Source organism: Brachyhypopomus gauderio, chromosome 13, assembly GCF_052324685.1.
Source record: "Brachyhypopomus gauderio isolate BG-103 chromosome 13, BGAUD_0.2, whole genome shotgun sequence".
Classification (NCBI taxonomy): Eukaryota; Metazoa; Chordata; class Actinopteri; order Gymnotiformes; family Hypopomidae; genus Brachyhypopomus; species Brachyhypopomus gauderio.
Genome location: NC_135223.1, coordinates 14,257,525 through 14,401,703, shown reverse-complemented (window position 1 = coordinate 14,401,703; position 144,179 = coordinate 14,257,525). Strand labels below are relative to the sequence as shown.

The 144,179-nt window shown below is 42.6% G+C and overlaps 5 protein-coding genes across 24 annotated transcripts in view; 2 read left to right on the top strand and 3 right to left on the bottom strand.

Moving 5' to 3' along the window:
• The window catches only part of fars2 (phenylalanyl-tRNA synthetase 2, mitochondrial), an 87,156-nt gene extending 71,009 nt beyond the window's left edge, over window positions 1-16,147 (top strand). For all 4 annotated transcript variants that reach the window (XM_076971149.1, XM_076971151.1, XM_076971148.1 and 1 more), the window contains exon 7: window positions 14,969-16,147. In XM_076971149.1, coding sequence (XP_076827264.1) covers window positions 14,969-15,107 — 139 coding nt within the window. In that variant the 3' untranslated portion in view covers window positions 15,108-16,147. The remainder of the gene's footprint in view (window positions 1-14,968) is intronic.
• A 21,727-nt stretch (window positions 16,148-37,874) lies between these two features.
• nrn1a (neuritin 1a) lies at window positions 37,875-43,708 on the bottom strand. The gene is made up of 3 exons (XM_076971147.1): window positions 43,454-43,708; window positions 40,547-40,691; window positions 37,875-39,457 (listed from the first exon to the last, which is right to left on the bottom strand). The coding sequence occupies exons 1-3, from the start codon at window positions 43,506-43,508 to the stop codon at window positions 39,229-39,231; spliced, it is 429 nt and encodes a 142-aa protein (XP_076827262.1). The 5' UTR covers window positions 43,509-43,708; the 3' UTR covers window positions 37,875-39,228.
• Window positions 43,709-46,395: 2,687 nt separating this feature from the next.
• Window positions 46,396-55,823, bottom strand: f13a1a.1 (coagulation factor XIII, A1 polypeptide a, tandem duplicate 1). Its single transcript, XM_076971146.1, has 15 exons — window positions 55,773-55,823; window positions 54,454-54,613; window positions 52,912-53,097; window positions 51,650-51,904; window positions 51,438-51,556; window positions 50,972-51,079; window positions 50,661-50,838; window positions 50,168-50,306; window positions 49,834-49,937; window positions 49,375-49,463; window positions 48,949-49,102; window positions 47,921-48,205; window positions 47,536-47,696; window positions 47,164-47,303; window positions 46,396-46,895 (listed from the first exon to the last, which is right to left on the bottom strand). The coding sequence occupies exons 2-15, from the start codon at window positions 54,584-54,586 to the stop codon at window positions 46,748-46,750; spliced, it is 2,199 nt and encodes a 732-aa protein (XP_076827261.1). The 5' UTR covers window positions 54,587-54,613; window positions 55,773-55,823; the 3' UTR covers window positions 46,396-46,747.
• An 8,782-nt stretch (window positions 55,824-64,605) lies between these two features.
• Window positions 64,606-111,315, top strand: rreb1a (ras responsive element binding protein 1a). 7 transcript variants are annotated; one of them, XM_076971127.1, is made up of 14 exons: window positions 64,606-64,624; window positions 65,593-65,840; window positions 66,465-66,533; window positions 93,652-93,780; window positions 94,100-94,320; window positions 97,449-97,538; window positions 97,649-97,812; window positions 101,660-101,804; window positions 102,016-102,158; window positions 104,252-104,441; window positions 104,564-107,105; window positions 107,213-107,377; window positions 107,806-108,561; window positions 108,851-111,315. In XM_076971127.1, the coding sequence occupies exons 3-14, from the start codon at window positions 66,494-66,496 to the stop codon at window positions 109,402-109,404; spliced, it is 5,139 nt and encodes a 1,712-aa protein (XP_076827242.1). In that variant the 5' UTR covers window positions 64,606-64,624; window positions 65,593-65,840; window positions 66,465-66,493; the 3' UTR covers window positions 109,405-111,315. The 7 variants fall into 7 exon arrangements, with proteins under 7 accessions (XP_076827242.1, XP_076827243.1, XP_076827244.1 ...); XM_076971128.1 differs by lacking the exon at window positions 65,593-65,840 and having other exon boundaries at window positions 64,614-64,624; XM_076971129.1 differs by lacking the exons at window positions 64,606-64,624; window positions 65,593-65,840 and adding an exon at window positions 85,112-85,193.
• LOC143473926 (uncharacterized) lies at window positions 111,283-126,404 on the bottom strand. Of its 11 annotated transcripts, XM_076971134.1 has the most exons (17): window positions 125,878-126,404; window positions 125,154-125,551; window positions 124,598-124,790; window positions 124,343-124,444; window positions 124,003-124,219; window positions 120,724-121,353; window positions 120,191-120,490; window positions 119,964-120,089; window positions 119,672-119,764; window positions 119,389-119,490; window positions 119,021-119,077; window positions 118,105-118,233; window positions 116,467-116,766; window positions 116,239-116,364; window positions 112,758-112,836; window positions 112,281-112,581; window positions 111,283-111,810 (listed from the first exon to the last, which is right to left on the bottom strand). In XM_076971134.1, the coding sequence occupies exons 2-15, from the start codon at window positions 125,231-125,233 to the stop codon at window positions 112,760-112,762; spliced, it is 2,532 nt and encodes an 843-aa protein (XP_076827249.1). In that variant the 5' UTR covers window positions 125,234-125,551; window positions 125,878-126,404; the 3' UTR covers window positions 111,283-111,810; window positions 112,281-112,581; window positions 112,758-112,759. The 11 variants fall into 11 exon arrangements, with proteins under 11 accessions (XP_076827249.1, XP_076827250.1, XP_076827251.1 ...); XM_076971135.1 differs by having other exon boundaries at window positions 116,467-116,763; window positions 125,154-126,404; XM_076971136.1 differs by having other exon boundaries at window positions 124,003-124,207; window positions 125,154-126,404.
• Between the last annotated feature and the right edge of the window lie 17,775 nt (window positions 126,405-144,179).

Below are 144,179 nucleotides of genomic sequence, written 5' to 3'. Positions count from 1 at the left end.
CTCTGGAATCCCTCTGCCCTTCACACTTTTAGTGTTTCGCCTGCAGTAACACACCTGTTTAATGTCGTCTGCTGATTACCAAGCCCCTCATAAGTCCAATCGGGTTCTTTTAGAACAGTGAAACGGAGAAGACAGAGAGGCTGGTAACTGCCAATGTCATCGGTGCAGTAAGCTGTCCATGCTGCTGTTTTAGCATGGCAGTGATAGTGCACCATAAGGCCTCAACAAACCAAATGCAATTCAGTGTGTCCTTCTCTAAACAGCATTTTAAAAAATAAAATAAAAAGTTTAATTTCTGCACGCCCACTTAGCAGCTTGTCATCTTTACAAGGAAGGCTCATCGTGGAACATATTGTGCACTGCCACACCTCGGTTCTCTCAGCCTCTGTCTCTCCCGTCTTCCTTATACACGGTTGCCATTGTCACTGCAGCATCACCACTGAAGCATCCATTGAGCACAAGGCACCATCAGGACACCAGGCTGTCAACAGCAGCTTGGCCTGATGTTGCAGCACTTTGCTATGCTGCAAAGGGACCGGACGTTTACACCACTCGAACATCTTGGGCTGTCCGGCCCTGCTGGAGAACTGGACAATAAAGGCAAATCCATGAAAAAACTGTGTCCCTGGGGATTCATTGCAGTGGTATCTTACTCTGAGTTCTGGAACATCATCGATGGAGTAGAGCAAACTGTGGTTTAGCCATTGAGCCTCTTAGCAAACAAGTGTCCTCTCTGGCATAACTGCCATTAATGCATCTCCGATGGCCATTTTACCCAAAAGCTTCTAGGCTCAGCCTCTGGTATAATGGGGCCTATGTGATGCCATCTGTGCCCGCTGATGCCCATTGCCATCTGTGCCCTACTGATATTTTCTTTCTTAGTGTTGGTATAAGAAATCTCTGTATTGCAATGTTCTTCACTGTTCTTCTGATCCTCTGCTGATCAGAAGATTAAGTCATTATTTATCCTCAAACTTCATTTCAAATCATGTTTATCCACTTTAGCTGGAAAAAAAAAAGAAAATCTAGGCCACCAGAAAATGAAAGAATGCCCACTGGCCAAAGCAAGTCTGTAACAGAGACTTTTAAACAGGCTGGACGAGGATGCCTGAGGATATCCTCACATTCTTTACAGAAACGCTCCTCATCCTCCCCGGTCTGCGCGTTGTACTTTAGGCGCTATTATTTGAACTGTACATTTTACACAAAAGACTGATCACCCGCTCGCTGGCTGAGCAGATGGCAAGTGGGCGACTGTCATACGCGCCATGGAGCTGCCTCATATTGACAAATAATTGATAGCCTTTCGCTGTTGCCGGGTGCAGCATCTCCATGGTACCATGGGCTCACTTGCTGCGATTTCTCCTCCGGTTTCTCCATCAGAAAGGGAAAGCTGATGGCATACAAAGGATTACAGCCGGGCTGTTTACGTCCCCCGATTGAAGCAGAGGAAACAGGGTCTGCAGCTTCCTCAGATACATTTAATGGAACACTTTGCTGGAAACCTGTCTTTAAAACATATTGAGTTTCCGTCTCCTGTTTGTTAATTGCCTTGGTTTCTAAATGATTGCTTTTTGACATTTGTTTTAATTGTCCCATTCTGCTGCAGAAAGCACTTACGTTCTTTCCTGTTGTATGATGCCTCTCTTTATTTTTGACCACTTTATCAAACCCTTTTAAGTTAGTTGTGAAGGCAATTATCTCTCTTTAATCTCTGCTCATATATTAAAGCGAAGCTGTGAGCTCTTCTTCCCTGTATGCTCAAAAATCATCTTGTGATTCAGAGCGTTACAACAGGCATTGAAAGACAACAATGCCTTTTAATTAATAATGCATGATTTATTAATCATTAATTATAGTTTAATAATTAATAACTCTTCTAATTATCGGGGTAACGGTATGTGTTAAGTAAATTGAAATATCATTCGGATATTTGTAGTATATTCCCTCGTGATTTTCATAGAGCTTTTATCTTCTCACCTTTGTAGAGCTTCTTACCTGTCAAGCCAGTCCACGTCTGTACTAATGAACCTGAAAACCTACAGCAAATTACCTTTGCCTTGATTCAGTGGTATTGGAAGAGCCAGGAGCATAAATATGCAAAATTATTGTTAATTATTGACTAAGCCCATGGAAATAGCCTTATTAAATATTGGTGAAGATCAACTTGATCAAAACTACACTTGGCCAGCCTAACAGAACATGACAGGTCAGCTACCTTGGACTCTGTGCTAGACTAAAGGCACATTTAAGAGGTTCATTCAGTAAATCAGTGTAAATGCTATCACTGTGTGACTGCTCTGTGTTTGTATTGATTTTAGAAAATGCATAAAAAGACACAATGATGAAAATGAAGAAATGAAATGATAAGAAATTTGAAAAGGTGCTTCTGAAACGGCTTCATGGTGCTTTTAAAAGGTGCTTCATGCTGGTTTTTGATGCTCATACAGTAGGTTCAGGCAATTCTATGTTTTGCAATATGACTTCCAAAAGGAAGAGTTTGAATAGGAAGCTACTGTTTAATGTTCATGAACCAAAACGCTATGCCTTTAAGAATGTCTCTTGTGACATTCAGGCTTTAAAAGTGGATTTAGTTATCATGAATCCAATATAACATCCACTTGTATAGTTACCATGGCTACTCTAGTCGTACTGGAAAATGGTAATTGTTCAGTCTTTTCTCAAGCAAATCATAATGATTACATTATCTTGTATATAACACATAGAACATAGTGACTGGTAGTTCGCAATCTAAGGGCTGCCCCATACCTTTAAATCTTTTACACCAAAGAGAGTGAACATGGAGAGAGAACAGGTTTGTATGTTTTGTACAATAGCGCTATTTTTCTTGCATTTAAATCCTCGAAGATGATCATCAACATGGAGAATATGATACATATCAGAGGTGGTTGTTGTCACAGGTCATCTCACTTTTGCGAACAGGTTGGTGCCTGTTTTAGGTCAGCTGACTAATGCGTGGAAGGCATTATTACATTTTCTCTGTGGGTCCCCCTGTTAACAGAGGCGATTTCCTGCTCGTGACAGATGTCTTAATAATTCAACAACTGTTTCTGCATGGAAACGCCTTGTCTAGCACAAATTTTATTTCGAGCTCCCTAAAGTGCATGCACATGCACGTGTGTGTGTGCGTGCGTGTGTAGGTGCGTGCATGCTTGTTAGTGTGCATGTACGTGCGTGTGCACGTGAACGTGCGTGTGCATGTTTGTGCATGCTTGCTTGTGTGTGTGTGTGCATGTGCGCGTGCATGTGCATGTTTGTGCATGCTTGCTTGTGTGTGTGTGTGTGTGCGTGCGTGCGTGCGTGCGTGTGCATGTGGGTGCATGCTTGCTAGTGTGTGTGTATGAGTGTGTGCATGCCCTTTATCCCCAGTCATCGAAGGCATCTTGCTTTTAAATAGGTTCATAATTTTATCAGGGGCTAAAAGAAGGGTTTTGCAGAAGGGTTTTGCAATTCCCTTTTGTCATTCAGTAGATGCTGCACATAGGGAGAAGAGACTTCTGTATGAATGAATGCCACAAGCCCTGGAGCTTAAAAATACAAAACTAATCTACACTACTAAAGATCTACATCATTGTATTTGTGAGTTTGGTATTGAATATCTACATTTGCACAAAATAAAGCCAAGCAAAAAAACAAACTCACCAGACATTTCAGTTTTTATAGACGTACTGTGCACCACTGATTATTACAGCAGTCTTTGATCAATAATAATTCCCAGATGCAGTATTATATAAGAGTGATTGTTAGTCACGTTTTGGGTCCAAACAAACCATACTGTCACTTTATTGGGTCTTTTTGGGAACCTGACAGTACTCAACAGAAGGCAATGTTTTCGGACCTCTGTAGTTCCTAAAAGCATACGTGATAGTTTGACCTTAGCTCAGAGCACATGGTGCTGTCCGCATACAATGTCCATGCAAACAAGATCTCTCCTATGTTTTTCATGGAGACCTTATCCACATGGCCAATTCACCAGCTCAGAAAACAGCTGCACACTGTAACCCTCCTTTTCTGACAGGTATAATTAGAAAATAAATTAGGTGTCGGATTAATACGCCCAGAAGAAGGTGTGCAGTGAGTCCAAGCTCTTAATGGAATGCAAATTGATTTCTTTGGCTGTTCTCTTCCACACCAGAAGAGAAAAAGACCACATTGCTTTGAAGAGAAAACTGTCCCTTTCTTCCACAGGCTACCTTTAATCAGAACCCATGAAAGTAGGACTAGCTAAATCGCCTCAGCACCCAATCCTTGCTATGGCATTCTCTAGTTCTGTAGGGGTGTTAATGAAAGTAGGACACTTGTAGGGCTGTGTGTGTGTGTGAGTGTGAGTGAATCTAAGTCTCTGCATATTTAGACAAGATTTTAATTATGGATTATGTAACCACCAAGACACCAGCATGCATCTGCAGAGTAAAATCTCAGTATGGCATAGAATCTGAATCAAAATCAGGCTTTATTTGCACATTTAAGAAATTTGTCTTTGGATACATAGCAGCTCACTATACACGTCAAAAAATGCATTCACATGGACATCCATTCCTAAATGTGTCATGTGCACACAGACGTCATTTTGTAGACTGAATCAAAGTCTGCATCCATGGCACACCCTCTTGTTTGTCAAATACACTGCACTACTCTGTTCATGTCTTACTGGCATTAGTGTGCAATGTTTGCAGCAAAGCATATAATTGTTAAAAATCATGCTAACAGGAAATGCTAAAAAAGGTAATGCTTAAGTCTGGGCTTAAAACAATGGCTGTGTTGTAAAAAATAGTTTGATTAATGAATAATCCCACAGTTGTTACTGATATAAAGTTTTTATCAATACATACTGGTTTAGAAACAAACATACTGCTGTAGTTATCATCCGTTTCACTTCTCAGGCCAGCAAACATTTTATTTGTACTCACAACAACAATTTCAGTTCAGTAGGCATCAGGTAGAGTTCCTGTGTTGAGGTTTCATTTTTATTTTATATCACACTGTTGACATCTAAACAGGTTGTGTGTGTGTGTGTGTGTGTGTGTGTGTGTGTGTGTGTGTGTGTGTGTGTGTGGTTCAAAATATTGCCGAGCTGATACAACACTTTGTCTAGATAGGCATGTTTTACTTTCCGGCAGAGAACAGCTCACATGGTCTGAGGTTCTTGTGCTTCATTTGTATATACCCCAGCAAGATTAAAATATGGTGTAATATGGTAATATTTTATAGTAAAGTGGTGGTTAAAAATTGTTTTTGTAGTTAATTAGTTGGTCATGTTGAATTTGTGTGGCCCAAAATTAAATGTAATCTTTTCTATTCAATATTAATTGAATGCTGAAATAAAGGCGAAGCCATTAACAAAAAACATGATGCGGTAATGGTATTTGACTGAAAGCATGATAATAATTTGCTTAAAATCATTATTGATTTAAATTATGGAGGTTTTTGCTAATGTAATTTGTTAAAGTTTTACTTAAACAAAATCTGTTTCATTCTACATGAGTTACACATTTAGAGTGAGGGTCTGCGGATACATCACCCCGACCCCGCCACATGAGTGCAAGACTCCTGTTGTAAACGTCACTATGAGGGGCTAACCCTTGCTCCTCTGCACAATCAGACATCTGTTATGATGTTTGCATATTTAAACCATCCTTGGCTAAGGAGAATTATGCACCGGGTGAAGAAGAAAACCTTCTTTTCAGGCACAAACCTGATTTAGCAAGGCAACGACAACACTGGCAAGAAGAAATACTTCCTGAGATGTGATGAGCAACAGACTTTGAGACCAACCAGCTGTCAAAACAGAAGGTTAGGAATATAGTGTGGCGTTATAGGTGTATTAGGACATGGTGTTCAGAAACATGAGGTTCAGGATCAGGATGGGTTCTGGAAGAACGGTCGGTTGGCGAAGCCTCCATGAAGACTGTCATCTGGAGGCCACGGAGGAAAGGGAGAAAATAGAAAGAGAAAATACAAATTTTGTGAGAATTTTGTGAATGGTGAAAATAGTGCTCTGAGATCTACAGACAAATCATGACCGTGTTGGTTGGTAGGGACTCCCTGAAGGAGATGGCTGTCTGGTCACTGGTCAGTTTCCAGAGTGCAATCTTTTCATGTTGTACATATTTGATGTGTTACTGTTATCAGTAATATGGCACTGCTCATAGGCGCCGGGATGACTCCAGTCATCTTTAAAATGGTGCCATCAGTATGCAAAACTAATATCGGTGTGTGATTGCCTTCTGAGACATGAACAGCACACTGTTGTTGAGTAATTGAATGGATCCAAGTAGTCTGAGAAAATGCACAAATTCACATGAACACAAGAATAGGTCATGCTGCACTCAGGGTTCTAGCTTACATTCTTACCATTCAGGGTTCTAGCTTACACGCTTACCCTTCAGGGTTCTAGCTTACACTCTTTACCACTGGCTGTATAAAAAGAATGTCATATATACGTCATATAAAGTGTGTGAGGTTGTGGTCAATCTTGTACTTGGCCGAAAATGCTGCAAAATAGATGTTGTGCATGGCCCATGCATATTTTAGATACAGTGAGGAAAAGTATTTGAACACCCTGCGACTGAGATATCATGGAGGGGTCTGAAATTTTCATTTTAGGTGCATGTCCACTGTGAGAGACATAATCTAAAAAAAAATCCGGAAATCACAATGTATGATTTATTTTAATGATTTATTTGTGTGCTACTACTGCAAATAAGTATTTGAACACCTGTGAAAATCAATGTTAATATTTGGTACAGTAGTTTGCAATTACAGAGGTCAAACGTTTCCTGTAGTTTTACCAGGTTTGCACACACTGCAGCAGGGATTTTGGCCCATTCCTCCACACAGATCTTCTCCAGATCAGCCAGGTTTCTGGGCTGTTGCTGAGAAATACAGAGTTTGAGCTCCCTCCAAAGATTTTCTATAGGGTTTAGGTCTGGAGACTGGCTAGGCCACTCCAGAGCATTGAAGTGTTTCTTACGGAGCCACTCCTTGGTTATCCTGGCTGAATGTTTTGGGTCATGTTGAAAGACCCAGCCACAAACCATCTTTAATACTCTTACTGAGGGAAGGAGGTTGTTCCCCAAAATCTCACACTTAATACAGTGCAGTCATCCTGTCCCACATGCAGAAAAAACCCCAGAAGCATGATGCTTCCACCCCCATGCTTCACAGTAGGGATGGTGTTTTTGGGATCGTACTCATCATTCTTTGTCCTCCAAACATGGCGAGTGGAATTAAGACAAAAAAAGTTCTATTCTGGTCTCATCTGACCACAGAACTTTCTCTCTGGACTCCTCTTGACAAACTTAAGACTGGTCTGGATATGTGCTGATTTAAGCAGGGGAACCTTCTGTGCCATGCATGATTTTAAACTATGACGTCTTAGTGTATTACCCACAGTAACCTTTGGAAACAGTGGTGCCAGCTCTCTTCAGGTCATTGACCAGCTCCTCCAGTATAGTTCTGGGCTGGTTCCTCAACTTTCTTAGGATCATTGCTACAGTCATGAGGTGGAGCCCCAGTATGAGGGAGATTGACAGTCATGTTTAGCTTCTTCCATTTTCTAATAATTGTTCCAACAGTTGATCTTTTCTCACCAAGCTGCTTAGCAATTGCCCCGTAGCCCTTTCCAGTCTTGTGGAGGTCTATAATTTTGTATCTGGTGTATTTGGACAGCTCTTTGGTCTTGGCCATGTTAGTCATACTGATTGTGTGGGGTGTACAGGTGCCTTTATGCAGCTAACGATTTCAAACAGGTGCTTCTAATTTAGTATAATAAGTGGAATGGAGGTGAACCTTTTAGAGGCAGACTAACAGGTCTTTGAGGGACAGAATTTTTGCTGATTGGCAGGTGTTAAAATACTTATTTGAAATGTGAAATGAAATGTGCCACATTTTTGTCAATTGTGATTTTTACACCCCAATCGAAATTTGTCCTCCGCTTTTAACTCATCTGTGCAGTCAGAACACACACACACACACTAGTGATTACTAGGGGGCTGTGGATCACACGTGCCCAGAGCGGTGGGCAGCCCTAGCCCTAGCCCGGGGAGCAGTTGGGGTTAGGTGCCTTGCTCATGGGCACCTCAGTCATGGCCTGTCAGTAACACACAAATAAATAATTTAAAAAATCATACATTGTGATTTCACAGTGTTCAAATTAGTGGTGGGCTGTTAACAGCGTTAACGGCGTTCGTTAATTTGATACTCTTATCGGGCGATATAAAAATTATCGCCGTTAATCTATTCTTAAAGTTGGGTTGGGAACTGGGTCAAAATGGGTAAGCAAACTATGATGACTTTCAACTTGATAGTTTAGCTCGGGTGTATTCCTAACCAAATTGCACAGTGGGGGCGAGAACGAGATTCCAAATCCATGTGTTTACATGGATGCAGCCACGAAGTCGCCAGGTTTGCTTCATGGAAAATTCATTTTTAGGAACGTAAAGTGTTACCGGAGCGGAGCTTGGAGCGGTCGTTTTCTGCATGGTCCTAGCGCTAGATTCGTCGCTATTTAAATATTTCTTTTTAACCGTTAAAACTGCAGAGGACCAAAACCGGCTTTTGAAAAAGTCCCCCCCAAATTACGTCCGTGAGGTTAAATATACTAAATGTTGACTTACATTTCAAATAATGTTTAGCTGAATAAACGTTATCAACCCCTTTTAAGCACAGTATGTAGGCTTACATATTCATGTTTAACTGAATAAACCGTTGAACACGAGTAGCCTACATTTTATTGAGCATGTTTTTTTTCTTCAAGTATCAAAGTAGAACAGCTTTCTCAAGCAGTCATTGATGCATTTTGGAAACAGGAGATGAGCCCCTGCTCTAATGCACCCTCTGTATTAAGAAACCCTATCTCAAAAACTGACTTTTAGTCATTACTTGGGTAGCACGCATATGAGTCATTTTAATATAGATTAATCTAGATTAATTTCAAGATTTCAGTGAGATTAATCTAGATTAAAAAAATTAATCTATGCCCACCCCTAGTTCAAATACTTATTTTCCTCACTGTATATTTATTACGCTGTGTTATGTTGTACAGATAACCAAGCAAAGACTAATTGCATTGCAGTCCATGTCCTTTGAAGCTTGTAACAGAAAGCCAAGAAGAAGAAGGAAACCACTTGCATACAGTAGTTCTCATTTTACAAGATATCATTTTTACAAGACATCACTTTGCCTGAGTGCATGGGCTGTTAGTACCACTCCCTGTTGGAAATCATTAGGAGCCCACTGAGTGAGTTGTTCTAGTCTGCTCCTCTTCCTCCACGCCGAGCTTCACTCATGGTGGGTCAGCTTGCTGAGTTGCTTTGCTGCTTTGCTGTATGAACAACAGGAAATATTCTCAAGCATTTATTTCCTCACAGGGCAACTTTGTGGGCTTTTATGAAAGCATCTTTAGGTCTATTTTGTGAGTGGATTCCTTCTCACTTTGGAGTGCAATCTAGCCAACTACTTCTGTTGAGGAGTGTAGAAACCATCAAAACATAGACATGCATTTCTGATGTGGGTTATTTTTTGTGTTTAAATGTGTTTCTAAAAAAATGGGATGACCGGTAAAATGGGATGACAGTTGATACAAAGCAAGATGGATCCATGCTTTCATGTTGTTGACGCCAAATTCTAACCCTACCATCCGAATGTCTCAGCAGAAATCGAGACTCATCAAACCAGGCAATGTTTTTCCAATCTTCTATTGTCCAATTTTGGTCAGCTTGTGCGAAACACTTTCCTGTTCTTAGCTGACAGGAGTGGTACCCGGTGTGATCTTCTGCTACTGTAGCCCATCCACCTCAAGGTTCAGCGTGTTGTGCATTCATAGATGCTCTTCTGCATGCCTCGGTTGTAACAACTGGTTATTGAGTTACTGTTGCCGTTTGAATCAGTTAGAATCAGTCTGGCCATTCTCCTCTGACCTCTGGCATCAACAAGGCATTTGCGCCCACAGAACTGCCACACACTGGATATTTTCTCTTTTTCGGATCTTTCTCTGTAAACCCTAGAGATGGTTATGTGTGAAAATCCCAGTAGATCAGCGTTTTCTTAAATACTCAGACCAGTCCATCTGGCACCAACAACCATGCCATGTTTAAAGTCACTTAAATCACCTTTCCTCCCCATTCTGATGCTCAATTTGAACTGCAGCAGATCGTCTTGGCCATGTCTACATGCCTAAATGCATTGAGTTGCTTCCATGTGATTGACTTATTCGACATTTGCGTTAATGTGCAGTTGGACAGGCGTACCTAATAAAGTGGCCGGTGTGCGTGCGTGTGTGTGTGTGTGTGTGTGTGTGTGTGTGTGTGTGTGTGTGTGTGTGTGTGTGTGTGTGTGTGTGTGTGTGTGTGTGTGTGTGTGTGTGCTCATTTTTTACATTTCTTGATCTGAAGTCGCCAGACAAAACCCAGGGTGTATGTATCCATAGCTACGAAAATTACCAAAACTAAAAAAGAGAAACTCACAATTCTCGTGTTTGCAGTGGTCAAGTGTGCTTGTCCAACAGAACAGTAGAGAGAGCAAACTCTCAATAAAAGTCTAGATCACTCAGTTTAGTTAGCCTTTGACGTAGAACATGGCTCCCAGTTATAGAAGACTTGCACAGGGGCTAGGCAGAGGCCTTTGAGACAGTAACGGCTATGGATTCAGATCTATTCACTCAGCCTCTCTGCACAAAAAAAGTTGTGTAAAATCATAGCTCACTGCTTCTGTGCCAATTACTGCTTGGTACTGCTACCCTTTGGCTTCAGCAGCACTCCGGCTGCCAGCGGCTTGTGAAGCAGCCCGCCTCAGAAGTGGTGGAGTGATGTGACGGGAGCAGCTGAGCGTACTTCAGGTTGCAGATGCAAACACGCAGGCATGCCTCGCACAATCAGAGAAATGTTGGTCTTGCACACTGTTAGAAGTAGTTGAAAGTATGTGAAAAGGTTGCTGGATAGATATCCAGATGAGAGAATGAAAGGTCTGTTCGCAGTACACAACTCATCCAGCATCAGTAAGAATATGTTTTTTTTTTATCCTGCGTAAGCATTGACTGCTTGCTAACTGATTGCACCACTCAATCTAAGCCTGTGATAGCAGCGGTGTAAATATAAGCCTCACGTCGCTCTTTGAATGAGGGGCTAGGCCAACGTCATATAGATCATCACGATCAGCACTACCTCTGCTACTTCCTGATTTCAAGTATGTTCAGCTTGAACATTATAATTCTCCTTCTGCCAGGCAAGTGTCTCAGATTTGTGCTTCATCTCTGCGCTTGATGTACCTCATACTTTCTCACAGTCAGTTTGTCAAACCTGTGAAAAGCATTATGAATAACTGCTCCTCTGTCTGCTGCACCAACCCACTTCTGCCACACAGCAAAAACAAAGGAGGGTCCAATAAAAAGGAATTGTGTGTGTGTCTGTGTGTGTGTGTGTGTCTGTGTGTGTGTGTGTGTGTGTGTGTGTGTGTGTGTGTGTGTGTGTGTGTGTGTGAGTGCGCATGTGTGTGTTTTGGAACGTAGTTTGCCTTCTGTGACCGCTGAATTATTGAACACTGGAAATGTCAGATGGTCTTTTTGCTGGGGCAGACAGAGACATAGGTAGAGAAAACTATGTATTAACAATAATGGTCAATAGAAACAACAAAGGTACCTCATCGATCTGTGGAGCATTGTAATGGATTATGCAAATGTGTTTGTGTATATATATATATATATATATATATATATATATATATATATATATATATATAATTTATTTAGTCAGAATCCAATGTTATAGGAATTAATATAGAGATGTCTCCACCTCCAATTTGTGGCTGTGACAGCAGGCACTTTTCTGGGAAGGCTCTTCACAAGATTTTGGAATGTGCCAGTGAGAATTTGTGCCCATGGAGTCAAAAGGGCTTTGGTGAGGTCAGGCATTGATCTTGAACAAGAAGACCTGGCTCACAGTTGATGTTCCAGTTTATCCCAAAGATGTTCAGGAGGGTCAGGCTGTGCAGGCTGTTCTTCTACACCAAACTCATCGAGGCATGTGTCTGTGGACCTCGCATGTGCCCAGGGGCACAGTCACACTTGAACAGGAAACGGCTTTCGCCAAACTGCAGTCACGAAATTGGAAGCATATTACGCTCCAAAATGTCTCTGCATCTTGTAGCATTAACATTACGTTAGCCTCTCTAGTGCCAAAAGTTTTGCCCGTCAAACTGCTAGTTAGTAACCAGTGATTTATCTCTCCACAGAGCATGTTTCCATGGCTGCAGAGTAAAGTGGTGGCATGCTTTAAACCCCTTCAGCTGGCTCTTGGTGTTGTGCATAGTGATCTCAGGCTTTTTTACTGAACCTCGGCCAGGGAAACCTGTTTAATGACGTTCCTGAGTACAGATCTTGCACTGATGATGTCTGGAGCACTCTGTAGGTGATTAAAATAAAATAAAAATACTGTGTTTTTCTCCTCATGGTGCACTCAACAGCGCCGCCCTGTAGGTTAGGACGAAGTATTGCTGAGCTGTCCTAGACATTTCAATGGCCTAGTCAAATCACTTAGCCGTGCAGAAGCTGACTGGCAAAGATGACACCCTAAGACAGTGCCACTGTCACTGAGCTCTTCAGTACAGCCCACTTTACTACCACTGTCTTTGGACCTTGTATTTCTATGTGCTATTTTATACACCTTCCAGCAGTGGGCGTGGCTGAAATACTTGACCTCGGTAATTAAAACCCTAGAGTGCTCACAATTGTAGTGTATCCAATAATAGTATAAGCAGGCCTTGGAGTTTCCTTATTATGCTGTGTCATTTTTTAAAGTCATTTGATATTTGCTGATAAGGGTGTTAAAAGGAAGAGAAAAGGGAGATGGAGAAGAAAGTGTGTGTGTGTGTGTGGGGGGGGGGGGGGTAGTGAGTGTGTGAAGGTTCAGTGCTGTAGAAAATGATCCAATTAGCTGATCTGGCTGCAGGTAATATGTGTAACATACGTGTCCCAGTGGCAATTAGTGGCAGCCTAAATTTGTCAGGGTTTGGCATTTGTAGAGCTTACACAGTAGATATCTGGCTCAGTATTAGAGCAAGCATACCAGAGAAAGCTTACACAAGCACGCAGTGTTGCCACCACCATACCCTGCTATTTTTGTACGTGCCTATTTTCACAGATTTGGGTTTTCGATGTAGCACATTTTGGGGTTATTTTTGGATTAATATTAATTGTTTTCACAATTATTTTCTATATCTCTCTTTAATAAATTTTGTAAGGTATGTAACTAATTATCCCTCTTTTCACAACTCACTGGGTTTGATCTTCCCTGATCCATCAGTCATTTAGAGATGAGAACCCCTGGTGATCACACTGGTTGTTATTTTTAGGTGTTTCCGTCTGAGGGATGCTGTATTTCCTCTTTAGTAAATGGGAAAAGACTGTTTCAGTGGTAGTGAAGGGAAATAAAAAATACACAGCTCAACTGTTTTTCATTTCCAAACACTGAAATGATCTCAACTTAAAGGGTGGGTGGATGTCACTTGCTATGTATTTTGAGTGTGAGAAAGCAGAAAATATGGTCATCTTTGCAACCCTCTGGCAGTCTTGATAAAATGCATTATCACTACTATTATCACTACTTTCCTTACATAATAACACATAAATTAGGTGACACTTTCTTGATCCTGGATTAATGTCATATATTCCCTAATTAAATCATAACATTTGCATAATGTTTTGGATCAGTTCATCAGTAAATGTTTGTAGGATACTTTGCAGTGAGCTTCTGCTGCATTAGTGCACACTGGCAAAGCAGATTGGGACACGGCATTCTGTAAAATTGAATTGAAGCAAAAGCATCTTTCCGGAAGCACCAGTTTTAACTGCATCACAGTCTTGTTTCAGTAGAGGGAAGAGGTGTTCTCATAGTCTTCCATAACAAAGTAAACTTGCAAGTAAGTCAAATAAACCTATGTTGCTAATTGTAAACTAAATTGCACGTATGTTAATGTTGTCTTTGCATTCTGGACTGATTCTTTTTAAAGTTTGTCTGGTCGCTTAGCAACAAGACAAGCACAATGTGTTACGGTAGTAGATAATCACAGCTGGAAAAAAATGTTTTGTCCCCAGAGACAACCATTGGAGCCATGAACATTTTACAGAGAACATGGTTTGATTTATTACTGAGCAAACAGTTCTACCCAATGAAATGTTAAATTCTATGGAATCTATGCACATACATAATCTAAAGATAAATCATAAAAATTCCTCCTTCCTTATTCAAATCCCACTTCTTTACCATCATCCACTTATGTAAATTGTCACCTGTATTTTTTTTCTCCTATTCTTTAATTAAAAGCCATAATTGACTAGAGAAGTGTTTAGGATTAATATTGAGCTTTTTCAGGCTGCTTGCCTTTCACACAATCTTTTGGACTTGAAGTGCTGAGGTACCAGCATGATTCTCCTGACAGTAAATCTGGTCCTGACACAGTGAGTCTGATTGAGGCCCACACACAGCTCCCTTTGCACTTGTGCTCGAGTCCCCAGTGGCTCTTCCTGCTGTAGTCTATTGTCGGCCATTTTGTTTCACTTGGTTGCTCCATAAAGCTTCACTTTGAAGCCCAGACCACTTGCATTGTTTCCTGTGTATCATTACTGAGGCAGGCAAGACTTCAAAACAGTAGATATTTTTCAGGGTAGGAGAAAAACCCTTTGAGAAAAATAGATGTGTAGAATTTTTTTTTTCTTGAGTACTGCTAAATTCAGTGTGCTTCAAAATATATTGGTATACAATAAAAGTGAAGATAATTCAGATTTGTTAAATTGAACTTAACTTTTGAACTTAAATGTTATGTAAATGTACATTCTTCAACCCCTATAGCTAAACTAAATATCCAATGAGATTTCATTTTCTGCTGAAAAAGCACATACATCTCCCCATCTAACTGGATACTGACCTCAACTTATTACTCTCTCCTCCCCCAGGACAAAGAAGGTGAGTCAGTGTTTCCGCATCGTGTACCGCCACATGGAACGAACACTGTCCCAGGAGGAAGTGAGCATGGTTCACCAGGCCATTGAGCAGACAGCTGAGCAGGAGCTGGGGGTTCAGGGCAGATACTGAGCCTGAGTTCTCCTCCTGAGCCTCCCGGACCGCGTGAAGTACCTTTTTAACAACGTTGCAGGATCTTTAAGAACTACAGATACCCTTGGACATCGTGTGTTCGGGCCTTTGCCCTTGACCCTGGCCACCAACCTCGGTACTCATCTCCTGTATCCTGCGCAGCGTGTTGAGGTTCCTGTTATCCTGTTGCCTCTGGGAACCTTTGATCTGAAGCACTGAATGGCTGGATTTAAACACCTCCATCACATCAGCATACTGCCCAGAGGGAACGGGCTTTGATTTAATACAGACGTCGTCGTACTCGTTTACAGCCATGGATTCCGGCCAGCGCTGGGGGGCGGATGAGAAAGAGTCCAGTGAGGACACTTACTCTGCGCCGACTTCTCACTTTGCGTTTTCCTAACAACAATTTGAGGTGGCACGTTGAGACATTGTGTGCAGAAAACTGGTCTGGACATTAAATGCTTCCTGAAGCTTCAGGAGTAATGGGGAAGCAAGCAGAATGCAGAAGGTTAACAACCTTTAATGTGTGACTTGGGAGTGTTGTAATAATAAAATAAACATTTGGATATGTGAGATTTGATGTTGTCTTATAAGTCATAATTGTTTTTCGGTCGATGCTTCTATGTTGCCATAGACCTTGATGTTACTGGACATTTTATCAAGGTAAAACACCAGAGATCACAAATGAACCGATGAATTTTCATCTGTGCGTCTTCATTTCTTCTGGTTTTTTTTGCAGGTGGTATCATTATAAAAAAGGAGATTTATGCAAATTCCTATAAATCTGAAATCATGAGCTTCTGTTTAAAGTTCTGGAACCTGGTAGGTGTGTTTTCAGTGTGTTGTTCTTGTAGTACTTGTTGAAAAATTTGACAATTTTCCTGGACTTCTTATGTACAAGTTGTCAAAAACACTAGAACTACTGAGCCCCACTATTATCCCCAGCTCTTGTGACAACCTTTTATGCATCTTGCTTGTGGGAATGCCTAAGAATATTGCATATCTAATATGATCAAATTAAATTTCATTTTCTTTCATCCTTTCAGGTCATAAGTTATTTTTTTATTAAAATTTAAAGAGGCTGGTTTGCAACACATGGTGCATGATGATCAGCTCTCATGAAAACTACAAAATATATTTCATTTTCCTCTTTATTAAACGCCCATTTGAAAACATCACCCCAGATTCTGTGACTGTGCAGTGGAGTAAAGGATCCTTCGCAGCAACAGTGACGCTGCTTTTGTTGACTGAGACAGGTAAACTATAGTCCCCCCTCCAATAATATTTGTTGGAACATGTCACAAAGAAGAGCCAAATTATGTCTTGTGATGTGGGTGTGTGTGTGTCTTGTCTGTAGCCCTTTCTCCGCCTTTTTCCTCTCGCCCTCCTCCCGTTTGTTTATGAAGGGTGACAAAAGAATGGAGATGTGGTCTCTTCAGGGAAGAAGCTCAACTGGAGTCAGAATAATGAATGTGCGATGCTTCGTGATGGGACACTGAGTGGATGGTGCCCAGACTGCTGAGCACCAGCGTGTCTAGTGGGGCTGAAGTTTTTGTGTTCATGCGTTACTTTAGCTTCAACCCACTTTGGATTTGCTAACCAATTTCATGCCAGTTTCTCTATGTTTTTCTTTTTTTTTCAATTGTGTAGACAAAAATGGTTAGATTAATGAAATTTCCTGTCTTCCTCCACTGAGGGTAGTCTTCCCTGTTGTGCAGGTATAATATTTCAAAGATATATAAATTATTTTTGTCAGAAACTTGACTACAGGCAAATCCTCAGTTGTAGCACCGAAAAACTAATAGAAAATGGGAATAAAAATATGTTTACATATTGTTTAGCATGTTTACTTAGTAGATTATTAAATCCAGACTTACTTAGTTGGGTCCTCAAAGTAGACAGCACAAATAGATTAGTGTCCAAAAATACCCTTAACTAAGACATTGTCAGAACCAGGTGAAATGAGAGATAATTCTCTCAGATAATTTACATTCTTTTGTCATTAATCTTTCAGGCATTGCTGTGTGATACTCTATACTTGGCATTGTTGAGAGACCTTTGTAGAGAGAGGTTTTCCTGTTGTTCAGTTTCTGTTACCTCAACAATTCTAGGACCTTTGCCCTCAAGCAAAAAGGCATGAAGGTTAATTTAAAGTTGAGTGCACTGTAACCTCAAATCGAGTTAGTGTATAAAGTAGAAGAGGAAGAAAACATGAACCCTGTCCAGTCTTCCACCTCTCTGAGAATGGGAGAGTTGGGTTTGAAGGTCTCTGGCTGCTTCAACATGAGCATTGGAACACACTGTGGATCAATAGCAGTACTGGGGGCAGGTGAACACCACAGAGAATGGGCCAGATCAATCAGGGGAAATTAGATGAGAAGAAACAGCAAATGAACCATCTATCACCACTTTCATGTAGAAGTAAGGGATGGGGTTCAACTGCCCTGGGGCATGTACACACGTGTTCCCTCACACGTGTTCCCTCACACGTGTTCCCTCACACGTGTCCTTTCGTGTCGGGGAACATCCACTCATCATTGTGCTGTAATGTATTTATAAAACTAGCTTTATTTATTAACGTTTTCGTATTGACCAAAATGGTAACACCTTGCCATTCTTCTGGCATCCCAGATAGGAAGTTGATGTGGATACATGTCGTTTTAGTTGAGCTTGACATTTTGATTTCAGCACTATGTTGGATCAACGATAAACTGTCCATGAAAGTTGCCTAACGTTGGCAGCAAAGCCGATGATTACATGTTAAGAAATTGTTGACCAATGATGCTCAAGCTCATTCTGGCAATTTCAACAGAAAGAAGAACAATTATAGACTCTCTCTGAGGTAAGGAGAAAATTGCTCAATTTTCTAATGTAATAATGCCTGTTGTCTGAATCTGTTGGCAGTATATCGGTTCTAAGTGAACATTATTTTGAAGCGTAAATGTCCTTTACATTACTATGACAAGCCTGGTTGTGTGTGTAAATTTTATTTTATTTTTTTTTTTTTTAATTAATGATTAATGATTCATAAATGATTTAAATTTATTAATCATTTTCTATTCCAAGTAAGTAAATATCTTGTTTAGCACAATTCTTCATTTTTATTGTCCTTTCTTACTTTATGAACAAGCACAGCTTTTATACTTATACTTCAGGTTTACACACATGGGTCAGACACGACCCACATGCATTTACCATTTCAAAGCTCACATAAGTATTGTTTTTTCAGTTGTTCTAACATTAAACAATATTTGATGACAGTAGTGAAATGTAATGTAATATTTGATTACATTACCTTGAGAGAGAGTACAATACTTGTCAGAAAATTACAAGTAATTATTATTTGCTAGCTAGCTGTTGAACCTGTAGGTGGCCCGTGGTCCTCTGGTACAACATCACCACACAAACACCTTGGTTATGTGGGTGGTGTGAACAATGCACGCTGCCTATTCGTCAAAGAGCTGGGCAAAGAGCTCGTCATGTCACATATGAAGAGACGCGTGGAGGCAATGGGAACATGTGGATTACAAAAACAAACCACAACCACCACCCAGCCAGAAGAAAACACCCCGAAGGAGGACCAAGGAAAGAGGGAGAGGTGTCCTCCCTGCCCTCTTACCAAAGACAGAAAGGCCAGCCGCTGGTGTTCCCAGAGCACCAGGCCTGTGTGCAAGGATCACAAACATTTAGTGATCATCTGTGAGGAATGTAAATGCTGAGATAGCAGTATGTGCTCTAGTTATGTGTCGAGTGCTATTTTGTTTTGTTTGAACACATTTCTCCAGTTTACAGTTCGGTTCAGGGTATTCTGTTATCACTGTTCTGTTATTTTCTGTCTTGGTTCTGTTATTTAGTTCCTGTTTAATTTTAGTAGTAGTTGTCCGCTTGTTTTCTGTTTCATGTTTACTTCATGTCTTTTTACTTCTCGTTGTCGTTTTGTGTCACACCTGTCTTGTTTTGTTTGTTCTGCTCATTCACCTCACCTGAGCCTCTCCTCCCTCTTGTCACCTGTTCCTCGTCCCCTTGTCTGTGTTTGTACTCAAGTCCTGTTTTCTGTTCAGTCTTTGTTAGTCTTCCAAAGTACGTCTTGCTGTTCTTGTGTTAGTCTGGTAGTCATGTTTGTCTCGTAGTCATCGTAGTCATAGCCATAATCTTAAGATCTTGTTGTCCTTTCCAGTTTTCCCTGTTTGTTTTCTTCTTCTATTTTCTGTTTTGGATCTTGTCTGTACCCTTTATTGGTTATATTAAAGATGTTTTGTTCAAACTCCCAATGTTTGGCCCTACTTACTACTAAAGTACTCAGGGTTGCAACTACATACTTTCTGAGGTGTATGCAAACATACTATCGGCGCCCCCCGCACTCCACCCCCCACCCCCACCAACTCTGCAAATAATTTTCTGGCATCAATTCGGCGCCCCCTCTAGTGCAGCGCCCCTATGCGTCGCATACGCTGCATACCCCCTTTTTGTGCCACTGAAAGTACTTCTACTTGAGACAAATTATTGTAGCATTAAGTTACTTTATTTTATATCACTTGGATTGATGGGTCCTTTTTGACCCATGTGTGTAATTTCAATGTAGTAATATAAGTATTTTTGTTCATAAAATATTAAAGTAAATCTGAAATAATGATCAGTGGCAATCACAAACAAGATTTCTAATGAATACTTGGGATATTCAATCATAAGATAAATATATTTCGAAAAATAGGCCGTAGAAAAATCCAGCCAGCATGAAATAACATTGGAAATGAATGCAGGTAATTTCGACCCATGTTGTGCATTAGAGGGGGTTCGCATATGTTGTGCATAAAAGGGTTTGAATCTGATTCGAATATGTTTTGAAATGCAGTTGTAAAAGCTTTACGCTTTGAATCTTTTTACATTGCTAAGCAATTTTGGATATGTTTTACCCATAGTGAATATGCGGATAATCTTGTCACATTTTCCAAAGCATAGACGATGTGCGATGAAAACCCATTGTAGTTAGCTAACATTTGGAGTCGTTAAAGCTTTACTAAGTTGAGTATAAATTGATTTCAGCTCCTAAATCTTTGCTTGTACAGATGTTAAATAATCTCATCAGCTATGTCCATGTCCATTTCTATAGGTTTTGTGTAAGATGTGTTTTCAATGCTTCAAGTGATATACTTTGTTGCAGATTAGACAGCTCTGCCAGACATCTTAAGAAAGGCTAGTTAGTATTCTGATTGACAATCAACTCAAGATTATGTGCACAAATGTATTTATTTATACACATGTATTATTTACTTTGTATGCATTTATATGTATGCAATATAGTTATGCTGATATTTACTGTTTCTTAAATTTGTGCCAATTTCTTTACTATATAGAATATAATGTTCCTTGCTGTATGATTTTAAAAGATTGAAATATAATTGAAGTGATATTGGTATTCTGTTGAGTTTTTGTTTAAATTTCAATGTCATTTCAATATTCAGGGTGCAAAATGAAGAATGAAGAATCAACAGATTAGAACATTGATTCAGTGTAGTTAATATTGACAGTTTGACATTGATTTAACCTCTAATCAATTACAGATTACTATCTGGGATGGAACTTGCAGGGACGCACAGTTTGATTCAGTCATATAACTATTTGTTTCTTGTGTATATGTATGAGGATGGAAAAGTGTGTGAGGCTCATGAAAATGCTCTGCTAGGATCTAACACACTCCGTGTGAATACCAGAGCAGATCTTGCCAGCATCAAAGTGCCATATCTTCCTTCGAAAGGGCAACTGTCTGAAGACCCAAAAAGAAATTCTTCTGCATCGACACTGGAGTTTACAAATACATTATAACTGTTCAAAAGGGCTAGTTCCAGTGAGCAAAATGTATCTTTAATCTATAATATTCCTCAAGGCGCACAATATATTTTCATAGAGCCTATCATACAAGTCTTTATGTATGAGTCACATTTGTCTGATGTAGTGCATGCATAAGCCTTCATTTGCCCCTTTTTTCCAGTCGGGCTGAGTAACCCCCACATATTAGCCCGTGGCTCTCCTCTCCAATAGGATCTGCCGCGACCAGCTGTACATATGGAGTCATATATCACGTCTGTGTCCGGTAGAGTCAGCAGGAAACTCGGGCGCAGACAGGGGAAGGGTTAATAACGGCATTACCGTGGGCTGCGGGTGATGCCGAGGGTGCATTAAGTTGCGCAGTTATTCAGATCGGATCCCGTTAAGGGAGGTGGTGGAGCTGCCAGGCGGCACCCATATTAATCACACCAGTGCCGCAAGTTCCCCTTGCTGCAGTCAAGCCCTCTGGGGGAGGCAGGGGAGCGAGGCTCTGCAGCTCTCCTCCGTAGGCATGGCCGGCTGAGTCCCAAACCGCAAAAGCTCCCTGAGCAGCTCACACTGAAATTTGATCCTCAATATATCATAGATGAGTAGCCATCACCTCCTAATTAGGGAAGGGTGGCAGATTCTCATTAGCCAAAAATACATAATGTGCGCAGTTCAGGAGGTGATCTTATCCGTGTCCTGGCCATGAAGAAACAAGGCTCAGGTTGCATATCCATGCAGTCATGTCCATGCAACATCATGCTAATTACAGACCTCATGTTCCCTTTATTAACATATTGCTATACTGCAAGCCATTTGCCCATTTTCCCAGCTGTCAGTGAGTAACAAAGAATTTGCACTGTCTGGTTTGGCCTCCATAAATGTAAGTGTAATAGCTCTTTGGGTATGTGGGGTAGGCTTTGGAGAATTGCAGCCTTGACGTTTGAAATAGTCTGGACTGACGCATCGCTCTGTGTGTGTGCCCTGCAGTCCTTTCTCACCACTCTCAAAGTGCTCTCTTGTTATATCTCATTCTTAGGTGCCCTGTGGCTATTTGTTTTGTGCTTGTGTCATCTGAAAAACAGGTGCCAGTGAGAGAAATGGTGAGAGGGTGCTGAAAATTAAAGTCTCTCTTTGATACAGGAGATTTATTGAACTGGTCTTATGGAGACACCGCACTCACCTACAGAAGTCACACACTGCTGCAGCAGTGTGGTAATTGGTAAAACTTTTAGTTTTGGGAAGCCATGTGAGGATAAGCACGAGTGTAAGGATATCTTCCTAGATGACAAAGCAATTTGAAAAGCTTGCAAGTGCTTACTCTGTTATATAGCAGCCAGTGAAATCTGGCAGTAACCTTTGTTGCATCTAAACATGTCAGTGTCGAGTGAAGCCACAAGCGGCTGACGTAAGCAGAGCTCCGAGTCAGCTTTTGTTCTGCTGATGAAGGCACTGTATATTTTATACTTTGGCATCTGTAATGGGTATCAACTTTTCATATCTCAGTTGCGAAACATAACATATTCTGTCATATTTGGACAGAAGCCACATGCAGACCTGGGATGACTCTCGTGTTTGATGTTCTTACCATGTTTCTTGTGCGCGTCTGCAGAGGGCTCTCCAAACCCAAGCCAGGTGAAGAGATTCGTGGATTCACATATGGAAGAACAGGATACATATTTCGCTCCTCAAAGAGCTTGCACTCTGAAGCAAAAGTGAAGAGGGCTGATAGTGTCAGCAGCATATTCTATCAAATATTCAGTATGCATGTATACATCATGAAGCAAGCTCCTTTGTATACAGGGTGTTTTTTTCCCACCACAGGCCGTGCAGAGCTTGCTGTTTTAGTGCTCTGTCTGTATCCATTCTGAGTGATTAACAGGTCACTACACAGCTGCAATTAAAATACACCTTGACCCACGACTGAAGGCATTTTAAATTGGGCATTAAGCAGTGGAAACTAGCATATGAATTAAAAGCCTCTGCATCTGCTGCCTGTCGGTTACTGAGCAAACTCCAAAATCCCACTGCTGCATTAAAAAGTTTAGTTTTATGACTGACTTAACAAATCCCCGCGTTCTGGAAAGACAAAACCAATGCCAACGAGGGCAAAGCAGCATGCAGCGGCACGGGCAGACGGCAGTTCTCCAGCGTGGAGCAACGAGGTGCAGCAGAGGAGGAACCGTTTAGAGGAGGCCAGGACCAGGCAGGCTCTCAGCCAACAGGCACAGACCTCAGCCGTATCTGAGACTCCAAAGTGCTAAGAAATGGTTGCCATGGAAATTCAGCTCTATCGCAGCCTGACTGGGGTTCCAAGAAGAAGCTCCGTTTACGAACAGCTGTTCCACATCTGCTCCGTCTTGCTCAATATTAGGCCCCTGCTTTTGGTGCCATTCCCTAAATGAGGCTTTGTTTTCGATAACGGATGCAGATGTGTCGTTTGTTCTCAGGTCTCTAGGTTTGCGTGCTTTTTACAGACGAGGGGGCGAAACGTTCATTTATCGTAGTGTGTGATCTGCGACAAGTGTTTGGTCTGATTATGAGACCTTTCAGTAACATTACTGACCAGTGCTTATGTCACGTCAATTACCCAATTACAACCTCATAGTAATGCCACATCATGTTAACATGTATCAGGCTATATTGTTTTTTTACTGAAATAAATGAAGCCCAAGCTTTGCTCTTCATTTCTGAGGGCTCTTGGAAATGTTCATTCATTCAGGTATTTACAGGGAGTGTGTATTTTCCCTTATTACAGAGTAAAGTCACCCCAGGTGAGCCTGATGCCAAAGCTATTTTCAGCTCATTGATGTTGGCAAAAAGTCTGTGTCATGCTTTCTCTAGAGGTTTACAGTAGAGCATGAAGACAACCATATTCATTACAAGCAATTGATTGCTGTTCATTTAAGTTATTCTACCAACCCAGAACTTCCTAGAATACCTAAAAATGCAATGTGCTGTGTTTCTGGGGTGTCTGGGAGCGAGGTGAATTCCAAATTGTTGCTCCGGTGTGATTTCCTGTTGGTTTTGTACATTTAGGGCAGATATTTTTAGAAAGTGGTGCATGGCTGTGCAGAGGTAGTCACGCTCACGTGAGCCACTGTAGCCAGTTCCGTCGGACATCTGCTCTGCTGCTAAGCTCACGTCTGACAGAAACTGATGGAGACATTTTTCCTCTGCACAGCCGTGGAATCCTTGATCAGGCTGTACCCATGTGAGGAAACCTTCTTGCTCCTTGTTATCCCTGCAAAATGGTGTAACGGAGAACGGGAGGGGCTGAGAGTTGCGTGTTGGGGGTGGGGGGGTGTAGGTGTAAAGCTGTAAGAAGGATGATGTCATCTACAGGATTTCGAGAAAAGATAATGTCTGCCTGCTTGATATGACTGTTTTGAAGGAGGTTTGTTTTATCTATGTGAATACAGACTGCATTCGCATGAGTATATAAATAAAAAGGGTGCACATTTCAAATCTATTTTCTTTTCATTTGCACAATCAAAGACTAAACTATAATGTACTGACTACAAAGAATTGCTATGCATGGAATGTATGTGCAAGGATACAATATATGTGTCAGGAGTGGCACTTGATTTCTGTCACACATCATAGGGTGCCTGCATGCGTTCTTTCTGTTCCACACCATGTTTGCTTAAAGAGATGAAGGAAGATCTACTATCAGAAAAACTCTCTCCCGCCCTCTCTCTCTCACTCTCATGCTGTCTCGTTCTTTCACTCTCTCTCCTTCTCTCTTTCCTATGCTCCTTCATTTTTGTCTCTTTTGTTCATCTGCTCTTTCTTTCTCTCTAGTTCTATCTCTTCAGTTCTTTCTTCCTGCCTTCTCTCTAGTCCTCCATGACACCGTGCAGGGTGGCAGCACTAACCCTGTGCTCCCAGCATGGCTAGGTCCTGCGGCTGAAGCAGGCAGTCTGTGATCCATCTCCGACAGCGCAGGTGATCCGTGGCAGCTGCGCATGAGAAAAGAAATCAATTTTAATGTCACTGCGCAGCTTCTAACGGCCGAAGACCCCTGAGCTCTGGCAATTAGTCTGGTTTCCTCTCTCTCACTTTCTCTCTCACTCACTCACTCACTCACATTTTTTGCTGTTTCTCTTTTTCTGTGTGAGTTTTGTTAAGTCACTTTCAGTTACCATAATGCTTTGTAGTTCCTCTCACTCACTGCTGTTATTTGGCATTCTTTCTCTCTATCTCTCTCGCTCTCTCTCTCTCTCACACACACACACACACACACACACACACACACATCCTCTCGTTTTCTTTTTGCTCTGTGTCTTCCTGATTCCTGTGATTCTTTTTCCTCAATACAAACTTTTTTTTAATCTGAAATATCAAAGTACATTTTTTCTCTTTGTTATAGGTATTCTGTAAGTGGTCACTGACCAGACATTATATTACTGGTAACAGAAGTGAGGCCCCAGTGGAGAAATGTTTTTCTTTTTACTGTGTAAAAGCCAGCGGAAGGAGTCTCATACACGTGTAGTGTCCAGCAGGCCTCCAGGGATATCGAAGGAACAAAGGCTTATTCAAGTGCTGCATCTAGCTGAGGCACTACCACAACTTTGTTTTACATGGATGTTTAGACACTTAATATGAATTGTGGTTGCTGCAGCCATGAGTCATAGCCAAATTAGATTATGTATTTCACAGCTTTATGGTGTTATACTACCTAAAAATTTCATTTTAAAATAAAGCACAGTAGATTGTGATATTCTTGTGTCTGTTCATTGTGTCTAACCTAAATATGCACTTTGATGACAGAGACTTTATTTAGTAATTTTAAAGCAATGAGACACTCACAGGTGTACAGGTTCACAACATAAAGTAAGGAATGTACAATCTAAAAAAATTTTTTTAGAAAGTTTGTTTCCAAACTACAAAGCTCTCAAGAAACTGGTTGATGTCTAAATGCGGTGTGCATCTTATCATTTTAGCAACATGTAAAATTATATCATTTTAGCATATTTCTGCTTCATATGTTCACACCAGTTGTATGTGCTGCATGCAACAAAAATCTCAACCTGTGATATTTCTTGGTGACCATGACTGTAATAAAACAAAAAAAATCTCACAATTCTCTAAGAGTTCAAATTCATCAGTCCTCTCCATTACTATACCTTCTCATTTATAATGACTTTCAGGACAATTAAACTGGCTTAATTTTTCACTTCACCAGTAATTCTGACGATTCGACACAGTGTTAAAATCTTACTGACTGTATTCCCTCTGACCTCACACCAAGTGTGGAGTCCCTGCCATCATTTCAGTCTGTGGAAGAGGCCCCTACCTCACCAGCCTGCCATGCCTGCTGGAAAGTGACCTGGAAATTAGGTGAGAAATGGGAAGTAACCGCTGTGATGCACCAGACCTCCTCTTTATTTCTTCATTCCATGCTGGCCCAGGCAACCATAATGAACTGGGCACATATCAGGAGGAGAAGGGGGGTGGGGGGAGGGGAGCTGAGTTTTCATTATTAATCAAAGACTCTGGGAGCACATTTTTGCCTCAGCTTAAACAAGCATCCCACTGGAATCCATTAAGTCACAATAACCAGTGAAGTCATTGTTCTCTGCCTTGCATTTCATAGATCTTCATCCTGGTTTTGTTGTTGCTTTTTTGTTGTTATTTTTGGGTTAAATATTACTATTAAAATGTGAGATGGATGCCTTGATAAGAAATTCTTCAGCATTAGTCTTGAGCAAAGTGCCATTTACTAAAAGGTTTGTTTGTTTTTGTTGTTGTTTTTTCTAGTCAAATATATTTCTCCTAAAAGTGCACAAAAACAAGAGGAAAGCAATGGAGAGGGAAAGAATGTGAGAAATTAAGTCCAAACTGGTTCTGTGCCCTCAGATCCCCGGGGTGTCTGTCCATAGTCATGAATCCAGCCAGTGACTCCATGTCAGGAAAGATCTTGGAGAATTTCCATTTGCACAAGATGGTGTTCAGTGTCAAAAAAAAGCTCACTTACTCACCCATGATACAAAGAGGATTATTTCTCATCAACAAGGTTGTGTTATAAATTTGACCATCAAACTAATGTTTGTGTGTTTTTTTTTTTTTTTTTTGCAGTAAGAACAAAAATATTTGGTTCCATTCTGAGATGCAGCTGCTACAGCAGAGATCATTTTCCCCCTCAGCCAGTCCACTGTCCAATTGGTACTTGTAGTTTCACAAAGGGCTGATCTTGACACTAGTGCTGTAATGTAATTTAATCAGAACTGACTGATCGTTAAGATTAATTTCCATGTAAATTAAGAAATATAAAATATCTGTTGGACAGCTTAAGCACTCTGCGGCTTGACACATCTCGTTGCTGATGCCCTGTGAGGAGTGGTCACATGGTCCTCCTCTCTCCAGCAGAGCCTCGTCCTCACACACCATCTCATACCATCACCATCAGTTTGGGCAACGTAAAGAATGACATAAAAAAAAACAAACAGACAAAGGTAAAATCTCCAGTTGATAGCTCCTCTGTCTCCAGCATACAGCGCCATGCAGTGAAAGTACAGAGGCTAAAATAGTTAGTTCTGGAAAAAATCTATTATTTCCTGTGTAAATATAAAAGCATATATAGATAAAGGGATACATTTGCTATATCCAGAAATTGTGCTTTGATGAGCAAAGACATTGTCAACATTGAAAGTACAATAAAATGCTACAAAATGTAATATTTGTTATTTAACCAATAATGCTACAGTTTCAATAAGCATACATACCTCTGACACCACCACAGTTCCTGACACAGTTCATGTGATTCGCTATTCTCCAATGCAAACTCATACAATGACTTTAGAGGGAAAATTAAACCATTCAGATGAATGATCTGAATGCTAAACCTAAAACCCACCAGGTCCTGGCTTCCATGTATAACAAAGAAAGTATTCAAATAAAAAAAAAATTAAACAAAAGGTACAATCAACTCCTTGAGCCTCTCATTTAGGATTTATTTTCACTCATCATTAAAAGGTTCAGGTATATCAATCAAAGCTAATATTTTATTAATTCCAATAAATAGCGATCTGCAATGACTAGTTTGGCAGAAGACAAAAATCTACCCAGAGCTGCACAGAAAAACTGTTTTTCTGTGCACCAAGAATGTAAGAACACTGCCAAGGCAACCAGGAAGGAAAAAGGTGAAAATTTATGGACTACATTTATCAGTCTCTCATTCACTTTATATTTAATCAGTTAAGCAATAAATGGACTTGTCACTTGCTTACATTTACTGCAGAAGAAACCAATGTAAATCAGATCGGGAGTTGGCTGGTTCAGTCTTGACAAAAGGTGCACCCAGAAGACCTTGAAAATATGAGAACATGGAGATGTTTGTAACCTAATATTAGTTTCTATGTTACATTATTTTATGCCATGTGCTCATCTAAAATAATTTAAACAACTATACAGAAGAGCCATTGTTTTAAAAACACAGATATGCTCAGAAATAAAACAACACAGTATGAAATGGATCTCTTCTTTGCTGCCAAGTGATATCAGGGCTTTTCAAAGTTGGGGTACTGCAAACTTCTGGCGACCCACTTTTGTGGGCTCACACTGAGCTCAGCTGCCTGCTCCACCAGATCCTCGTGCCTGGTGCACTTCTGCTCGCTGGCTTCTTCCATGTTCTTCTCAGTGAACTTCATTTCCACATGATGATCTGTCCCATGTAGCCTGGAAATATAACCATGGGTGTTTCTCCCCAGCATTCATAAATAACATGTTCTTCAGTCTTCAGTGTTTGCTGCAGGGGGTGGCTGTGATGATGGGTATGTGATTATGTGGAGCAATGCTTTGTTTGGGTTTTTTTATTTATTTTTTAGAACTACTAAAGGTCCCTCACCCATGACATAGAGGTCAGGTGTGACAGCATCTCACTCTGGCCTCAGGTGTGAAGGTGAGTTGGACTTCATGTGCTAGCACAGACAGCTTGGAAATCTGACCATATGATCTTATGTTGCAGTGTGTTCTTCCATCTTGTCTAAGCTCCCTGCTGTCCTAAGAGCCTTTTGCCTCGAGCATGACTCTACATTTCCAGCTCTCTATTCACTCTCCATTTCCTTCCTGAATATACCTCGATGCTCCTGTAAAAAGCACCATTGCTCTGGCACTTTGGCAAGCTAAGCCACCTCCACAGATACCTGCTCATCTTTTTCTCCAAGGTTTCCACTGTTGTCAGGGGAATTTCATATACCAGCAGAGACCACAAAACTCTGGGTAAGATGGTACGCTGATAAATCCAAGCCTTGAACCTACCAAGCAAACCGGATTTATTGACCTTAGTGAGCCAAGCTGCCAGGTCTCAACTGTTTTGTGAATGGCAGCACCCCAGGCTCTTGACAGTCTATTCTGTCAGCATTGGAATGGTGTTTTTGGACAGAGTGAAACGAAGCTTGTGTGCTACTTTTTTCAGCGCATGGGACCTTGCTTTTATAGGTTAAAACTCATCCTTACCCAGCTTCTCGAGGCTCTGTAGGAACCACCTGCTCCCTGGGACTGTGGTTGTTTCAACAGTCAAATCCACACATATTCATATTGGTGACTGCTGTATGTTGACCTTTTTCAAGGGACCTCTATAGTCCCCCCTCTGCTGCCTTGATGACCATGTTTATGGAGAGGGCAAAGAAAAAAGACTGAGGATCTATCCCAAAACCTAGTTGTCTACATAGACAGTGTTTATGGCAGTGTGCTTTGGCCATCCAAATGATAAAATACATTAAATATGCCGCCTACTGAAATACCTTCAATTTTAATTCAGCATCCAGGGATCTCAGCCGCTAGGACAATCCCACTATTCACCGCAAACACAACTTCTGCTCCTGGCGAAGTCATCAAATGTACGTTATTCTAATTCTCTCTGTTGTTAATATAATATTCAAGAAACATAAAGAATATATTTCTTTACTATATAAGACCACACAGCATTAATTTTACCTCTTAGGTTAGTTTGTGAGAGTTTTCAGTTTTATACACAGAGGGATTAGCATTTATGCTACTCAAGCTACTGTTGTGGATAGACAGCTAGCTAACAAACTTAAACGAGAATTAAAGATGTGATACTAACGGGAAGAGGAGAATCTACCGTGCTGAAATGCCGGTTTCATTGGGCGAGAACAAGCTGTGGTTAAATTGTTTTCTAGGGCGTCTCAATATGTCTTATGAGGATAGTTGTCAAGTTGCCTACGTGATCAGTACTTGGGCAGCTCACTGGGTTTTGGCATAGACCCTTTGATTGTGTAGACTGCTATATTGTCAATGTCAAGCGTGTGCCAGTCTGATACTACACACCCAGAAGTAACTCTTATCCTGAAGTTGCTATAGTAATCCAGGATCAGGTCTTTGATATTACTGGGAACAAAGTGACTGTGTAATGCTTCTTCCATCAGTTTGTGTGGCCTGGATTTATAGATCTGTGTCTGCTCCCACTTCTCTCAGGAGTTGTCACTAACAATATGCTTCCAGCAACCAGGAGTGCACGAGATGTCAAAACATCTGTTTGTTAGAAGGACCTCTTTCAAACATCAGGCCAAAGTATACTGAGAAGAGAGATGATTATTAACTGATTGCTGTTCATGGAGTTCTCATCTGTGGGGATCCAAACACCCTCAGCACATGTCCACTGGTTTGCAATTCTTTCCCTCTGCCACTTCACTCTCAAATATTTCCACAGTTGCAGTGGTTCTCAGTGTTTGTTCACAATGTAAACACTACTCAAAAAAAATAAAAAGAACACCAAAATAACAAATCATAAAATAAAATATTCTAGTTGAAAATCCGTAATTGTTTTTTTAAATAGTTCAATGCATTGAGAACAAAATAACAAAAATTATCAATGTAAATCATTGAAAAATTTTGGAATCATACTCAAAATCAAAGTGGAAAATCAAATGGCTGACTTCAGTGGAAATTCCACAAGACAAGTTAAAATGAGGCTCAGTAGCATGTGTGGCCTCCACATGCTTTTATGACCTCCCTGCGATGTCTGGGCATGCTCCTGATGAGGCAGCGGATGTTCTCCTGAGGAATCTCCTCCCAGACCTGCATATGGTCTCACAATGCATCTGAGGATCTCATCCCACTACCTAATGGCAGTCAGGGTACCTCTGGCTAGCACATGGAGGTCTGTGTGGCCCTCCAAAGAAATGCCTCCTCACACCATTACTGTCCACTGCCAAACCAGTCATGCTGGAGGATGTTGCAGGCAGCATAATGTTCTCCACGGCATCTCTAGACTCTGTTATGTCTGTCACGTGTGCTCAGTGTGAACCTGCTCTCATCCGTGAAGAGCACAGGGCGCCAATGGCGAATCTGCCAATCTTGGTGTTCTCTGGCAAATGCCAATCGCCCTAAACGCTGTTGGGCTGTAAGCACAAGTCTCACTTGTGGACGTCTGGCCCTCATACCACCCTCATGGAGTGTGTTTCTGACAGTTTGGGCAGAAATATGGATATTATTGGCCTGCTGGAGGTCATTTTGCAGGGCCCTGGGACTGCTCCTCCTGCTCCTCCTTGCACAAAGGAGGTCCTGCTGTCCTGTTGCCCTCCAACGGCCCCTTCCATGTCTCCTGGTATACTGGCCTGTCTCCTGGCATCTGCTCCATGCTTTGGACACTGTGCTGACAGACACAGCAAACCTTCTTGCCACCACTCGCATTGATGTGCCATCCTGGATGAGCTGCAGTACCTGAGCAACTTCTGTGGGTTGTAGACACCATCTAATGTTCCATCTATGGTGAGAGAACTGACAAAAATGCAAAAGTGACCAAAACATCAGACAAAAAGGATGAGAACAGAGAAAAGGTCTGTGGTCACCACCTGCAGAACCACTCCTATATAGGGGGTGTCTTGCTAATTGCCTCTCATTTCTACCTGTTGTCTGTACCGTTTGCACAATAGCAGGTGAAATTGATTCACAGTCAGTGTTGCTTCCTAACTGAACAGGTTGGTTTCACAGAAGCGTGGTTGACTTGGAGTTACAATATGCTGTTTAAGTGTTCCCTTTATTTCTTTGAGCAGCGAGGTTTTCCACTGGGCCCTGGAGAAATCAGGCTTGTTCCATTCACAAGTTCCATCTTGCTGCCATATTGGACCGCCTTCCAACTGGGTTCTGTTGTGGCAGATTTGGTTACGGCAAATTATTGTGTCCAAGCCCCTGCACTCTTGCTGGATCATGACGTTATGATGGAAGGTGTGGATCTCTTCAGCTGAGCACTCAAGGTGATCGCTTCATTTGTCACCTAACAGTTGCTTTGTGAAGGCATAGGGATTGCGATGAATAACGCCACTTTCTTATCTTTTCCTTCCACCATGTCCTCTCTGGCTCTGGTCATGAGCTGCTTCCTCGGGATGTTATGCAACTCTAACAGTGGGTCAAGCTCTTCCTCAGTGGATGCCATGTACTGTTGCTTTAAGGTCCGTAGCTAATTTCTTTGGCTGATGTTTTGAGGCCCTGTGGTTTATGGTGCAAACTTCCTTGGTCTTCCATCTTTCGACATAGCCAGATTTCTCTGATGTATAGCTGATGATGACAGCTGTCAATTTTTGCATTTTCTTAAGCAGGAGTAAAACACCTTGATCGATCTGTAACAGGACAGTGGCGATACATCCCATATCCTTCATCTGGAAAGCACTGGCATTGCAGAAGATGCTTAAGATAAGGCTCTAGCAAGGAGGATTGGCAGGCAGACATGTCACAGTCAGGGATGATGTCTGCTGTCATCACATCATCCCACAATTGATGAGCAGAGAGCAATAAATAGGTCATGCCTGCATGCAGCTCTTACCCGAGTGTCCTCTCCTCTCTGCCAGTACGAGGCTTTTATGCCACCACTGATTCGTCCTTATCCAGCACAGCTGTGCCTCATTAGTGCTCTGCGGATATATGTTGTCGTTCCATTCTGTGTTTACGTACTCTACAACTGTAGAGTAGGCAGTAATGGCCTGGAAATTGATACTGTCTGTGTTATTGATGGGTAGAAAGTGCTGGGGAGATCTTAGATGTCCGTCAATGGCCTGCATGGACTTCTGATTGTATTAGATGCATTAGATGTTAGAAATACGAGGGCAATATTAGCATAATGTAGGTCTAGAAAATTAAGAAGGTGGTGTTCATGAGTGGGTTGGAAGAATGGGAGACTGATTAAGGACTATGAGAGCAAAGAGCTAATGAGGAAAGTGATGTCTAAGAAGTGATGAAACTCTTCCAAAGAGCATAAGAAATGGGTACCATGGGGTCTTGCAGGTGTGTAATATCTAACAGCACTGTAGCAATGCTGGATGGATGGCACAAGAAAATGTCCAAAAATTCTCAACAAACAAATAACAGAACATATTTTTCCAATAACACCAGAAGTCAGTGATTCCAAAGACATGAATTAATATGAAAACAATAATGAAACTCTAGGTAGCCTTAGCATAAACAGCATTTAGAATTAATATATACATAGCATTAATATATATTCAAAAATGGTTGCTCATGAAAGAGGCAAATAGAGGTTGACACAATGTGCATGTGGTACATGAATGAAACATACGGAGGCCCATGTGCAGCTCTGTAATCAGCACAGAAAAGAAATAATTCTTGGTTTACATTGTAAAACTAACATTGGTCAATGAGATTGGAACTCAATCAAGAAACCACCATAACTAGAAGAATACTGTGGTGTGGAATGGCACACTGAAATCATGCAGCATGGTGGATAGAGAGAGGGGGGTGGGGGGTGGGAGTGGTGCTGCTGCTCTGGAGGTGATGAGAATAGATGGTAATAAAATGGAAATAGAGCATGCTCTGCCTTCACTAGTGCTCTCCGTGCTGTGACTAGAGTCAGCTCAGTCCTTTCTTTGGGGCCTGTTTGGAGGAGAAAAAAACAAGATCTGTGCTGAAAGGTTACTTGTGTGCCATTATGGTTTGTCAGGCTGGTGTCAGTGGGGATATCCAAGGATGTATATGTGAATAATTTCCTCGAATGTATATTGTATGCCCATCGTCCTGTCTGCTGATTCGTGAATGGGATCTGTTATTAGTACTGGATACGGTTTTTGACATTCCTTTTCAACATTTGGAGGTGAAAGGCACTTGTTTCTTCATCACACGGGTCTTACCTGATGCTGGGCCTCACAGGCACTTGGGTGTGGGTGTTGCTGAGGGTGTGTGGACTGGATAAATTAAATGATAAGTTAAGGAAATGGCTACACACACTGAACCCGTATTTAGTGTGGTCTTGCTTAGCGGCACACTGATGTGGTTGCTTGGAGTATGGTGAACACATTGTTTTTGGCACTACAGTGAGGTTCCTTGGAGCGTTTGAGAAGATTCCACAGAATATGCCACTGTTTTCACAGTATATTAAACATTACGTTTTGGGGTGTGGCTGGCGAAACAGATTCAAAATGTAGTAGGCTGGCTGCATTTATTTACAATCTCATACTCATTGTATAAAAGCATAAAATGTTTTTGCCTTGATTTGATTGAATTTGTAATATGCATTTGAATTAAAAATGCTTCAATACTTGTTCAGGACTACATAAATATGCTTAAGTGTCCTAAAGGTGTTTATCTTATGTAATAACTTCATTATCTTTCCAAAGTAGTGCTGTAAAGTTTTGCTGGGTCAAATGGCTGGTTTGAAGCCTCCCAGTGTGGCCGTTGCAATCTGGAATTGGAATTATGTCTGAAGTCACCATGAAACAAGAATATTAAGTCAAAAAATGTTTTACCATGATACAATTGATGTTACTGAACATAGCAATACCAATAATCTGCAGTAAATACTACTTCTGTGCCATTAATTATTTCTTCCAAACTGACACAGACAATAACCACATATTAAATTAGGATCACTCTTAAAGGCTTACTAATGTTCTTCTGATTCAGTCATGTTTTCAGTTTAAAATGTAAAGATGTGTGTTAGTAGAAATGTTGTATTTATGATTACCCTCTGAAGAACATGCCTTCTTCAATGTAAAGAGAGAAGAACAGTGTGCTCTAGTGGTCCCCGAGGCAGAGACAGGCTGTAATTCAGTTTATACCCCTACATGATCCATTTATTCTCAATTAAGGCTGACTGCCTGTGGTACATTATAGAACTATATGAGTCTGGGTGTCAACCAGTCCATCTTCACAAAAAACTATTTGAAATGAGTTGGGAGTTGAGTATTGTAATACATTTGTTGGGTTTGCTTTAATCTAGCCTTAAAGCCACTGCTAGACACATCTCACATACTCAATGCCTTCAGTTTAAACCCATCTTGTGAAGTGTCCAGGTTCAGGCTCTTGTTCTCTCCAGTTACCTCCTTAGACAACTCGGCATGCATTGTGAGTGCCACCGTGAGGTAATGCTCACCCATCGTAAGTCCATTAGAGTGATGTGTTTCTTCAGCAGATATGAAACACTAAGACATGTGCAGCAGCCCTATAAAACACTGCTTACATCTTTAATTACTAGCCTGTTCTGTACCGCTCTGGATGAAACGTGACCATGACACACATGCTGTTAAAGTGTGTTTCAGCAATGATCATTTGATTGATTTGTTCATTTAATTGCTGAAGGCAAAACCTAATAAAGTAATTAGCAATCTCCCCAGGCCTCTGGCACTGAGAAGAACCTTCTGTATATAGCAGTCATGGTGTGGCTTTCTCTCACAAAGCCTTGCGATGACAGCTGATTAATCATGGTTATGTCTGCTTTGCTCAGAGAGCTACAGATATCACTGGGGGCTACGTTTATCAAGTTGGTGTTGATTCTTACTAGAAAGCCTCCTTGTGCGTTCTCTGGAACATGTCATCCCTTTAGAGATTAAGCTACAGATAAACTATCTTTTACACACTTTCCGTATTTGATTTGCACATCGATGGTGAGATGTTTTATAAGGATTTATAAACATTGCAAAACCAAACGCCCTAAGGTCCTAGGGTTAATTTGTGGTACTTCCATGAGCTACCCACAAACTTCTCAGCAAATGCCATCCACAGGGCATTGAACAAGCCATTTTAAGGTGGAGCTGTTACATGTGAGCAGTTCACTGTTTTTTGAACAACAGAGAAACAGATGGAGAAACTGCAGCCTTGCACTAAATCTGCTTGTGAGAAAACAGTAGTCTCTCAGTTGTACTAAATGAACACTACATGCGTTTCCTAGCAGATGCAGTAGCAAGGTTCTTGTTGTGCCTTCACCATGAACTACTCCATCTGACCCTGTTGCTGAGAAAAGCCCCATGCATCCCACAATGCCTTGTGTGACTAACACCTTGCCTTTGTGATCATAATGCAGCAAGAAGTGGCACAGCTAAGGGGAAAGTGGCTAATGCGTGGAGCTGGCGCTGACTTGGGTAAGTTAATCAAGTGTGCCAACCCCAACTGAAGGGGAGAAATGACTGTGGTCTCTGTTGTTCAGCACCAGTAACAGAGCCATTATTTGGTACTCACAAGGACATAATCCCCTTTTCAAGTCAACTGGAAGCCATCTGATAACTTGAGAAGTGGAATGTTGTGAGCATTATTGGAATAAAGTGTGATCGTAAAAGCATGGATATCGATGCTGATTAATATGATAGCTTTATGAATATTTCAAAGCTATATTTGAATAAAAACTGGGCCTGCATTAATTTCCTAAAGTTATCTGCAGCTTTTTCAACAAGGTTGTATAACATGACAGCGGAATCTATTCTTGCTCATTTAAAGACGAAAAAATAGAAGGGTCGTGTTGAACTCTCTATTCGGTCTCCGTGCGGAGAATGCCTATGAAAGGGGTTATTGCTTCTGCATGTTGGGCAAGACACTGTCTTACTCGATGCTATTTTGCACATGACTCAAAAAAGCAGATGGCTTTCCTATCCATGTCAGTATCCTCTGAACTTTGAACTTTGAGTTTGGTTGACCACAGCAATTCCAAATTTTACACATACTTTTACCCACAAGAGAATATATATATATATATAAATAAATAAATATATATATATATATATATATATATATATATATATATATATATATATATATATATATATATATATATATATAATGAACGTTGAAATGTAAATGTAGAAAACCGAATTCTCTTCACGTAATGTGTGGTAACGTTGAACCATTTGGAGGGACAGCAGTACTATATAAGCCAGCAACAGCAGACCATGCATTTTAATGAGATTACAACAGTAGTCGCCATTCGTGCGTCTCAAATAACATAATCCCGTTTATTCGAACTACCCATGAAACAGAAAATAGGAACTTGTATATAGTTATATGAACTGGTTCTTATTATTAACCAACATAACTGCTTAAAACCCATTTGAAATGTTTAAATACGATTAAAATTATACCTAAACACGGGATTTTTAGGCTGACGTTTGAATTGTGTATATTTTGTACATTTTCCATTAGTTTTCCATTTTCCAGATCCTTGACTCTGTAAATCTGCGTTAAGTTATATCTATTTTATTCTCTATTTCTAACTGTCGGTATGTCGGTCAACAATACGTTTATGAGCCAAAACCGTGTCAACGGCTACATTTTAGACAGTATGCTGTTTTAGCTTTTTTATGCAGCAAGAATTTTAGACCAAATTTTCTGCGATCCCTTGTTAACACATAACTTGTAAACTGTAGTATGTGTAGGTTAAACCACATTTCACTGTATTGTGAAGCTAAACATGTTTGTCCGTTCATATTCCCATAGTGTTTGTTGTTATCTTGTGACTGTCGTCCCCAAGACAGACCGTACAAGATGAATGCGGGAATCCTCATTATATATATATATATATATATATATATATATATATATATATATATATATATATATATATATATATATATATATATATATATATATATATATGTGTGTGTGTGTGTGTGTGTGTGATAGATAGATAGATAGATAGATAGATAGATAGATAGATAGATAGATAGATAGATAGATAGATAGATAGATAGATAGATAGATAGATGAGAAGTAGAGATATGAGGAGTGGTGTGTATTCCAGACTTTTGGCCTGGTGTATCTAACTGTTTATTCATCTATCCAATATCCTGTTTGGAACCCATAATAAGCAAACTAGCAAATCATTATTAGGGTCATCACAAAGGCAGTGTAAATGAATACCACACATTTTTTTTCAAACATTAACTGCTTTTATTTAATACTCTTTTATGCCTTATATATTATTTTATATAGCTGTATATCAATCTGCTTTAAAATTGTTTCGGTTAAAGTATCTCTCTTTTTCTTAAAATCTTTTCACATACGTCTCTTATTTATTTGTATGGTTTGGAATACTTAGGTATTTATATGCAACATCCCTGGAAACAAAACGAACGAACGAACAAAATACACATTTTAAAGGCAGTGAAACGTGTTCTGTGCCTTGGCAACATCAAATAAAGCTAGCAAATTAGATTTCGTCCAACTATTAATGTCGCGGCCTGAATGTTGGCGTGCTACGATAGCCTACTGTTCAGAGGAATACATTCTCGTTACCTGCATGTCCCCGACTCAAATAAATGATTGAAAAAAACAATAAAGAATAAAATATTGGAATAGCTAAAACGCATATTGTGATGTAAACAGTCAAATAAATAGCCAGCCTCTTTTACTCGCTACATTGGACATGTTTAACATCCCATTCCCCAGGTTTTTACCTTCATGGAACAGTCCAGTATCAATTAAACGCCTGTATTCTTTCCTGAGGATTATGATTACTATTATTGTTGTTGTCATTATTATTATTGTTGTTATTATTATTATATTTTTCTACCATCTCTTCGCTTGGCTAGTGAATAGGCATTGTTAATAGATCAGAACATTGCATTTATCTATTATCTTGGCATTATAAATTTGGCAACTAAAAACGATTTAACCAAACGAAAATGTGCTCAACTTACTATCAATGGAAACTGACGTTAAATTTAATTTGACTGACGTTCTGCGTGCTGGGATTTTTTTCTATGCATGATAATTAGATGAACAGGCCTACAGTAATAATTGCTTCATTGCACGCGTTGATACTAGGCCTATATAATTCCACAATTGTAAGCGCGGAACCATTAAAAATGACTGTGATTTTTGATCAACATTTGTTAAATATTTGATGAAATCGACCCCAGGTCAGGCAAATATGCTGGAGCATTCCCTGAAGACGGCTTGTCATAGTCTCTAGCAAAATTAAGTCGTCTTCGCCGGATGAAGTATATAAATCCATTTGAGTGAGGATGGGTTTTTGATCGTCATAATTTTTTTCGCATTGTCGTGGTAATAGCACTCTTCTTGTTTGTTTTTTTGTTTGTTTTGCGTTTTCTTCTTTTGTGGTGAGCTAAAATGCGAGCCATGTCACTAGGGCAGAAAGTGCCGTTAGAAGCATGGTTAAGCCGAACGACACCGGCGATTGGGTCGCTCCGTTCCCTCCACCACAGAGTTCAAACAAGCTGCCCCGGAACTCCAGGTTTCTGGAGTCTTTCTTGAGCTTTTCCCACAGCTCCGTCGCGCCCTCTTGGCAATCCGCAAGTGCAGTTGTTGCACAAGAATGGAAGTTATCCCAGTATCTGTAAATCAAATGTTCATCACGTTAGCATGTGTTGAAGCACAACGTAAATATATTAATAGCATATTCATCTATTCGTAGATTTTTTTAAGAAACGAAATATCATAACAGTCTTTATTCGTCTGTATAAATATGTCTGATTAGTCTACATGACAATAAGGAACCTGTGCGTTCAACCATACTGAAAAGGGAAATACAGTAGATGTGGTGATGACGATGGATAGTCCTTAAATAACGGTTACAACCATCAACGAGCTGAATGTTTGCAACATTTTCATTATTTACTTTAACGTATCTGCGATTTTAAATATTTTATATACGTAATGAATAAAATATATTTTAAAAGACCTTTTTCCTCAAGGAAACAAAACCTGCCTAATTAAAGCTTAGACTTCATTCAAAGGCATAAGCGACATCACAAGCTGTGTTGCTCTGATGCTGATAACAAATACATGAAATTCTGTGCAAATCATTTATTATTCTTGGAATTCTGTTTGTTGTTGTCCTCGGGTAAACCACGAGAACGAGGGAAGCCCGAGTTGTAATGCAGTGCAACCCCTAGGGAAAGTCTCCGGAACACGTGACTTCCCTCTCTCTCTCTCTCTCACTCACTCATCTCTCTCTCTCTCTCTTTGTCTTTTTCCTTCCCTGTCTTCCTCACTAGCACGTTCTCTCCTCCTCCTCGTGTTCACGTTAGTGTACGTAATTCTCTTTTTCCATCACCTGGCTGAAAATGAACCAGTCACTTTCGAAGGGCGAACCTGTGGTGTCCATAGACTACTCCTCGTTTATTTAATCCAATTACTGAGCTTGACCTTCGACCTTGCCGTGTAGCAATAGCTCGTTTCATAGAGCTTAATCGCTGGGTATAAATTGCGTTACGTGACGTTAAGTCGCCACTGCGCGTGAATTTGATGATGGAGCTGTCGAGTTAAACAAGAGGCCCCTCAGGCCATCTGGCTCTCTACGCACACCTCCATCCCCCTCCCCATCCACCCACCACTACCACCACCACCCCCCTCCCCGCCTGTCTGCACTGGTACGCAAGCCAAACACAGACCTATAACGGGATACTTTACACGACACTTACGTGCAGATGGTTTGAAGATTCTCTTTATCGTCCAGTTCCTGCGGGTAGTTGGCCATGTCGTCCCCCAGCTGAAGCAGGCAGTTTGAGAAGCCCTTGAACACCATATCACATTTCCCCGCCGCTCGAACTGTCTGTAGCAAGTATGCTGGAAGAAGGGAATTGTGATCAAAAAGCTGCGTTTAATTATTCCAGTAACACGGTAAATGCTACCCTACGTTTCCATATTAGACTGAAAATATATTCCATGTGACCTTAACATTTACATTTGAATCTGCTTCACTGAGGCACACCGTTGGTTTAATAGTTCGTCGTTTAATTTTCAAATTCATGCATATTCACTTGTGTGTTACAAATGATACTTGGTTGTCTCCAGCTAGATTCCATTTTGAATTAATAGTTAACTAAAAGTCCTGGAGGGAGGGGGCGGGAGCAAGTCGAGGAATAGCCTATCGTTATACATAGCATTTATCGTGTTGCAGGCGTTACCATTACAACTCAAATAGGCTACGACGCCTTTGTTTGATGAAATCATTTCTGTGCGGGAGGTGGGGAAAAGATGAAGTAATGCACTGGGCTGCGTGTAAAGCGGGTGTGTTTCTGCAGAACGCCTATGCACGTGAGAGAAGTTTGGTAAGGAGTGATTCGTCGCACATTATTTGGACACGACCAACCCCACCCTTGCATTTTTTTGCCCACCCAGAATAATGTCTATTTTAGGAATTTGTGTAGCTATTTATTTTTGTATTCCCCCGGTTTAATTCGTAGATTAAATATTACAGTTTTCTAATTATTTTAGGCCAAGACAGTTTCACATCGCTCATTTTGGAAGTTTTAAAGCATGGCAGGCCAACCGCATCTCCGGTGCGTTTAAACGTGGGAATGTTGTCTACTGATCAAGAAGTCGTAACTATAACGCCACCAGGCATCACGTCCACGCTGTTGTTCCCCGTTTGTTCACTGCTCGTGATTGTAATCTGAGCACGCGCCTCAAAGAGAACCTGGCGTTTCGTAGCTCGCGCATAGTGACCAGTGGTTGTAAAGCTCCAAGTGCACTGCTTATGAAAACGGGCACGAGAATTTAGCCTGCATTTACCTATAGCAAATAGATTTTGCCTACAGGACCCGATAAAGTGGCCGGTAGCACATGCACGTTATTAAATTCCATGTTTTCAAAAGACGCAATGGTGCTTTACACTGCAGAGTTGTTTGGTTGCAGTGCCTGTAAATATATTTCGATGAAAAATGCCGCAGTGTTGCAGCCTTACATAACCAGGTTTAGCGTTCTAATTATGCTCCGTCCGGTTTTCAAACAAGATTGTTATGCTTCTTGGTCGATATACCGGGAAAGTGCATCCAACTGAAAGTCACATCTTCCTCGATGGATCCCGTCGACCAAAATAATTTGTGTAGGGCACAAATCTAACTTGTTTATGGCTTTGTTCTAGCTCAGAAGCGCATATAAGCGTATAGAATTAGCGTTCAAGTGTCATTTCTCGACTTTCTCACGGAAAAGCACTGATTTATATGAGATGGATTTGATGTCAGAAAATACAATTATATTGTATGCAGTAGCGCAAGATATATGATTTCGTCAGTAGAGACTCGGCGGACAGTTTTTGCATTTCGTTTCGTTAAGTAATTGCGTGGTGGCTTTCCCTTATGTTGCCTTAGTAGAACATATTACACCGTGACCGATATAAAAACTACTACACATTTCGTTTAAATTTAGCCTTTTGCTATAATACGCATTTAAGTCTATATATAGAAACAGCTAAAATAGATTCGACTGCAACGGTCACGACACCCTCACAACACTGTCGGAGCTACTAGTGTCAAACTAGTACAGAATAATGCGCGGTGGGTATGGGAGGGGAGTGGGGTGAATTAATGTACTTCAGCTAGGGTAGGGGATGTCACCTCCTTTCCTTTCGTTTTGCTGAAATTCGCAGCTCATTTTACATGCAATACTTTATACATATTTAGCATACAATATTCTAAAGTATGACGACAACTCCATGACACTGCAAGCATGACATAAATTAATGTACGAACACAGATAACAGGATAATAAGCGCCTGGACATTTTGCCAAAATAACTATAGAGATATAAATATATTAGAAAATATAGCCTGCAAATCTTTCCTTTTTGGAGTCTTTAAATGCAAGCTCTCTCTTTTAATACGTGGATTATGTTATTTTAACCATACTGTGTTCTCTACACTCGTTGCACCGACGAGAACGAATAGATTCAGAATGTTTAGGAAGCAAGGTGCACGTTAAATTATTCTACGTATTCCAGATTCGTCTATTATAGCAACATTTTTATCTACGATTTTTGTGACTACGTTGTTTTTCTGGTCCGTCTGTAGTGTTGGCTTTGGCTTTTTTTACACTTCCCGATGGAAGGGGGTGTGAATAATTGATGCCTCCTGTGCCACTGGCGTCGTATTATTGAGAGCGGGCGGTCCCACATTTGATGGGCTATTGTGCCTTGTTTTACGAACCGGACCAGCATGGGCTACACTACCAAACGGGATTCGTAAAAATGTTGATGTACTAGCTATAGATTTAAAGTAAATATTTTTTGTAATTTTCATCAAGATAAATTGTAAATCGGATCAGACACAATGGGAAACAATAATATGTATACTGACACTTAAAATTAGTTTTCGATTTTCGAATGATCTGCATCTGCAAACGCAATACAAAAGAACGAAAATATGCCCGATTACAGTGCGTCAGTCTACAATAAAGAATTTAGATCGCGTAGTTTGCAGATTAGGCAACGTTATGGCCAATTTACAAGAATAAGATTAAATTAATACAAATTATTAAAACAGATAACTGAAAATGACGAAGCAACGCACAGCACAATATTTCAGAACAAAAGGACTGCGTAACACTTACCTATTTGAACAGCAAGAAACAATGAGATATATCTTCCGGACAAAGTTAATCCCATCCTACGTGAGGTAAAACCATTGGAGTATGCCAACCTTTAGATAGTTGTACAGGGAAAACCTTCCGAAAACTGAGCGTCGCACATTGCCATTTATTTAGATTGGCAATTCAAGGACTCTTTTTTCCTGTTGCCTTTTGACGCGCACGGTGAAGCGAAGAGGAATGAAATGGTGCACCCCGTTAAGCGAAGACGGTAATGCCCCCCTCTCTCTCTCTCTCTCTCTCTCTCTCCCTCTCCCTCTCTAATACACACTGCTTCACGCCCACATCGCGTGGTTGACGTAAAAGTCACTATCGGACTCCCCTCTTCTCCGTTTTCTCATTTGCTAGACAAGGCTGACCCCACTCCTCACACTGTTCTAGAATTACTGGGACTGCGGTCCCGACCGCATCTGGGTCACGGTTACACGTGCACTCTGAAACCACTACTGAGTGGGCTAAAGGTGTAACAACCCTGTATCAACCGTGACGGCCACCTGAAAGATCTTGAAGGCTCCATACAAATTCCAAATACTCAGTAATACTGAGTTGCATCACTCAGGCTGCTTTGCTGCCACGGACGTAATTTTGGGGGGGGACGGGGGGGACATGTCCCCCCCACTTTTTCAAAAGCCGGCTTTGGTCCCCCCCCAGTTTTTACGGTTAAAACCAAATATTTAAATAGCGACGAATCCATGTCCCCCCCACTTTTGAAATCAAAATTACGTCCATGTTTGCTGCAGTACTGTATTTTAGGTTAGATACGATATTTTTATAAACTGTGCACAATTTAGATCACAACTAGGCCTAGCAGCGTTTGGTTTTCGTGGTGTACTGTCGCCTGCATGCAAAAATAGGAGTTTACGTTATTATTAAAAAAACACTGGTTTATGGGTTGATGCTTATGTGAACAGCCACTGAGCAGTGAAGAGACAGATTCTCAGATTAGAGTTTTATTATTATGAATGGGGATATGTTTATGACATCACTCTTAAGGCTCGGGTGCTGCTCTGAATAGCTGCTACCATGACGACACCCCGTTTTGGCTATATTCATGGGGTTTATTACTGTTATTGTTGTATTGTAATAATTATTGTTATACTATAAATAATGTTTACGCTTAACGCCACATCAGATACATTTTTGCCAAAAACTGAGGGAAAAGGGGGGGTAAAGTTTCCCCGGTTTAGCGGAAGTGAAGGAGAATCCTGCCGCGGACTCCCTCAGCCTCGCGCGCCCCTCTGTTGCGTAACAAAGGTCCCTCGGCACTTCATTTAGGATGGAGACCGCGCGCTCTTCAGCCTGATGCTAATATCGCTTCAGCCCTAAGGACTGCGCTCTAACTTTTTAGGGTTTCTGCCACTTGTTGTATTAATGACTGTTAGTAGTTCACCTCGTCGGAATAGTTTGTCAGTTTCTAGTTGTCTTGACGTTTTAATAAACTGCAGACGTACAAATCGCCTTGAGTTGCTGTAATTTGACTGTAGAGTAGGATGCTAGATTTGTGGATGATGTTCACTGTTATTCAGATCTTCGGGGGCGGGGCTGAGACTCAAACTTCGAGAGAACAATGTAGTTTCATGAAGAAATATCTGTCTTTCATCATCCTCTAAAAATAGTGATCCGATCTTCTAGTGTGAAAAATCGTGACAATGCTTTTATTAGAGAGGCTGTAGCTTCAAAATCCATGTGCTTATTGCTTTCGCCCTCTCGTGGTGAGCATTAGCAATAATAGTTTCAACACTCCGGTGTAGACGCGTTCAAAACAGTGGCGTAGGTTTCATTTAAGTTTTGGGAGGCACACACTGCTCACACAGCCAAACCCAGCTCTTAATAGTAACAATGTTATATATCAAACAAAATAAACAGAGGTGAGAGGAAGGGGGGAGGGGTTGATTATGCCTGTGATTAAAAATGACCTGTATTATCCCAGATTACTGCAAACAGAGATTTTGTGAGATTGAAAAATCATTTGTGTCAATAGTCGACTCACTGTAGCCAGGACAGCAGGTGAAAGGAATTGGGGCTTTGCTCTAATGAAGCACAGATTGTGTCAAACAAATATGGGTTGTTGTATAAGGGAACCCCATTTTAATAGGTTACGTCTGTGTTCTCTACCCACCAATTACTGCCTATGTGGGCTTCTATGGATGAGTCATTCAGGTGGGTGCATGAGAGAGAGAGAGAGAGAGAGAGAGAGAGAAGGAGAAGGAATGAGGGAGGGGGATTCCAGTAGTGGTAGACACGGCAGACCGGGCTCAGAGCTGTCGAAGGCCAGCCACGTCTCATTAATATGGAGGAATTGGACCAAATGAAAAAAAAGGCTCCTATTGCGTCAGTGAAGGAGTTCTCCCCACTGCTGCACTGGCAGGCAAACAGACGAGATGAGGGAGAGAATGGGGAATTACCCAGAGACAGAGAGATGGAAGGACAGAGAGAAATATAGAGTTGTTGTGTGTGTGTGTGTGTGTGTGTGTGTGTGTGTGTGTGTGTGTGTGTGTGTGTGTGTATGAGAAAGTGAGAGAAAAAGAAAGGTAGACAGACCATGTAAATGATAAATAGCAGTTGAAGGAGGAATATATTTGTACCCAAAATCCTTTTCATTCTGCTCGATGATCTGATTTTAGCCTCAAGATAAAAAGAGAAAAGCGGCCGCAAACCAGGGAAGGCCAGAATAGTCAGATGTCCCTGCAACTCCTGGTAATTAACCCAGAGTGAAGGAAACATTAAAGACCGTTTAAATAAGTGGAGGACCATTTTGCTCTTCTGTAGAATCATTAGCCTCAACTGTTGTGCTCTTTTCTGTTTTATTCCGTTTGTTCCTTATTTACCATGAGTTCTCGAACATTAGAGAAGGGGGTTTTGCAAAGTGTATGAACGTGTCCATTTGAACGAGTACACTCAAAAAATGCTTTAAGCATAAGATTTATTGTTAGTATGCAATAGAATCATACAAGACTAGTGAAGTAAAAACAAAGAAGTTATTGACTGCAAGATATTAATCACACAATATTAATGTATTAAATGTCATTTTATGTAAAGCTATCATCAACAACGTCCAGATATACTATAAGTTCTACAATGTTGATTCTGATGCGCTCACAATTCTGGAATTAAATTTCTTAGGTTAAAGTCTTAGGTTAAATGCATTAGGAAGACACATTATAATTTTGATTGACACCCACTCCTCTCTCTCACTCTCTTAAGGTCTTTTTTCATCTTTCTGTTTTCTGGGTCTCTTGTGCTTGCTGCTTGACCATGCTAATACTTAGATTTTATAAGGACGTCCATTTGTCCACAGACATCTCTCAGAGAAGCGCAGTCAAGACACGCCACCATCGTCTTCAACCCAGGCGTCTGAGGGGTGAACGATTCTGTCCATTTCACTGTAGACCCCTGAGGAATTTTGCTAAAAAACACGCACACACACCAATAGACAAATCACTGTATGTTTTTTGCAGCCCTCCACAATGTTTACCACACATCACTTCATTTGTAAACAAATGAATGCCATTGTCATAAGACATTAGAGTCACATGTGCCTCGTTGACTGTCCATACCATAACCAACTGTTTTCTGAACAGCACCCGATACATGACGGAATTTTCCCTTTGAGAGTGAGCTAACAGTAGTGGCTTTCCATAACCTATGTTCTTTGGAGCTCGTCTTTGTGTTACCTGTACTCTTTGTTTTTCGGAGGCCAGATGAGGTCCGATCCCTCCATGCGGAGGGTGACATCACTGAGATCGTAGCCAGCCGTGTTGGTGAATTTCACAGTCACATACATGTCTGTCCCAACTTCAGAGGCTCCGTTCATCTGACAGAGAAGGACAGCACAGAGAAGAGGTGTGCATTCTGGCTCGTCACAGGTGAGGATGTGACATTGAGTCTCATCCAAACCTGAACGATGTGCAGGATTTTGGATAATACCTCACAGCCGTCCCTCGTGGGAGGGATGTTTTGGTGACTGTCATTTTGCATCTGCTAGTCAAAACTAACAGGGCGTAACAATGGTCTGCGTAGAAGGTGGCAGGCGTCTGAATACATGCCTCAATAAAAAGTGGAGGGGAGTTGAGATGCACCACGGCCATGCTGGTGAGGGACATGCCCGTCTCGTTGATGAAACCGTACGCAACAAAGGAGAGGAACGGTTGACCAGTGAGGTAGTCCATGTACTCATCGGCAGTCACTGTGAGGACCTTCTGCGTGCCTGAATATCATGAAGAGACAGACCAGTGGTTGAAGCTTCAATCCCCAAATTGCCATGTTACTTGGTTTAGTTTTAATGCGTGAGTCAGCACCATGTCTTTGACAGAATAGCTTTTCTCCTATAGGGTTTAGAACTCACTGTCGCAAACATATTTATCAAATTAAATATATATTAAGAGAGAGAGAGAGAGATTTGCATTCTAAAACATTTTACGTCAGACTCACTTTGCTGAGCCTGCAGACTAATGTCTTGGGTGATGAACTTGAACTGTTGATTGGTTGCTCCAGTGTAGTAGTCCGTCTTGCCGGTGAGTCTGATGCTGATGGTCCTCGCCTGGTTGCTGAGGTTACTGACAGTGATGGTCAGTCTGATGTCACCAGCCTTGTTGATTTGTTTGGCCTGCATGTCAATCTCCATGTCGTTGGTAAGCATGGAGGCACGTTCTCTGTATTCTGAATGCACGCCATGGCCCTTGGCGTTATCCATGGCACGTTGTTCCTCGGCACTGCCTGTGGGTGGTTGAGTGAGAAGTTCTTGACAAATGCAGATCGATTACGCACAGTTAAATTATTGTTGTTGTAATTTCTAATCCCCCAAAAGACAAATAAGTAATTGGAGTGCATTTAATATAGAAGCAAAAGAAATGGCAAACTAGAACATTATAGTTTATTTCTGTTTCTATCTGTCTACCTGTTATAGTTACATTCCTGGTAGAACAGGCAGAATAAGGTGCTAACAGCACCAAGATCATGGGTTTGACCCCTAGGGAGTTTACACGTTGTCTAGGTGATACTTTTGTATGCCAGTCTGGATAAGTTTGCGTGCCAAATTGTGAAAATGTGATTAGCAATAGTAAAGCAAAGGCACTGGAAACTAACTGTATTCAGTGTTCTAGTTCAACGTTATCTTGGACGCTGACCTACAGTACTGGCTAGGATACATTCTATGAGTAGATGACAAAGCACTTCTGTATTCAGCTCTGGATAAGAGCATGTGCCAAAAATGTAAATGTAAAAGTAACAGGTATTTCCAAGTACCTTGACGCTTTCACACGTAAATGTTTCTTGTATCCAGCAGATGGGGCTGGTGAGCAATTGCGACTCATATTCAGGTACAGCCTCTAAGAAGCTATACAAACCAACTGCGTACAACTATTGGTTCCTGTCTGTAATATGTTTTTTTATTCAATGATGTTGAAAACTGGACTACTTTGGGACAATAATAATAAGTGATATAATTCTAGGTCCCTTACCGTGAGGATATTTGTAGGTATTTGTAACGTCTTCTGGGTAATTGGACCCGATCATTTTAGTTACAATCAACTGACCCACGTAGGTGGGGTCCACATTCACAACTTCTGTATGTCCATACTTGTCTCTTTTGTGGTAAACCACAACACTGCTAACCTGGCAGTAAGAAAATACATTATACACCTCTAATTTATACTGTTGACTAGTTTAAGATAAGATAAAATAAGACCATCCTTAAACTTTAAGTTTAGTGAATTTATCCGAGCGACTCCTTAGATTAATTTGTTTTGGAGTACAAAAATACACCCAAATAAGTCCGTTTATATCACAAACTACTTCAGGGAATCGCTTGTTTTTTAAAACACATAGAATTTATTTGACTTGTAAATTACTAAATAAAGACTAGAGAAAACTAATATGGTGTTCACCTCAGCAAACACAAAAGTTGGATCAAATGGATAGGACAGCTGTCCCTCTTTGATGGCTCTCACAGATACAGGACCACAGCGGTAATAACCTACACCAAACAAAGAGGAACTCATCAGTTACAGTACTGCTGTTAACATATAATGCAACTCTTATCCTTTGTGGTAGTGTTTGGTTTTTGATTATGCAGATTTTCCCCTCTTATGCTGAAGTATTTGTCATCCATTAAACATAGCATACTCTAGTGTTGTTGGAATGCTTTCTAAAGCACATTCATTCTTGCATCACATCCATGAAAATCCAATGTATTTGTTTTACTGAGGACCTGACTTTTTAACAAACTTTTCAAACATTCATGATAATTTTTATAGCAATTTAGATATTTTAGCATTTTTCCATTGGAAAGTTATCCTTCTTCAATATATGACTGAGCTCAGCCGCAACCAGGTGGGGGTACATACCTTCACTGGTCTCCTGGGGGGTGGAGTCCACCACCTGCCACCCAGACAAGGCTGGGGGTAAATCAGACCTCTTTATAAACACCTCATTCCAGCAGTGGAAGTTCCTGCAGAGAAACACTCTGGGACGCTATGCAAGAAGTGTCTACCTCAAGTAGTTTTAATAATAAATATACACTAGCGAGGTTTTGGGTAGGTTTTGATGGTGCCGTTGTGCATACCAAAATCACCACTAATTGATTGCCTGGCAAGGTTTGTCTGAATCCATTTTATCCTCAGTAATTTCTGGTTATTTTTGCAGTTATGATAACATTGCCTTCTCATTCCCTTATCTTACCAGATAGAGTCCGTGGTGTGGTCCGAGTCCATCTGCCCATCCTCGTCCATTACGATGTTGGTCTCTATGCTTCCCATGCTGTCGTGCGCAGAGCAGTAGTTTGTGATCACCCGGGCGGGCAGCCCCAGACAGCGAAGGACTGTGGTGAAATGTAAGCAGTGGCAATTCCAACCGCAGTAGGGGCAACACTCTGGGTGTCTGTGTTTGCTGTTAACTAGACCTCACTAACATTTGCACATACACTTTGAACATCTAGAGATCTACCACTCTGCTTTCTTACTACTGCAGCTGCAGCCAACATTTTGAGCATCTCAAGATCTAAAATCTAAAAGCTGTATTTTTTATCTCTAAGAAAAAACCAAAACCAAAACCGTTCAAGCTGGACATCTGAATCATGTTCAGTGCTGTATGCCTTTATGCTTGGCCACATCAAATGCATCACAATGAACACTAATGGCCATACAACATATAGTCACTCTCTGACACTACTCACAAGTGTTGAACACACCAGCGTACACCCAACACTGGGCATACTTGACGGGCACACCTCCTTTTGAGGCATAGCTCAGGAGGATTTCTGCACTTCCTGTCCAGGCAGTGGGTGCAGTGCCAAAGTTGTAAGAGTCACTCCAGTTGCCCACCAGGACCCCGTTGTCATCTTGTGAGTTGATCTGAGAAAGTAGAGACAAATCAAACACATGATCAATAAACATATAATTACCATTGTGTGTGGGTCTATGAGAGAGAGAGAGAGAGAGAGAGAGAGAGAGAGAGAGAGAGAGAAACTCAGAATATAAGTCATACCATAGCTGAGGCTTTCCGAGTCAGTTTTATCACATCTCCTCTATACTCGATTGGGGTTTTTCCAAAATCAAGGATGAAGAGGCAAGCGTCCAGAACCCCTCGCTGAAACTACAGATAAAACCACAGGAGAGGAAGGGAGGAGTATGCTGAATATGTTTAGAGTAGTGATTTCAAAATCCAGCCCTTTTCTTTTTTCTTCTCCAAAACACCCGTTTAACCTCCTGAAAGGCTTGTTAATATGTTTATGAGTAAGTTAAAGCAGCAAGAAAACTACACTGTGTAGATGAGGGACCTGAACGTGTACTTCCAGATGAATGTTTCTCACTAGGGTTCTCGAACCTCAGTCCACATACACCGTAGCACTGTTCCTTTAAGCAGATTACCAACCCCAGCACATCTCGCTCAGCTTAAGGTGTGTTACCTTAGCAATGCTCTTGAGTGCAAGCACGCTAGTCTAATTTCTTGCCTGGCCGTAGTTCCATGGTCGACTCTCCCTGGAGTCAGCTGTCCCATTGTAGATGATTCCCACACTGTTCAGCACATACTCTCTCCGCCCGTCCTCATTGGCCATGTAAGCCATATCAGCTGTGAAGTGGCAACAAGCACAGTTATCTGGATATTTAGGACTTTAGGGAAGTACTGAATTAAACCACAAAATGCAAAGATGGTTGTTCTTACAGGGGTTCCATGCGTTGAACAGGATGTAGATGTCTGTACTGGCATTCCTTTCTGTGCGAGTTTTCCCCTGGCTGGTTAGAATTGACACATAGGTGCTGAAGAGACCTACAATGCAGTCTGCATCAGGGGTGATGCCCACCTTGGTCTCAGAACCCTGGTTGTCCAGTATACGGCCTTTCCACTTACTGCTGTTGTAATTGTTACTACCAAGCGTGACAGTAATTAAGGAATTTTCAACACTACTGGGGCGGTCACCTATAGACATAAACACAGACACTTTCAAAGTCCTATAGTCCAACAGTAAAAATGTATTTTCTAACTGTAAGTTTGTTTAAAAACACAAATTCATTTACATAGAAAATAATACTTAATAATGATACCCTTTTACCACTGAAAATAAATAGCAAATGTAAATTCTTTGGCATACTTTGTGCTTTTTAAAATCCAAGTTTCTATGTTCACAACAGGAGAAGGGAAACAACAACCTAGCCTTTAAACTACTTCATTAAAAGAAGACAACAAAGACAGAGTTCACTAAAATGTGTCACAGTAATGTCATGCCATGGTCATTTTTTATACCTGCACTACAGTGACCTAAATTTTCTGTGGCATTTAAACAAATTAAACCATGTAATAGTATAGAAAGCTATAAGCTAGCACAGGATAATGTTGGCATAGAATATCCTAGACACTCTGGAGACACTGGCAAAGCTAGTGAGACAGCACACAGTCAGAGACCACAGAGACCTCACACCTTCACACAAACATCACCACAGCTAACGGCTTGATGTATTGCTAACTCTCCACATATGATTGATATGCATATTCAGTGGGATCATTTGATGGCCACACTAGAGGATGAGCAGACACTACCAGTGGCCTGTGTGCCTCTGTCTCACAGATGATGGTATTCAGCCATCAGTAGTGCTTCTCTGTGTTTCGCCTACTGCCAGTACTAAAGTGCTAAAGCACTGGTCCCCACCTCCCACTTCCCTTTAGCAAGTATGGATTTTGTATCTGCACTTACAGGGAATAATAATTCAAGGGAATAATACATTTTCATAGAAATTGTAAATTATTCCTGTATATTTCTCATTACATTAAATTAGCATAGATTAGATTAGAATTGTCCACAGGCTAATGTTTCAGAATGACAATTATCAAAACACTATTTATTATAAAAAAACTACACTCAACTGTAATCAGGCAAACTCTTCAAACTGTTTTAAATATCAAATACAGATAAGAAAGGAGTGGCTCACCAATCAGGAACTCAAGATTGACCCCGTCATATTGTGGGTTAAACATCCGGTTGAAGCCAATGCCCAGGATGAACTCCTGCCCCCTGCGCACTATCAGGTTGCTGCAGTCATACATGTCGGTGTGATGAGCCATTTTGTTTGTCTGCTTATACATGTTGATATTATACACACTGAGGACAGACGAGTCTGGAACAAACACAATTCTCAAATTACATGTCAATGGTACACAAACACACAGGTCATGAGTACACAAATACCTTCACACAAGAAAGAATATGTATTTTATATATATGAATAATTCATATTTGTTAGTTAGCACTTTTGACCCATCTTCGTCCTGCATGGAGTTAACACTTGAAGAGCACATGTGCAGTATGACACCAGAAACCTGTGCAGAATGACATCATGTTCGCCCGTTGGCTGCTGAAGGAAGCAAAGATACTACAATCCAGCAGCCCATGGATGTAAAGGTCATTTATTATGTTTTACTTTTAAAGTGACCTTCAGCAACATTAAGCTCTGCTCTGTTTCATGCCCATACTAGGAACCATGCTGTTCTTTCCTGTGCTGATGTGCTTGATATAGCTCAATGGGGAACTCTCAGGCCTTAATCAGGTCATTAATAAAAATGCATTGTTTAATTATCCAGGTCTTTGCGAATAGAATAAAGTGTGTTAGAACAGGAAAGGCATGAAATGTCTCAGGCCAGTGAAGTCTTGGGACTGGGCTCAAAACCTCACTGCTGCTATGTCATACAGACAAATCCTTCTGTCTGTGTTCCCAAGGTCTACTGATGAGGCACAAATGCAGGGCTTGTGTTTACTGAGACTGCCCTCAGCAGAAACTCAGACAAGCATCTGTGCAAAATGCCCCATGATTTCCCAATGGAACTCCAAAGGGTTTGAGAGTCAGTAGGGTCCAGCCAGGGCAAAAGGAACTGATGGAGGCTTCTGATCCTTCGATCGCTCTTAGCGTAAGGCTTTTCAAAGTTTATCAGGATGTGCTACAAAACAAATGTTTACATTTAAAAAATCGTGCTGAGTAAGAATTTATTCATTTCGATCTCTGCGGCAATGACCGCTCAGGGATCATTAAAGAATGAGAGAGGATGTCAGAGCATTGTGAGGCGCAGAGCAAGGCCCCTATTGTCTGGGGCTGAGAGCACATGTGACTGTACCTGATCATTGTTTATGTCCAACTCTGTAGCATCACTCCTACACTGACTTCTACAGTCCACCGAGTTTGCTTTAATACATTTTAGATTATTGTTCTGTGTGTACAGCACAACAATCCATCGATAAACTGCTGATTGCTGGATGTCCAGTAGCACAAAAAGTGCATGTAGTGCATTTTAGTGGGTGCAAGTACTGAGGTGTTATAGCACAGTCTGTGAGTTAAAGTAATTTGTCACCCAAGGACTGTTTCTTTCTGTAGCTCTCTCTCTCTCTCTGTAGCTCTCTCTCTCTCTCTCTCTCTCTCTCTCTCTCTCTCTCTCTCTCTGACACACACACACACACACACACACACACTGACACTTCATACCACTAGGTGGACGGCCCCTGGGGACGGCTGTTGCAGCTTCAAACACAGCTGGGATGCTGTTGTGTGAATTTGAGCAGGACACAGGGCCATTCCTCCGGCCTACATGTCTTTCACATAGATCCGTCTTCTCCATGCTGGATGCACACAGGCCGTCTGTACTCTGAAAAACATTACAATGATATTAGTGAAGTAATAATACTAATACTATGACTATGGCTACTGCTACCTGTAGAAGCCATTTCTTTGATCATTTATATAGTTTTTTATAGTATTCAGGTGTCGCATGAATGTGCTCCCCCTACAGGTCAAAGGTTTTTAAATAGGAGAAAAATGGTCAAATGTTGTCACTGATTGATAGCATGCATCATTTCACCTTGTGGTTGTAGTTTTTATTTACTCTACTTATGATAGCTTTGTAATCACATTTATTTACCTGATGTTATTTATTCAGCATCATTTATCAGATGACAAATGTAATGCAAGACTTCCATAAAATTGGTCTTGTTTATTGAGTATCAATTCCATTGGATCTCATGTATGCAGCAAACAAGTGTCAAGGTCACAACTTAGATCAAAACTTAGATGAATGTTCATAAAAATATTACCATTACTATTAATAATAACAAAACTACTACTACGTATAATAATAATGATGATAATATTAATAATAATGTTTTTAATATTGTTGTTTATACACACTGAAATATAAAAATAGCAATAACAGCAATAGGTCAAACAAAACTGAATGGAGATCAAAGCTCATGATCAAATCAGAATTTCAGAGTTATGATGTCTAAAGACTGAAAGCTCCATACACAAGACACATGGATTCAGAACTGTCAGAAAGGCCTGCATGATCATGTGACACTTCAGATGTTAAATATCTCATTGTCATGGACCTTTCCATAAGCAATGAAGACAGCAATGTAAAACCAAACTTCTCCAAACTTAAAGCTTGGAAATGTACATATTCTAATCTCTAATTCCAGAGGTGGTATTACCTTTACTTAAATATGGATATTTATTTATTTATTTATTCTTTAATTTATTTATTTTTGAATATTCTCATCACTGCATTTCTATGCCAAAATAGCAGCACATAGCAATAGCAGAATATAACTCTTTCTTCTGACTTGGATGTGTAAGACATGGTCATACATGTTTAAAAACTAAAAGGATGTGGTACACAGCTACAGCAGTAGCTTAGTATTCAGGCTTTTCTTAATGAGGAGCAATTACTGAAACTTGAATATGTAAACCTTTAAGACTGATGTCAGAAACCCCACTTCCACCAAGTTCAATAAGTGTAAGTCACTTACCTTTTCTTCAAGGCTGATAAGGGTCTGTTAAAGGTGCTGTGGGCAGCTATACCCAAATCCAGCAGACTGCCCAGTTATATAGAATATTAACAGACTCCTCCCCCCGCAGAATACACATTCTGAGGAAAACTCAGAGGAAGGAGGATTGTAAGGTCAGGGCACTCTGACCTTTTCCTGAGAACTTGCTGATTTTTATAAATGTCAATGTCAGTATAGCTAAACACAATAAATAAACTTCTGTAAATTGCACCTGAACATTTAACTCAACATATTGCTGTGGCTTTGAGCCAGTGTATCACAGCAGCTCAGGAGGGCACCACCTCTGGCCACCAGAGGCCAGACTCATTAAGGTACTGAGCACCCCCCACCATTGTCTGTCATCCCATATATATCACCTGTTCCTAGTGAAGTCATTAGCTGTAGTGTAGCAACCACAATAGTTGCAAGGTCTTACTGCTACTTGTAGTCTGCCTTTCTGAGTGTGTATTTTGTCTACGTTCATTTGCTTAGCTTTGACCCCTGCTAATAACCATGAGTTTGGTTTGTCCCTTTTGCTTTGATGGCCTACCTCCCTGTTGACTTCTTATGTTTGAGACCTACACCTGTTTCTGGGAAAATTGTGGGTTGTGTGTGAAGGAAAGAGGCTGATCATATGCAAGCCTACCAGAAGGTTGTTAAATATCATGGAGCCTAAATCAAAAGTCTTAGTAAAACTTACCTTTACATCATGTATTTGCAGTTTACCCCACTATTGTTATTATTTGTACCTTTGTGATTATTGTCTCAGTTTTTTATTTGTCTATTCTATTATGTTATGTTCTATTCTATTAAATAGTCTTTTTCCTCATATGAAGCACTTTATGCTGAGAAAAAGAGTAAGAAAGATAAATGGAAAGTGTCTATTGAAAAGTAAAGACATTCTCAAACAAACGCTGAGCTTCAAGACTGTGTAAGGTACTGGGCTTCAGGACTAAAAAGACGCTACTCCTCAGGACTGAATAAGATGCTACTCCTCAGGACTGTAGACGCTACTCCTCAGGACTGTAGAAGCTACTCCTCAGGACTGTAGACGCTACTCCTCAGGACTGTAGAAGCTACTCCTCAGGACTGTAGACGCTACTCCTCAGGACTGTAGATGCTACTCCTCAGGACTGTAGACGCTACTCCTCAGGACTGTAGACGTCACTCCTCAGGACTGTAGACGCTACTCCTCAGGACTGTAGACGTCAATCCTCAGGACTGTAGACGCTACTCCTCAGGACTGTAGACGTCACTCCTCAGGACTGTAGACGCTACTCCTCAGGACTGTAGACGTCACTCCTCAGGACTGTAGACGCTACTCCTCAGGACTGTAGACGTCACTCCTCAGGACTGTAGACGCTACTCCTCAGGACTGTAGACGCTACTCCTCAGGACTGTAGACGTCACTCCTCAGGACTGTAGACGCTACTCCTCAGGACTGTAGACGCTACTCCTCAGGACTGTATGAGGCTGCTGCTAAAGGCCCATGACTGTTGTTGCTCTTGCTGGTATTACAATAGTAAAATGATTAATTTTAAAATAAATTTTAGTTTTATTTATGAAGCCATCAGTTCCCTTTTCAGTGAGTAGTAGAACGTTTGACATTTCATCTCTTTCTCTTTATCTACCTCTCTATCTTTCTTTTCTCTCACCTATTTTTTGTCATCAAACAGTTCACCAGGTCACTGTAACATCTGTTATCAGAACATGAAGATCAGTAAAATAACTGTGACTGCTTATAAGAAACAAAACAACATCATGCTGCTGACTGAAGGGTCAGGAATAATATACTAAATGAATCCTGGTTTATGGAAGACAATATTTCATCTTTATATTCATGCTCAGATATGCCATTACTGGCATATTTGCATATGGTGTGTGGAAACACCATCTATAAAAAGATTCACATATGGATTATCCAGTATATTGCATCATACACTCCCTAGTTCTGTTTAATTTCTCGGAAGTATTGAATTTAATATTGAATTGACATTTCAAACGGACAGAATTTAATTGAATCATAATTGTAATGTGTGCCAAATGCACAAATAGCATTTAGATGGCAAACTTGATCATTTAGAATGATCTATTAAGAAAGAGTTGCTATGTTTTGACATTGATGTGACCATGTCTTCACAGTTCAAAGTAGGTGCCAGTCTGTCTGATGTACAGTCTACTGGAAAATCCTAAACATCAATAATGAATAAGGTCAGTATGTGTATGAGTATGTGCGTGCCTACATGTGTTCCTATACACATGCTTTATACACATGAATTTAATTATTTACCTTTGACAGAATGTAAGGAAGATGATATTGATGATATTAACAAAAATCGATACCATGAGCAGTGTGTACAGATCAACTCAAAGAAAATGTATGCACATTTTGGTGGTCACAGTTCTGTGGTCATGATTACAGCAAAGCAGCTTCATGAACACTAATAGTTCCGAGAAATATCTATTTTAGAGCATGGGAAACAACCCAAGATGCAGCTGTGTGTCTGTGCTCGTGGTTTCATATTTGGGCCACCAGAGGGAATACTGCATGTTATTAGCACCTTTTAATTGGTGCTTAATTTGTGCATTCAAACATATTTCATGGGAACAGTTATTTTACAGTACACTAGGTACAGAGCGCAGTGGTAAGATTGCTCACAGGCACAATGAAAAAGGATTATATTACTCTGATTTAAGCTTTCCTCCATTGGCTGCCTGTTCATTATGAGATTCAGTTCATGGTTCTTTTATGTTTTGAGGCCCTAAATGCTGCTGGTCCTTCTTACGTTACACAGTTACTCCATCCTTACTCCTCTTCCTGGTCTATGGGCTCTACTAACCAGCTGCTCATAGCTGTTCCATGGGGTTTGGCTGAAACTGAATGGAAACAGTTGCAGCTCTTCAGTTATGGAATATCCTACAAAACCAGAAAACCTATTTTTACGGGTTGGCTTGCAGAACCCTCCAGTTTTAGATGTTCATTTATTTGCAGTATACAGAATGTGGTGCTTGATGGTGGTGGTGTGGTGGTAGAGTTTATGGATATAAGCTGCTTTGGTTTCAAATGTGATTTTTAATAATAACGTATTGTATGTGATTTATGCTTTATAAAGAGCACTCTGTATCTCTTTGTAAAGTCAGTAAGTTACATAGTAGTTATATTTTAGGATGTAATTGCTAATTCAGTATTCATTCACCAGAGGCTTTTCAATGAGTCTAGCGGTCGGTGTCTGGAAGAACAATGCTGAAGTTGCTGAAGGATGATTGTCATTTAGCTGAAATATGTTTCTAAATGCATAACGTATCCTAGTGTCCAACAGCACCACCTTGTGGTCTGTTTGTCAGCATTCTATGGCTATAAGACAAGTTGCAACACTAGTTGCTTGTTCAGAATTTTACTAATATAAATTAAGGGATAAATTAAAAGGGTTGAGGTTATGAAGTGTTCGTTGAGAGTATGTTACTCTATTTTAGAGTGCTACCGTCATTTAGTGCTACTGACGACCTGGTGCAATGCTACATCTTAACTAGAGTAAAGGGACTGTTGCAGTGAGAAATAGAACAGACTGAAGCAGTTTCACGCTATGTTTGTGGTTACCCGGATGGATTAAGGGAAGGCTTAGAGAAAGCTTATGGTAGTGCTAAGTGATCAGTATGAAGGACCACTCAGATGGTGTGCAAGAAACACCTGAAACTGAAAACTAATTTTGTTAAATTACTCCTTATAAACTTATGTCAGGCTAATAAACACATACATAAAAATGTCATTGATTCAGACAGAGATATGGATGCGTCTCATTACCTGTGGCATCATGGAATTGCATTTGTAAAACATATATGTGGACCCACTCCATGTTGCTGTCATCATAATCATCATCATCATCATCATTTTTCAGCTATTGTTGATCATTCTGACTTAACTTATTTTAAATTATATTGCACAATTTTGGATGTCCAGTGTTGTGCTATTTTAAAGAAATCCTGTATACTCCCTTACAAGGAGCAAAAAAGCGTTCATAGTGACGGGTCATTGTGACCGGTCAGTGAACCATTTAGTGTGTAGAAGGAAGTGAAATATGCCCATGCATCACAGAAGTTGACCCAGAATGGGAAGTTTTGTGTTCTTGTTCAGTTTGTACCATTTCCAGTTCCCAGTTAACAGAAGTCTAGGAGAACCTGGCACTGAAACATCTACAAAGGGCTTAATAATAATATTAATATTAAAGTGTTTTGTGGCGTGGCAGTGGTCCGGGGCTTGGCACTCCTGCACTCAGGGGTCTCGCAGGGCTGTGCTGGCCCACCCACACTGTGTGCTCCTCAGACAACCTCAAGATGACATACCAGAGCTGTGGTAAGATGTGATGTATACATATGGAGCTGTATGTTAAGAGTATGTTTTTAAAAAGCTCCTTAGGAATTATCTGATTTATTGATAGTTCAAAAAAACGTGCCTTCAAAAAGTGGAAACAGGAGGAATTTTTCAAATTCATTCCTTGATCCAAATTTGAAATATTTACAAGTTGTATTTTTTAGGTTAACACATTTCCACAACAGACAACAGTGGACTTTTCGTACCTCCTAAAAATGTACAATTGGTTTCAGTAGACAGTATATGTATACCATCATGTATACCAAGTATACCAGTATATGTATACCATCATGTATACCAAGTATACCAGTATATGTATACCATCATGTATACCAAGTATACCAGTATATGTATACCATCATGTACACCAAGTATACCAGTATATGTATACCATCATGTATACCAAGTATACCAGTATATGTATACCATCATGTATACCAAGTATACCAGTATATGTATACCATCATAAAGCATCTTCACTACTCACACTGGAGAAGCTGTCTCACATGTAAGTGTACACTACTTTAGGCACTTTTCATACACCACAATATTAGTATTTTAGTAAAATTATGTCTTTAAAATCCCTGTCATGCTTTATACACATGGGCTTGGCCAGAACCACAATATCTTATCATGGCTCATATCCAAGAAAGACCATAGTGCAGACGTTTTATTAAAGAACCTCACATTCAATGAAAGAGTTTATGACCGATATGTTGCTCCATTTCTCTGGTAGCTGTGTGTTCAAAATAAACCCTCAAACTAAATGTAATAAAGAACTGTTTAAATCATTGTATCACTGTGGTCACTGATGGTGACTACCTACATTACCTGAATAGGTTTATACAAATCTGCGTGCCCCTTTAAAGAGCACAGAATGACAATATTCCCACACTTGAATCAGCTGTAAGTGGTACAGGACTGTTACCACTATTACCAGTGAAGTTTTGAAATTCACGTCTCATGTGTATGTCATTGTTTTGATTTTGTTTTAGCAGACCCTCTCCAAGATATAGGTCTCACGCTTAGACCTTGTACTTACATATGGACAAAGGCAACTGTACTGACAGTGTCCCTTTTCCTGAATTAGTTCCTTTACCTATAATTCAGACATTCTTTATGAAGAAGCATGGGGAAAGAGAAACAATGTGGTTCTGGTGGCCACGTGGACTTCACAGAGCGGTCCATTGATGAGCTTTACACATCGGTGGACCTCCATAGACCATCATGACAAGACCCTCTGCTTGTCAGCTTTTCCTTCTTTTACTTTCTGTGGCAGCAAGAAAGGGGGTAGGTGACAACAACAATAATATTCATTTATACACCAAGGTTTGTTTAAATGAAGGTTTGTTTACATATTTTATTTATTTATGGATCCTCTGTTACTGGCACAGCAATTATTATAATTCTGGGCCCATGCCATTAACACTGATGTACAGTCTACAGTCCAAAACAAATTCTTATAATGCCCAATAGAATCTGTGACATTTTCAGAAATAATCAAGTTTCCAAACGCATGTGCCAAAAGTGAAGATCCCAGTAAAGGTCTGTTTTATTTTTTTGTTTGTTTATTGTAAACTATGTCAAATTAATTTGCACAGCACACTGTAATTTGTTCTTGAGAGTCTTGTGCCCCCATCACCTCCCCCACATACTACAATTAAATATTTAAAGCAATAAACCAGAATGGCTTCCATATTCTACATGTGAATGCTATCCTGGACCTTCACAGATAATGCAGGTAATGTATAATACAGTGATGTATTTCAGAATGTATTATTGATTGAATTTCAATTAATAACTTATCGTCATTTCTAGCATTTCTAGTTATATTTTGACTGTAATTCAATTCAGAATTAAAAGAAGATTGTATAACAAATTCAGAGCAATGAACATTGTTTTCAATTCTACTTGATAAAGTTTTGTACTAATACTGTATGAAATGTCTGTTATGTTAAATAACCTCAAAAGACACATTTTTTAAAGTTTACGTTTGTTCAAGTATCATACAAGTTTGTAAAAGTATACATTAGTTATACGATGTTTATCGTTTCCACCAGATGGCGCCATTATCCATTGGTCATTTTTCATCCATGTGCTCGCCGACATATACACACACATCCCACCCATCAGTCACAGACAAAAATTATAATAAAGTGCAATTTATTTTAATCGTCTTTTCCAGCATTTGTCAAACTTTGCTTTCAAATTCGGCTAACCACCACCCTACAGTGAAACTTGCAAAATGCTGTACAACCTGCAATAGACTTGGTTTTGAACGGAGTCCATCGCGGAGTCCATCTTTCTGGAATTACAGGACCAAATGATTCCATCAATGCCATTTTTATGGGCCTACCGTGGTATTTCAGTATAATAGTTATGGAGCCTGCCAATTTCACTGGGTGAATATGTGATGCTGTTTCTTCTTCCCTTTTTTGGTAGAGCTTTCTAGATGATGGACAGCAGCACATATGCACAAAACCACACACGTTGTCATTTATTTGTATCTGATGAGAATGCCAGTTATACTCAGCAACAGGCATACACATTACCACACACGCACACAGTTTATTAGCTGTAACTTTACAGCTAATAACATACTCTGTGGACGTTTTGTGAATTTAAATATGTTTTATCAACCTTGGATTTTCACATATGTGGTCAAATAATTACAAATTCCATTTTGTACTATACAAGATAAAGTATTCACAGATAAGAAGGACAAACCGATGGCTAGATACTGTTAAGACAGATTGGGGACAGTAAGTTTTCAATTTCTGTATAAGCGAGACTGGGAGAAAGAGGAATGTCTTGCTGGTAAAGTGTTTAGACCAAATCCTTTCATTACAATGAGACTACCTCCTCTGTCCACCAGTGTAATCTAATGGGATAATAAAGTCCCCTACGGAAGTTGTGAAGCTGAAAGAAACATTCGGCATTGTGTTGTATTAATGTTACAATAGACATCTGGCTACTTACCTTTATGCATTTTTTTAATGCTTTTTAATACCTTAACTTGATTTTAAAATGTAGTAGGTAGCCTACAATACCTAACGTAGCCTACATAAAAACTGAGTACTACAAACTAAAAGACATAAATCAGACAGGAAGTGAATTAAGTCATTTCTTTTTATTTTACAAAAGGTTTCTCTGACAATAATTTGTACTTTCTGACGCTCTCTGGGTTTCTGGGGTTACAAAACAAGGGGGGAAGCCTCGCCAACAGGTGTGTCCTGCATTCACTACCTCTGTAGACGACAGGCTATATGAAGTTTGTCCAGTTCAAGTTGGCCATTAATGGATAATTGAGCTATACTTGAGTTGTATTTTATGTTTGTGGATCTTACAAACATCCTCGGAGTACTGTGAACAGGAAACTGTCGCCAAGAACCCCGCGCAAAAGTCTCGTCGAGCCAAGCGAGACATTCTTAACCGCGTTATAATGACAAGACAGCTTGAAGAATCCAAACGTGTGTGTGTGTGTGTGTGTGTGTGTGTGTGTGTGTGTGTGTGCGTGCGTGCGTGTGTGTGTGTGTGTGTGTGTGTGTATGCGCGCGTGTGTGTGTGTGTGTGTGTGCGCGCGCTCGTGTGTGTGCGTGCGTGTGTGTATGCGCGCGCGTGTGTGTGCGTGCGTGCGTATATGCGCGCGTGTGTGTGTGCGCGCGCGTGTGTGTGTGCGTGTGTGTGCTTTGCTGCGATCACCGTGGCCAGTTCGACTGTACGCAGTAACTAAGGACCACTAAAACCTTCGCGGAGTTGCTCCGGGCTGCAACACGAAGGCTGCAAGGCAAACAAATCATCCGTCACCAATGGAAACCGGTTTCGTTCACCACTCCCTCTCTCCTCTTATCTCTGCAAGGACCTCCGAACTCACGTGGTGCTCACCAACAACCACACCAGCCTGCCTCGCTCAAACTTTACTAAACTACACATTTCACTTCACAATAACTTGTAGTGCTGCTTCCTTCTTATAAATAACAGGAAACATTTACAGTGGCACAGAACACTGAAAATAAATAAATAAAATACTTGTTTCTGTGGCCTTACTTGTCGTCGTAAACAACTGCACACGATAAGCTATTTGCATCTATCTGAAACCAAGAATGTATTTTATTACAACTTTAATGTGGTCTCAGCTGGGCTCGGACGGCGTGGTGAGCGTCCCGCCGCATCATGGCGCTTTTACCAGCACCACTCCGCACAGAGAAGCTACAGGTCCGGGCCATATGTTGCGATGGGGGGACCTGAGGTGGAGGTTTGCTCTAGAGTTGGATGCTATAAAGTTGGTGCCCTGAAGGTGCTGCGAGCCTCTTTCAGCCTCTTTCAGCCTCGTCCGTGGAGGATAAAGGAAACCTTTTTGTTGCTGCGAAGGGTTGTTCCTTAGCAACCGGGTTGCATTTAGGAGCCCTGGTAACGGTCAATAAATAACATCACTCTCAAGTTTCCCCCACGTTTGGACATTCAGGTTTCATCACATCTTCTCTTGCTTTAAATTGACTTATTTGAGACGTAGCACGCAGTAGTTAAGAATTATCGATTTATATGTTAATTTGTACCTTCTTACATCAGTATTAATGGTGCGGTTAAAACACTGCGAAGGTACACTGGACCAGTATTTTATGGTGTAAAAAGTAGGACTGGTAGGTTAAGCCAGACAGGGCGTATTGCGCATCCAAAATGCGGTATTTGATATAGTCATTGTGTTTTTAAAAGACTTGGACAGGGCTGTGGTTAAAACTGCACACATAATGTGCATAAATAAGTTACTAATTGACTCATAGACAAGACTAATCTTAACTATGACCTTAGAGTAAACCCCTTGAATCTTTCTTGAGCTAAAGTTAAAAACTTAAAAACGAGAGGTTCTTTTTGTCAATATGTCAGGTATTCAACAATGATGCAAATAACATCTTATATAATGTCCACATTTGTTTTGCTATAGGTTAGGCTGGTTGAAGTCCACCCCCTACAAAATAGGGGTGATACAAAGTGAATTTAACTACTCATGAATTTCGGTGTTGGAACACTTATTTAGTTTTGTTTGTAGTTTACAGCATCTCTGTTTACGCTTTGTTTGAGTTGTATAGCTGGACCCATTTGTGAAGTGACAAAATAATTCGATGAAAAATATATACTTATGTTAGATAAAACAGATTACATTTTAAGTCTACAGGGGTTGCCACAGTCCCTGAGTGTATTTATGAGTTTGCTCGCAGAAGTTTGAAAACTGCACATCCCTAGTACTGGATCAGGTCATTTCTATGAACAGAGTTAATGATGAGTCAGGGACATTAGGTTACTTAGGGCAGTGTACGAATTGACTAATTTATCTAAGAATTTAAGATATTCTTCTAACCAAATATTTACAAAACAAAATTGTTGACCATTTCCATGCATCGCCTCATATATATATTTCTTTTTTTTTACAAGCAGGCACATCAGATAAAAAGGCATCTTGTGAATCCAAGAAGAGATCCTGTTTGGTAGCGTAATGTCTGTGTGAGAGTCCCGCAGGCTCAGGCAGTGAGACTGGCCCGTACAGTAGTTATAGGGAGGAATGTTAGTCGCTGCTTTGTGTCTGATTGATGAGCTCCTGGACACGGGAGGAGTCTGTATCCTGCCTCGATGGCTAATGAACATTTGAGAATTCAGCCTCAGTCCGTCGCACTCGCTGCAATAAGGTGATTCAAGTCATAGATGTTTAAAATATTTGTAATTCTGAATATTTTATAAGTCAATCCAATGAGCAGCCCCATCGTATTTTATTTGTTTGTTTCAGAGCTCTGGATGCCACTGTGAAGTATTGTAACAAACTGTTGCTCGGTAGTTTCCACGCGAACTTTAATAGGCGTATCCCGCAGTTCTAATTTGACCAGGAACAAAAAAAAGTGTGAAAATGAAAATGTATGACGATGAGCCATATTGTAGGTCGGCTAGAAGACACGTGTAGTCAACTCTTTGTTAGAGAGACTTTTGTTCCTTTCTTTCTAAACGAGTGAGATGCTCGCCACGGTTGGAGCTCGGTGGCTCCAGCCTCAGTAACACGTCCCCTTGGAGACTGGGAGGGCGACACGTGATGCGCCCACTGGTCAGGGTTAGGAGAGAGGAGAGAGCTTTGGTCACGCACTGGGAGCAAAACCACATTAGTGTCTTCCTCTCCTCCCTCACACCACTCATCTTCCTCCTCTGGAGGGACTTGGAAGAGAGGGGAAGAAAATACAAAAGTTAACGAACTTTGCACATCTTTGCAGAAACGCCATTTTGATTCCTCTCCGGAACAACTTTGCTGCTTCTTTTTTTTTCAGCCCATCATCACCACTCACTCACCATCATCATGTCTCGGCGCAAGCAGCCCAACCCCAACAAAGTCAGACGTAAGTTACGCTGCTTATTACTTTCATGCATCGATTGTTGTATTGATTTTATTGATGTTTTGTGTACGTGAGTCGACGTTTGCTGTAATGGTGAAAAAAGTTTTATCTGACACAGAATTTGGTAGGAGAGTTTTCGTGACTCCCATTTGCTTCCTAGTTTCGCGGAGGACCTGATGCTCATGCACGAGCCAAACCTGTGGAATTTGCTCCTGAAGACCTTTAACTTCACCCCAACCACGTCCGACTACGACGTGTTTACTAATTACGGGTCACAATGTTGTATTTTGTGCTATCGTTGAACTTTTAGAGCACATGGGAGTTTATATGATGGGTAGCTGCTCCTTTGGGGGTTCAAAGTCTGCTAGCTAGCGGCGGCTAACCGTGTCGCGCGGAGCATCCGTATCTGTCCGCGTGCACTTTGATCGGAGCGGCCGCGTCGGTGCACGCGCGTCGCCTCGGTACGTTCTGACCTTGTCGACGATTAGACTCGGCAAAAACAAACGCTTTATTTAGTTTTGTAACTTTGTGCCACGGCGGGGTTTTTTGTTTTTTGTTTACAAAATCTTCACCGAAAATAAGATGTTTAAATTCAACGTCTTTCCTTTCTGTTGTAATAATGTTTGTGGTCTGGAAGACTGTTTGTAACGTTTGAGGGAACAATCGCCTGTTTATTGATGTAATCTGGGTAAAAAAGTTGCTGAACGGTCGAAAGCATCGTATTAATTCTAAGGTGCAGCTGTATGTCGGATGCGCAACGTTTAATGTGGATAACTTTTACACCGGTGTATAAATATTTCGGTGTTTTGTTTACAAACATTTGTTTGTTTAAATGTTTAAATGTTACTACAGGAATTAGAATCTTTGGTCTCCGTGGAGACGGCGGAGCGGCTCGCGCTGGTTAGATAATGGTTGCTAGGCATTTTTCTTCTCCCTTTTCCGCCCCTCGCGCTGACTCCGAGTTCTTAAAGTTTGCAAAAAAGGTGAACGTGGCGAGAGACTCGGTGGCCACACTTTGCACTTCGAGCTCAGATCATTTGTAGATGGGTCGTGTCTGAGTGTGGTATTCTGGCAGCTGCAGTAATAACACGTCCAGGGTTTAAAAGGTTACTGTTGATGGTGCCGAACAGGGATGTTCTGTGGGTCTTGGGTCAACCAAGACTCGCCGTCGCCTCTTGGGCCACTGGGGAGGAGACGGGGAGGACAGATCCGGATGGGCAGTTCGCATTCCATTACGAAATTCTACACTGTAGACGAGCAGAGCAGGCCTTGAGTGGTGCGGGCTCACTGCGTTTGCGCAACTCAAGAGGGCTATCGCCATTCTCTGTATGTTAATACACGGAGTTTGAGAGATGCTAAAAATAAAGGGGCGTTTTCATGTGATAATAGGCCGAAGACAAAGCAATCAAGCTCCATTAGTTCGAACTCCAGTGGTTTCATCACACAAGATTTAATTTTAACAGGCCCATCAAATGAAAGTAACAAAGGAACTACTCAATGGGTCATCCAGGCCCAGGGCAGTGCTAAGATAGAGGTGAGTGGGGATTTTTTTGTTGGGGGGGGGGGGGGGGGGGGTGACAAATTGGTGTGCAGGGCCATTTCAAGAGGAGCCCGATGTGCATGTCCATGTCGAGGCCCTGCAGCAAAGCTCGTGTGAGGGCATGCAGCTTAAATGCAAGTGGCTGGACTGGGAGGGTGTTTAGTTTTCTGATGGAGGAAGAATTCTGCTACTAGACACAATAGGCACATGAAAACCGAAGCTGAAGCCCATGCCCCTAGCCTTGATGTGAAGTAGTGTGTGTTTGATTCATGCTGTTTGTAATCCCTGTGGCCTCCGATACTTCTAAAGTAGCCCAGATAGCAGCGCTTGTTGTCCAAGTTTATCTTGGATAGAGAATTGAATTTCTCTCCAGTTCATGACTGGATGAGCAGGGTTTGAGTGTGCAGGTCCGGGCTGGATGTGGTCGACTCCAGGGTGATGTCTGTTGACAAAATATACAAATCACAGGTTTCTGCTGAGATGAACAATATGAAGGCTACAACGACCATTTAGCTGGGCCAGATTTCAACCCTAAATTCAATTTATGTACTCTTAATGATGACATGACTGGAATGAACATAAATGGGATTTGAAGATTTTTTCACATCTCTAAGAATGGCTTTGCATTACCTAAATATGATGATGCATATAGATTAATCACACTGTTGGAGTGTTCTGTTTTGTTGATCTTGACTTATGACTGGTGTGTGGCTCTGTCTTATTGCTTTAAGTGATGGCTAGCGACTAGCTTATGCAACAGATGATAAACATTTGGAAGTAATATTACAATAAAAAAGTACCACCAACTTGTATAACACAGCTCTAGTTATTCTAGTTATCCCAAGCTGAACTGTAGCTTTGCTAAAAGATACATTGTATGATATACTTATGTAATTCATGATTTGTGAAGCTGGTCAGAGCCATTCTAAATTGTAGTATAATCCCTGGAGGGAATGTTTCCGTTGGAATTAGAGAAGCACATTAAGAACCCCTCTGCCCCATGAGGCTGGATGACTGCTCGGGGACCTGGCATTAGCAGGTCTTAATTCATTAAAGTCTGTTCCCCAGACACCTGGGCTACCTAACCATTGCCATGTTAGGCAACCAAATTACTGCTCTTGCTCTTGTTTGTCATACATCTTTTTTGTTGTTTTGTTTTTTCTCCAGTTTACACCTCTGGTGAATATGGGACATTTGATCTATTTTTTTTTGTTGAATTAAGAAAACAAGTATTAAATTTGTCTATACATAGGAAATTCTAAGTTGCCAAATGGCAGTTTATCAGAATGTATTTATCTTTTTAATGGAGGATATGTAGAAAAGTAATGAGAGTAGTTGTGAAACTCTGGTCCTGTCCCCTAATGCCGAGGGCCCTCTCTTGCCCCGGGGTATTGATGAGCTGGCCCTTTGGCTCCCAAGCTATATTTATCTTGCCTTTTTTAGATAAGATTATATTCCATCTCACTGAGGGTGTGGAGTGGAGGCAGGGACTGGCGTCTGCAGTGCGAGATCATGGGATGGAGTGGGGGAATAATTCAAAATTAGACCTGGTATTTGGCTTTCCAGACTTGTGTTCAGTCTTCATGCTGAAGCTTTGTTCTGCTTCTCTGAGTCTTGCTTCAGCCTGAAATGTAACCTGTGAGCAGTAAGAACCCGGGCAGTGCTTCACTGCTTGGCCGTTGACTTTTGATTGGTGCTCATTCATCTTCTTGGAATGTACATAAGAGATTAATGTGCACTCTTTACAGGCCACATTGACTGCTTATAAACTCTAAAAAGGCTAATTGTGTAATTCACATTTGGTCCACTGTTCTGAAACCTGAGGTCCAAACTCACTAAGCTCCCATAGAGGCAGATTTGTGGATCATGTTGTTTTCACATGGAACGCTTTCAGAAGGCCTTGTGGACAGAATAGTGGGAATGTGTATAAACTGGTGTGAATGTGAGCTGCAATAGCAAATGGGAAAATGCAAAAGGGGAAAATAAAGGTGATGGAGTTATGTTTGTGGGCAGACAGCCATGGGTTCCTCACAAGAATAGTGCCGACTGCAGACATGATGGCAAAGGCTATATTTGTGGTTGCCCCCTATGGCTTCTTGTGGCCTGCACGCCATCGATGGTAACATAGCAGGTGGTACCAATATCGAGGTTGAACTTTTATTTTTTTGTGTGTTTTTTTTTTTTTATTTAGTTAGCAATCTAGATGTGTTTGAAGGTGGGATCTAACTGACTGCAAAATATATCACTGATGGAATCCTGGTGCAAAAGCCTAGCATGTGTTTGGCTGTGGTAACGTCTACAAGACTTTATTTGTAGACTATACTGGATAATATTTACCGGTGATGGTGAAAAGTTGCTGAAAGCCAGTTACCTGTTTGAACATGTTGTTTTGCCTCCGGTACTTAAAAAAAAAAGTTGCTTACTTGAACAACTCTAACAGTACTTCTTGATGCTGTGTGGACTTTGCTGTACTTTTAGAGATGCTTGCTTTCAGATTTGACCTTTTTTAGACCCCCTTTTTAGACCACTCGCCCCCAGCAATTACAACATGAATTTGCTGCAGGGACGTGACGTATAAAGTGTCTTGTTTTGAGGAACCTTTCATTACACCAGTGAGCTAATCCTCTGCTTCTGAGCAGTCACCAGACTGATGAGCAGCTCCGAGTGCATGGGCTCATCTTTCCGTCGAGCAGCCTGACTAAGGCCTACGTGCGTGTGAGGCTCACTTCAGGCCCCATGTTCCGGTGTCTTACCTTTGTCACCTTCCTCACCCTGAACACCACCCCCCACCACCCCACCCGTCAGCTCCGACCGGCAAATAAAGCACGTGTTTACCGTGGGTTCAAAGTCTAACTCGACGGCTATCACCGATGTGAAAGAATGCCACAGTGGCAGAGCCGGGAGGAAGGGAGGGAGAGGACAAAGATGGAGGAGAGAAAAGTTAATGGTGGGGGGGGATAAACTGTGAGCCAGTGGCTGCAGTGGAGAGGAGACTAGCGGGAAGTGAAACTCTCCTCTGAGGTGGCCTGGGGAAGTGATGGAGGAAGTGGAAGAACAATGGCGTTGAAGCGACTGGCTCTCAGCGGCTCGCTGGTGTCGTCCAGGAGCTGCTTAGCTCGGGCAACATCTGCTAGTGCAGTCTGCACTAATATGTCACCAACACAAAAACCTCTTTTCCTTTTTTTTTTTCTTTCTTTTATTGCTGTGTCTCTTAAACTGTGATTGGCGGGCGGGTAGGAAAGGGTTAACACAGTTGACGACTGATGGGAGGGAGACAGAGAGAGAGAGGTTGGCTAAATGGAGAGTGCAATAAAGACTGCCTCTTTTGCTGCCTCCTCTCTGTCTGTTTGTCAGTCTGTCTCTCTCTCTCTCTCTCTCTCTCTCTCTCTCACAGGCTCTCCTGCTCTCTCTTCTCTCAGCCCAAGGCTCTCCCTCCCTGCCAGGTTTTCTTGCTGACTAAACACTTTTGTCAGCTGGCAGTTGTGTGCAGGCTGAGGATTTGCGATAGCTTCTGGAGGTTAGAGGGGGAGGGGAGGGGAGGGGGCGGTACTCCCAGACAGCACTTGTTGCTCAGTGGAACTGAGAGAGGGAGGGAGGGAGAAAGAGGGAGGGAAGAAGGGAGGAATAGAGACAGAGGGAGCCTGCGAAAAAAAAAAAAAGGCAGGCAACAGCATCGTCCAACCAGTTTCTGCCAGAGCGAAGGACAGAGAATGCAAATGTTACACAGTTAAATTGACTGTATCTCTTTACAACCAGATTGCTGTAACCGCAATCAAAGTTGAATGCCCCTAATGTAGAAGTGAGACGCTTGTTTTGACAGATATTGCTTCCCTTTGTGTCTTATTTATTTATTTGTTTATTTTTTGTCTTTCACTCCTGACTTTTTGCAGTCAGAGCTTTTGAATGGGAATTTCTTTAATCCCAAGGGCACACATCATGAGAAGGCGTGAGTTAGTGTGGCCCAGTGGGGCGGTGTATTTACTCCACGCTTTGCCCCATGGTGGCGCGATAGATTTTCCACTTCTGCCACTTTTGAAGACGGGCAGAGGAGCTGCAGAGTGCCTTTGTGTAAACAGTGCTAATCTGGCCTCCCGGCGGGGCGCTAATCGAACATGCGGCGGTGGCTAGCAGCACCCGTCGGCCTCCGGGTGCTGCGCTGCTGCTCAGTCCAGCCGGTAAACGCAACCCTAAAGGATGAGCTTCCCTAATGCCAGCCTAATGCCACAAGAGTTGCACTGCATGCTGGGTAAGGGTTTACGCCGGGATGTGGTTCAGCAGCACGTCTGCATCATCTTGAGCAAATCGAGAGCTAGCTGTTCTGTGGCTGTGTGCTCTTGAAAAACAGTAATTATAAGGATGGGCTTTGGGATTAACCGTGTTGTGGCGAGCCCACTGTCCGTTACCTTCTGGACCACGCCGTGAATGCACCACACACACCCACATCCTACTTCCCCCACTTACTGTGCTGAAAATGCACCGTTGTTTGTTCTGCAAACACGAGACACACCTCATCTCCACGGAGACAGGAGCACATGCTCTTGGTCATGCTTTGCGTTTGACTTGTAAAGAAGTTTGCCATACGCCCACCTGTAGCCTCACAGATAAACACATGGCTTCACTGCAAGCATCCCCCATCTCTGCTCCTGCACAGGCTGGAGGTGGGGGTGAGGTGGGGGAGGGTGTGGTTCCCTCAGAGGAGGGAGGTGGGGGAGGGTGTGGTTCCCTCAGAGGTAGGAGGTGGAGTTGAGGTGGGGGAAGGTGTGGTCCCCTCAAGTGAGCCCAGGAACGCAGTCACAGAAAAACTGTTGAAGGGGGGGTTGGGGGACAGACTACTCCATGCTGAAGTTCTAGTTGCATTTGCACAACTTGCTGAATGATACAAGAATCTAAGGAACCATCAGATATGCTGTGCCTCTTGTTTTTTGAACATATCCAAAATAATGCAGGAAAATGCTGTGTCACAACATTGGCCTTTGGTCACATTTTGTAAAGTAGTTTCACCCTAGTTACTGAGGAGGGGGGGTGGGGTATAAAAACTCAAAACTCCCAACACAGTTCCTTACACTGTTTTGTTCATATTCTCCGCTGAAGAGAGACAGGGATTTCCGGTTCAGTATGTCTTGCATAAATGTGTCAGCCTAACCTCACAAGTATGAAGGCAGTGGCAGGGAATGACTGTTATCTGGTTGCCACACCCAAGCCTCACTTGAAGCACGCTCAGTGCAGCACACAATCCCGTCCTTATATCACACCTGCTAAAAGACCAAAGACACATGCCCTGTAGTGAGAGAGCGAGCAACCCAACAGAACACTCGGAGCCCCTCCCCTCCGTGTTGGTACATCAGCCTTAGAAAAGATGGTGGACACTGATACACTCGGTACTGTTTCCAAAATAAATGTACCGTATGGGGATGCAGTGAGAGCTGCTGGAGAGGTCGGGGGTGGGGACAGGGTTATTTCTAGAGTGTGTGTTCAGACCTAAATTTGGGCTGCGGTTATGTGGGGGCAGGTAAAAGGTAAAAGACGCGCCTGGTGTGCTTGGCTTGGGTTAATGCTACATTGTCGGCCTCCCGAGGGAACGGCAGAGTCAATGGGCCAGGCCTGGCTGCCGCTCCCCTGAGAAAGGACACAAAGGGGAGTGATCTGGGCTTTTCCTCCCCCCTGAAACCTGGCCTCTCCCATCAGGATCCCAGCACACAATAAAGCGACATACACCCTGCCCACCTTCAACACCTGGCTCATACCTGGCTCGCACACCACCCTCTAGAAGAGCAGCCCACCTCGACACCACCTTTCTGTTCAGCCGGGGCCGGCCTGGCCCCCCGTGCTCCGCCTTGCCCCCCGTGCGCTCCCCTGCTCCTCGTGCGCTCCCCTGCTCCTCGAGGTTACGCCCTCGTCCCAACGAGGAGGGAACGGCAGTGTTGTTTTCTCTGCTCTTCAGCCAGCACTCATAGTATTTCACGACATGGATGAAAACAAACACGATATGGTCTGACTTGCCTATGCATGCTGTGTAGATTACAGGAGGCAGCTGTAAGAACCGTTTCTCAAAATCGCTTTAGCGCAGTCTTAGTCACCAGGGAGGCATGTGCTAACCTAGCTAGGTTTTCTTCACCAAACTTTGCCCTGCATCCTTCAGAGGTGCGTTATCATTAACCCGCCAAAGTAGCACTAGGCTTGTGAACTTTGGTACCAAGTGCCAAAGGAAATGCAGCAAAGGCGGTCGTAAAGCTCACAGGAGGAAGACGAGATAACCAGGCTCCTGATTGGCTCATGAGATGAGATAACCAGGCTGCTGATTGGCTCATTAAAAGCAAACCGGGTTAAGGGTCCTTGAAAGATCACTAGACGTAGAGTAAGGAGTTGGTGGTCGGCAGCTAAATGGCCATTATGATATCCTGTAATATTTTGTGTCTGAGCTATTTATTACTGTTTAATTGTGAAAATGATCTTTGGACTTGCATACTGAACCTGTGCCTTTCAAGCAGACACATCCATCCCAAAATAGGCAGAGCAGGTGTCCGTTGTTACTAAAACGTCTGAATGATTTAAGGCTACTGAAATTAAAATATAACTAAGGACATCTATGGGTTAACTGTTTATTTCAAAGGCCACATTGCCTTCAAAATGCAGGAAGCAAAAGACCAAAAACTGATTCATACATCAACTATAAAATATGAATCAAACAAAAATGTAATGCTCATTTTAGGTTGCTCAGATGCTGACACCGCTGCCTCTGTGGAGCAGGGCACTGGTCTAAATATCTGGCTTGTAACACGCAAGTCACATCCAGGCTTCTTCCTTATTTTAAGCCCCACTTTCCGGTTTTAGACTCTCTTGAGCATAAGCATTTAAAGTAATTAACATTTTTGCCAGCAGGACCACGGATTTAGACCACATAGGTCATTCTCCGATTTCCAGTGTATTTCTGTTCTATCTAGATGACTTCTGTTTAAATGCTGCTCTTATCTTCTCAGGAAGGTGAGCGAGGCTGTGATGCCCCACAGCCAGAGTGCCCACTGCCCGCCCCCCCTCCAATACCCGTCGTGGTGCCGGTGTATAAATCATCTGACAGGCTTTATATGTTTCGTTTTGAAAACAGATTTAAAGCAGTGTCTAATTAAGGTTGGAACATGCATGCGTGTTTTTTTGGGGGGGGGGGTCGTGTCCAAGACCTCGCTAAAAAGACTGAGTAGTCTTTCCGACTTCCGCTGAACAGGAAATAGATGGACACTTGATGTTGTTTCAGGTTTTCATAATTACGATAAGCACCGTACCACATTAAAACAACTGCTAAAACAACCAGAGAAATAAGTGGTTTTGCAACCCCCCAAAAAACTGTATAATTGTGAAGTGCAGAATGCTCAAGATGGCCAGTGTTCTGGGTGAAGCTCAGATTATGCTGTGGCAGTAAATCAAGCTGTTGATTAACCAGTGGACAGGGCCAGTCGCACCCACCCAGTGACAGCACACGTTTCGCACTGCCATAATTGACACAGGAGCCCTGAATTTTTTTATTTTAATTTTATTTTTTGCATCCTTCGAATTCTGTGACTGCTAAGTCACCCTTGTGATATTCACTCTGGTCCCACACTCGAAATGTTGTGGGTGTCCCCTTTCCTGTGTCCTGTGTCCCATTTGCATCCTGTCAAGACCTTTACCATGTAGAGAGCTGTAACCCACCCATCAATCTGTACCCAGGCTGGTACTGGCTAACGTCTGATGGCTCTCTCTTTATCACCCTGTTGGCAAACATGGAGGGAGACCATACAGATGCAAATGAAGCCTTTACAGTCCCACAGGCGAAATGCTACTGCCCCGACGCCTCCGCAGAGTGCCACAGGATTACAAAGGGGACTGGTTTGTCGCGACCCCCCCCACCCCACAACTGCCGTGACGCTGCCTGACGGAGGTCTTGATGTTCTTCATTCAGCGTCCTCTCGCGTTCATTCTTTCATGTTGGTATCAATTGTTTCACATATTCAACAGAGCTGCCATCAGTCCTTTTGGATGTAGTTAACAGCTAATTAAAAGCACTTGAAGGGAATGCGAGGAGCTCCAGGTTAAACAGCACGATCCACTGGTTCTGCTTTGGCTTTGTCCACCTCGTGGCCTCTTGTACGATATAAACTGTCCGTCTCTTTATTGAGTTCTGTCTGGGAGTGTCTGTTCCACGGCAGGCTTGTACTCCTTGGGGAAAAGTCACAGTGAATGCTTGGCAACTGCTTTTATCACTGTGGCATAAAATATTGCAACAAACCCTGTGCACTAGATGCAGATGCAAATCTTCCCTCAAAGTCAGCACATTGTGCTGAAAATGGCTCGCTGATCTTGGAGGGTAGCGGTGAAACCCCACAAAACCATCCCAGGACAGTTGCAGCTAGCAGCATGGCACGTTAACATGTAAAAAAATAAATCAGCACACTCCTTTAACACTCTGACTCTCTGAATTTTCTCTGAAGTTCCAGATCCTCCACCCCCCCCCCCCCCCCCCCCCCCCCCCCTTATTCTAGATGAATTGCTCCCTTGTAGAAGCATGTCCTCGGGGAAGGGCCTATGTGGAGGGAAGGAGAGCGAGAGAGCTGGGGGGGAGGAGGAGAGAGAAAGGGAGAGAAGGAGAGTGAGGGAGAGACTGAGAAAGAGGGAGAGAGCACCCAGCATAGCCACTGTGGAGAGGCAGGGTTTAAAAACAATGTGACTCTTATTTCAGCCAGAGCAGTGGAGACCAGAGTACGTGATGTGATGCTGGGGGAGTTGCCTCACTGTAGCTGAGAAGTTCAGCGTGCCCACATGCCCCTGGGTTTGATGGATAACCCCCGCTGCGAGGGCCGGCCTGTATGTCACTCAGGCGCGCGGCCATAGCAAACAGCTGGTTGCCAGCGCTCCCATTGGATGATGAGGAGTCACATGGGTTGGGTTTTAGGAGGTGGGTCTTCGCTAGTAGGTGGGCGAGCGGCTCCACTGTGACAGTTGCCTGATGTTATGGCCTTGTACTTTGGCCTCCGTCCTCACTTTGGAGTTTAGGTCATATAACATTGGAACAGGAGCCAAAGGGGGGGGGGGGGGTGGGGGGAGTGTTGTGGGAGTGAGTGAGAAAATGAAGACTAGAGGTGTGTGTGTGTGTGTGTTGTGTGCGCTTGCGCGTGTGTGTGTGCATGCGCAGTGACTCATCTGATATGTGGATAACATCACAGCTGTTCTGACCGTAGTGAGCTATGTCGATGTTGACCGATGTTGCTTTCACTACTGAATTTTTGTTCTCTTCACCCGAGTGGCTCTCTCCTTCAGGAGGAGAAAAAGTCTGACAGACACAAATCGTGTGTGTGTGTGTGTGTGTGTGTGTGTGAGAGAGAGAGAGAGAGAGAATAAGAGGGAATAGGGTAGAGAGAGGGAGCATGAGAGAAAGTGTATGTGTGTGACAGACATAGGGATGGCCTCAGTTTCAGCTCAGATGAAGGGTGTATTCTTCTTGGTTTCACAAAGAGCTCCATTATGGCGTGCTGTAAAAGGCGTATCTGCTTGGTTCTCCATCAAGCCCCCTCCAGCGGTTTTCCACTGTCTCGTCGCCCAAACAGACGAGGTGGAGCCCACAGGACTGTGACAGTGTGGGTCTACAGCTAAGCCACTTGTGCTGTGGAGCTACAGGACTGTGACTGTGTTGGTCTACAGCTAAGCCACTCTGTTAACCCTGAGCAGAGCATCATCTCCTGAACTCCCTAGAAAGTGCAGACATAGGGATATTGATGCAGGGATTAGATCAAGCACTCTGTATGAGTCTGGCGTAGCGAACATGGCTGCCGGACATTTGTTAGTGGAAGCTTCGTTTGCTCTTTGATGGTTTTCCGAACTGCCTTTTCTAGGCTTGGAAAAACACCACAGTATTCTCAAGTACACGGTTAGTCAGACGGTACACGTGCATCACAGTGGGGCATTACTGAGCAGCTGTGCCTTTAACATCATCACCTTAATTTACAAAGACATTGCTAATTGCTTAAGTGTAGTATCGGTTATCTGTGGCTATTCTGGAACTGTGTATCACTTATTTAACTGCTTGTTTTACGACCTTGAGTACTGGAAGATGAAGATGAATTGGAGGCAACAGCTATGGATGTTTCTGTGCCAAATCTCCCAGTACTCTGTTCCAGTTTACCAGCACAGCTATTCTCACTGGAGGGTAGAGGTCTTACATGTACTGGCACATGGAAAGTAAAGTGTGTTCGTGGAGATCGCATCCAGCAGGTTGTGTGCTCTGGGTGTACTGGGACTGCGTTCAGGTTGCCGTGTCGTACTGGGACTGCGTTCAGGTTGCCGTGTTGGGACTTGTCGGTTTAGCGGGCCTGAAAAGGCTCTCACTCCCCTCCCCTCGCCCACCCCTCCCCCTCCCTCTATCTTTGCGTTCTCAGGTGTAAGGAGGCTTTTGGGGTTTCGCCTCACGAAACCAGCAGACACACCTTCAGCTCGCCTCGAAAAGAGATTATCCTAAGTGTCTTTAGCCCTTTATTTTCCAAAGAGGATGTTGAGACACAGCTGTGAGCTCAACTGCTGGATGACTGAGTTACCCGGAGCTAATCTTAGCCCGTTACAGCCATGTTTACGAGCCTGGCTTGGCCAGCGTTGACCATGTGAAGCCCATCAGCAAAATCGCTGGCTTTTCATTGTCATGAAGCAGTCTCTCCCTTGCCCCATGGAACATGTTTAATATTCTCACTTACGTGGTCGTCTTTCACAGCCTCATTACAAGTCATTGACCTTTGTCTGTCTGAGGATTTTGAAATCTGCAGTGTCTTCAGATTAAAACCTCGCTGACTGTTCACTACGTTTTAATGTTTATTATAAACCTCTTGTTGAATTGTGGGACATTCTGACCAAAACTTGGCATTTCATGTGGTACCACTTGTCATTGTAGCATCAGGACTCCTGAGTTCTCCCATCAGTGGGGTTCAGGCCCAGTATACTGCTATGCCTGTTTTAGGAATTCCATCGCACTGGGTTGTGATGCTGTGGCCTGCTCCAGTGCTGTGGTGTGTGGAGAGGGTGTGCGGAGGTGGCCCTCCACCCCAGCACGGAGCCACGATTTATGGAGTGGAGCTGCCACTGCTGTCCCTGAATGAATGTGCCATTTGTTGCACAGATCGACAAGTGTCAGAGGGAAAGCAGCCGAGGCCATAAACCCAGCCTCTGTAAACACAGAGGGAGAGAGAGAGGGAGAGGGGGAAGTTTGAGGAGAGAGAGAGAGAGGGGGAGTGGGGGAAGTGTGAGGAGGGAGAAGACAGACGGAGAGAGAGAGGAGAGGAGAGAGGGGGAAGTATAGGAGGGAGGAGAGAGAGAGAAAGGAGAGAGTGTGCATGTGTGTGTGTGCGCGCGTGTGGGGGGGGGGGGGGGTGGGGGGGGTAGAGAGAGGGAGTGTGTGTGGGGGGGGGGGGGGGGGGGGGGGGACTGTATGTGTGTGGGGGGGGCTGGGAGGAATTCCCATGTGCCTCCTTCCCAGGAGTTTTTATTATTTTTTTTTTTTGCTTCATTGATGAAACTGAGTAAGGCAGGACTGAGTGGTACACACATTATATATATTATATATATTTTCAAGGTGTGAGATGTAAGTCAGCATGCGGCATTTGAGACTTTGAAATGTTCTTCTCAGCATTTTGGGGGTTCGTATGACTTGAATATGAAAGCCAGTACCGTAGAGCAGGTTCTGTGAGCGACGTGTCTGAAGTGCAGCTGGAGTTCAGAGTGGACGAATGGAGAAGCACACATGGACTTCCTTGCAGGAACATGTTTGTGAAATAAAATTATGAGAACAGCATCAGTGAAACAGAGAAGGGATTAGGAGCTCAGGGCCATTCGCCCAGTGATAAACACCTCACGAACTCAGTTGGACAAGCGCTGGCACCACGGCCCCTGACCAGGCTTACTGGGGCCTTGTATTCACACATCAATGTGACCTTTTAATTTGGTATCTGTTCCTTAAGCGAATTGGAAGTCGCTTTCAAATGGCTGCAGTGTTTCAAACTAGCTGTAAGGATAGTGACGGTCTGTGAAGGGCTGAATGCACACGCGTAGGCCCACAGACAGTGTGGTATCTATAAAGTGTGGTAGACAGTGTATGCTTTTTCCAGACAGCTGTCAATGGTGCACCAATCTGTCAGCGCATAGCCTGCATCTGTGCTCCTGCTTTGTAATTCACACCATGTACGTTTGTGTGTGTGTGTGTGTTTGGATGTGTGTGAGGTAGTGCTGTGCGCGTGTTCTCCAAAAGCACCTTTTGTTGAACTAATTCATGCTCTGTGTGAGGAGACTCCACTCCTCTATCTGTCCTTGTCTTTCTGTGTTTGCATGGCTGTGGAGAGGAGCCTGAATTTTAACCAGGCTCATATGACCCGTCCACCGCATGGGTTGTGTCCCTCTGTGAGCTCAGCCAAGCCCGGGCAACATGCGTGCCGTTCAGACCCAAATAAACTCCAGTGGGGAAATAGGGGGCGTCCGTCACTGGCATCTGTGACCACCGAGTCATGTGTTGCATGGGGCGTCATTTTCATCCCTTTTTTATGCCGTCACTTGACCTGTGAGGAGCCAGGATCTCGTGTTGCTGCTCCTCAGCTGGACCGGCCGCTCTGCCTCTCGGACGGGCGGTGGGCGGTGCCACAGCCGGAAGCTCCGCCCCGCCACACCTTGCTGGCCAACCACCGATCCCCGCATGAGCTCCAGAGCACAGCGGAGGAACTGCAGGAAAGGCCTGGGGTCTGACACGGCACTCGGGGAAAGCTTAGCAAAGCTGGTTTGTCTGAAACGGCCTCTACTCAAGGCTGAGAAGCTCCAGGGGGCTGGCAATGAAAACTGTGAAGTCGGTGGCTCACAGAAGCAGTGGGGTGGGCCCTGGGCTTTGCTATTGCACATCCTTCTGCAGTTACTTCATATCACCATGTTGGTCAATAGCACCCCATTTATTTTTTTACAGTAAACCTCATTTTTACAGTAGAGCTACTATAACACTAATTTTGTCCATCATCTGAATGGAGCTCTTAATATTTTCATACCATTTATGTGGTGGTGTCTGCTATTTCATAGAAATTCAAAGAAGCTAATGAATCTGCTAATGAATCTGCTATGTCTTTACATAGCATTGCCTATAACGTCTGACTGCAGTGTGTTGCCTCTACTCATCTCTCCCGATTAGGTATTAAGTTCCTTAAGTTTTTTTACTCCCAATTTGCTGTGAAACTGGAACACCTGCATGAAAATAAGTTAGGCAACAGCAATTTCCATTCATCACCTTTGTCAGAGCTGTGTTTTCTTCGCCTTGCTCAACTCTTGACTGAGGTTTGTTGCAATATCGATGGGAAGATGTACCGGATGCTGGAGGCTCGAGGATCCATTTTGTGTCTGAAGGCCAGTGTGCTGAAGGCTGCCAGGCAGTGCTCCCCAGCTCTGGTATGCAGAGCCTCTGTTCTGCTCAGAGTTCTGGGCTCCATAAAGAGCTTCGGCTCCACAGCTGGAGTTTCCACACGTTCAGATGGCTGGTCAGATGACTTCAATTAGCTCCAACTAATTCTTGCACTGCAGTCACTTTTTTTTTTTTTGGGGGGGGGGGGTGCTCTTGAGAAATATCTTGGTGATGGTGAGATCTAAACACTCACCCACCAGTGATTTTGTCACAGTAGAAGTGGAACAGCAGAAATGAGGTGTATCAAATTGTGCTTTGTTTCAGCTAGGGAGTGGAAGACGTTCTAGTTTACAGTTACTACTGTGTGTGTGTGTGTGTGTGGGGGGGGGGGGGGTGCATGCAGGGTGTACGGTCTGCCTTGATAAGGATGCGAGACCTCAGGGAGGTGCAAGGAGTCCACTCCCTCATCTCTCTTTGTCCTTGCAGTGTAGCTGACATAAAGCGAGCAGGCAGGGCGGGAGCTTGTTGACGCTGTTTGACTTGCTGCTGCCGAGGAGGAAACTGGCCTTTCTCGTTCATCCAGATTTCCGCTCAGCCTCGTGCACGCTCGCATACACTCATTCATCATTAATTCTCTCTAACTTTCCGCTCCCACATCAGCTCTTTCACTGGGGAAGATCTCCCTGGCTCTGCCTCTTTTGAGGCTGACTCCGTAACTTTTCTGTCTTGCACTCTCTCTCTCTCTCTCTCTCTCTCGATCTCCCTTCAAGGTCTTGCTTTTATTGTGTATCCATCTCATTTCTCTCTCTCTTGATCTCTCTCTCTCTGTCTCTCTCTCTTTGCGTGCGTGCGCATGTGTGTTTTGTCGTTACCTCTCAGCACTGAGGCTGATATTATGGGAAGATACAGAGAACTGCAGGCAGAAACGGTGATATCTCACCGAGCCAACTGCTCTCAAAGCCTTTGGTTCCTACACTTGTCTGTGCCTGTCATCCTGCACAGAAACAGCACAGCAGCATTCTTTCTCTCTCTCTCTCTCTCTGTCTCTCTCTCTCTTTCTCTCTCCCACACACACATATGCACACTAGGGAGTGTAATGTTAGTGGCACAGGGCGCACACAGCACTGATAATGGCACATTGGTCTACATTCTCTCCTGTAGTTGGTTCACCTGTTATATTCACCACCATATAGCAATAACATTAAGGAAAGAGCATTGGTTATGACTGAGGCACTGGCGTGTGCCTTGTGTGGCAGTCTCTGGCTTAACGAGCATCTCTGCTGCCTTCCTGGGATCTCCTAAGCATTGCAGACACGGTTCTTCAGCGTGGTTTTTTACTGGTTGTGACTGCTCCACTTCCTCCCAATCCTCACAGCTGATTGGTGACGTGCAGTATGAGGCAAAATGTGCTGCATGATGAAAAATATGTCTCTTTGGCAATTGTGTGTGTGTGTGTGTGTGTGTGTATATATATATATATATATATATATATATATATATATATATATATATATATATATATATATATATATATATATATATATATATATAATATATATATATATATATAATTTTTTTTTTTACCATATCTGAATAACATGTCTTGTAAGGGAAGCAAAGCCAAGGATTTTAACACCACTGACCTATTTGACAGTTGCATGACTCAGCGGAATACAGTTAGTATTAGAAGATAACTAGCCGTCTAGCGAGTGATCCAGACTGCCTTTAACCAAAGTACAGCAGCGGCAGTCAGAAAGCTAGAATCGTGTCCAGAGTGATGGAATTTATAGCACTAGATAACTGCAATTGCAGTGTGAACATTGACTCTTTATTTTCTTTGAAAATATTTTTGTTAATTCAAGGCCTATTACATAGGATGAATGACCATTTTTGTTTAATTTACCACTGTTGTTAAAAATGTGAGACTGCTTAGCTCAAGTTTCTTTTGCGTAGCAGGCTAATGCAGCAGTTTAAACCATGTTAAATTTGGCATATAGCCTCGCCCTCAATCTTCGTCCTTTCATGCCAACAGAAAATTAGCAATTATCATCCTTTGAAATGCTGATCTTTCCATCTCTAAAGAACACAGCTTTCAGTCTTCAGATAGCAGCCTCTTCCCCAAGTCCCAGGTGTCATGCTGGAGGCTGTACACAAGAGCTCAGGCCAGGTGTAGTTGGTGTAGTTTGGGTGTCTTGGTGTAGTTTGGGTGTCCTGGTGTAGTCTGCATAGTCTGGGCGTCCCGTAACCTTCAGATGAAGGGATGCGCCATGTACTGAGAAGCTGACAGAAGGTTCTCCATTTCTCCACGCTGGAGACCTGCCTTCATGGCCAGGACATGGTGAGCCACACTGTGATCCGGGGTGGTTCTGTGATCCGGGGTGGTTCTGTGATCCGGGGTGGTTCTGTATGTGTTAATGCTGAGGCAGGTTTTTTTTCCCCTGTGACGCCCTCTCAGTGGCAGTAATTTTCTATCAAAGGTGAAGATGTTTTTGGATGACATGCTGACAGGGTGTGGTGTTTCTTTTATTCACACACACACACACACACACACACACACACACACACACACACACACACACACACACACACTAGTTGAAGACCTTTGTGACTTAAAAAGTCTCCTCCACCCAGCCATTATAACTACTTCGGTGTGTCTCAATTAAGCAGTCTTAACAGTGACTAATCTGATTATCACTGTCCCCCATCTCCCTCTTCCCTCCCTCTCTCTTCCCCCACATCCATCCTTTTCTTCACACATCCCTCCATTTCTGCCTGCCACACCACCTTTTTCCTTGCTCTCCATTCTTCACAGCTTTGTCATCTGGACTGGTTCAGGCACTTCAATAAGTCATGCCTTTTCTCACACACACACACACACACGCGCACACACACACACACACACACACACACACACACAGATTACACTCTCCATCACCCTCTCTCACACACTCCCCCATCTTTTCAAAAGCTCCTTGACGGAGACGATAAGCTGTTAGTGGCCACGTAAATCTCTCCTCCCCCTTGTCTATTCCCATCAGTATTTCTCTCCCTCCCTCTCAGTCATTCTCTCTCTCTCTCTCTCTCTCTCTCTCTCTCTCTCTCTCTCTCTCTCTCTCTCTCTCTCTCTCTCTCTCTCGCACGCACGCACGCACTCGCACAGTCTGAACATTGGCACTTAACTAATCATGCCAGTTCGCTAACTGGCACAAATCTCATTTTACTTGTACAACTTGAGTTCAGAAGTAAAACAGATGGTGGTGATGCATGCAGTTGTGATTAAGATGAGGTCCATATTTGCATAGTATGTTAACCTACCGTGCATGGCCATGTCCTATTGGATGGTTCATAAAGATCCTGACACACCCTTGCTTCAGGAACACATTACAGGGGGGCAAGAGACATGTGGTCACTTTTGAGATGGAGTTGGAATCTCATCAGAAGAATGGATTGACTTCATGATTTCGTAATTTCTTGGTTTCAACCGGTCATATCCAATCAAAATTGGCTTGAGATGTTATTATTTTTGAGAACAAAAAGCCTGCATTTGTTATTTAAACAAGTGTGTGTGTGTGTGTGTGTGTGTGTGTGTGTGTGTGTGTGTGTGTGTGTGTGTGTGTGTGTGTGTGTGTGTATTAAACCCTGTCTGTGGTCTCCCTGCAGTGTAAGCCGTGGGTGTTGACACTTCGTGGTGGCCCCTCTCCCACGCCCAGCTCCAGCTTAGTACAGACTCGTCTGAGGACGGGTAAATATACCTCCGGCCCCGGGCGTGCCGCCTCAACTGCCCTGTTCACACACAGCATGGAGGGCCCAGGCCACCTCACTCATGATTGTATTGTGGGCCAGCATGCAAAGTTTTATCCCAAACTTCAGCTGTGTGTTTTCCCCCATTCCATTCCTCTCCTTCTCGCCGGTTCTGTTCCTCTTAACGTCTCCTCACGACCGGTCCTGGGAGGAGTCCAGCTGCTATGAGCTCTTATGAGCTGCTATGAGTTCGACATTCCGTTCGTCCACCCGTGTCTCGGCTTGCTGCCCTGGTGCTGTTGCCATGGCCACGTGCAGAGTCCACACCGTGCATGCGCCCATCGACCCCACCCCCACAATCCAACCCCCCCCCCCCCCCACACACACACACACACACGTTCCTCAGCCCCGGTCACGCAAAGCATGTCTCCCTCTCGGCTGCACGGTGGACCGGAACGTTGAACATGTTAAAAAGTACATGAGGCTGTGTGATGTTCCTGAAGAGCATGCTGATGTAGTTCTGTTTATTTGTACTGCCTTTTAAAAGTTAGAGGACTCCTAATGACACCGGAGGATGCTGTGATGTGTAGAAGGTGTTTTATTATTGAGACGGTGTATTTTGTTGTCGTAATGGCAGCACCCTTGTTAATTGTTTTTGCAAAATTGTCCGATTCCAACTGACTGAAGGGAGTGATAAAACTCTTGGTGAGTCACACCACTTGTTACTCAAGTAGTGCTTTCCAAGTAACCCTAAGCAACACCCCCATGCTCAAACATGTAGCGTCTCACTGCAAAGTCACCGAACAGGGCCAAACCATCCCAGCACCCGCTCAGAGGGGTGTAACCCAGGGTCAGCTGTCATCATTTCAGTGGATGAATGTATACCAGACCTGCGGCATTACTGTCAGAAGGGACACTTAATCCCCCCCAGTCTGTCTGTCTTGGCTTTCTTCATTAAACGGTTCACTTACTCCACACTGAGCACCTGCGTAGAAGAAGCTTTTAGAGATGCTATGGCCCAATTATGTCTCAGTTTTTTGTGTAGCCAAAGTTAATCTAGACTTAATCTAGAACATCTCTCTTTGTCACTGTAGTTGCGGTGCTGATGTGTGGATGAAAATAAATCTAGTTGCAATGCTGTTAAAGATGTTAAAGATGTGAAGATAAAGTTAATGTGGATGTAGTTGATCTAGTAGTGCTTTTGGATGGATGTAGCTAATCTAGTTGCGGTGCTGCTGTGTAGACACATTTAATCCAGTTGCAGTGCTTTCATGTGGACGAGGCTGCTGTAGTTGTGGCTGGGCTGGCCCCAGGGCCTCGCTGTCGGGCCAGGCTGTCGGCCAGCCAGAACCTGTTTGAGCGGCTACAGGCGCAGATGCAGAGATAGAGCAGAGAGATCCCAAATACTGCACCAACAGCCACAAACTGTCATACACACACACACACACACACACACTAGTCTTTCCTCAAAGCACACTGCAGTGAAGACCCAGCAGTTTGGTTAGACCAGCTGACTGTTGGGAGGAAACAAAGTGCTGGAAAAGGGAAGTGAAGGGTGAACCGGCCCTTGTTGAGAGTCTCGGTGAGAGATTCTGCTCTCTGCATGCATGGTTGTGGATCACGGCAGGTAGCCCGGCCAACACCAACACCGCAGTGCGGAGCAGGTGCAGCTGGGTTGGATCTGAACACTTCTTCATTATGACTGGCTCTTAGGTTCTGGTGTGCAGTTAGTCTCATCACTGCAGAAAGGATGTGGAACCATGCGTGGTGGAATCTGTGCACCGGGGCGGGGGGGGGGGGGGGGGGGGGGGTGTTCTGCTCTGTGGCTGGAGCAGACGGACACGCCCTGCAGGCTCCTTCATCAGCGACGGCATGGTGCAGAGAACACACTGATGCTATCACTACAAATTTCAGAGAAGTAAAACAGGAGTGTGTGTGTGTATGTGTGTGTATGTGCTTAGATACCCACTTATGCTTACACAGAGTTGTTTCTGTTCTGCTCTGTGGACAGTATGGGCTGGATCTAGACAGGAAGCCTTTAATGAGAGCGTTTTTCTCACAGACATCAGTTGCACTGTTTTACAGACGTGTGTATGTGTGTATGTGTGTGACTGTTCGTTTAAGATGTTTGAGTGCATTAACCCATGCAAATAGGTTTCAAGAAGGATGGTGTCACTTCCACTTGTGTGCTGAAACATAACATTCTCTTTGGTTCAAAACACAAGCATTTCACACAAGAACTGAATTATTTCAAATGGGTTTTATGTTGTAATTTGCCCATTCCCGTTGACCGATATTATAGTGCAGGCCACATTCGTCTAGAATGCTTGCTTGCTAATCTAGCCAAACACGTGCTCCAAAACACAGGCCTTTCCCCCTTGTATTTCACCGGTGATTGTGACTAGATTTGCACAATGCCTTATTGTGCTAAGCCTGGAGCACAGATTGCGCTCAGGAGGCCATCACGGAGGCTTTTCCAGCATTGAGCCGCCTGCACGTGGCAAGAGTTGGAGAATGTACCATGTGCAGCCTAGAGGTACACGGTGAGGTGATGAAGAGCTGGTGTGAATGGGGAGGGAGGGAGGTGGAGGGGGGGTGGAGGGAGGGTGGAGGCAGGGAGGTGGAGGGGGGGTGGAGGGAGGGTGGAGGCAGGGAGGTGGAGGGAGGGGGGAGGCAGGGAGGTGGAGGGAGGGGGGAGGCAGGGAGGTGGAGGGAGGGTGGAGGCAGGGAGGTGGAGGGAGGGGGGAGGCAGGGAGGTGGAGGGGGGGTGGAGGATGGCATGTTCCTTCTCTCTGCCATTAACGGAATTTAGTTTCAGATCAACTCTGATGCCTTTTGCCTCTGCAAACATGGTGGCAAACCAATGTCCTGATCTTTGATCTCAGAGACAGAGACGAGGGAGAGACAGAGAGAGAACACCATAGAAAGACTTTGGATTAAATTGAAAATTAAGAGAACAGGAGAGAGAATGAACAGATTGATGGAGTGCAAGATCAACACAGGAATAGACAGGAAGTGAGGAAGCTATAAGAGGGAGTGTCAGAAGTGATTTTAGAGAAAATCTCCCGATAGTTGATGATGTGAGAGTGAGTCAGGTGTTTTCACTCTGACAGGGTGTGTCTGAGTGTGTCGTTTTCACCTCACTCATTTAAAACCGCTGGCTGTATCTGATCGTGTTATCTGGAGTGGGGGAGTGAATGCGCATGCAAAGAGAAAACACACCTGACATTGTGACTGGAATGTGATTGAATCAGGCAGATCACCTCCAATGGGTGGTGTCGTAGTTGAGAAACCTGCTGTTCTCAGATCAGCATCATCCGATTAGTCATTATTCTGAGGGCCGTGTTGCATCTGTTCCCTTAACTGCACTGACCTGTTGCCTGTAGAGGCGTTTACAGTAGGCTCCAGTACAGCTGATGTAGCCATGTTGCCTCCTAACACTACTAACAATAACCGTTGTTACAATGGCCAGATTGGATCGTTAATCAACACACTGAGATCCAGATACATGTTGCGTGTTCATGAAAGGTGGTGAACGGCACATCAGTGGGTTGTGAGGGGAACAACAGTCAATTAAGCTACAAGTTTAACTTTTCCTGTAGCCTTTGGTAGCTAAAAGCTTATTTGATGTGATTTTTTTTTTAGTTTCAAGTTATTTATCAGAGCCGCAGTTCAACTGAGAAGCTTGGAGTCAAAGAGGGCTTGTCTTCCTTTAGTTGAGCAAAACCTGTCCAGTATCAGGTTAACCTGACCTGTGGGAGTCTCTTGTCATAGTTGGTAAGAAATAACTGGAGCACGGTGTCTGACGGTGTCTGCAGGGACTCGCTGGTCACTAAGTCACTGCGGTATTGCTCCATGCTTGATTTCTCTGGTGCTTATTTCCCATAACTTAATCGAGAAGTGTAGAGACCACGTTAACTAGAATCTCACTTCTCGAGCACCATGTATGAGTGTTGAGGGGGGGGGGGGGGGGTGCTGCCTCGTGGCATGTCGGGGCAGGATGCAGGCCAGAGCGGGGGGAGGATGAGGCGTCAGATGTTGAGAGTGACTCAGGAGGGGTGGAGAAGACCCCAGAGGGAGAGAGCGCGGGGCTCCCAGAAGACCTTAAACACACTCGCGCTTCTGTTCCTGGCCGTGTTATGGTAGGGGTGAAGCACGCCCGCGGCAGGTCTCGGTGCTGTCGCTGAATGGAGTTGTAGGGGCTGTGGGAGGTGGAGGGAGGGTGGGTGTGTTGCTGGATGGGTGAGGTGTGCCCTGACTGGTGGAGGAAGGGAGAGGGGGGGAGGGAGGTGGAGGAAGGGAGAGAGGGGGGAGGGAGGGAGGGAGGGAGGGAGAGAGAAGGGAGGGAACTCTACTTCCTTCCTCCATCTCCTCGCACTCCTCTGCTCTCTGTTTGCTAATGACTGTGGCTTACAGACACACAGCCCTTCCCATGGATCCTTGTGTGTAGAGATATCTCTCTCTCTCTCTCTCTCTCTCTCTCTCTCTCTCTCTCTCTCTTGCTCTCTCTCCCACATGCTCACTGTGTGTCTTTTTGAGACGTGTGGTGTTAGGGCAGACGCGCAGGAGGCTGTAATAAATAGCCAACATATGGTCACCGGATCTGTGCTCTCTCAAGCCCCTAACCTCTATTCCCAACCTAGGCATCTCTCTCTGTCTGTCTCCTACACACACACACACACACACACACACACACACACACACACACACACACACACACTCCCATTTTCTAGTCATACTCCCTCTTACTCCTGAAGATGAATTCATCTTCTGCTGCTTTTCTCCTTTTCTTTCTTTCTCCACCCCCTCTCCCCCCACCCACCTCCCCCCGGACCAGCATAGATCCAGGGAGCTTTGAAGTGCACGTGTCACTTTTGGCAGTTTGGCTCCGAGCCGTGCCTTCGGCCTGCTGGACGAGGTCCCTGCATCTCCAGTATGGGAATTTCAGTGGCAGAGGGCAACTGTTAAAACACGCTGTCAGTGCACTGTTCTTTGAACAAAAACAAGGGAGGGGGGTGGTACATTTATTTACAGGTAAATTTAGATCAGGAGTGAATGCTGGCCCGTCTAATAAATAACCAGGTGTTTGAGCGTGTCAGTCATACATGGCCAGAGATGGGGAGAGTGGAGGGGTCAACAGCTCATGGCTGAAGTTCTGATGTTCACAGAACTGCTCGGTGGTGAAAGTGCACCCACTGGGCCCATTTTGACATTTACAGCAGTAATGCATTTCTAGAAATGTCCTTCTGTGATCTTTGTAGTAGCTTGGTGCTTTGAGAATCTGTGATGTAGGCGAGTAAGATTGAACCCCTCTGTAAAGGGTGTGTGTGGAGTCTAAGGACTGCGGGAAACTTTTTAGCCTCTGAATGAGCTCTCTGTCACACGGTCCTACACACACCAGGGGCCTCACACCTCCATCAGCCCAACCTCCGACACACACACACACAAATGTACACACCTCTTTTGCCTCTGCCTTGCCCTGCTGGGATGACGGACTGCAGTGCCCTTGCTTGTACCAGCCAGGTCCTGTTTTATCTCCTCAAACCTTCAGCAGTGATGAGTACTGCAGTGATTTTGTGGTTAGGAAATAATGCAGTTTGGCTGGTTTGGTTCTTTCCTGCTAATGCTGGATGTGGCGTGGTGTGCCTACTGACGCAACCTACCACAGCTCACAAGGGGATGGTGAACCAGGTCGGGGCTTTCCTGGCACTCGGGAGAGGAGTCGAACACAGAACGTCACAAGCAGAGCTGAAGTTGTCACGTTTAGCAGAGTAGTGAACTACGGGGAGACGGTGGTGAAAAAGGCGATGAGAGAGATGAGACAAGAGATGTGAGTGTGATTGAGTCCGTTTCTCAGTCCATCTGTTCTTATTTTGATGGTGCTTTGGCAGTGCTGTAACTATATGATGGTGCCAGTAAAATGTAGTGAAGAGTGAGTGAGAGAGAGAGAAATTGAGAGAGAGAGAGATTGAGAGAGAGAGAGATTGAGAGAGAGAGAGAGATTGAGAGAGAGAGAGAGAGGAGAGAGAGAAGAGAGAGAGAGAGAGAATGGAGGGAGGGCCATTCTTTTCCAGACTGTTTGGCATTGTGTGAGGACTTTTCCACCCTCATGTGCCTCTGTTGCTGCTAAATACAAACACAGCAGTGAGTGAACAGAACACACACACACACACACACACACTTTAATGCACCTCAATAATGACACTAGTTTATTTATTTGTATTTCCTTGTATATATACAAGAACCCTGTGTGCATACATGCGTGTGTGCGCGTGCGTGCGTGTGTGTGTGTGTGTTTCAGTGAGAGTGATGGGTTGGAACAGATGTAGTAACAGCAGCACTCCCTGGACCCCTTACGTTTGTATTTTCTCCTGGCAGGGAGTACGTTTTTCTCTCTCTCTCTCTCTCACACACACACACACACACACACACACACACACACACACACACACACACACACACACACACACACTCGCTCATGTGCGCTTGCTCTCTCTCTCTCTCTCTCTCTCTCTCTCTCTCTCTCTCTCTCTCTCTCTCTCCCTCCCTCCTGCTCAGTCTTTCACTCTTGTACAACTCTAAACTTGCCCCACAGTTGTGCAATGAACGCCACTAGCTCTCCTCCCCTGCTCCTCATCCCTCCGTGTTCTTTCCCTGTCCTGTGATTCATTCCTTTCTCTCTGGGCCCTGTGCATCATCACATCTTCGCCTCCTCCCTTCCCTTCATCATCTGTTGCTGTTCATTTTGCAGGCTATAAAAGTGCTGCCCCAGCAGCTGCCCATCCAATCAGACTCCAGGATGCTCAAGTGATGAGGGGAACTCATCCAAGTCTGAGCTGAGAGGTGATTGGTGGCTTGGCAACCCCCCTGACACGCCCCCTCCCCCCCCCTCTGCCTCGACAGCTCTGTTTTTCATGTTGCCACCATTGAGTATTTTCATACTGACAGTTTGAATAAGGGATGAGTTAAATGATACATTGAGGATAATTCCAGTAGTGGTTTGGCTTTGGGGGAGGGCTGAAATCTGAGTGTCAGAAGAACTCTCTCCACCTCTGTCCCTCTCGCTTTACTTTCTCTGCATATCTCCCTCCCTCCTTCTGCTGCTTTTTCCTTCCATCATCCTTTCTCTCTCTTTCTCTCTCTCTCTCTCGTTCATTTCCCCCTTTTCTCTCCTCTCCTGAACAAACATGACGATACTCTGCCCACTTGGTTTGTACTGGACACGTGCAGTGTTAGCAGGTTAGAGTTCCTCTGCTTTTGTCTTGCGTATGGTCCGTATGGGCCCACTGGGAGGCCCGCGGGTCTCACCGTAGCTGTTGTTTGTTTGACTCTGTTCTGGGTCCAGCTGGCTGAAGTTCACATGTGAAGTCTCGGCTGAGCATGTCCATCATATCACAAGTATCCAGCTAGCACCACTGGCTTCCTTAGGGCCTACTAAACACCTGCACTGTGTTTAATGAGACCAAAGCACATACACACTCTCGCTCTCTCTCGCTCATAAGAAGGAAGTGGCCTGGACCGGAGAGGAGCTTCCTGTGAGGCTGTAAACGGGAAATGGCAATTAGCCGAGGGAGAAGCCTGCTAGTCAGTCTCTCTCTCTCTTCCTCCTCCTCCTCCTCATCCTTTCTCTCTCTCTCCCTCCTCATCCTCCTCATCTTTCTCTCTCTCTCTCTTTCTCATCCTTGCATATTTTATTTCTATACTTCCTCTTTCCCTTCTTTACCTCAGCACTAGGCCTCTGCAGAGTAAGACTAAACTAGCTCTTGGCTAACATTCAGGTAGTCCATTAGCGGTTAATTAAATGTCATTTTGAGATTTAAATAATTTTTTTAATTACTTTTATTTATTTAGTGCCCAGAGTTGGGCATTTACAAACCCAGATCAGTGAACTACTCATCTCACACATCCTATCACATCAGGCATGACATTCTCTCCTGTAGTACTACATTTGTATCACAAATCACTACAAAGCAGTACTATGAAATGAAAGTACGCTGAAATGAAAGTACTCGGTACACCGTTCATACCACACTGTGTGTGGTGTGGTCATGAGCTACCCCCCCCCCCCCCCCCCCCCCATACACACACTCTCTCTTTCTAAATGCCTTTCAGACAGGTGCTGGAGTCATAAAACACAGGCAGGGTAAAGCAGAGGTACAGGGCAGGTTGCCCCAGGCTGTGACCCTCGGCATCTGTCCCTCGATTCCTCAGATGTGGACACTGCCATCACATCTCTGATCCTCTGATAACTTTTAACAGACTGTCAAGTACCCCACCCCCTCCAGAGGGCCTTAGTGAGATTCGGTTTGCGCTGCTTTGTGTATTTTGTTTGGCACCTGTTATTTTGGACCACTGTGGGTGGAGTTTCAATTTCAGTGGGTGGAGTTTCAGTTGTGCTGCCACACTGGGCCAGGCTCACTCTCTCCGTCACTCTAAATACTCCCGGTCCTCTCTTGCAGTGATGGATAATTTAGCAGAAGACAAGAGGGCAGGAGAGGTGCTAAGCTCCACCCTTAGTGCCAAGGAGGTGGAGCATACAGATGAATCGCAGAGCCCCGCCCCCACGCAGGCACGAGACAGGCATGCCGGTAAGAATAGCCACACCTGGCCGATGGACACCACCTGAGTGGAAAGGAAAGCAGGCCAGTAGACCTGCATCAGTGACACCACTGCTTTATAGACACAGGTCTGATTTAAACTGATCGCTACCAAACTACGAATTTAATGTAATAATTAGTAAACATGATTTGGTATCTATTAAGTCATTTTGCTAATAGCCATTATGTGAAAACGGTCATGTCTGTGGTGGCCTGAGCGCTAAAACCCCATTTTCTGATCTCAGTCATGGTCTTTCTTCATGTGAGCAACTGTGTGTGTGTTTGTGTGTGTGTGTGTGATTCTCTTCAGGGAGTCCAACAGAGTGTGGGGAGGGCACGGGCAGCAGGCAGGTCCAACAGGACACAGGGGTGGAGGGAGTGGACGGAGTGGACCTGTCCTCCATTAACTCCATGATGACCACGGTAATGAAAGCGGGTCAACTAAACGGGGCAGTGGAGGCCACACCCACCGCCCCCACCAAGGGTCCCGTCAAGAGCCCGGGGGCCAGCCGCTACGCCAGGAAGAGCCAGGTAGGCGGGGACACCGCACGCACACACGCCGCATTACTGCTACGGGTGAACAAGCTCAGTAAAGCCTAGCACTAAAGACCCTGCGCTTGCTCAGACAGCACACACAAATGTGTGCGTGCGCACACACACACACACACAGCTTTGTACACTCACTTTCACAGATGCCCTCATGTGTCCATTTCAAATAAACCCCAGTGCACAGTGCAGCCAGCCAGCACGTCTCCAGCTGCTTCTGCCCATAGCTGCACATCCAGCGTCCCGAACAGATGCCGTCGGGCCCGGCGCCGTCACTCACGCCGCCTCACGCACGAGCTGCAGGGCTTCACACGCACGTTCAAACAAGCATGAAAACCTAGAATGGTAGACCGGGCAGTTAGCAGTTGAAAACGAGCTGTCGTAATGGTCAGGGGGATAAGCGTCTGCTGTTTGATCCATCCAGTCTTCCTTTATGGTTGGGTTATTAGGATGGTGATGTCATTTTTGCAGCAGTGTTCTGAAGTTGCCAGTGCTCTAGAGAGATATGAGATGTCCGTCAGAATAGCAGGCTGGCATAGACACCTGGCATATGGTCACGGCTAAACCAAAGGCCATATTTTGTTAGGTCAGTTGGGGTGATGCGGTATTTTTGGCTTGTATATCACTGGAGCAGGGGAGGTGTGTGTGTATGTGTGTGTGTGTGTATGTGTGTGTGTGTGTGTGTGTGTGTGTGTGTGTGTCAGCAGGGAGACAGGGTGAGATGGCACAGGTGAGGAGGTCCGTGCACATGCACACAGTGTTCTCCTGTGTCAGAATGGGGGACACATGCTTCTCTGGACTCTCAATCCTCCTTTTGTCCATGCAGCTAGTGGTCACATGGAGCTGATTAAAGCGTGCACTCTCAGGCCTCTAACCCCCCCTCGTGTGGGGGTAACAGGTGTCAATTCTGACCCCTCACCACACGCTCAGCCCCCTTCAGGCCCCAAACTCTAGTCTGCAAATGTTTTGTCTCCAAAACCTCTTCATTGATTGCATTGGACCACTCTGATCTGCCCCTTTTTAACATCCGTTTACTTTTCATGAAATAGAGAGAAGCTAAACTTTACTTGTGATGAGCTATGGTCTTTTGTTGTGCTTTAATAAAATACTGCAACAGTTTGTAAAGCTTTATTATAAAACAATTCTTGATTTGATACTGGCTATAAAACCAAGTACTGAGTAATTTGCTCATTGAGGAAACATCAGAACCTTCGATGCGTCGTGACACTGGGTGGATTAGACCCTAGGTCAGTGAACATGGCAGGGGACCACTGCTCCTTTAGACCCGGCTAACCCAGCCCACAGAGCCAGCACAGGCGGCCACTGGCTGTGAGCCTGTCTGCACTTTCCATCAGTTACCAACTTCCCATCTGTGACTAGAAAAAGTCAACAAAACAGAGGATGGAAAAACATGTTAATAAAATCTGCTTGTTTAATGGAAAAAAATGATGGCACAAATTTCTTTAGATCTGAAGGACTGGATTCTGTTCATGTAAGTGTGCTTTGCAAAAATATAAATCCCCAATGAAAAGTCGGGGGGGGGGGGGGTGTTTACCTAAACTTCAGTTATTTTAAAGCAAACAGGATTGCTCCACTTCATTATTTGTTCTCTTGAACAACATCTCATTTAACCATATATCATTTGTACATCCACACGGTTACCTGAAGCCGTGTTGAGCAGATGTATGTCTGTTGGCTCCAGTTCGGAAGATCTGATCTTAGATCCGTCCCATCTTGACCTACACCTCCCATTATGTGAAGAATTATTACCCAGTAACTTTAGTTCAGGCCGTCTCCCTTGATGCAGCTGATATAAGCTGTATTTTTTAGGCAGTGAAGTTGGATTTAGTAACCACTTAACAGTGCTTCTATACTGTCAGATCTTAAACCTGTCTCAGGCAATGAAATGCAAGCCAGTTACGATCCCGCTCTGCAGTACTGTCAAAATAGGACCATAGCTGACGGTATTCCCTTAAAACCCATGCAAATGAGGTCATTGGCAATGCTTTTTATATTAAAATGCACATATATATAAAATAATTTAGCTTTGTATTTATTTTTAGTTTAGTCAATATTGGTTTGTTTTCTGCCTAGCTTTTGCAGGTTGTGTGGTTATGGGTGTATAACACGTGCTTCTTGGTTCCTGCGTTTGTGTAGTGATAGTAATTTGGGCCTGTGTGCTGGATTGTCCCGCGTGAGAACGCTGCTGTCTCTGCTACAGCGTGATGGCATGCTGGACTGTGTGCACAGGGCCATGAGGGGCGTGAAGGCCTGAGCACAGTGCAGGACTGCACACCCAGCTCCCAGTTAATGATCTCCTCTACTGTCAACACCAGTGGGAGGGCATGCGGGGTGTCGGGTTACAGTGATCTGCCACTCAAGGTGAAAGAGGAATACACACACACGCACAGAGGCTGCCTACATTCAGGATGCTTCTCTCCAATTCACGCACGCATGCGTGTAAATGAATGGATGAAGCAACGGCAATCCCCTCTGACCCCCGAGACCTGTGACTGTCCCAAGGTGTATGGGAGGTAGCCATGATCCAGTCTGAGCCTACATGGATGAGTCAGATGATTCGGAATCGATTTGGATATTCAGACTGAATCACATAATAGGAGTCACACGAGCCAAAAGAGCAAGAACTGAAAAAGGGTGAAGAGGCCCAAATGCACAAGTCCTGAACACAAGTCCAGCAGAGCCAATGAGAGGCCACATCATACTGCCATATTTATCTAGCTGAGTATTTATTTAGCCTGGTATCTTGTACATACACCGACGGCTGACAAACCACTCAAGGTCAGAAGACAAGGCCTCATTCCATGCCACCAGATGAGACTTTCCCCACACTGCCTAGACTGGGCTGTCTAACGTAGCCAAACTCTTAGCCATGCCAGTGAGGGCCTCGCTAACAAATTACAAAGTAATGGAGCATAAACCTCCATTATTTTATTTCTGGTTCTCTAACTGGGAGGATGGATGGATGGAGGGACGGATGGAAGGATGGATGAATAGATATTTTATGGAAAGTGATTGTCCGAAGAGGCTTTCAGCCTTCTTCCTATAAGTATCTTGTACTTAATATGATTTAAACTTTTTTTTTTTTTATATAGGAAGGCAAAGATGACACTTCCTCTCTCATCTGTCCGCTGTGTGACAAGAACTGTCAAACTCAACACCAGCTTACTATGCATATTCGCCAGGTAAAACGCGCATACACACATACACACACACACACAAGCATGCAGACAGACACACGCATGCATATATACACGTGCATAAACGATGCGGTGCTGTCTCTCACCTCCTTCAGCATAACTCCGACACGGGAACCGCGGATCACTCGTGCAGCATCTGTGGAAAGTGTCTGAGCTCGGCCAGCTCACTGGACCGCCACATGCTGGTGCACAGCGGCGAGAGGCCCTACAAGTGCTCGGTGTGCGGCCAGACCTTCACCACCAACGGCAACATGCACAGGTGAGAGCCACACCGGGGGTTGGGAGCCAAGATGGCCGCAGGGGCGTAGGTCTATCACGGTGCCATTCTTATATTAGATTGCACTTGACCATTGTTTTCCGATTCTGGCTGTTGCTGTTCGTTGTTATATAAAAAGCCAAACTATATTTGGGTTCTGCTGAAACAGTTAATGCATCTTGGGTGGATGAGTGTGTGTCTTGGTTGAGAACGGAGATGTTCATACAGAGATGTGAGTGTATGTAGCAGAACCGCCCAGACTTGCTTGTGACACGGCAGTATCCTCCCACTACATTGAACTGTAATCCAAAGATTAGCAATGTATCCTGGTGCAGTGCGTGCGTGCGTGCGTGAGGGACAGAGAGAGGGAGAGAGACAGATAATGTGCACTGGTCTTGTTAAATACAGAAAGCAAGGCCACTGAATTGAGTTGTCCTAGGTTCTGTCCTAGTTGTCCTAGTTGTCTCCAGTATGTGAAGTACAGTTCTTGATACACAATAGACAATTAATGGAGGAAACATTTATGACCCACAGTGATGTCTCCTAATCCTGGTCTGGCATAGCAGTACTGCTGCCTACGTCAGCCTTTTCTCTGTTCTAACCCTCCTAATTCAGCTCAAGAAGGGTGTTAATGGTCTTAGGGAAGTGGAAGTAAATGTGCAGAGGAACACACGGTGGACTGGGAGGTTTGCTGAGGTGCTTCGCTACTCTGGTAGTGGTACGGTGTCTTCTCCAGGCAGAAGCAGAAACCTTGATTCTCTCCATCATTAAGTCCCACAGTTCCCTGTGTGTGTGCGTGTGCTATGTGATGCCAGGGTGCCACACCTCCGTCACAGCCCGCTTACTCAAGTATGAGACACGAGAAAGACTTGGATCCAAACCACAGTCAGAAGACGCACGCACATGGGACGGTGTGGAACAAGAGGAGCTCTAATTAATGCCAAATTTCAGACTATTAAAACCAGATGATTAATGACTGATGATTCCCTAGGAAAAGAGTTTGACAGAAATCCGAATTCACCTGAGGCGTGTGGTTCAGAGCTGGTGTGGCGGTTGTAAGGCTGACCTCGCCCCATGCAGCTCCACCAGCCCGGCTCGGTCGGGGTGGCACGGACGACGAGTGCACCACCGAGATAAAACAGATGGGCGTTACTCTGTGTGTGTGTGTGTGTGTGTGTGTGTGTGTGTGTGTGTTGCTTGTTGAGGTGCTCTTCACTACACACAGGACTGTTTACTGTGAAAGAAGGGACTCTCTCAGGAAACTGAGGATAACTCTGATCCACCCCCACCCCCCATATCCCCTGTGTCTGCTTAGGGTATCTCCTACCAGCAGGCCAAGGTGGTGGAGGGGTAGATGTGAACATCCTGAGTTTCAAAGGCAAAAATTTGGGAGGGAGGGAGGGAGAGAGACTTTAGGTACTATAGGGCTGATGCACAGCAGTTTGACACAACTGTAACCTGATTGTCAGTGTGTGGCTGTTGATCTACTGAAAACTGCAGGTTAGCACGTTGTGTATGGGAGTGACTGATAAGTGAAGAATCTGGTCCATCTGCCTTTGAAAACTTAAAAACTTCTCTGAACTGCTCTTGCATGCAACTGTGGTTAGGTATTAAATAGCTATGAAAAATAGTTCACAGAAGCCATACAGAAGTTGAAGTACAGAAGATTGTTACAGAACGTGATGCATGAGGAAGTTGTCTGTTGTTGGCAAGGAGGCAGCCATTTTGTGCCAAAGCATCACATGGAATGGGGGTAGGGAGGAGGGAGTCACCGTTGCCATAGAGAGAGAGAGAGATCACTGCTCCACAGAGGAGAGAGTGGCAGGGTGTGAGCTGATTGGCCGCTTTTATTTGCTTTAACTACTCCGGCATTGGTTACACAGCTAAACTGCCATGGGCTTAGGAGTAGTGCCCTTGATGTGACATTGCATTAGGAACTTTCTGACACTACGGCGCCCCCTGCCTTTGCATAGTGGTGCTGTGTTGGAATGTCGGGATTGGATGGAATGGACCTGTTGAGGCATCAACAAGTTTTATGGTCCTTTACAGATTAGCTAACCCGACCGTAATTCTCTAAATAAACATGGTTGATTCAAGGACAGGAAGCATACTGAAGTTAATAATACAAAAATTATTTAAAAAACTGAGGATGGAGGGGTGGTTAATCTGAAAAAAAGTATATAGTGCACTTTTTGGTAACATAATTCATATGGCAGCTTTAGCAAGATGATCCTTCCTTATCTGATACTAGCTAGTGCAGATCTAATATTTCAAACCTGTATGCCTATTGTAATGTGAAGGTTGTACATGTAGACTGAGTTCGTCATATACAAGATCTTCATGTACAAGGTCTTGTACAAGGTCTAAGGTGATCTCCATCCAGTCACAGATTACTGACTTGGCGGTGCAGGTTGGCAGTGATTGGACAGTCCTGAGGTCAGAGTCCAGAGCAGTGAAATAGTCAGGTCTCCACATGGGCGGCCAGTTCACTGCCTGCTATTAATAAACCACTGACTGAAAGCTGAAACCCTGAGGACCAGAGATGGTTGACCTTTTTTCTCTCTCTCTCTCACACACACACACAAACACACTCCTCATCTACAAACACACAATCAAAAAGCGGTTAGAGGAAAAACTTGCAGGGATGCACAACCTTGCGAGGTCAATACCACTCTGGCTGATGCTTTCTGTGTCATGGAAAGACACTGTTATCAGTGCAGACCTGTTGCATAACAGTTCCTTAAACTTTGATCCTTTGTGCAAGTTGGCTTGCTTTGAACCTTTTCTTTGCAGTGAAGCATGGAACACATGGACAGTTACAAAGAGAAAGTGAGAAGAGAGAGATGCCACATTAGTACTGCCCTTTTCCCTTTACACTCACACACCACTCCTTCAAATGCTAGTGCACACCTCATTACCGTCTTCACTTCCTGTCCGTTCAGAAGAGGAGGTCCCAGCCCTCTCCCTCTTCGTGCAATGCTGCTTTCTGCTGCGATTTCCTTCGGCCTGGTCCCGCGTGCCGCTCCTTGTAAGGGCATGCGCTGGCGCGGCGATAATTGCAGGGCTTTTCAGCTCATTAGTGCTTTTCCTCTTGTCGCCGTTTCCATCAGGAAGCATGCGGCCGGGATGCAGAGAGATGCTTCTCTCTAGCAATAATCAGAGATCTATCAATTAACCCAGAATTCCAAGCTTTTCCAGGCTAGCGACCCACCCAGGGGCACTAACCACCCAGTGAGTTCAGATGGTTTCAAAGGAACCATTCCTGCTGATTAGTGCCTGTTAATGCGGTGCCAGTCAGCAAAGGCCAGATCTTGACAACAATAGCCAGTGACTCTAGGAAAATACCTTGGACTATAATATGTATCTAATGACACTGCTGCTGCCAACACTCATTCTGTTCAGTCTCGTATACAGCATCTACTCATGGTGTGTACTAAAATAGTGTAGGGTATGTATGATGTATACCCTATAAGATGTATATGTATGTATAAGATGCACGAGTGTATACGTATATGTACTCATTCGTTTTGTATTTTTGCACATCTGTACATACTTTTACATGTTTTAGAAGATGTGCGTAGTATATTTGCATATGTAGCTTGTAAAAATATTGCTATAATAAATACTCCCCTTATACCTGTCTACATTCTGCGTGACAGCAAAACCGATTTGATCCTTTTCTTCAAAACAAAGTTTTTTTTGTGGTTCCATAGTACATACCTGTACATAAAAATGCCTGGGCCAAATGGTCAGCATTGGTAAGATGACCAGTAACGACAGGTTGGAACAGAACTGGGTGTATTTGCCTTGATCAGAAAGTGACAGTGGTGCCCTGTGCGTTTATCCACAGACACATGAAGATCCACGACAAAGACCCGGCGGCGCCCCTCCCCACCAGCCCACCCTCGCCCGTCAAACGCAGGCGCTCCTCAGCCAAGAGAAAACTGAGCCAAAATAACGAAGAGGAGCGTGCGGCCGACCCCTCCAGTAAACGGGTCCGTAATAGTAGTTTGACCCATGTAGACTAAAGACTACACCAGAGCAGTTTGCTATGATGTCTGTGGAGACGTTCTGATATTCTCAAGTGTTCAGTCATGCAAATGGTTCATTCTAGAACATTTTTGCAAGCTATGTGGTCATTAAGTTTGTTGAGCTTTGGCAGTGGTGTGTGTGTGTGTGGCTAAAGGAGGGCCTCTTGTGTTGCAGGTTGTGGAAGACGGCGGTCTAGACGAGCAGGCTCTGAGCAAAGGCCAGGATGAGCTGCTGACATGTCCCATTTGCTTCAAGAGTCTCGGCTCTAGATATGACCTGGAGGCCCACATGGACACCCATCCTGATGCTGCACTCAGGTTAGTAATGTGCCTGTACATGTGTGTACACACACACACACACACACACACAGAATTTGACACATGCACACTCCCATCATGTACAATCAATCAAAAACACACAAACTTCAACTTTTGCGAATAAACACACATGGGCATTGCAATAACTATTTTGTACAACAACATCTGTACCTCCATCTTGTAAATGGTAATGAATGAAGACTTTTGTAATTATGTGTGATCAGCAGCATAAGGTCTATGGTGCTTTCTCTGCTGCCGTGAGTCAGTCAGGCCTGTTGGTCACTGCAGATGTCCATTGTGCTATAGCAGGATGTCTTTCTGTCTGACATGAGAGCAGTGTTGCCGTGGGAGACCAGAGGCTGGGGCACAAAGTAGAACCACTGCAGTTGCCGGGAGATTATGGCGGCATTCTTTGTGCTGAAACAGTCATAATTTAGCACATCCAAGCGGGGAGGAGCAGAGGTCTCTTGCATAGCAAGTGGGGCTTTGTGTCGGGGTCTCGTCCATAAATCGAGTAGTGTGCTATAGGTACAGAATTGTTCAGCTTATAGCCACAAAGAGTGTGTGTGTGTGTTTGTATAGATGTATATGTTTGGTTGTCTTGCACAGTATCTTTGAAGGAACCTTTGAAGCTAACTGAAGATGTGTATCTCCCTTGGGTCAGGTCCTGAAGTTACCGTGTAACGTTGGAATGGTCCACAGTAATACCTGTTTGATTTTATAATGGCGCCTGTCTGCACGCTCAGTCGTGAGGGGGTTAACGGATTCATCACCTCCTCCCATTTGGGCCCTGAGCCTCGACACAGGGAGTGGCATGGAGAAATCATGGAGGGAGAGAGGAGGAGAGGAGGAGGGGAGGAGGGAGGGGCAGGGAAAACCATGGAGCATAGAGACTGTGTGTGTGTGTGTGTGTGTGTGTGTGTGTGTGTGTGTGTGTGTGTGTGTGTGGAGTGGATTTAATGAGTCACAGAAGGAAGCTTCAGGACGCAGTCAGTTGGACCTCTCTGTTGGGGGGTGGGGATGCCATATCCTTGGAGACATCACAGTCTGCAAACTCCTGCCCTAAAACCACTCATGCGGAGGCTGACTTCTTCAGCTGTAGTTAATGGATAGCTGCACGGGGCTCGTTCTTGCTGCGGTGAACGCGGCCTGTCCAGTCTCACTGAGCCGTCGCTGTTGTGTGGAAGTACAGCAAATTTAGCACTAATCCCTTGTAATCACAAGAGCTCAGAGAGCTAGTTAAGAGGATCTAGGCTGCTGTGAATTGGGTTCTGCTGTGCAGAGTTTAGCACATATGCCTGCAGATACATGGATGCTCACGTGATCTAGATGCATTATCTCTCCCCCACAAATTTACACCAGTAGCCTGTTGTGCACGCACACACGTATACACGTGCAGAAGCATTGAAAGAGAAGCATCCCATAATACAGGGGTTTTAGTACATTGGTTATTTGAGATTCCCTATGGGGGGACAACAACAACAAAAAAAAGGGTGACTATTTATTACATGCAAACCTGTTCTCTTCGCATTTTGTCATGGTGCTTTTTTCTAGTGACAGCTTCGCAAGGGATCAGAGCATTCACAAATAAGTGCACAAATATAAAAGCCCTTAAATTGTACATAAAAGCACATACGGATCGTGTGTGTGTGTGTGTGTGTGTGTGTGTGTGTGTGTTTCTGCATGCATTAAGATAAAGCAGCTCACAGTTACTACAGACACCTCTGAACAGTGGTGAGGGGCTGGGTCATTGATAGGAGCTGTGTGTAGCGTCACAGACGTTATCCAGTTGTCTCTCTTGGTGCCTGACAAAAAACGGCTACAGTTCTGGCTGGAGTTATCTAGTGCCGCCAACACTTGGTGTACTCGCACAGGAAGAAACAACCCCCAGCCACAGTTACCTCACACAGCCACTGAAAGAGTGGCTGCAGTTATAATAAGAAATGTAGAGGTATAGGATAATATAGCAGAGACAAAAACATAGCAGAGATAGTGCATACTGTATCAATTGTATCAAGGATTATTTTTTCACGTACAGATAAATTTGTTCACTTGACACCCATGTCCTAAACATTCCACTGTCCCCTCCTCAGGTGTGAGCTCTGTTGTATCTCGTTTCGGACACACAGAGGTTTGCTCCGTCACAACTCGGTGATCCATAAACAGCTGCCAACTGACGCCAATGGACAGCCATTTATTCAGAACAACCCCTCCATACCCCTTGGCTTTAATGATCTGGCCTTCATTGACTTCTCCTGTCGCAAGTTCCCTCACATTGCTCAAGTAAGTATTGGTCAGCTGCATCTTTTGTAAGAACTATTCAATTTGCATCAATGTGTTTAATTCTAAAATCTCAACCATTTGGTATGAAAGTTAATATTTTCTCTTTTGTTTCAAATCACTAGGTTTGGTGTGAAACCAATCTACGCCGATGCTCCAGCAAGTTTCATCGCTTTGTCTGCGACATCTGTGATAAGGCCTTCCCTTTGCGCTTGGCTCTAGACAAACACAAGTCCACACATGAGGATTCGGAAGGAACCAAAGAGCCTGTTTCTTCCCAGCCTTCTAGCACAGAGCCCCCCATGTCTGAGAAAAGCAGTTTTATGAATACCCTTGGTTTGCAGCACATCTCCCAGGTCAAACCTGTACCATCAGAAGATGATTACTTGCAGGCAGAGCTGGACAATATTAAAGTCATTCATGTGGAGGTGTCATCAGACCACCCTGAGGCTGGGTTTCTCAGTGGGCTTGGACTTTCTCTGGTGGATCCATCCTCTCTACGGGGTCTGCCCCAGCACGAGGCTCTCAAACTCCTTTCTCTACAGCCTTTCCAAACTGGTTTCCTTGTCCAGCCAGATGGTGGGATGGTGGTAAAGCAGGTTTGTGGTGAGACTGGAATGGAGCTTGCTGACATACAGCAGATCCTCAAAGTGGCTTCTGCTGCCCCACAGCAGATTAGCCTGCCACCCTTGTCCAAGGCGCCATGCAGTTCAATGCAGTCAGGTTACAAGCAGATGCCTCCACTCAAACCAAAGCCTCTGGGAGCTCCCAGGACCAACATGACAACCTCTACTCCCCCTCTCCTCCTGAGCACCCAGCAGGCCTCGTTAGGAAGCATAAGCCCCAGCTTGCCACCCCAGGCTGGCCTTCCTCTAAAGAATACAAAGGAACTGTCCCCATCTTCATCTTCGTCATCCTCAAGCTGCAACCAAGGGTCCATGGAAAAACTGCAGATGGAAGCAGAGTGCATGGGTGATGCGCATACACCAATGGACACGGATGAACAACAGATCAAGCAGGAGAAAGACAAAGTAGCAGAATCATCTGGAAAGAAGGGATCATCTCGCAAAGGCTCTTACCCCTGCCGACTTTGTGACCAGGTGTTTGCGTATTCGGGTGTGCTTCAGGCTCACATGCGCTATCATCTGGGCATCCTGCCCCATCAATGCAATATCTGCAACTATGTTGCCCCAGACAAGGCCACGCTGATCCGCCATCTGCGCACCCACAGTGGCGAGCGACCTTATGTCTGCAGAGTCTGCCATTACCCGTTTACTGTTAAAGCTAACTGCGAGCGGCACCTCCGCAAAAAGCACATGAAGAACACCCGTAAAGAAATAGAGAAAAATATAAAATACGTTACCTCATCCACTTCATCGGACGCATTGGAGCTGACTGCATCGTGTGACACTACGTGCCTCTACTGTGGTGAGGACTTGAAGACCTACCGAGCCCTACAAATGCACATGCGTGCTCACAATGGTTTCCAACGAAAGCCATTTGAGTGTAAATGCTGTGGAGCAGCCTTCCTGGCCAAGCGGAACTGTATCCACCACCTACTGAAACAACACCCAGAAGTCCAAGAGCAGGATATAGAAGATCACATAGCTACGCTTCTTACATCTCCCTCTCAGATCAGCCCTGACCCCTCTCCAGTCAATGGAGTGACACCAAGTCCTTCTCTGCAACCCATTAAAGTGGAGGACTTGAGCTTCTACAGTGGAGATTTGGACCAACCTCTGGACTTCTCAAACAAAAGCCGCATGGGTAGCAATTCTGGAAGCGCAAGTGGTTCTCCAGGGATCAAGATGGAGACAGCGTCTTATGACAGTTCCATGGAGCCCATTGACCTCTCCATCCCCAAGAATCCAGAGAAGAAAATAAAGGGAGATACTGACATCATGTCACACCGGGAAGTTAAAAGAGAGCAGGGCTCCCTCAACATAATGGATCACACCTTCGCCCAGAGTCTTCAGGCTGATAGACCCATTGATGAGAAGTCCCAGCAACTTGGGTGCTACCAGCTCCCTGTGGCTTTGACAACTCTGGGTGCAGCAGGACGAGCTTTGAGGCTGAAGCCCCTGCTTCCTAAACCTAGCTCAACTGGTGTGAAGGAGCTACCACCATTGGCTTCCATCGCCCAAATAATCTCTTCTGTCTCTGGTGCTCCTGACCTCCTAAAGCGGGAAAACTCCAGCAGCTTTGTATCTGGTTCTGGTGCATCCTGTAAACAGGAGGTCGTAGAGGCCCCATGTGAAGAACACATAGAAGTTTCCAAGAAGAGATGTAAGAAAAGACCAGCCGTCAGCACAACTAGAGAGAAGCCTGCGATGAACACAACAGACACTAGCATTGACCTCGAGTCCAGTGGAGAATTTGCCAGTGTAGAGAAGATGTTGGCTACCACGGATGCCAACAAGTTTAGCACCTACCTGCAAACGAGTGCAATTGAGCTTGGAAGGAAAGATGGAGAGAAATCCTGTCTGAATGACAAGAGAGAAGCTAAAGATGAAACAAGTCTGTCAGGCAGGCAAGCTTCACAACCCCAGCAATCTAAAGGCAAAAAGAACGCATACTCAAATTCTGTACAAAAGCTAACTTGTCCGTACTGTCCAAGAGTCTTCCCATGGGCCAGCTCCCTCCAGCGCCATATGCTGACACACACAGGTGAGATATAGCCTGCCTCTTGGTGACCGGTCCTCTAGCTTTTCAATGTATTTACACTTTGAATGAGAATGTGATATGTGAACTTTGCTTTTCCACACATGGTATAGGTCAGAAGCCATACCCCTGCCCAAAATGCGAAGCCCTTTTCTCAACTAAGTCGAACTGTGAGCGTCATCTTTTGCGTAAGCACGGCATAACCAACAGAATCCTCCGGCATAATGGCACCATAATGAAACCCAAAGAAACCGACGAGGGCTCACAAGAGAGTGCAGGTAACACAGAGCTTAATTTCCAAAGTGTTTGGAATAAAGAATTTGGAATAAAGATAAACATGCTGTAAAATGGATCATAATTCACTTTCAAAAATTGAAATAATGTTTGTGAAACTAAATGAATGATGACATTCTGCAGTATACAATGTAATATTAATCTCTGCATTTCCTATTAAATCTTGCCAAAATAATAGTATGAAATTTTTTGATGATAAGCTGTTTATTTGCTGTCTGGGCAGTGTATCTGTACACTGTAACTATAATTGGGGTGACAGGATGTAATTTTTTATTTTTACATTTTGACAAAACCATGTGGCTAGCCACTTGACCAGTAAATGCAAATGTTAAATAGCCTTTTGTTGTTTTATCAACATGTGGCTCTAGATGTGATATTTACAATGTTTAACTGATTTTTCATTATGTTTTAGAAAGCATGTCTGAAACCGAGTACCACAGTGGTGAGGCAATGGATCTGACAAACTCTGTCCCTGAAAAGCTGACTGCATCGGACGCTGAAAAACCCTCCCCAGCCAAGCCAACAGAGACCGCTGCAGTAAAACCCTTTTTTCACTCCGAAGAGCAAGAAAACCAGCAAGCGCTTGAGTCCGTGGACAACAAAGGCCCAGAAAATGATGATGATTCACAAAGCAATAAGAGCTTGGACCTGAACTTTGCTTGCAAGCTGATTGACTTTAAATTCTCGGAGGGCGAGCAGCCGAAGGGTTCTCCTGCTGTGGACGGTGATTCACTCGATCGGGCAGCACCCCAGGACGAGTCCAAGTTGACCTGCAAGAACTGCAACAAGTGTTTCCGCTACGCAGCTACGCTGGCGCGCCATGAAAAAGTTCACCTGCTGGAAAGTGCAGCTAACACAGACTCCAAAGCTGATGACGTAGCTAGATTTTGTGAACCGAAGAAGGAAGAAGTAGACGAGGAGGTGGAGAAAGAGGAGCGAAAGGGGTCAGTGGACAGCGAAGGGGCAGGAAGCGCGATGGACAGTGGCTCTGATGAGGAGAAAGATGAAAGGAGCGACGACGAAGGAGGTGCGGCCGAACCAAAGAGTTGTGAAGGGGAGACGGAGTCTTCTGGAAGCAAAACTGACAAGAGGAAGAAGATTTGCAGTGTGTGTAGCAAACGCTTCTGGAGCCTTCAGGACCTGACAAGACACATGCGCTCTCACACAGGTAAGGAATACAATATACCATAATGATAAAATTTAATTTTCTTCTGGAGCATTTAATTTACATAGACAAAATACACTATATTTGCAGAGGTATATGATGCATTTGAAGTTTTAGACTGAAATGCTCTAGATGAAAAAAATCATCTAAAAAAATTTCAAAAATTCATTCATAAAATGTAGAATCTTAATCTGTGGCTAGAACAGTAGATCTTCAATCAATAGCATTCTTTTATTTGTAGCTTGGTCAGCCAGGCTATGGTCTTATGGCTTCGATGAACTGTTTTAACTAGGTGAACGTCCCTACAAGTGTCAGACCTGTGAACGCACCTTTACCTTGAAGCACAGTTTGGTCAGGCACCAGCGCATCCACCAGAAGCCGCGAGGAGCAGATGGAGAGGTCCCCATGGGTGGCGTCACAAGCAGAGCTGGGGATGAGGAAGGGTTCAGTGGGCGCTCCGCAAGTGAGGAAGAGTGCACCCCCACCAGCACCAACCCTCCTTCTGAAAATGAAAGTGAAGGAGGCATGGAAACAGCAAAGGAGGGCCCCAAATCACAGGAGGAAGGAAGCGAGTCTGCAGTAGGCTCCACATCTACAGAGACGGGAGTGTTGGAGAGGAGCCTTGAAGGTGAATCCTCTACGACTGAAAAGGCAGAAACCGAATTGGCTTCCAAGATGCCCAAAGATCCTCCGGTAGAGGAGCAAGCTGTAAATTCACCTGCCACCTCTGGGACAGATGTTGAGCAGCCAGAGGGATTCTTACAAGGCCTACTGGAGATACACGCAAAGCCCAATATTGAGCTCATCCTTCCCACCAATGAGCGCCCCCTGCTGGGGGTAGAGTGAAGACCAGCTCCTGTTTTTCTCCAGTTATCCTCTGGTAGTGCACTCCAGAGGCAGTGCCATACATTGAAAATATTTGTAATACAGAACATTTTAAAAACAAAGATTAACATGTTTCCAAGTGCCTTGCTACTTTTTGCTATATCTTTATCTACTACCAGATGATCTAGTTGATTTTTAGAGTATTTTATAAATATTTTTTTGTTTGTTTTTTTTTTTGGGATATTCAGAGAAAGTGCATTAAGCAATAAAACAATTTAGTATAATGATTTGTATGATTAAGTGACTGAATACAGAATGGTCATGTGAAAACCAGGTTTATATGGTGAACCAGCAGAGGCTATAAACAAGCTGGCATATGGCTACTGAGACTACTATGTCAAGGCTTGTGCATGTGAGCATAACTGGAATACATTAAACAAACTCAGCCTGTTCTTCAAAGGGCTATTCACAGATGCAGTCCCACCCTTCGTTTTCAGCTTTCTTCTGTAATAGAAAGGCCTTCAGTGTATCTGACAAACTGAATTATGATTGTTGTTATTGTGTAATGGAGGGCACAAGGAGTTACAGGGGCTTGAGAGACGAGGGTGAGGCTGCAGATAGACTGGGCTGCCCTTACAGCGGCCACAACTCCACTTTCATGAAACATATTGGCAATATTTGCCTAAAATATCCTTTATTTACCAGCTATGCTGACCATGTCAGACATCCTGTTTTAACCTTCAGTTTTTCAGAAGAAAGCGAAGGACAGGAGATGAGGGAACTACAGTGTTTTGAATCTAAGGGGCTTAGGAATTTCTTTCCCTTCAGACCAGTATCACTTATCAAACAATGACACACAAAGGCATACATGAACAGATGTGACTTTTGACCCAAAAAGGTCTTGAGGTTTAATGTCTTCCCTTCTACTTTAAGCTTTCGAGTTTTTAGACAGGCCTCCTGTGTTCTGCCTCTTTAGTAAACACTAGTCTGCATTTTCTTTATTTATATGTACTTGAACACTGTCACCCTGCTGCCTCCTACCTGGACATGGCACCAGTTTTAGGTCCATCCTTGTCATCCTGTGCGCCTCTTCTACCAAGATCTCAACTCAATTACATGACCATTTATGGTAGTGGGTATTCTTTATTTTTTTTCCCTGTCAATTGTGTGAACCTCAGACTCAAAGCAAACCTCAAAAGGCACAGAGACTGTAGAAGAAGTTGCAATGGACTCGTAGAATAAAGATGGACACATCTGTTTTACTGGACCAGTCATAAGCTGACTGGATGACTCCCACTTACCACAGGTGCAAGAGCCATGAGCAGTATGAAACAGAGTATTAACACGCAAGGAGTTTTGGGCTAGGTTGATTGGAGGAAACCTCTGTTGGATTCCACATTTCCTCACCACAGGGGGCACTGTGCCATCTAGTGGGCAAACACTAGTATTCCCCCCCGTTACTCTGCTTCTCAGGCACAAGGCTAGTATTGAATGAACTTGAATTAAAAATGCAATCGCTTTCTCAATCTGTATAATGTATTCTGGGACTCTGCTTCTTATAATGCCTTTTCCTGGGTTGGTGTTGTGACTGGTTTTGTATGTATGGCCACATGTGCTTGGGTGTATGTATCTGTGTAGGGATTCCTGTTAATGCACACAGACTGTTTTAAATGTATTTATTTGTAGCCCAGTGAGGGTAAAGAAGTTAAATGTGGAGAAGCCATGTATTAATGCAATTATGCTGCAGAGTTAAATGATTCAAATTCAATACATAGTGTCCCAGACTTTGAACTGGGTCTTTTCTAGCAATAATCACTATTGATCCAAAAGCTTTATGTAGTCATTTTGTATGTGTTATAGACTGTGTGGTCCATTTTTTTTGTCTTTTTTCCCCCCCTATCATTATTATCACTATTATATCAGTTTGGCTGAGAGATGTCTTCTGTTTTCTTTGATATACAAGTCATATAAAACTGTGAAATTTATTCTGCTCTGGGTGAATCTTTAGGTTAGTTTTGCATGTTAACCTTTGTTGTTCAGTTAAGGGTGTTTGTTGTTCAGTTAGGGGTGTTTGGTTTTTTTCTGTTTCCCCACCCTCCCACACCATCTTGCTCTCAGGGTTTTTACAAGACGCTTATTCAAATTTTTTAATTTTTCCTGAGTTGCAAAAAAATTCTCTCCAATTTTTGATTTCATTGAACAAGTTGAACTGTCAATCACTACTTCTAGCACTTGACTGTGAATTAAAGTGTGTGTGTGTGTGTGTGTGTGTGTGTGTGTGTGTGTGTGTGTGTGTGCACGCTTGTGTGTGGGGAGGGGGGGTTACTGAATCCATGCAAACCCACATTCCTCTGGTGTCTCACGCTACTTTCCAAGTTATGTTTCATCAGTCTTTTCTCCTTCTGGTTCCTTCTCTGTCTCTTTCTCCTGAGATAAAAGACATACAGAATGCCAGACCAGGCCTATCACTGTCTTAAGTTCTAACCAATATCAAAGGGAGCTTTGCGCTGCTGCTACACATCTACAAAAAGTAATTCTACTGGACTTGAATGGAACCAGAATCATCAAAAAGTATTTTGGCACACTACTTCTGCTCTTTGAGTGCTTCAGAATCAGAGATGTAAGCTGTTCTGTATCAAATCTATTAAAGCAATAAAGTTGTATTAAAATATGAAATGCTCATATTTCTGTGCTAGCAGATAAGGACCACTCCCAAATTGTATTTAATTAGCAAAACGAACAAATTATTGCTTTATAACTGATCAGCTCATTGCTCATGGATCTAACAAGGATCTAAAGACATACTACACCGTTTTGTAATGGAGACTGTCACTAGGTTAAATGGGTGATCTGGCTGCTATTTTGGGGAGCTGGCCCAGTGGTCAGAACTTGTTTACCTCCTTTTAGACCTGGGTTCACCGGCGAGGTCATCTGGAGTGTGCCCTATGACCTCACCCCTGCTGTGAGGGGATGTGAAGCCCAGTGTGAGGACCCTGATCAGGGGCTCAATGAAGGTGAAGGCAGTGCGATGGAGACTCTCCAAAGGGGAGGATGTGATGGAGACCGTCACTTAGGATGGTTAAATGGGTGCTCTGGCTGTTATGCCAGAAATCTGGCTCCCGCTTCACCTGCCTTTGGGCCTGGATTCAAGTCCTGGGTGGGGTGGCTCCCTTCTGCCTTCATCACACCTTTCAACGTCTTTAACAGCACAGGGGGAAATGGTACACGTTTTTGACTAACTGGTTACTCAAAATAACACTTATTGTCTTCATTGTGGAGAATTCTGTGGAAAATGTTTACATTGATTTAAACGAGGCACACGAGTCCTTGCTAAAATGAAGCCCATTTTAGGCTCTTGGTATTTCTATTATGACCTTTAGGTGGTGCTGCTGTTCTTGGCTCTACAGAAGTCCAAAACAACCTGCTTCAGGTAACTTCGTATCAGCAAATACCCTGTAGACAGCAAAAAGTATAGTTTATTCTGATGCATAACCTAAAAGACATTGGCATAATTAGCCCAATTTGTAACATCTGCCCTTGGCTGCATCATTTGTAAACATTTCAGTTATCAATATATCAATATCAATCGATACGGGTTACTTGTCCAAACAGACAGTGAACGGGGCACACAGTCCTTAAGACAGATTCCGATGTTACCACGATTAAAAGAAGAAAAAAAAAAACCCAATAGTGCTTTGCTCAGGTTCAAGCAAAAATCTTATGTGTAATCTTGATATTTACCAAGGCAATCAACAATATGAAAACTAATGAGAAATGCTGATTTTAACTTTCCTCCCTATTATAACCACACAGTATATTACTCAAATATATTTGGTTAAAACACGTAAAGTACAAGGAAATCCTTTTTTATTGTTCACATAAAAATATGATCATAGTTCATATGAAGTGATATTCCTATGTGCCCAGACACGATAATAAAGATGTGAACTTGTTCTTGGTCAACAAACGTACGCTGCTGTTTTTACAGCAGTAACAGATGGAGGTCTGTAAATAGGACAGAGCACATAACCGCACCACATACATCAGCACAGCAATATGTGGCCAGCATAACAAAACACATGCGTGTGATTTAGTGACACCCCTGTATCGCTTCTCAATTCATCTTGATTTCACACAAACTGGTTTTGCACAGCATCCATATTTTCAATTGCAGAACAAGCTTTCTCTTGGACAAGTAGGCCAATGCCAGACGTAAAGACAAAATGTTGTGTTATTACATAAAAACATTGTGTTTGTACTCAATTTCAGAATCAGTATAAGCTTTATTTGCCATGATGCACATATTCGTATTAAAATACTACAAAGACAGCATACATAGAACATGAACGAACTACAGTACTGCAAAAAATAATTTCCATTTTTAGTAGCAGCAAGTGTATAAATGAATTATGGGGGGTTCTGCGTATAGAAATATGTGCAGTACATCATAACTGTTCTGTAATTGAAGAGTCATGAACAGCCAAGAACAGTATTCTGTATATATTGCTGGACTTTGGCTTTGGCAAACACTGTAGTGCAAAACATGTCACTGTGGTTATGGAATGTTTGTCTGTCAGATACAGCACCAGAGAGGTGGTCTGAATAACTGCTGGTTATCTAATTATGATAGTCCTAAAGGTGTGGTTTGTCAAAAAGTCCAACACAATTTTTCACTTGCCCAATCACTATGTTTGGTATCTGTTGCTTAAATTACCCAAAAGAGCAGCCAAACTGCACAACCAAAATGACCAAGTTCCTCTGAAGGCGAACTTATATCATAATGTGGGAAATTATATGCACAATAATAAGGTTTAATGTGTACGCAAACTATCCATTTTACAAAACAGTTTAATTAAAAATGTGATTACCTGGCTTAACAATGCTGTTTGAGACTTAAAAATGAAGATTTGGGACATGGGTAAAAAGAAAAGAAAAAAGAATTTCAGTACTTGCTATCTACATTACCCTTAGTAGTCACAGCACAGATCTAATAATGAAAACGTCAGACACCAAACATGTCTGGGCTGGATATTTGGATTAAGTGGAAAATCGTGTAAATTCGATTTTTTTTGCTCAGCTACTCTGTAAATGAGATTTTTTGTTGAACTATTCCTTAAAGGTCACCTACAAGATGAGATGTTGCTGTGGCGTGAAGAAAGTCGTTTTCTAGTGGCTAGTTTTCATAACTGGTCGCAGGAACTGTGAGCAATTTGTGTGGCTGTGTTTGTGTAAACTTTTCGAGCAAAGAACAAAGGTTGCTCAGCTGACTTCATTTTTCTCCAAACAACAGTTTAAAGGTAGCGCCTGGACCGCAATGCATGAGTAATAGCAACCGGTGAGTAATGGCATTATTTATGGATTCTAGGATGCAACTGTATGGAGGAAGTGTTGCATCGGCAAGTGTTAGGCAGTATTCAGCCTTGCAATAATCAAGGGAATCGTTTATGTGTGTGTGTGTGTGGGGGGGGGGGGGGTGAAAGACAGGACACATTAGGGAGTATTTCATATGTACATCTATATCAGATGTGGGTTGTCTGCCTCTATTCAGGCAATCTGACATTTATTGGAAGATCTGAAAGATGGGGAAAGATGAAATAGAGGTGTGATGTCTGTGCAATGACGAGGATATCACAATATCTGACCACAGAACCCACTAAGTAATGTTGGTCTAAGAACTGAACACTACATGAACACTAATGCAAAGTGACCAGACATTGAAAGAATAGAAAACTCAAACCCAAGTCAGTGTGGAAAGGGAGAGAGAGCCACATGGTATTTGTCAGTGAGTGCTGTGCAGTTTTCAAATGACCGAAAGATTACTTTGTCCTGGCAAACATACTATTAAAAAACAGTATATGTCTGTGGTTTCTATATTATACTGTTAAATGTAGCAATTTGAAAGACAAATTAATTCTAATAATAATGACTAGAATAATAATTAATAAAGACACTCAAACTTCTCAAACAACCCCCCCCCCCCCCCACCCCACCCCACAGGGGCTTAACCACATCATGCCCAAACATCATGCATTATTGTTGACCACTTCTCACTCTTAACCTGATGGGATGTGAAAAGAACGAAGTCACCATTACACAAACGTAACAAATAACTAATGTCTCCATCACGTTACACAAGCTGGAGACCAGTGCCTTCTTCAGTGTGGAACAACTTAATGAATCAGTAGAGAAACCTATTAGCCAATAGGACGGGCCTTTTCTCCCATGCTGTGCAAGAAAATTTTATGTGTCCTCACATAAAATGTGCAAAACCTGTAGGACTCCAACAGAGATCCATTCAGTAGAGGGAAAATAAAAGTGCTGCTGATGCAAACATCCTGCATGGCGTTACTATACCACCATTAGGCCCCAATTGTTTTGTAATTTCTGTACAAAACCACTGATGGATCATGCATACTCAGCAAGTTCATCATAATCTTCAGCATATTTAGAGCCAACAGATGCTGGGCTGGAAAAAAACAGGACCATTGAAAGACATTTCCTCAGGATTAACATGATGTCCTGTTAATATAAAAGTCATCTGAGCCCCTTAATTACTCAATTATTAAGTTTTTGTGTTTGGGCACTTGAATCTTGAAGGTCCAAGTTAACAACAAATGAATCCATGTTGTTATTTGGTTAGAATCAAACCAAAATAGCTTAGGTCAGATCAGGCAGAAGTCCCTGACTACAACTGGGCACTCATTTTATTTGGTTTGTTGGCACTGTTTACACACCAACCTATCTGTTTTCATCTCTGAAGGATAGGGAGCTTGTACTGGTATTTGATATCCACAAGCCTGTGTTAGTTTGGATAAGAAACCCTATTTTATTAAGGCAACAACCATCCGTACTGACTTAGTTCCTCTGCTACTGCTGGGTCATCAGAGTGTGGTGATGATGGGCTGGTAGGGGCTGAACCCACTTTCACTACTTCCACATCATCCATTAAAGTGAACCTTTGTTCTTCTGTGTTACGGGGTGCTGCAGAAACAGAAAATAATCTGTTGGTGTCTCATCTTGGTGTCCAGAATACAAAGCTTTTGTAATCTTTTTCTGGGTAGTTACACAACACACTGAGTTCACCTCCATGAATCACGCGCATGTGTTTCTTCATGGACTGGGAATAAGGGAAGCGCTTGCAGCAGAAGGAGCACTGGAACGGCTTCTCCCCCGAGTGAACACGCTGGTGCTCGTTGAGGTGGCCAATCTGGCGAAACCTCTTCTCACACTGAGAGCATTTATACGGCTTCTCTCCAGTGTGAACTTGCTGATGCACCACCAGATCCTTTGCTTGGCTGAAACTCTTCCCACACTGACAGCACTGATGTCGACCTTCTTCTTTATAAGCGCCCTGGTCACACTGAGTGTTCTGCAGAAGAACTCCTTAAAAAAACAGAAAGTTAGCTCTCCCTTTGAAAACAGATCAACACCACTCTTGCTCTGTTGATCAATTAAAAAAAATTATGGGTGCAAAGAATCAAATAAAATCAAATCACATTTTATTTATATAGCGCTTTCTACAACAGTTGTTGTCACAAAGCAGCTTTACAAGTGTCCGAGTCCAAGCCCCCAGTGAGCAAGCCAAGGGTGACAGTGGCAAGGAAAAACTCCCTAAGGGCATGAGGAAGAAACCTTGAGAGGAACCAAGACTCAGGGGGGAGGAACCCATCCTCCTCTGGCCAACGCCGGTCACCGTGACAACAATTCAAAGAGAGAGAGAGAGAGAGAGAGAGAGAGAGAGAGAGAGAGAGAGAGAGAGAAGGAAAATAATTCAAATAAAGTATCAGATTGCCTAGAGAGAGCAAAAATGTGGACAGGTTCCTGAAGAATTGATTGGAAGCAAACTTCAGAAGTCTGACTGCCAACTAAATTTTTTCCAGTGTGGGCACTCCTGTGGATTCTCTTCACAATTCATAAATGAATAATGTGTACATGAACTCGTAAATGACCAACACGTACATGATGCCTGAGGGTCCCTTGGTGCTCTCTCACCATAGGGCATTTCCAAAGCTCTCCCGCCTGACCATGCATACGCTCGTGTTCAAACACAGACCATAACAGAGATCCTATTCCCACACAGTACTGAAACTTTAAGTTTGGAGAACTTTGCTGTTGGTCTTGCGGAGAATACTTCCTTGGCTATTTTTTTTATAAAAGTTTCATAGAATAAATATTGCAGTTGATAGCAATCAGAACTAAAAAAATATCAGGTTGTTCAGCATCTTTATGAGGCCTTTAAAAGGGCTCAAGGAAAGCCAGAGGTTGTCTTCAGATTCATGTTACATTTTGCATTATCTGACATGCTTTAAAAGGTGCATTTGTTGATTTTATCTCATTTTCTAATTAATTCAAATAAACTGAAATGTGCAGAACATTAAATATTTAAGCAAAGGCATCAGCACATGTGAATTAGGTGCCCGAGAAAATTTGTTTGAAAACCTACTGGTCCTCCTGAACTACTTGGCTGTCCTGACTACACACTGCACTCGTGGCATATTAAACACAACAGGGTCTAATGCATTATTACCTTTGTGCTCTATACATTAAATGAGTTCTGCTTGTGCAGACATGCCCACACCTCCACATATTGCTGTTTGAACGTATGACACAGCGTGTAAATAAGCACAGAACATGTGCTAATTATAGGCATGAAAGAAAGCGGGTGACATCCGAGGCTGGTTCTGTTAGACATATTCTGGGTAAAACATCAGCCCCACTCACCACGATCTTCCATTACTCCTGGGTGCTTAGAGGGCTCAAGTGCTGGACTACATAGAGCAGAACAAACTTCACCCCTCTCCACATTCTCCTCCAAAGGAAAGTACTTCTCTTCAGTCTTAATGTGCCATGCTGCAAAAATAACAAAAAATCTATTATGTATTTGAACCTGGTGCCTGTAAAAACAGTCAACACAGTTAGAAACAGAAACAAAAACTCATCACTTCGAATCTGTAGGCTACTTTAGCAAATGGTGACTTGCATCATGTACACACAGTATGCTTACAGAGTGGCTCACAGAAAGAAGCTTTCATCTGACTGAATTACAAATTAAATGTTTGCATAAAATATGTAATTATAAAGTATACTCTTTATGAGGAATGGTTCAAATGCATCTGAAACACCCATTTGGAGTGATTGCCACAGCTTTATTAAATCTTCCGGTCCATTAAACAGTTGCAGCAGTGTGCCAGATAGTTAAAATGACAGGCTACTAAATCTGTATCTTACATGTAGACATAATCAGCTCAGGTCAAAATTAAACTCAACAGCTCATTAAACTATGAAACTGCTGCACCATTACTTCAAAATATCGTATCTACTATTTTAGATTCAGTGGTAATAAAGTATTTGATATTTTCCATGAAATACTTTAAAACATATATCTGTAATGAGGACAGCGTCAATGACAGTAGGCTAAATGCAATTACTTACTATTTGGACATTTTGCTCTTCTCTGTCATCAAACCAAAGATCTGACATCAAAGGCAGTGTTGCAATATAAATTGTTGCAAATACATCTCTCATCTACACTGAAGATCAATCATTTTTACTATATCCTTCTGTTATGTCAATGTATGAAGAAGACAAATGCAGTAAAAAAACAAAAAACACCACAGAAACCAAAAACATTACTCACAAAGTTCATCATCGGCTTCGTCCAACAACCTGTTCTCTTCAGATTTAATGTGCTGTGCTGTTACATCAGAAAGCAGAGGAAAGAACCGTTTGTCATACAGACCCCAGTTCAAACAAAGCAGCACACAAGGACGAGACCTTATCAACACGCATCCAACCACTGGAGTTCATCAATGTCTGGCACTTAAACAATAAAAGTCCTTTCTGGAGCTCTTATTATGATAGTTTGGCAGTGCTTTGGACTTCTCATTTTAAATACAACAATACTACAGATGTTTTACACCTGACATCATATATGAAATAATAAAAAAATAAAGACAGAGGGGAGACGGGATGATGAGGTTTGCTAGGACCGTTACCCATACTCACAACATTTATCATTAACGTCTGAATATTCAGACAGCGAGGCCAAACCAACTTTTACTTTCACCACTAATGGCATGCAGCCGTCTTCGGTTTTTATATGTTGAGCTGTAAACAAACAAATATGCAAAATTAAAACTTAATTCAACCACAGCATACAACAGCTGTGAGGATTCACAAGTGCACAAAAACGGTCTGCAGTCATAAATTACCATGTAGCTACAGTCAAGGTTATGTAACCATTCTATCATTTGGGAGCAAATAAAACCCTCATCAGATTAATGCAAACCTTCATGATCTTCGAGCATTTCTGAAACTGGGCTGTGTGGGTCAATGTCTTCATCTTCTGCTAAAGGCAAGTCTGCTGTTTTAATGTGAAATGCTGAAATCAGAAAACACAAAGTCAGTACAGGCTACTTTAAAAGCACTATAAGCAATTGTGCACTCATCTGCAGCTCATTACTCAGTGTGGTTCTTACCTTCTATGAAGCATCTGATAAGTATAAAATAACGAGACTAATCTATGCGAATTTGTCCAAATTTCTACTTTTAAAATGTGTTGCTGAGATAACAATGCTGACCAGGCTCCTCTGCTACTGCTGGGTCATCAGAGTGTGGTGATGATGGGCTGGTAGGGGCTGAACCCACTTTCACTACTTCCACATCATCCATTAAAGTGAACCTTTGTTCTTCTGTGTTACGGGGTGCTGCAGAAACAGAACAAAACCAGCTAGATTTTGGTGCCCAGAATATAGAGCTTTGACCTTTCATATGCATGACCTACAGAACGGTGCATAACTGAGTTCACCTCCGTGAATCACGCGCATGTGTTTCTTCATGGACTGGGAATAAGGGAAGCGCTTGCAGCAGAAGGAGCACTGGAACGGCTTCTCCCCCGAGTGAACACGCTGGTGCTCGTTGAGGTGGCCAATCTGGCGAAACCTCTTCTCACACTGAGAGCATTTATACGGCTTCTCTCCAGTGTGAACTCGCTGATGCACCACCAGATCCTTTGCTTGGCTGAAACTCTTCTCACACTGACAGCACTGATGTCGACCTTCTTCTTTATAAGCACCCTGGTCACACTGAGTGTTCTGCAGAAGAACTCCTTAAAAAAAAAACCAGACAGTTAGCTCACCCTTTGAAAACAGATCGTTAATACTCTCTATTTATCTATTCAAGAAAGCACAACGGCTAAAAGGAATTAGCTTACTATTTATTTTCATTGATTTTTTTCCCCAATCATTGTCTACCCAAATGCTATGCGCACACCTACTTTCACTAAAACTGAGCTGACCTTTAGGCCTAAATCAGCTTCACTTTGGAAGATAAAACATCTACCTGAATGAAGCAAATATCGGTGCTTTTCCAGGGCTGATAAGCAGGTGAAGCGTTTATCACAGTCTGAGCAGTGATGGGGCTTCTCACACGTGTGATTCCGCTGATGAGCTCTGAAGTTCTGCCTCCAGCGAAAGCTCTCCCCGCACCGCGCACAGCAGTACGGCTTCTCCCCGGTGTGCACCCGCTGGTGGATCTCAACCTGCGCACGCCGCGTGAACTTCTTGCCGCACCGACAGCACTCGTGCGGGCTCCTGTCTACATCGACCACCACAGGGTCGGCTTCGTGGGTCTGCATGTGTCTCCTCAGATCACTGGGCCGTCCAAACCCTTTTGAGCATACAGGACAGTTGTGTTCTCGTACGCCGGTGTGAATTCCCAAATGTGCTTTGAGGTCTCCTGATCTATAAAACCTCTTGAAGCACACGAAGCATTCGAAAGCCTTGTCCCCCGTGTGGCCTTTCCTGTGCACACGCAGAGCGGAGCGCTGTCTGAAACATTTGTTGCACTCGGAGCAGCGGAAGGGCTTCTCTCCTGTGTGGATGCGTTCGTGCTGCTGCAGTGTCTGACGCCGCGCAAACGTCCGTCCACAGTAGGAGCACGTGAAGCACTTCTTTTCAGTAAGGTCATTTTCTGGTGGTGGTGGTGGTGGGGGGGGGGGGGGGGGGTTGAGAAAAAAGGATTATGTTAACAACATCACTAACAGAAATAATCATAAACATCTTAACCTTTGTTTGATGCAGCAAATTATGAAGCACATGACTACTGATTTTTGAAAGTGGCCCCGTGCACACACACTCATAGCAGTGGTTGGTTATGCTTGTGGATGTACTAAGATCCAGCAAGAGAGGGCCAAGAAAGGCACCTGTTCACATATATTTAAACAAGGTTCACTGTCTCAGGCTACGTACACATTACTGTTCACAAGTGACCTGTGTTTGTCCTCTAAAATGACACACTGACACCTTTTTGAGTCACCCGCATCACCACCAAACCAAAATCATAACAATCATAGTTATGAGATGACTCGTGGTATTAAAACCATATATGCATGCTGTAATAGGTTGTGGGGAGCAGTGTCCCCTAATGACTGTGCCTATTGAGGCAGGATGCCACAATTAAAATCATAACTTAATTTTTCAAGAGGTTTGGTTTGTTCCAAATGGCAAAGATATTTATGAAATAGGATATTTGGTTACATTTCATATTTAGATAATTCCATTAAATTTCCATAATACTCTGTAATAATTCCAAAATATTTAAAATGAACATACACATATATTTAGTTTCAATATACACTTGTCCTCACTGCATGGCAAATCGGTATCTTGATGTCATTTTGCTTATAATTTTAGAAATAAGTGCTCATTTGCATTTTAAGTCAGATATTATGCACAGAAAATATATACCGGTACATATAATGAGCATGGTTGTGCAGAGTTACAATGTAACAGTTACACATTCCAATAAACAAATGTTAGCTTTGTACATTTAAGGCAATATCATTGTGATGGCCCACTAAGGCTCACACGTGTAACTGCATATGGGTTGGGTGTGTGGGTTGGTAGTGTTGGGGAGTTTATGGGGTTTTAAATGTTTAAATGTAGCTCAATGAGCTTATAGGTATAAAGACACAACATAGACACCAGTGAAATGAAACCATACACTTGTAACATATAGGTAGCTCTTTTGTAGCTCTCTGTATAATATGTAACACTGGTCACGCCCTGACAATCATAAATGTTGAGAAAACATAGTTTTCCCTTAAAAGAATATCAGGCATGTGCCAGTGTACTGGTGGGCTCCTGTCATACACTGCACATGCTCATGGGAGCCTGGACACAGAAACATTATAACACTTCAAATTCAGTGTAGGATACAGTCACTGACAGAGACTATTAACCCTGCAACACCACGAGAGGATAGGAGTTAATTAAAAGATTCCTTAAAAAAAAGAGATGCTACACAATTTGAAGGTGTCAATAACAAAACGGTTTATTTCCTTAATTAATCTGAAGAGAAATGGACATATTTAATTAGGTGTTTCTACATAAATCAAGCTTTGATTTTCCAGGCCTCTTTACATTATTAAAGATGCTTTGTGTACAGTTTAGTGGGAAGCATGTAGTACACAAACCATGTTTTATTAGTGTGTAATCACGTGTAACTATGAATTATTGCGTTTTCATTAGCTTAGAACGAGCTGTTCATATTTACATAGGGAGGCCACCATGTTTCAACAGTAGCCCAGAATGCACAAACTAAACACAGGCTCTAGACAGCCCTTTTACAGGCACCTACTGCATTCTTATTTTGAAGTGGTATCTTGAATTTGGAGGCGAGCCAGTTGGAACATCTAGAAAATAGATGAATTTGGAAAAAAGATTAATCAGTGGTTGCTGATTTTGCTACCCAAATGCTTAAGAACCCAAATTTTGACAAATGAAGGATTGTTCTCATTATGTAGCAATAATGTACTCATTATTAAGAAAAAGTAAGGGAGGTTGAATCCTGGTGTCCAAGAAACAAAAACATGATTAAGCAAAAATGAAATAAAGCAAGAAAATACATATCTTGCTAATGCTATCTTGCAATAAGATTAATTAGCCTAAATTAAACAGATTTACCATTTCTTCGCTAAAGTTACCCTGTATTAGCATAAAGATCAGCTTGTTGCCATTAGCAATAAAATGTTAGTGCAATGAGTAAAAATATTCACTTACATGGAAGCTTTAACATAGTTTTACTGACTAAAGAACAAAATGCTATTTCCAAACATCGACCCGACAACGGCTACACAGCTGCAGCTGTAGATGACATCATTTTGGAAGTAGCTTGGCACCTAACAGCCACCATAGGTTGTACTACATGACTGGAAAAGGAGGGGCAGTACAGGGGTATTTAGGTGGTTGTAATCTGTCAACTCTCTGTTAGATGCCACCAAGTCTTGTCCATTTCCTCTTTAAAATGTTTTTACAACAGGTGCCTCTCTTGTAATAATTTAGTTTGCACTATTACTTAAATGACTACCCACCTTTGAACAACTGTCAAAAACTACATTAAGGATGAAACCAGCACAAAACACAATGCACTGAAATTGAGATACACATTGAAATACATGTGTACATATAGATTTTGAAACGTTACAGAAACAACTTTTTTAAGCTGTAAGATTAAACACGTTACGAGTGTTTGTAAAAAAAAAAAAAAAAAAAAAAAAGTTATGATGTTTTTCATTAAACATTTCAGTAGTTAGACAGCAGCATGTGATAAGACACCCACCAGAGTAGGAGACAAGCTTCTGATGCCGCTCCTCTGTTAGCACACGTTTGTTTTTCAAATCCTCTAGCAGAGACTTCACTGTCTTCTTATGCCTTCTTTCCCGATCCCTGGCATTTCTTAAGTCCCGCTGCAATTCCACCACCTTCTCCCGAGTCTCAGTTAACTTTTTTTTTACTTTAACTGGGTCGAGTGCATACTGATGATCCTGAAAAATAAACTTTTATATTTTATAATCATTTATATTTATTCTCTTCATTTTGTAAATGTCAAGGTAAAATAAGACAAAACAAAATGTTTAAAGCATGTTTAAAGTGTTTAAAGCAACAACTGTTTCACTTACTGAGGTCGACTCCTCAAGGTCCTGTGATATCTGATCGTGAATATCCACACATTCTGCAGCTCCTTTACGTAGAGTCCTGAGTGACCTGGACGTACTGGACACCTGGACATAAAGTTCATTTTTTAAGTGGACGTGTACAATTTCAAACAGTGTTTTTTTTATTGTTTTGTCGAGTGGGTGTTACGTGCATACTAACAATTAAGATCATACGATAAATTGTCATTATTGTTTGAGAAAATTTTCAATTACACTAACTTTGCAAAGATGATCTGGAAATGTAAAAACTGATGGTATCACCCCATCCTTTAAACGAGTCGTCTGTCCAGTCCTGTCAAAGTCTTCTTCTCTGAAATGACAGCTGCAGACAACTGAATAGTCATTTGGCTCAAAGTCTCTTCTCCTGAGTGCTGCTGTCCATGCCTGTCTTTTAACTTTATCTTTGGGAAACCTGCACATAAAACAGTCCCATGTTAACAACACAATGCAATGCTGTAAGCTTTGCTGTAATCCCGACAGCTGCAGGCATAAAAGTTATGTTATTGTATATGAGTACCACTGAACAGATATAACACTTTAAAGTAGCTGCATAATATAGGACTACTTAACACTGCAACATGCTGTTATACGAGTTCAAGGATCTTATATATATAATTAAGAAAAAAAGCTAATCTTTTCCCCCCTTACCTGTCATAAGCTAGAAATATGTTACTTTAGTATAAGCACAGACACTTTGTTAGCTAGCTTAAAAGAAAGATAACTTATTGTGATATGAAACTCAATACGTTTGTAACATTATCAAACTATTTCTCACCTGTGAAATGTTATTCCCTGGTGCTTAGTTCTTGCATTTCTTTCTTTCGAACATCCATAAGCAGCACAAAAGTCTGGCATTTTCTACCGGAATGTGTCGCCCATAGTCAGAAGCCCTGAGCAAGATGGCGGTCGCAGAAACGCATCTCACAAGCTCGGATGTAGCGGTCTATAAAACTGGCATAAAATGAACTCGCTAGTAGCTCGTGTATGTATCGTACATTGCCATTGGGAACGGTAAACAGTTCGTCGACTTTACGTGATCAGGACGACGAGGAGGGGTTTTGCTTTTTTCGCAGCTGACGGTAGCACTGCTGCAGATGTTGTGGGTACGGGAGAAGACACATCGCCCGACGGCGCTAACGTTACGCGCATGCGTATGAGCGCACAGCTACGAATCTAGGACCACATATAAAAGAGATTCGTGTCTGATTTTACAAATTTGGATTTCTGTGTCCATTTAGCTCTGGAAAATAAAATCAGAGCTGTGCCACATTGTCAAAACATGGATTTGAATGTCAATTTTTCAATGTAGTCCAATATGTAACAATTAGCTTCTTCTGTGTAACTCCATAATAATGTTTTAATAGCTTTTAATTTTCTTTGGTTAATGCTATTTAACAACTTCCTACTTAAAAAGCAAACAGAAACAGTAATATGTTTTACAGGATCAAGGTTTTATAGAGAGAGAGGGAGAAAAAAAAACTCACTAATACTATACTCACCAATGCAAACTCACTAATACTATACTAATGCCAGGTAGGTCTGGATCTTCAATGCATTCAACTAAGTGGTTCAGTGAAGATAAACAAAGCTGTCTTTCCACAACCTCCAACTTACATTGAGTTTCTCCATTGGCATTTACAGTTCGTTGTGAAATAATCGTCCTATTTATTTGATTTTATCAGGTGCAGAATCTTTATCCTCTGACCTAGTGATATCAGTGTCCATTACTGTTAAAGTGGCGAAAGCAGCTTTAACAGCAGCTTTGTGTGTGGACGATCCAATCTGTTTTATTGAACACTGCATGACAGCACCAAGTTGAATGCAAACAATTCTCAACTAAGTTAGCTAGCTTGTGCAAAATGTTCAACGTTCTGTCATTAAACAGTAAAGTAAAGTCGAGAAGCTGCTGTTTTCAATGTGGCCTGATAAATTACTGTGACACAACAGAGTGGATGTTAAAAATGCTGCCCAATTTTTTTCTTTTGGGCAATGCAGATAAGTTAGCAAACTTATACTAGGTAGCTAATGTAATACAACATCAAGAGCACCTACGCGAATGCAGCGATAAAGAACTCTCTTCAAAATAAAAGTCGTTTTGTTATCAATAATATTTAGCTTCACACTTCAAAACGATACAGGCGTCGCCCGAGATGGGTGCTATGAACTACCCGCTTTTAATTTGTAATGGTAGTAGCTACATAATATTCTCATGACGTAGTTAATACTATGAAACGAGTGTGAAACATTCTGATACAAGTTACCTTGTATCTTTAAACTTTATAGCAAAAACATTTTTTTAAATTACAGTTTGCCTATAATTGCTATCCAGTTAATATGTATTCAAACAACACCAGTCCATGCTAATTAAATAGCAGAAATTAGTGGTAGGACCTTTGATTGAAAATTGTATTAAATTTACTATTTACGTCACGGAAACACTGGATGGGGCGGGACAGTTTCAGAATGTCAACCCTCCTCTCTGTATAATTTGCAAAATTTTATTGTATTCTATTTTCATATAAATACACTGTTTAAATACACTGTTGCAGAACTTTGAACACTTAACATCAATAATTATCATTATCAGAATTTTTGGAAGTATGAAAACTAGTGTTGTATGGTTTTGGCTGCTTTAATTTGTAAGTACCACCAGGTGTCACTGTTTGGGCACTGGCTTTCGGTGCTTCAGTTCATACGGATGTTTTACCAGCACAATCTCTTCACAAGGCTTCGCCTGACAATGACGAACTGCAATCAACGTTGGCATACATCGCACTACAAAACCTTTTACAAAGGAATAATCGCCATATAAATCACTTATATGAGCCCTAGCCTGTGCTCACATTTAAAAATGCTATGGTTGCTTGTGGAAAATGTCATTAGTTGGTTAGACTTTAGAAACAACATCACCAATTATGTTGGAACCTTCATACGTTAAAGTGACCTTGTTGTATGGTTTACATTTGTTGCAAACTGGATGCTATACTACTTTTCTATAGGAACCAGTATACAGTATATACTGAGTGCAGAGTGCAGTATCCAGTATGAACTATGCTATTTTGAATACAGCCTTTGTCACTACTTGGTTTAAACAAGAAACCAAATTTGGGTAAAGCTTGTGTGAAAATATATGCAACTTCACATAGTCAGAATGCATTAAGACAATGATTTTTAAAAATCTGTTTACAGTTACACAACACAACTTTAAAAGTCATTAGATCAATGCTCAAACTGCACAACTTGTCTTGGAATCTGGAATCTTGAAGATGTTATGATTTGCACAATTGCACACTACATGACTTATCTGTGATGGGATCACACATCTTGCATCCTGCTGTTATGTGCTGGATTGTCTCAGGGGCATCTCTGCACAGTCTGCATGTAGGGTCTTGCCTAGCATTGTAGATTCCAGCCTCTACTGATCTTGTATTGAGACCCTGTTCCTGTGCAGCCATGATTATTGAGTCTGTGCTGTCTTTCAGTCATTAAAGGCTGGACAGCCATCCCAGCCAGTGGTAGAACATCTCCATATCAGCCACTTCCACTCTTTCCCCCACCTTCTGCTTACTGTACATTCCCAGTGTGCTGGATTTGGGATGCAATCCTACATGCATTGTGAGGAGTGTCCTTGTTTTGATATCAGTGGCTTCCAGCTTATTATGCCAACAGGATATCTGATGACTGGTAGAGTTGTTATCAGCTCAGGACCTGCCTCTTTGTAGGTATTTGGCTGTAGCTGTTTCCTTGTGGCTTTTTCTTAGTTCCCATTCACCTGTGGGTTTCTAGGGGATTTGAAGATGTCCTAGACATCTGTTAAGTTATTTTCTGGTAGTATGATCCCCTCAGCTCTAACTACATTACCCCTCCTGGTAACCATCTGCCCATACTTATATAGTCTGAATGACATTTTGATGTCTTTGCTGTATATCCTGGTGAGGTGGATTAATGAGTTAGTGTCTCATTCACATCTGGCAATGTCAGGGATGTCATCCATGTAGAGGAGGTGGCTGATGGGTGCTTATTTCACTGAGGGCATTCAAGCTTATGTAGAACAGCAGCGGAGACATCTCCTTGGCAAACGTCGCACTTGATGGTGACTTGTGCAATTTGTCTGAAGTTGGCTTCTAGGTCATCCTCAGTGTGCTATTGATGAATGCTCTCAGAGTCCTATTTATGTTATAGAGTCTCAAGCATTCCATTCATGGCATTCCATGATGTGCAGAAGCAGGTTATAAGATGGATGGAACTGCCCCTTTCTGGGACTCCTTCAGGATCAGGACTGTGTGGCCTTCCATTAACCATGTAAATGTGCCATATTTAGTCAATTGTGATTTTTACACCGCAATCGAAATTTGTCCTCCGCTTTTAACCCATCTGTGCAGTTAGAACACACACACACACACACACACACACACACACACACACACACACACACTAGTGATTACTAGGGGGCTGTGGATCACACGTGCCCAGAGCGGTGGGCAGCCCTAACCCGGCGCCCGGGGAGCAGTTGGGGTTAGGTGCCTTGCTCAAGGGCACCTCAGTCATGGCCTCAGGTCTGGGAATCGAACCCACGACCCTCCGGTCACAAGACCAGTTCCCTACCACCGGGCCATGACTGCAACCATTCAGGGTGGCTTCCATCTATTAGCAGTTGGTTAGTTTGCATTGCCAACCATTCACTTAGTGATGGTCACTGATTCCTGTTCAGGGAGATGACTGTGGTCTGCTCTGAAGTTCAATAACCACTGAGCATTGTTGTGCGATGCCTCATTCTTCCATATACTTTTCCAGGATTGTTCAGTTCCCAGCTCTGGTGGGCCTGTTCTTGTGCTGTTAACACACCACTGAGAGTACACTTTGGAAGACATCCTGTTTATTCTCTTGCCTTCTAACTCTTGTGTACCTCTTCAGGCAGGCTGCCAGAGCTGATAATCCTTGTTCAGCAGTCTCTAAGGCATTTTGTTCCTTGACCGTCTTCATCACACCTTTGTGCAGTTCTGACAGCTGGCTAACTTCTCTCTCTGTCACCTTTAATCTTGACCTCTAACCTCATTCTCCACAGAAAGTAATGCTCTGCACCTTAATTTCAGTTACTTTTTATTTCAAGCCTCACTATTACCTGATAGAGAGATGTACAAAAGTCACAAATATACAAGTTTAATTCAAGACCTGAATCTTTAGGCTGGAGTCCAAGTCACGTCTCAAGTCAATACCAGGTTAAGCTTGGGGACAGGAGATAGAAAATAACAATTTTATATTGTAGCTCCTATTGTTTGCAGTTCCCCACAATTGGCCACTTCCACGTATTGCAAATTATTGCCAATACCATTGAGAATTTTGAAAAAGCTCCCTCCTTAGAATGATTTAGGCTTTATTTTATCAAAAATCACAAGTGAAAACGATTTAAATATCACAAATAACGGTACAATTTTACATGCTCAAAATCGTATAGAATTCATCATTCATTTTCCTTCCGCAATGGTTATTTGTCTCAGTGTAAAAAATATCTCGGAGATATTGGGGGACGAACATCTGTTATAGAGATACTAATGTTAAAGTAAATAAAAATATAATTACGGATAAAAGTTTTCTCGATAAGTCAAATGAGTCTTGGACATTAATTTACACGTTTTAACGTAAACTGAACAAACCTATCCAGTGTGTTTTAAATATTAATTGTAATCACTAAATGTCTAACAAACAAAATAAATCTAAACTAAATGAGAAAATCGGGACGTCCCCAATCACCAAAACTAAAGTACGGAATAATGGCAAACACACAAAGACAATATTTTTTCTATAGCTCGTATACAGCGTCTGGATAATGGACTGACTCTTTGTAACGTATTGAACAGGCAGAGAGGGATCCAAATGCGGAAGAACACCGCTTTTATTGAAATGAGACGCTGGTACAAACACAGGCAGGTGAATCACGAGTACTAGGATCAGTAGTAACAGCGTTTTCTTGGCGTGGTCAGGACGGTCCAGGGTCATACCAGGGGAGCAGAAGTCAGGAGGTACAGAGGGATTAGGCAGGAGACAAGGTCGGGGACGTAAGCGAGGGTCAGGACACAGGAGAGCAGACAGGATATAGAAAGGCTTGGTACGCGGCATGAGTCGGCAATACTTCGCAACTGAGATGTGCTGGTGAAGTGCTTAAGTAAGGCTGAAGGGGGCGTGGTAATGAGGGGCAGGTGAGGTTGATTAAGAAGGATCAGGTGGCATTCCTGACACTCTTATGGTTTAGTTATTTTGAATGTGTCCTAGTCGCTCCCTCGAGTGCCCATCTCTGACCTGATACTGTGGCACATGTCAGCTGGTTGGTTATCAGTATTTTGTTTCAGTAGTGCAGACCTTGTTGAACCAGGCAAATGTCCAAACTGGTGTGACTCTCTTGTTTCTGTCTCTCATTGTTAGTGCGGAAGGCAGGTAGCCTGAGGCTCCTCCCTAGGTCCTGTCCCAAATCTGGTGGTGTTACCATATGAACTTGTAGCCATGCAAGTTGATTCTGTATATTGCATTCTCATTAGTTGTAGCTTCACATGCACTGCCAGTCATAACATGGTCACAACACTTTTCACACGAAAGGATTTGAACTCGCCAGTAAGTCCAGATATTCAGCATGGCAGATGTTTTTGGGACTCTGCAATCGATTTGGGAACCACTAGGATTGTATCTTTGAACAATTCACACATAGTGTTTGAAAACTGATTTTCGAGCCCTGGGCGATCGCCGATTTGGCTATGACCTAGGGTTTCCCTCTGGAATCTGCTAAATCTGTCAGCAAGTGGAAAACTGAGGTTAAAATTGTCCAGAATGAGCTCAGCATTAATCTCAATTCACTGCAGCAGTGACTTTTTGCCTGTTATCATCCAAGAGCTCAACATTCATTGTGTGTGGGCATTTCTGAACTCAAGATGAACTTTGGTTCAGAGCATACAACTAGATCACTGAGAAGAAACCAACTTTGTTCTTCAAACTAGTTCACAAGATAATTTTGTCTAAATATGAAAACGTTGCTTGCTTGTTTACTGTGAAGGCTACTCAGAAACAAGTACTAATACTCACCTTGTGAGCTTACCTGTCCATTTCAGGCTGTTAAATCACCCTAATCACACATCAGAATTCCCAACAATTTCTGAAATACTACTTCAAGCATACTTTTTTATCTATTTACAGAGTTGGAATTCGTGACAATGAGTTGCTTCTCCATAGAAATATTAGGGACAAAAATCTAGGCGCCAAAAAGGGGCATATTCATTTTAAAGTCATGGAGATAAAGCACTACCACCTTACCTTCAAACAACAGACAACATTAGAATATTGGAACGTGCAACATATGTTAAAGGATTGTTTTTCATCTGATTCTATATACACTTTACTTCAGAAAAGATCTGGATATCTTGGCAATCAGTATTCAACATTGTGTACTGGTCAAAGGCTCAAAGATGAGGTGTACAAATAGTATGAGACCTAAAAGAGTTCTTCATGTTCTTCAGGTTTATGAGAAAATGTCTTGAAAGATATTTTTGGAGTGAGCACTGCCACAGTGAGCAGGATCAAATAACCTGGACAAATCTTCTACACTTGCTTTCGCGCTCCCTCAGTTATGTAGATTAACACGTCAGAATATCAACGGCAGCAAAATCCTAAGAGCTCTGCCATGATTTCCATATCATCCTTAGCTGCTCCGTGAGTTGGTATGAAAACCCCACTGCTCTGACTGTGCAATCTGAATTTCCTCTCGTTACAACCCTGTGCCAACCACTTGCATGCCTGACCAGAGTTTGCTCCAAGCAGGGCTCTCACATTTGGCTCTGTGCTCTTTACTGGATCAGTATCTGACAAAGAGATTACAAAGTGCTTGGGGATTTTGGAATTGTTAGAGCCTGGGGAAGCTACAAAGGCATTACTATAGAAGGCCTGTTTGAGAATGTGAGAGCTGGACTGATCATGCCCTGCTTCAAATGAGGAGCCCAACTCACAAAAGCTGAGACAAAACCGCACACAAGCAATAGCTCATCTCAGGATTGTGGAGGAAAAAGCCATATGAAGATTCTCATCTGGCATTGCCTCATGACTCTCACCTTGACTGGAACACTCAACCACATCTGGGCAAACTTAATAGCCAAATACCAAGAACCTTGAAAATGATTCACAGCCATGCAGAAATATGCTTACTTGAATATGAGTCTTACTTGAATGTGTTCATATGTGAATTGGCAGGTATCTGACATCAATGTGGCCTTTGAAACACAAATAACTTTTGAAGCATTTCTCTCCAGGTCGAGTACCTTATGCTACCTTCTGGTAACATATACTGTTAGCAAGGTAAACAGAATAAGGAAGTTGTTTAAAATTTTTATTGTTAGCATTCAATATTTCTATTATTCTTTTAATTTTCCTCTGTAGTATATATTTAACCTTAGAGAAATAAGCACTAGAGTCATTCAAGACTTTAAATTCTAACCAATGTTATAACTATTATTACAATAACAGACATTTATAAGACAAAGAAGTAGGAAGACTTGATCAGGATGTAGCTTGCCATAGCAGCAGTGGACACGAGAGTGTGGGGATCATAGTATGTGTAAAGGTACTAAGGTACTAAAACTGGGTAAAAAGCAAGTGAGTAAATGCAAACATATTTTACATTTTATAGTAGATTGCTCTGTGTGCAGGGCCTGGGTTCAGGTTGGATAGAGACAGAGATCGTTCTCATTACCATATAGGAGGATTTACATGCCACTTAAAAGGTGTTTTGTTCACAATGGATATAAATGCACATGCACATGCATTTATTTGGTGATATCATTAATTGTGTGAGTTCCAAATATGATTTCTTTAAAGATGATCTGTGTCTTACTGCATTGCAACACCTTTGTGGTAGGTCCATTTTTTCATAAAGAAAATGTGGAATATTATGTGAATCCTGTGTTTGTCCTGGATCCACTAAATAATTCAGAGTTCTGGTCAAGATACGGTCTCAAATCGGGTTGTACTGAGCAATCATGTGTTTGATAATATTTATGCTAGTCTGCTCCTGTTTACATTTCATTGAACCAAGTTGTGGTGATGGCTGGTATCCAGTTTATTGATTGCATATTACAAAATTGTTCCTGACTGTAAACACTAGGGAACTGTGTTATTGCTTAATAGAGAAATACTTGGATGGTTGAATACCATTTGTGTAATTAAATTTTACACGTTTCCTATTTTGGAGGAAGAATTAATTAATTGCCATGGTAAGATGCAAATAAGGGTTAATACACCATAGTGTCCACTAGATGACAGTCAGGTGGAACAATAACACTGAATAATACTACTTTTTGAATGTTTGTATTATATTCTATTATCAAATACTCTGATTATCAGATTATCACAGTAATACACTCAACGTTTGCTTATGTGAGAATTTGTCTTACTCTCAATGTGGTAACTTTAAGATTAAAGTAAATAAATGAATGAGACATTTCTGTCCTTGTATGTTGTTCATGTGCTGATATGATTTGGGTAGCCAACTTTCACAGCAAGGTTAAGGAATTTTGGGTTCAACACGTCTCCACCATGTGACGTGTGTTGTTCTCAGAGATCTGAAGGTAGGCTACCATATAACGTACGTTTACCCATAATGTATTATGTGATATAATTTCCCTCACAGAAGCTCTTACAAAAAACACAAACAGGTACTAAAAGGTACTAAAACTGGGTAAAACGCAAGTAAGGAAAAGCAAAGGTGTTTCACATTTTATAGTAGATTGCAATGTGCGCAGTTTGGATAGAGATTGTTGGATAGAGATTGTTCAGGTTGGATAGAGATTGTTCTCATTACCATAAAGGAGGATTTACATGTCGCGTAAAAGGTGTTGTGTTCACAATGAATATAAATGTATATGTATGGGCCAATTTGGCAAGATCATTTATTGTACTTCAAATGATTTGTTTAAAGATCATCTGTGTCTTGCTGCATTGCAGCACCTTTATGGTAGGTCTGTTATTTTCATATAGAAAATGTGGAATAGAGTACAGTACAATATAGTTACTGCAGTGTACTGGGGAGGAGACGAGCGTGTTTCTCAGTCTAGTTCAGAATCACATAAGGTCAGGTGCAGTAAATGGGGAAATTTCAGCAAATGTTCATGATAAAACGATTTTGAGTAATTTATAGTTTCCAAGTTATACAGGGCAAGTTTTAACCAATAAAAAGTGGATTTAACGGGAACCTACTGGTATAATTATCCAATTGAGATTGTATCTGTTTGTGCCAACAGTTTAATTTACTCGCCCCTTCATTTGGGTATTAATGGACTAATTATATTAATAAGCTGCCACATAATTATTATGCACGTGCCAATATTTACCATTGGTTTAATGACCCCGTGACCCTTAACAGTTGTTACGAGAAGGTTAAGAAACACGCAATTTGCAACATGAACGCATAGATTTAAACACGTTAAATCCTGCTTACTATGTCGGCAAACCAAAACTTATGCAGAAATTCTTAGCAGAAAATAATATCACATAACGCAAAAGTCAGTTTGATGGAGACAGCAACACTTGCCTCTCTCTCTCTCTCTCTCTCATATCTGCTAGCTGCACGACGGAGCCAGTACTCTGGGGGTCCCGATGTGCGCCACTGCGCTACGTGACCAGTACTCTGATATAGACTGGCAGGCTGAGTATTGAGTATGAGCACGTACCATGGAACTTTGGAGTGGTTGTGGAGATGAGGATAGTGGATTAAAGGAACCGTACTGACCAGTGACAACAGCTTTGTAAATAGAAAAACGATTGCTGTGCAGTGAATATCAAAACATGTACAAATCTACATTTCACTGACGTTTTTTTCTATATACAAAATACACCAATTTTTTATTGTAGTTCTTTATCTCTCTCTGCATCTCTCTTTGTCTTTCTCTGCCTTTTACTGGATCTGATTCACAACCAGAAGCCATTTCTCTCATTCTGCATAGAAAAAGACATCACATGCCACATGTTTTCAAGTGTGAATATATATTCTATTGTGGCAAGACCACTGTTGAGAACAGAAAACAACATCCTTTTGCGTCTGAAACATAATCTCTGACAAGATTTGACAAGGGTAAGATCTTCATCTTGCATACAACCACATAAACCTGAAAATAAGAATTAGACAGAAGAAAGATGGAAATAATGAATAATGAAACAGGGAATATGTCTGAGTGTGTGCACACACAAGCGTGCGTATGTGTGCGTCAATGAGACGTTAAAAAAATCAAGCGTGTAAGCAGTTTCTCAACACCTGTTCACTGGCTAAATCTGCTCCTCCAGATGTCTTTCAGCTGTCAGTTAATGCTTCCAAACTTCTTTGCACAGCACAAACTTACCCCACTCTCCTGCTAACCTGAAGATTAGACAGCTTCTCTGATACATATTTCTGCTTGGCTCATTGTTTTTGACCCCATAGCACAAAAGACAGTTTGCTTTAAGTGCAGGAACACCAAGTGCAGATACTGGTGCTATCTCACTGGATCTGACACCTTTGCGTTAGTTATTTCATATCGGCAAAGTTTCAAAGGCTGTAGACGGACGTCTACAAACATATCCAGTTTGATTTCTTCTTCACTTACAGTGTATGTACTATTACACTAACGTGTTGGCATAATGTGGCTGAAATGTGACTGGAGATCATTGGACAGAACACTTGTCTGCAACAGGATGTTGATCTAAAACACACTTTGAGATTGTCAAGGCTACAGGATTTACACAGAACAGGAGAGCATGTTCACTATAGAAAACAGCCTGGCCCTTATGGCCAGACAAGCACACATGGAACTTACATAACAGCATTTCTGCAACAACTCATAATTGCTTAGCATGCCATGTCAACAGTGCTCCTGTGGAAATACAAGTTGTTAAGTTTTATAATAATTATTAATGATATGTACCAGTAGGTATAGTAAATGAAATACATAATCTTTTGTTTTGTCAATTGGCTTACTGTAAGAACAATACATTTACTGTAAATGCCACATCTCTGCGCTTCCTGTCCTCTATTCTATAATCGTCTCTAATAATCAAGGTTATAGCAAAGGAATTTGGATCATGCCAGATGCTTGTGATTCTGAGCATACGCCAAGGGGTGCAGTGTGCAAACTAACAGCCTTGGCCCAATCCCCCCCCCCCCAAAGCTCTGTCAAACAGGTGAGATGAGCCTCAGACAGTGATGCAGGCCTCGTATCGACTTTCTCCTCAGCACAACATGTCTGGACCTGATAGTGCACCAGAGAGGCGTCTCAGTCTAAACACTAGGTCAATATCATCACTGTGGTGGTCCACAGCTCAGAGGAGAGTCCCTCTCCAGTGGCCAGGTGTGGAGATTCACACTGAATTCTGCTGGATAAAAACAACAAGCAATCAACATTGTGATGTTCTTGCACCATTGCGTCTGCAGCAAGCCGGCCTCTGCAAACGCAAAGCATGCTCAGTGAATGAAACGTCATCTCAAGGAAAAATTTGATTGTTCATTAACACTTCAGCAGAGAAACGCAAGCTTTCAGGGATCACAAGCCCGCGTGCTTTCATTGAAAGCTCTGAAACGTGTTGTGCGTCTCTACTCAAATGGAAATAAGCTTGTGAGTACACGCAGCTGGACTCAACCCACTGATCTTTGCCATTTATGATTATGCATAAGCTCTTGATTACATCTGCCCACTTAAATCACATCTTCAATGCCCTGCATGCAGCAATAGCAGTAAAGAGAAGACCAAAAAAAAAAAAGTAGTTGGAATAGAGACATCTAAATCTTGTGACCCATAATTAAAACCATTAATTAAGGTCACACTGCACCTGACCTTCAGTCAGTCTTAATTTCTCTCACTTTTTGGTGTACTCCATTTCTGGTTGCTGGCTAATGGCTGATGTGGACTCTGGTGAACATGCAGGAATGTATTGCATCGAAATTTCAGAATGGAACAGTCCAGAAAAGTTAGATGTGACTATACGTTGTTAATGGTACAGTCACTTGGAATGACACTCCTCTTGTTACCAGATGTTTTGAGTCATGGCAGCATATTTTTAGTGAATTAGTGCTGAATGTTTATAAGGTTCAAGTAGCATTTACCTGCTTTAGCTGCATTGTTATTATTTAAAATTTACAAAATGTATAAATCCATGATGTGACCATGTACAGTGTGATTACCAATTGTGGTCTGTTTTACACTTATATTTAGATTACAATAGAAAACAACTAATGCTTTAATCCTAACTTCCTCTCCATGAACAACAGACTGCCAGCATACATCTCATCCACAACAGTGCAATGCTACAGTCATATTTGGATTCTTTTGGTGTGTACCAGTATGGATTGTTTGGGTTTTGTTGGTTTATTAGATAAGATTCGGACTTAAAGAAATACTGGTACAGAGATGAAAACAAGGGCTCTCCTGTGAGCTCCATGGTTAACCACCTTCATGAATTTTCAACCTTTTCACTATTGATTAAACCCTCAAGCAAAGGATATTTCCCCCCACTTCCTGTTAAATGAAAGCCCCTTTGCTCACCATTGAGACTAATGATGAGATCCTGTTTCAAAGAGGGAGCTCTCATCTTTGAAGAAATAGCCAAGAAAGATGAATGAAGCAATGATTCAGTTTGACACTTTCCTTTTGACTTTGTAGAGGCTCTGCTTTTACTTAAGGGAGCAGTCTGTCTAACTGCAGGAAAAGGAACACATAACCCACACTGAAAGACTTGTGATAGTGTCCTGACTAGGGCAACTGCTGCTTTTGATTTCCCTGGGTTGGTGTGGGCTCAGTTCATTTGCAGGAGGCAGTATAAATGAAGCAACGTAATCGTAGTAAACATGCTTCAGTAATGTGCATATATTTTCCTTTCTAATGTGTTTGGATATTGCAGGGCAAACTGCATGCTGAATACCCCCAATTCCAAATTCAATTTCATGCTCCTGTAACTGAGAAATTAATACATATCATTTCAAATCAATGAACCAAATTGGTTCGTCTGTAATGCGCGTCTTGTTTGTGAAAGGCGGTGGTCGCTTTCTGGAAAAAAAATAACCCCAAAGTCAGGAGGTTGGGTGTTTAATAATGGCAGAACTTCTGCAAGCGCTGATAAGAATGTCAGGAAAGGCTTGACCAGACCAGCTTGTGCAGCCTGATAGGAAATTGACATCTCACCGAAAAAATCGATGTCCTTTTTATGTACTTGGCAACATTCGACTATAGAATCACCTTTGGCGTCACCGTCTGTTTCAAAGAGTCTGGGAGCCGGAGAGGGAGGGTTTTTTGGAGGGTGCAATCAGAAGGAGGCTGGCTCCTCGCAGAGCTCGGCGGGAGCAGTGAACGCCTCTGTCACTTTCTCACACAATCACTGCCTTTTCTGTCCGCCTCAATAGCGTCTCCACCATTCTATTTCCCCCTGCCAGCATTGATTACATAAAGACCGTTTGAGGAGTCCGCCTGGGTAACCTTCATGCTCACATTCAACTCCTTCAAAAAAAAATAACTCGGCAGTTTAAACGAAGAGAGATAGAGACGGATTCAATGAAAATACCCAGTGGAAAGTTTACATCTGCCTGCAAAATCTGGCATGAGATGATGGTTATCGACTGCATCAGTGACCTCTGGAAGCATTGTACCACTGGCGTTGGCCCCATATAGTCTATCAAATCCCCTGGTTGATCAATCCGCAAAGAGATATAGGCTAATATGTCCATGTGACTGATGTCAACATGTGAGCCTTTCCTTTAATAGACAAAGTGAAAGAAATCAATAAGCAATTTTGTCCTCAAATCCTCACTGGATCGAGTAAAATCTTTTCTCTCCTTTTTTCATCTTAACTTCACAGTGCCTGTTTTTAGTGAGAAGGCAGCCATGAGAACTATTCAGAGACCAGGAGAGAGGTTCATTAATCATATGGTTGGTAATGTTTTTGTAAAGTTCACTGTTTGTAAACAAGCCAGTAGCTTCTAATTCAGTCATATATTTTAATCAGCAATTCAATTTATCAAGAAATAGGAAAGACAAAAAATGTTTTAGCTTGAGAAAACAGATGTTATTCAGCATTAATCATTCAGTATAATGCTGAAGAGCACGTCTAAGCTGTACAACAAAATCTGAAATATGATGTAAATGTACAGTGTAAACATGAGTAAATATCACCCTAAATATGAAATCATTTTCATTACATTAAGAAGAATATGCTGAATATGCTGAGAGAAGAAAGAGGTGGAGAAATGATGGTGTTCTCGGGTGTTTGATGTAACCCACAACAACAGGCACAGGGTTCTGTTTTGCTTTGAGCTGTACAGTCCTGATCCTCTACATCCCTTTAAAGAACTTGTCATCAGAGCGATGTGGTTCGGGATGCTCTCAGTGCCTCGAGAGGGTCATTTCTGCTCGCAATATGCATGATTGCAATTCCACCATTTACTCGGTCGTGTGAAGTATCGGTGGAGAACATAATGGGCTTCTGAGGAGATGAGCCCATCCAGAGCAGGAGTTATCAGGACGTGATTATTCGGAGCCATCTCAGAGACACGCGTCCGCTGGCCCCGGGGCCCGTCGGGAATATTTCAGCCAAGAGACTGAGGGCCCATGCAGTGAGTGAGAAGACATTTTCTTGATTACTTTCCAAAAACAGTGTGTGGCAACTCCCACAGATAACACGAGTCTCACTTCAGATTTGCTTTGCAGGTGGCATTGATGTTTACCAATGATCAGTTTTAAATCTGAACACTGTTTATCAAAGGACAACAAAGGAAACTGTATAATCAATTTGAATTAACCTAAGGTGCTAATATGGCAAAAATTAGTAAGATAGGTCTAATATTTAACTACCGATATTTATCTTTAAATCATATTTAAATAATTGTCTAATATTTATCTTTAATTTTTGAAGATTTTTCAATTTTTGCAATTATTGTGTAATGGCCCCCTCCATGTTTCTTTTTGCTTTGTTTGCATGTCACCATGTGAATTGTGTTCACTTTCCCTTCCCCGTATGTTGCTTCGCCCCTCTTGTCCTAGGGACACTTTGTCCAGCAGTGCACCATCCTAGGGACGCTTAGTCCAGGAGCACACCGTCCTAGAGATGCTTTGTCCAGGAGCACACTGTCCTAGAGATGCTTTGTCCAGGAGCACACTGTCCTAGGGACACTTTGACCAGGAGCGCACTGTCCTAGGGACGCTTTGTTCACGGCAGGCTTTGCCTCTGGCCTGTGCTGTACCTAGGATGGCGCCTCCTTTGCCACCACACCAGCTCCAAGGAAGGCCCCACCTATTCTGTGCCAGTCTGCCAGGACTTCACTGCACCCGGCTACCAGGACTGCCCCGCTCCCAGCCCAACCAGTGCCACGCCTGTCTGCCACCAGACCTTTGCCTCTTTGCTGGCTGGGCTGCATGCTGGGCCTCTTGTCATTGTCCTGGTCATGGTGGTTGAGCCTCTCTACCTTCTCCATTACCCCGTCCATCCTTGTCTCTGCCTTTGTGTCACTTCCTATCTCCATCAGTGTCATTGTTCCTGTCCTGGTTGTTGTGCTTGTCCATTTGGTCCTGTTCTCTGTCCAGCCTGTCTCCTGGGCCCCAGTCCAGCCCTGCCCAGTGCCTCAACCCCTAGCAGAGAGTCCTGTACAGCCAACCATGTTGTCCCTGATGATGGCAAAGGGGCCAGTCCCCACTCACCACTCCATGGGAGATCAGAATCAGAACTGGACTTATTGGCCAAGTGAGTTGACAAACACAAGGAATTTGCTATTGGCTGTTGTTAACTATCAAGCAATACAGCCAATGTCCACATAATACACAGATCATCATAAAGTGCCAGTAGTTGGATTACTGATAGGAGTGAAGTTGTATCTGCGTATAATGTCTGATAGAGCATTATACAGTATATTGTTGAAGTTGTGAGGGGCACGTTATGGCTAACAGGAAAGCGAATCTATGGCTTGGTAGATGGAACTAGTCAGCTATGAGGATGATGAAACGAGGGAAGAAACTCCTTCTGTGTCTAGACGGTTTAGTATATAGGGTTCTATAGCACCTGCTGGAGGGGAGTAGTTGAAAGAGCTCCAGGGTGTGAGGAATCTGTAAAGATCTGTAAAGTACATCTTCTGCTGGGCCTTACTGAGAATGTTGATGTTGGTAAACCACCTCGGGTCCTGGGAAATGTCAGCTCCCAGCAACATGAACATGAACGGCAACATGGTTGACACAGGGCTGTTGGATATTGTGAGGGGGAGTAGTTCCAAAGGGTGTCTCCTAAAGCTCACTGTCATGTTTACAGTTCTGAGTGTACAACAGCACCAGCCTTTCAACATCCTGTCAGTATGCAGACTCATCTCAATCTTGAGTGTTTCAGGAGTTTAATAGCAGGGTCCTTGGAGATCTCCTTCAACAAACTGTTGCGTGTCACCATGTGTGTTGAGTTTCAGTGTTACCCACTTCACCTGAGGCTTGTTCTGTCTTTAATCACTGTGCAAGCCTGTTTGTTATTGTCTACTGTGGTTCAGTTAATGTCTATGTTCTTCTCATCGTGTTTGTTGTATTGTTTTTGATTAAAGGCCCTTTTTATGCTCCTGCATCCTTTCTCACGCCATACCTGCACTACGAGGTGTAGGTATGATATACTGTATGATATATGATTGATTGATATATGTATGTGAACATCAACCACAGTATCAGTTATTAAGCAGCACTGAACATTTTGCCCATCACTGTATAATCAGCACACCTGCTGTTTTCGCATGAAGGATGTGTGATTCTACATTATTTGTGAATACTAAATATACCTCTCACTGTTTACACAGCACAGGAAGTCATTAAGATACAGGTCACCTGACATCTTCCTGCCAGGAAGTTATAGCATTACACCAATTTAATTTTAAGAAAAGTATGCAGATCACGCCGCCATGAGCTAATATAAATGTTAATGGATATTTGCACGGTGAGCTCAGAAGATGAATAATTGTAATACAGCAAATCCACTTCAGCTTTTGGATATCAAAATTGGATATTGAATTCAATTTTTAAAAATAATCCTGTCAAACTTAGTTACGAAGTCAGCAACAGCCAGTAAAGCAGGATACAGACACAGAATAAATACAGAAGACTGTGTGAATGTTTGGCGCAGATGGAAATGTATTCCTGACGTGATTATTTATACGCCTGTTAGAAGATGGTAATGTAGCTGGTATCCTGTCAAATCATTTCTGCTTATGCATGATCTAGGCACGAGAAAGATGATAAGTAGGGTTTGATAAACATTTGCTTATTCTCACAGCACGTATAGAGTTGTCTTGGTAGGGGAACACCTGTGAACATGTTCAGGGTGTTTACACTGTACTGATGGTTAGGTGGTGTGTACTGATGTTCCACCGTTTGTTCTTTGCATCAGCTGCTCTATCTAGTCAGGTTTGCTGTATTATGTAGAATTAATTTGGTCTCTCAGCAGCATACCAAGTCCTTTGTGTATTTAACACATCCACTACTTGACTTTTTTTTTTTTTTTTTTTACTTTTTCTCTCATGATGACATGGAATCTCACAAGGTTAACACATAACCATGCACTGATTTTAAGGCAAATGTTATTTACTAAAACGAATATCTGCAAAACTTCTGAAACAATAATTAAATTAACTAGATTGGTGCTCTATAGGACTTTACTTGGACAAATTACCTTCCGAACACTGCTGAAATTAGAGCAGCTGTGTTTGCCAGCATTGTGGACACTGAGGCAAAATTAATATAGTGAACCAATTACTTGTAATGTGGCCATTGGCCCTCATTAACCTCAGCATGCAGCGTTTTATGCTGATGAATTGAGAACATTACATTTGCCATCTGTTGCAACTACTCTGTTTAGCCCATGCTTACTAATCACTGAATGTAATTATCTCAAAGCCAAGTCCTAGTTCCTTCTGTTGTTTTCTTTATCCATTTTTATTGTTTATTTTTGTTTTATTTTCAATAACACTCATTCATCCTTCCAGGGATATGTTATTTTACCCTGAGAAGATCTTGGATTGCTGCTAAGATCTAAGAATCTAAGAAAAAAAAATGTTTACGTCTTAAGACATCCACTGCCTTCAACACTCTTGTATATCTTGTATACACATCTGTTAAAATATTATATTATATAATAATTATTATATAATTATATTATATAATAATATTATAAAATATTAATGACTCATTTTCTCAGTATATTACAATCTTACACACCTCACCTGTGGCTATGGTAACCACTGATGGGACAGTATCACGCGGTGTCACACTTCACAGAGGCTCCAGGTAAGGGTGTCCTCTCTCCCCTCACTTATGGTACGGTACGGTGTCACACTTCACAGAGGCTCCAGGTAAGGGTGTCCTCTCTCCCCTCACTTACCTGCTACATTCATAGAACCATTAGCCACAGTAATGCTCCAGAATGTTGATATCAAAGGGATTCATACTTTAAAGCACCCAACACTAAATTATCACATAATCAGGCATCACAATTTTCTCTCAGCTGTCAGTTATCCAATCTCAATCATAGACCTCGTCTTAAAACAAACACGGATCTCCAACAGTCGGTAAACCTCCGTTACAATATAGTTATAATCAAATCATAGTTATAATCAAAATCAAAATATTGCCTAAACTTCATTACCTGTTCTCAATGATATCTGATCATCCTCCCTCAAACCTTTTCAAATCTTTAGATGCCACAATTACAGATTTGGAAAAAAAAAAAAAAAAACAGAATAATAAATCACCCAGAATCAAACTCAATGACTCGCAAAGGCTTAAATGTACCATTA

Coding starts and splice junctions, on each gene's coding strand:
- f13a1a.1 (XM_076971146.1), bottom strand. CDS start 54,586: ATGGAGAAGACGGATCTATGTGAAAGACATGTAGGCCGGAGGAATGGC. Junction 51,905..52,911: donor CAATCTTGAGTTCCTGATTG/GTGAGCCACTCC, acceptor TTATGTCTATAG/GTGACCGCCCCAGTAGTGTT. Junction 48,206..48,948: donor TACCTACAAATATCCTCACG/GTAAGGGACCTA, acceptor AACCACCCACAG/GCAGTGCCGAGGAACAACGT.
- LOC143473926 (XM_076971134.1), bottom strand. CDS start 125,233: ATGCCAGACTTTTGTGCTGCTTATGGATGTTCGAAAGAAAGAAATGCA. Junction 121,354..124,002: donor GAAGCTTGTCTCCTACTCTG/GTGGGTGTCTTA, acceptor CACCACCACCAG/AAAATGACCTTACTGAAAAG. Junction 116,365..116,466: donor CATGCGCGTGATTCATGGAG/GTGAACTCAGTG, acceptor CTGTTTCTGCAG/CACCCCGTAACACAGAAGAA.
- nrn1a (XM_076971147.1), bottom strand. CDS start 43,508: ATGGGATTAACTTTGTCCGGAAGATATATCTCATTGTTTCTTGCTGTT. Junction 40,692..43,453: donor GTTTCTTGCTGTTCAAATAG/GTAAGTGTTACG, acceptor CCCTTCTTCCAG/CATACTTGCTACAGACAGTT. Junction 39,458..40,546: donor AATCTTCAAACCATCTGCAC/GTAAGTGTCGTG, acceptor TTTGATTTACAG/ATACTGGGATAACTTCCATT.
- rreb1a (XM_076971127.1), top strand. CDS start 66,494: ATGTCTCGGCGCAAGCAGCCCAACCCCAACAAAGTCAGAC. Junction 94,321..97,448: donor GCTACGCCAGGAAGAGCCAG/GTAGGCGGGGAC, acceptor TTTTTTATATAG/GAAGGCAAAGATGACACTTC. Junction 107,106..107,212: donor CCATATGCTGACACACACAG/GTGAGATATAGC, acceptor CACATGGTATAG/GTCAGAAGCCATACCCCTGC.